We start from the raw sequence: 144,179 nt of genomic DNA, 5'->3' as shown, positions 1-144,179 counted from the left end.
TCCCAAACCAAGTTATGAAAGCCAGAAGGGCTTGGAGTAACATATTCCAAACTCTGAAAGAAAACAACTTCCAGCCAAAAATTTCCTACCCAGCAAAACTATCCATCAAATTAGATGGGGAAATAAGAAGCTTCCATGACAAACAGCAACTGAAGGAATTTATGTCTTCAAAACCAGCGCTAGAGAAAATACTCAAGGAGATTAACTGCAAAGAGGAAATGGGTAATACACGCCAGAACCAAAGAAACAAGAATTCCCATCCAGCAGACAACTAAGCAAAGAAGAATAAACAGTATCTTAAATAGAAATAAGATCTTAACATGTTGGGAATTAAAAATTATCTCTCTATAATCACACTTAATGTAAACGGCCTCAACTCCCCAATAAAAAGACATAAAGTGGCAAAATGGATTAAAAGCCAGAATCCATCCATCTGCTGCTTACAAGAAACACACCTTACAAGTAAAGATAGGAACAAACTCAAGGTAAAGGGCTGGAGCAAGGTAATCCATGCTAATGGTACTCGAAGACAAGCAGGAGTAGCAACTATGATATCAGACAAGTTAGACTTCAAACCCAAACTTATTAGAAGAGACAAAGAAGGTCACATCTTACTGGTAAAAGGAATAGTCCAGCAAGAGGAAATAACAATAATCAACATCTATGCCCCAAACATAGGGGCAGCTACTTTCATAAATCAAACTCTTTGTGATATGAAGTCACACATAAATCCCAACACAATAATACTGGGAGACTTCAACACACCTCTCACAATACTAGACCGATCTTCCAGACAAAGGGTCAGTAAAGATGTCTCAGAACTAAAGAACACCATTAACCAAATGGACCTGTTGGACTCATATAGAATATTTCACCCAACTACAGCAGAGTTTACATTTTTCTCAGCTGCTCATGGAACCTTCTCCAAAATAGATCACATCCTGGGACACAAAATGAGCACTAGCAAATTTAAAAAATGTTACATACTTCCCTGTGTCATTTCAGACCATAATGGAATGAAACTAGAAATCAACTATAAGAAGACTCAGAGAAACAACATAAACATGTGGAGACTGAACACCACACTTCTGAATGAAGAATGGGTCATAGAAGATGTAAGAGGTGAAATCAAGAAATTTCTAGAAACAAATGAAAATAAAGAAACAACATATCAAAACCTCTGGGACACTTTGAAGGCAGTATTAAAAGGAAAATTTATAGCACTGAGTGCTCACATAAGAAAAACAGAAAATCTTCAAATAAATAGCCTTATGACACACCTCAAAGCCCTTGAAAAGCAGGAACAATTGAACCCCAAAGCCAGCAGAAGACGGGAAATTATTAAAATTAGAGCAGAAATTAACGAAATAGAGAATAAAAAAACAATACAGAAAATCAACAAAACTAAAAGCTGGTTTCTAGAAAAAATTAACAAGATTGATAAACCATTAGCCAACCTAACTAAAAAAAAGAGAGAATCAACCCAAATTATGAAGATAAGGGATGAAAAAGGAGACATTACTACTGACAGCGTAGAAATCCAGAGGATTATCAGAAACTACTTTGAAAAACTATACTCCAACAAAATGGAAAACCTGGAGGAAATCGACAACTTCCTAGATAAATACAACCTTCCTAAACTGAGTCAAGAAGATATAGAACACTTAAACCAACCAATAACAATTAAAGAGATTGAAACAGCAATAAAGAGCTTACCATCAAAGAAAAGCCCAGGACCAGATGGTTTCCCAAGTGAATTCTATAAAACCTTTATAGGAGAACTAATCCCAATACTACTCAAACTATTTCGGGAAATAGAAAAAACCGGGACTCTCCCAAATACATTCTATGAAGCCAACATCACACTAATACCCAAACCGAATAAAGACAGTTCAAGGAAGGAAAACTACAGGCCTATATCTCTGATGAACTTGGATGCAAAACTATTAAACAAAATACTAGCAACACGCATTCAAAACCACATCAAGAAAATCATTCACCATGACCAGGTAGGGTTCATCCCAGGGATGCAAGGCTGGTTCAATATACGAAAATCAATCCATGTAATTCATCATATAAACAGAATCAAAGACAAAAACCACATGATCATCTCAATAGATGCTGAAAAAGCATTTGATAAAATTCAACATCCATTTATGATAAAAACACTGCAGAGAATTGGAATAGAAGGAACATATCTCAACATTATTAAGGCAATCTACAATAAGCCCACTGCCAACATCATATTAAATGGGGAAAAACTTCAAGAATTCCCCCTAAAAACTGGAACGAGACAAGGATGTCCACTATCACCACTTCTCTTCAATATAGTACTAGAAACTCTAGCCAGAGCAATAAGGCAAGAAAAGGAAATCAAAGGAGTACAAATAGGAAAAGAAGAACTCAAGCTTTCACTATTTGCAGATGACATGATACTATACTTAGAAAACCCAACAAACTCAACCAAAAGGCTTATAGAACTGATCAACAAATTCAGCAAGGTATCTGGATACAAAATCAATCTTAAAAAATCAGAAGCTTTCCTGTACACCAACCATAAATCCACTGAAAAAGAAATTCAGAAAACACTTCCACTCAGGATCTCCCACAAAAAAATAAAATACCTAGGAATAAACTTGACCAAGGAGGTAAAAGATCTCTACAAAGAAAATTATAAAACACTGAAAAAAGAAATCGAAGAAGATCTTAGAAGATGGAAAGACCTTCCATGTTCATGGATTGGCAGAATAAATATTATTAAAATGGCCATACTCCCAAAACTGATCTACAGATTTAATGCAATGCCCATTAAACTACCAAGATCATTCCTCACAGACATAGAAAAATCAGTCCTTAAATTTATCTGGAATAACAAAAAGCCCAGAATAGCCAAGGTAGTTCTCATCAACAAAAACCACGCAGGAGGAATCACAATACCTGACTTTAAACTATACTACAAAGCCATTGTAATAAAAACAGCATGGTACTGGCAAAAGAACAGATATATAGACCAATGGAGCAGAATAGAAGACCCAGAAACAAGTCCACACACTTTCAGCCAATTGATTTTTGACAAAGGGGCCAAAAACATACACTGGAAAAAAGATAGCCTCTTTAACAAATGGTGTTGGCAAAACTGGTTAACCATATGCAGAAAATTGGATGTTAATCCCACTTTTTCACCCTGTACAAAAGTTAACTCACGATGGATCAAAGACTTGGAAATTAAACCAGAGACTTTGAAGCTCCTTGAAGAGGGCATAGGTCCAACACTACAACACATAGGCACAGACAAACATTTCCTCAACAAGACCCCAAAAGCACAACAAATTAAAAGGAGAATCAATACATGGGATTGCATGAAACTGAAGAGCTTCTGTTCAGCAACGGAAACTATCAAGAATCTCAATCGAGAGCCAACAGAATGGGAGAAGATTTTTGCCACCTACACCACTGATAGAGGACTAATATCTAGAATATACAGAGAACTCAAGAAACTCAACACTAAGAAAACAAAACATCCAATAACAAAATGGGCAAATGAACTAAATAGACACTTCACAAAAGAAGAAATTCAAATGGCCAATAAATGCATGAAAAAATGCTCAACATCACTGGCAATCAGAGAGATGCAAATCAAAACTACCCTGAGATTTCACCTAACTCCAACTAGAATGGCCATCATTCAAAACACAAACAACAACAGATGCTGGCGAGGATGTGGAGAAGTGGGAACTCTAAGACATTGTTGGTGGGATTGCAAATTAGTGCAACCACTTTGGAAAACAGTATGGAGAATCCTCAGAAGAATGGGAACAAATCTACCATTTGATCCAGCAATACCACTGTTGGGTATCTACCCAAAAGAAAAGAAACCAAACTATCAAACTAATGCATGTGTATCTATGTTCATAGCTGCACAATTCACCATAGCCAAACTATGGAACCAGCCAAGATGTCCATCAACAGATGAATGGATTACAAAACTGTGGGATATGTACACAATGGAATTTTACTCAGCCATCAAAAAAAACTCAATTACATCATTTTCAGGGAAATGGATGGAGCTGGAGGACATTATGCTAAGTGAGATTAGTCAGGCACAAAAAATAAGAAATCAGATGCTTTCCCTAATATGTGAGAGTTAGGGAGAAATGGGTCATAGGAGGAACTCTTGGAAGAGCATCAGTAACTTTTAACTCTGTTTACATTGTCTTTGGATATACAATATTTTTTTATTTTTTAAGGGAGTTTATTTACCCTTTTGTTGCCTGTGCCATTGAAATCATATCCAAGAAATCACTTCCAATTTCAATGTTGTGAGGTTTTATGACCCAGATTTTCTTCTAAAAGCTGATAGTATTAAGATTTATATTTAGGTCCTTTATCTATTTTGAGTTAATATTTGTATATGTGTTAGGTAAGGGTCCAATTTTATTATTTTTCATTTATTATTATTTTTCAACAATATTTAGTTAAAAGACTAGTATTTCCTCCACCAAAAGTTCATGGAAACCTTGTCAAAAATAACTTGACAATGTATGGAAGAATTTATCTCTAGGCTTTTATTTAGCTCCAATGGTTTATATATCTGCCTTTAGAACAGTACTACACTGTTTCAATTATTGTAGCTTTATATGGTTTGAAATCAGAAAATATACATCTTCTAGCTTTGTTCTTCTTTGAGACTGTTTTGGGTATCTAGAGCCCATATTCCATATCAGGATAGATTTTTTTTCTGAAAAATAAATAAATAAATGTATGATAGTTTCACCTAAAAAAAAAAAAGAAAAAAAAATATTCTCTGGTAAGAAAGAAAGCAAAAAGAAATATTGAAATGTTATCTTTAAGTCATCAAAAGTTTGGTACCAGACAAATGAAACTGTTATGTGAGATTATCAATGTTAATATTGTATAAATTGCTATAATACTAGATGTCAACCACTAAGCCAAGCGTGGGAAGGAGGGATGGGGAGGGAATGGGGTGGGGATCGGGTAGGGGCTAACTGGGTGATGTGTGCATGTATGTCTACAAAAGTATCTTATTTATACCACTATGATGTATGAATACATTGCACCAATAAAAAATAAATTAAAAAAAAAAAAAGAAAGAGCTAAAACTCTTAAAAAGAAACATAAAAAAAAATTATTTTTGTTTGTTTCATCCTTATTTCTTTACCACTCACTTCTTTTCTGGTACTACCCATATTGCTTCCACCTCAGTTAATGCCATTTTTCTCAAAAGTCATCAATCATATCTTCTTGAACAATTAAAAAATTACATATAAAAAAAAAATAAAATAAAACATATAAAAATAATCACGCTTTTTGACTCCTGTCAACCTGGCTTTGCATAGCTAAAATAATTCAAAGAAGAAAAGAGCTACATGCATAAAGATACCCCTGACACCGTGATTTTTTATATAATGTTATTGGTGCATTATAATTGTACATGATAGATACATTCATATGTGAACATATCATGATGTTAATTGTTTCTTTCCTTGCATTTCCTCTTTCTCCACTCTCCTCCCTCCTGATGAACAACAGAGATATCCACAGTGAAATACTGCTATATGGACGTGATGTTACTTGTTCTGTTTTCTTTTCTGCACCTCCTCTTTCCTTTCCCTCCCCAGCCCTTCACTTGGAGTACACGCAGTGCTTCTGTATGAAGTGCGCTGGTCTCTCCTAATGCTCACAAGATCTCTTTTCTTTCCTCTAGCTCTCACATACGAGAGAAAACATGGCCCTCAATTTATGAGCCTGGCTGATCTCACTTAGCACTAAATCCTGGAACCAACCTAGGTGCCCATTAACAGATGAGCGGATAAAGAAAACGTAGTGTATACACACAATGGAGTTTTGCTCAGCCATAAAAGAACACCATAGCCGGGCGCGGTGGCGCACGCTTATGCTCCCCACGCTTGGGAGGCAGAGACGGGAGGATGGCGCAGGGTCGAAGCCAGCCGCACGCGCTGGCTTAGGAGACCCTGTTTCCAAATTAAAAAAATATAAAATAGGTCTGGGAGTGTAGCCCGGAGGTCAAAGGGCTTCCAGGAACCCCAGTACCACCAAAAAACAAAAAACAAAAACCAAAAAAAAAAAAAAACCCACCATAAACGTTAACTGTAAAAAGACTGAAAATAGCTTATCTACCTTACAACAGGGATTCCCCAAGGAAATTACACTCAGTTGGGAATTATAATGACAAAACTACTGAATAAAAAGGACATGTTTATAACATAACACTTAGGAAAACACAAAATGTATTGTGCCTCTCACAATCACATAAATGTACAGATGAGGATGTATAAGAACACACAGAGAAAGAAAACTCACGACGAACCAGGATGTTACTCTTATTAGAATGCTGCTGATGTAATAAAAATCTCCTAGAAAAAACAGTGCTGCCTTTCCTTGGAAACGTCTGGTTCACCTTGCCCCTACTTGGTCCGTGGTCCTCGTTACATTAAGCCTTGAACATAATTAATTGTGTGCCAGTTTTAGTCCCCTAGAGATCATAAACTCTCCAAGAGCAAGAACTATGTTTTATTTTCCCTTGTCTTACCTGAGCACTTGTATTTGCCTGGAACATTACAAATGTTCAGCAGTTATTTGCTAAACAAATTAACCACTGTTGAGGATTATGTTAGGCCAAGTAAATAAATAAAGAAAACTCAACATATCACTCTCTCTGTTCTCTTATCTCTTGGCAAAGACCCTCTTATCTCCTGGCAAAGACCACTCAGATACATAGATACATAAATTATCTTGAAAGGCTTCTTGGGAAGAAAAATCCACATTAGGAAAACTAGCATTTTATACCTGGAGTGCAGCATAGTACTGCAGATAGCTCTTGGAAATTGACTGAGGCTTTTGGGCCTTGTTTACCTTTGCCTCTTAATGCAATAAGATGCTTCAAAATTGAAGCCAGGCTGATAATGGCTGCTTGGGGCCACTTAGATCCTGGCCAGAAGGAAAACTATGCACTACTCTTACTGGCAGCCAGAAAGCTGCTGTGCGTAGGACAGGGCCTCTGTTTTATGGGCTTAAATGTCAGGACTGAGGAGGAGACAGGAAATGTGATAACATGGCCTGAGTTTCTACCGTCCAGGGAGAGGAGAAGGGACTCAGTGCTGACTTTTAGGTACTGAGCTCTTACTGCACACCAGGTGCTCTGCACATCGACTCTCATCTTACAGATAAAAACTTGAAGTTCAGCTAGGCGTGGTGGTGCAAGCCTGTAATCCCAGTACTTGGGAGTCTGAGACAGAAGAATTGCAAATTCAAGGCCAGCCTCAGCAACTTAGTGAGACCCTGTTTCAAAATTTACAAAAGTGAAAAGAACCAGGGATGTAGCTCAGAGGTAGAACGCCCCTGGGTTCCGTCCCTAGTACCAAAGCAAAACCCAAAAGCTTGAATCCAGAGAGATCATGTGACTCACCCGAGGTCAAACACATTCGGGCTGTCCATCCAGGATGGAGAAGCCTCAGTCCTTTCTTTTCCTTCCCCTTCGCCCTTTCCCGCAGCCTGGATCCATCTCACCGCCGGCCTTCGTGCCTTGCTGTCACCTGGGTCCCCGAGACCATGCTTCTATTCTGTGCCCTTTGAGTCCACAGAGGCCACCAGTCCCGTTCTCCTCAAGAAAACTGTGCTCTCTTTCATCAGCGACCATTCCTGAGACCTGACTTGTAGGGCCTGCTTCTTTAACTGAATACTGCCTCACCCACCGGGGATAAAGTTTGGGGACTTCTATGGTTTGAATGTGTTCTCCCCCAAATTCAAGTGTAGCCACTGTGACAGAATTAAGAAACAGGAGCCGGGTGTGGTGGTGCACGCCTGTAATCCTAGTACTTGGGAGGCTGAGACAAGAGGATCACAGGTTCAAGGCCAGCTTCAGTAACTTAGGGAGGCCCTCAGCAACTGAATAAGACCGTGTTTCAAAATAAAAAATAGAGCCGGGCGTGGTGGCGCACGCTTGTAATCCCCATGCTTGGGAGGCGGAGACAGGAGGATCGCGCAGGTTCAAAGCCAGTCGTGCTGGCTTAAGAGACCCTGTTTCCAAATAAAAAAGTATAAAATAGGTCTGGGAGCGCAGCCTGGAGGTAGAAGGGCTTCCAGGAACCCCAGTACCACCAAAAGTATAATAAACAAACAAACAAACAAACAAATAAATAATAGAAAGGGATGAGGTGTAGCTCAGACCTAGAACATCTCTAGGTTCACTCTCCAGTGCTATGAAAGAAAAAAGAAAAGGGATATCTGAGAGGGGCCTGGGCCGTGGGGGCTCCGCCCTGAGAATTTGAAAGGGTTTGACTGAGGGAGTTTGTCCTTTTGCCCCCCCCCAACCTTCTGCCATGAGGACGCCGTCCCTCCCCTCCAGAGGGTCCAGTCTTCCAGGCACCATCTTGGAAGATTGTCAGTGACTTGAACTTGGACTTCTGTATCCACAAGAGCAAGGAATAAAACTTCCGTTCCTAGTGAGTTACTCAGTGTCTGGGATTCTGTTATAGCAGCATAAAGGAGCCACAGGATTAAAACAGCAATTGTTCCAGAATAGTTTCTTCTAAAATTGTTCCCATTTCCTTTTTTCTTAAAAGGGAAGCTTTTCACACATTGCACTTTTAAACTTCAATATTCTCCTACTGTAGATGTAGCTCCTTTCCTCTTTTGCTTCCATATATTTTCTCCGTGGGGGAAAGCTGACGTCTTTTTTCTCTCTTAATGCAAGTGGCAGTAACATCTACTTAACACCCAGCTACACTCGGGCAGAGGCAGAAGCCCCTCCGTCTGCTGCTCTGTTAGGGCTGCTCCTGCTGGCGCTGCTCATTTATGTTCCCCTTAGCTTTATTTTGTGCCCTTTGATTGCCTTTCTAAAACACAAAATCCTCTATCAACTGAAAATTACTTTAGAAAATAGAGAGTGCTTGGTGAGTCTTCAGCTACAAAGTCCTGCCAGCCCCACGACCTGGAGCTTATGCAGTTAAACTTCAAGCACACCAGATGCCACCTGCTGGGGACCCAGTTTCTAGGCCTGGGTTTCATCTCTAAAAGATATGTATTTTTAGCTGGGTGTGATGGTGTATGCCTATGTGCCAGTACTTGGGAGGCTGAGACAGGAGGATCGCAGGTTTGAAGTCAGCCTCACTCACCAACTTAGCAAGATATTGTTTAATTTTTTTGTGTGTGTGGCACTGGGGATGGAACCCAGGGGTCTTCTACCTCTGGGCTATACCCAGGTCTATTTTATATTTTATTTGCAAACAAGGTCTCACTAAGTTGTGGAGAGCCTCACTAAATTGGTGAGGATTGGCCTTGACCTGCAGTCCTCCTGTCTCAACCTCCCAAGTACTGGGATTACAAGCACCACTACACCTGGCTAAAATAAAAATAAAATAAGGCGGGGGGGGGGGCGAATCTCAGAGGTAGAATGCCCCTGAATTCAATCCCTAGCACCACAACAAATAAACAAATAAATAAATGAGTGTAGCTCAACTGACCTCCTGTGAGTTGAGGGGCCTAGACCTAAGGTCTTTGTTTGCTCAGGGTGCTGCCCTGAGAGGCCCACACAGGAGGCCCATGGGAGGCTGAGAGCCCTCTGGAGGAGAACCACCTGCCCCGCTGATGCCCATTGACAACTACCAGATGTGAGTGAGGCCATCTGGGACCTTCCAGCTTTGCAGAGCTCTAGCTGAAAGCAGCTGGGCCCTGGGCCCAGGAGCTCACAGCCAGCCACCACACTGAGAAGTGACCCATCATTTTAAGTCACTACAGTTAGTGGTTTGTTGTACAGAATAGATCAGTAAAACAATGTAGCATCCCCAGGTCCCTCTACGTGTGCAAATCCATGTGCACCTGAAGGAAAAAATAGTTTCTTTGAGCTTAAAGGCAGTTACTTTCTTTGGATATTCCCCATATGCAGGGTGCAGAATAGAAATGGGCTTTTTAAGGAGATAAGTAGGGCACAGTCTAGGAGTTTGCAGTAGCGATACTGAGCAAACAAAATGCCCACACATAAAAAATCCATACGCTGCCTCCTTCAGCACCTCAGCAGTGTGTGGAAAGGATGCATCTTAAATCACTTCTATTATGAAATGTTTCCAATGTACATACAGGATAGAAAAATAAGTATTAAGCAGTAGCATACCATTGCCTGGCTAAAGAAAGAATGTTGTAGATGTGATGAATGCCCTTCCCAGGTCACATTCTTCTCTCTTCCCCGAGAGAACCAAGGTCCCTAGATGGTGTTCATAATTCCCATGCATATCTATGGGTTTTTTTTTTTTTTTTGTACTGAGGATTGAACACAAAGGCATTCTGCCTCAAAGTTATACTCCCAGCTCTATTTTATTTATTTGGAAACAGGGTTTCACTAAGTTATGGAGAGCCTCGCTAAGTTGCTGAGGTTGGCTTTGAATCTTCAATCCTCCTGTCTCAGCCTCTTAAGTACTGGGATTATAAGCATGTGCCACCACACTGAGCCATATCTGTGTTTAGTACATAGCTTTACAGTTTGATGTAAGTTGAATAGTTTGTCTCTTTCTACAACTTGTTTTTAATATCAGATTTTTGAGGTTCATTCATGCTGGTGCAAGAGGAAAAACACTGGCTTCCATGTGCTTGGAAAAATAAGATGCTCACCATATGGGAATCCAGTGAGGACTCAGGACCACACAAGGGGACAGCGGGAGCTTTAGTCCAGGGCAGACAGTCACATGCCTGGCTGATCTCTCTCTGCTGGCGACTGAACCCAGGGCCTCATGTGTGCTAGGAAATTGCTCTGCCTATGAGCTACACCCTTATTCTCTCTCTCTCTCTCTCTCTCTCTCTCTCTCTCTCTCTCTCTCTCTCTCTCTCTCTCTCATATCTATCTCTCTCTCTCTCTCTCTCTCTCTCTCTCTCTCTCTCTCCCACTTTCCCTCTCTCCCTTCATTAAATTCATGCACATGGATTGATTACACTGTAAATGGTGTCTTACATTTAAAGCAGTTAAAATGTAATGTGAGCCACATGTATAAATTTAAATGTTCTACTAGGCACATTTGAAAAACTGAAATCAAGCTGAGCATGGTGGCATACACTTGTAATCCCAGTACTTGGGAAACTGAGACAGGAGGATCTCAGGTTTGAGACAGCCTCAGTAACTTAGTGAGACTCCTAGTAACCTAGTGAGACCTTATTTCAATTAAAAATAAAGGGACTGAGGGTGTAGCTCAGAGGTAGAATGCTCCTGGGTTCAGCTCCCCAGTACCACACACACAGTGAAATTGATAAATAAATTTTAATAATATATTTTAACCCAATATGTCTAAAATTTTCTTATATACCACATGTTCAATGTACAATTAAATTATTTGTAAGACAGTTTTTACTTTTCATGTGAAGTATTCAAAACTGATATGCATTTTATAGTTATAGCACATGTTAATTTTTTTTTTTTTTTGGTGGTACTGGGGGTGGAACCCAGGGGCTTTCTACCTCCAGGCTATATACTCCCAGACCTATTTTCTATTTTATTTGAAAACAGGGTCTCACTAAGTTGCTGAGAGCCTCACTAAGTAGCCGAGGCTGGCTTTGAACCTGTGCGAACCTCCTGTCTCAGCCTCCCAAGCACGGGGATTATAAACGTGCGCCACCATGTCCAGCTGCACATGTTAATTTGGATTAGCCATATTTTAAAAACTCAGTAGCACAGATGGGCCTTTAAAAATCTGACCTGAAAACACACTGGGCAGTCCTTGGCGTTCCAGCCTTCACACTGCCAACTGAACATTGTGGGGTGTCTGTCTCTTTCCATGAGGCCAGAGAAGGGCCCAGTGCTGCTGGGATGGTTTGATGGAAACAGCACCCACTGAGCTCGTGTCCTGGTAGGAGACTCCAGCCTCACCAGCCTAAGTAGCCTGGGGACGGTCACTTAACTCCTATGCTCTTTGGGCCTCAGTTTCTCTCTTTCCAAAATGTGAGAGTGGGATAGAAGTGCGTGAAGAGCCCTGTAGCACCCTGTCCTCCATCACCAGTCTGCCTCTGGGTTGAGCTCTGCCCAGGGATGGGCTGCGTGTTTGTCGTCCCAGCATAGAGCCCCAGAGAACCTTTCATCAGAAACAGGCTCCTACGTGCTCCCAGAGAGCCTGCCTGTAAACCTTTGTTCTTTGAAGAGGACTGAGCTTCTGCCCAAGGCTGGACTGGCACCATAGATGTCCACAGTCAGGAAGAACCACAAACCAACTCCCCTGGGTGGCTGGGTCCAGGCAGCGCTTTATTTAGATGAATCCACACAGAGATGCTACAGTTCAGCCTGAGCATATGATTATACGGTTCTGATGCCCTGTACCCTTACAGGAATTCAAGAGCTCTGACTGTAAATCTTGGCTCACACAAAATACACTGTGTTCTGACTCTTTCTCTTTTTCTCAACTCGGTAATATAACTAGTAGTTATGTTATAGGTATAATGGTTCTGTCCTGGCTCCTAAATTCTTCTTAAAGAAACATGAAGTCAGGCATGGTGGTGCACGCCTATAATCCCAGTACTTGGGAAGCTGAGACAGGAGGATCCCAGGTTCGAGACCAGCCGCAGCAATTTAGCAAGACTCTCAGCAACCTAGCTAGATCTGTTTCAAACCAAAAAAATGAAAAGGGCTGAGTTAGAATGTCCCTGGGTTCAACCCACAGTACCACCAAAAAAAGAAGAAAAAAAGGAGAGAGACTTTAAATGCTACATAAATCCAAGGCTGGGCTTAAATACGCTCTGAAGTAAGGCAAGAAGTCACGATCCACTCTCTTCCTAGAAGATCCAGTGGTACGAGGAAGACACACAGCCAGGACTAGCCCAGGAGTGCCAGGAAGGAGTCCACGGAGGAAAAGGGAGAGAAGTGGTTGCTTTCATTGGATGAGAGAGAGATGGCTCAGCGCATCCCAGGAGGGAAGGGTCCACGGCTGTTCAGGTGGTTTCCAAGGTCCCCCTTGAGGTGGCCACAAAGTGCAGGCTCAAAGGGAGGCCCCGTTTCCAACGCAAATCTCTAACAACAGCCAGGGGCTGCTTGTCAGGGCGTTCGCATCCCTGGCAAGTTGTCATCGGACATAAGTCTGAAGGTAACTGGTACTACATCTTCTCGCGTGATCTTTTCTTTTCATCATGCAGGCTCATTTAGAAAGCATCCCCTTTTCTCGCTGTCCTCAGTGACACACACTTCTTGTCCCGGCTACTCAGAAACGGAGGTGGTGGGTCACTTGCACTCGGCAGTGTGGGGCCAGCCTGGGCAGCACAGCAAGACCCCATCTCTTAATTTTTTTTTTTTTTTGGTTGGGTACTGGGGATGGAACCCAGGGGGATTCTACCTCTGAGCTACACCCCCAGCCCTATTATTTATTCTTTATTTTGAAACAGAGTCTCACTGAGTTGCAAAGGGCCTCACTAAGTAGTAACTGAGGCTGTCCATGAACCATGAATCTCCTGTCTTAGCCTCTCAAATGCTGAGATTACAAGAGTGTGCCACCACGCCTAGCTAAGATCTCATCTCTTAAATAAGTGGAAAACAAAAGTTAGCTCCTTTCTTTCTTTCTTTCTTTCTTTCTTTCTTTCTTTCTTTCTTTCTTTCTTTTTCTCTTTCCTTCCTTCCTCCTCTCTCTTCCTTCCTTCCTTCCTTCCTTCCTTCCTTCCTTCCTTCCTTCCTTCTTGTGGTAGTGGGGATGGAACCCAGGGGTATTCTACCTCTGAGCTACACCCCCAGCCCTATTCTTTATTCTTTATTTTGAAAGAGGGTCTCACTGAGTTGCAAAGGGCCTCACTAATAGCTGAGGCGGTCCAGGAACCTTGATCTTCCTGTCTCAGCCTTCCAAATGCTGGGATTACAAACATGTGCCACCTTGCTTGGCTTAAAAGTTAGCTTCTTTCTGAGAGCTCAGTTTGCAGGAATATTTTTTGTTTGATCCTTATAGTGTTGTGAAATTACTTTTCAGGTATTAATATTTTTTGTAGTACTGGGGGTGGAACCCAGGGGCTTTTCTACCTCCGGGCTATACTCCCAGACCTATTTTACATTTTATTTGAAAACAGGGTCTCACTAAGTTGCTGAGAGCCTCACTAAGTAGCTGAGGCTGGCTTCGAACCTGTGCGATCCTCCTGTCTCAGCCTCCCAAGCGCTGGGATTACAAGCGTGAGCCACCACGCCTGGTTCTCAGGTATTAATTTAAAAAGTAATTTATAGCTGGGCATGGTGGTATGTGCTTGTAATTTCAGTACTTGGGAGGCTGAGACCGGAGATTACAGGTTCGAGGACATCCCCAGCAATGTAGCAAGACTCTCAGCAACCTAGTGAAATTCTGTTTTAAAATAAGACAGAAGGGCTGGTAGTATAGCTCAGAAGTAGAATACCCCTGGGTTCAACCCCCAGTAAAACAGACACATACACACTTATGCTACAGCATCTCATACAGATCTTGAGAAAGCTCCATCAGGGGACCCACAAAGGCATAGATCCCCCATGATGTATGTTTAGCATTTCCTTCTTCAAAAACTTATTTTAGAATTATTTGGATCAATATGTATAATTGGAATTTTATGTATAAGCATTATAACTAAAACTGATGGGCAGTAGCTTGTGAGAGACTCGGGCAGCAAAGATTTTTTTTCCCAAGGATAAAGTTTGGGCCAAAGATTAAGTTCAAACTGACCTTAGTTTGGGCCAATGTATAAGATTAAGTTTAAGTCGGCCTTGTGAAGTGAGACAAAGCATACTTTCCATGATTATTTAAATATCTGGCACCCTTGCCCTGAAGTCTGTAAAAAAAAAAAAACTTTTCCTGTCCTTGGAGTTCCTGCTCGCATGGTTATGCCCTTGCTTTTCTGCCAAAAAAGAAAATATAAAAATTGTAACAAATCCTGAATAAAATGGAGAAGTGTGAAGCTGGTATCGTGTGACAGATCTTCTCTCATTCGACGCTGGCTCTCCTCTCACCAACACATGAACCTCAACTCTTGCTAGGGCTGGACCCCGGCATAATGGCGCCTACCGTGGGGCACGATTGGTGAATAATCCCCCTTCATTTTCAGGGAGTCAGGTAGATTGCTCAAGGGTGCTGCAGACCCCCTGTCTTCGTAAAGCAGGTAAAGAGTGCAATTATGTTAAAGATGGAACATACTGAATCAAAAGAAAGAGGTTTCTTCATTGATATTGCATACGATATCGCTAGATATATGTTAAAGAAAAGAGGTATCTCAGTTTCTACTAAGCAACTTAGGCAGTTTCTCTCCTTTCTACAAGAATGTTCTCCTTGGTTTCCTGAAGAAGGAACTTTAAACTTAAAAGCATGGAATAAGATAGGTCAGGAAATGAAGCTATATTATACCAATCATGGGCCTGAAAAGGTACCTGTCGACGCCTTCTCTTTATGGAATGCCCTCAGAGATACTCTTGATCCTACTCATGAGGCTATCTGTATGGCATCTAAAGTAGCAGATGTGGAAGTTAAGCCTTTGCTAACAAGGAAGGCTTCTTCCTATGGTTCTATTAAGTATTCATCATCATCATCTTCTGAGGTTGAAGTAGCAGAAATGGAAGCTAAGCCCTTGCTTACAAGGAAGGTTTCTTCCTATGGTTCTATGGAGGATTCCTCTCCATCACTTTCTGAGGATGAGATAGAAAAAGGAAATAAGTTAAGTCCCTCGGAAGAAGCTGAATTAGAAGAGGCTGCTGCACGTTATCATAATGATGATGATGATTGGCCAGACAGTGCAGCTTTATATTTAAAAACCTCTGCACCGCAGGGCATGGTGTCGCACGCTTGTAATCCCCGCACTTGGGAGGAGGAGACAGGAGGATCACGCTGGTTCAGAGCCAGCCGCGCTGGCTTAAGAGACCCTGTTTCCAAATAAAAAAAAATATAAAGTAGGTCTGGGAGTGTAGCCCGGAGGTAGAAGGTCTTCCAGGAACCCCAGTACCACCAAAAAAAGAAAAAAGAAAAAAAAAAAAAAAAAAGAAAGAAACCTCTGCACCACCAAATCCTCAGGCCAAAAAGAAGTCAAAAGAGGCTGCCCCTGAAAGGTTTTGATCTCATTTTTTGGCAGCAGTAGTGGAAGGATGCAGATTAGGAGATTTTTCTTTAAATTTACCTGTTCTAAGTTCTGGGGGAACAGGGGAAGTCTCTCAATGGGAGCCGCTACCATTTAAACTAATACAAGAGTTAAAAATGGCTCTTAAGGATTTCGGAGCTACTTCTTATACCTTACAATTAGTAGATTCTGTGGCTTCAGAGTGGATGACTCCTTTTGATTGGCAACAAACAGCAAAATCATGTTTGGTCCCTGTAAAAGCTTTTTCTCTATGGAATCTTTTTAAAGATGCCTTAGATCCAACTCATGAGGCAGATCTTCTCTCATTCGACCTCAGCTCTCCTCTCACCAACACACAAACCTCGACGCTTGCTAGGGCTGGACCCCGGCATACTTTCACACACAGTCTTTTAAAATTCAATTTTATTTTTGGTTCTGGGAATTGAACCTGGGGACATTCTGCCTCTGGGCTAAACCTGTTTTATTTTATTTATGTTTTATTTTGAAACAGGGTCTTACTAAATTTCTGAGGCTGGCCTGACATCTGTGATCCTCCTGTAGCTTCCTCCCAAGTACTAGGATTACAGATATGTGCCCCTACTCCTAGCTTATAATTCAATTTTAAACGTTTCATACACACATATATACATATCTAGTACAAACTCAAATACTATAAAAGGATAGTCAATAAAAAGTCAACACCTAGCCGGGCGTGGTGGCACACACTTATAATCCCAGCATTCCGGAGGCTGAGACAGGAGGATCGCGGTTCACGGACAGCCTCAGCTACTTAGTGAGGCCCTTTGCAACTCAGTGGGACCCTGTTTCAAAATAAAGAATAAAAAATAGAGCTGGGGGTGTAGCTCAGAGGTAGAATGCCCCTGGGTTCCATCCCCAGTACCATACACACACACAAAGTTAGGAACCAGTGGATTAAAAAAGAAAACAGAAAAAGGCCTGGGGTGTAATTGTTTTAAATGATGTGTTGTTATGTAGGGTTTAAAAATATTTTGATGCATTCCAATGCATGGAAAACAAGATTCTGTGAATCATTGTCTTGAATAAACTGTCCAAAATGATTATATAGTTCTGTGTTCAGTGGCAAGGTCACCTTAACGAGTTTACATAATAATATACAGAAAACAGAAACCTGCCCAATAAACTGGAGTGAAGAGGGAGGGAGAGGGGGAGAAAGCAGGCCGCCTCAAGCCAGGCCCTCTGGAGAAGAGATGTTGAGAAGGAAAAGAGGAGAGGAAGAAAGATAGGTGAGCAGGACTCAGGTGGTGCTGCGGTGGGGGGGGGTTTCCATGGCGACAGACACTATCCTGTCTGTGCTCTCCCATAGGTGGCTGCTAGTGCTCTTGACATTTATTTATTTATTTTGTGGCACTGGGGGTGGAGCCCAGGGGCTTTCTACCTCCGAGCTATACTCGCAGACCTATTTTATACTTTATTTGGAAACAGGGTCTCACTAAGTTGCTGAGAGCCTCACTAAGTAGCTGAGGCTGGCTTGGAACCTGTGCGATCCTCCTGTCTCCCAAGCGCGGGGATTACAAGTGTGCGCCACCACACCCGGCTTGCTCTTGGGCATTTAGGGATGTCATGAGGGGGTGTTTTTTTTTTTTTTTTTTACTTTCATCTTGTTTTAATTAATTTGAATTTAAGTAGCCATAAGGGACAGTGGTTTCCATAGTGGACAATGTAGTTCTGGAGTGTGCAATGTCTTTGGGAGACATCAGTGAGCGAAGGGAAGGAGGGATTAGTAAAAGCAGAAGAGGAAAAAGGAAGGAAGGAGAAGGGGAAAGGGTAAGAGGCGAGTTGAGAGGCCCAGACAGCTAAGAACAGTTGCCACAGTGGCCCGGTGCCTCGCTGGCAGGGAGTACCACCACATCTGCCATTATTGTCTGAGGTCATTGGAGACAGCTGGACTGGAAGGTCTCTGGAGGGCTCCTCCCAGAGTGCCACCCACCTGCTGACCCCCAGATTCCTGACGGCCTTCACCGCCATATCTGTAAAGGGAGTAGACGTTCTTGGACTGAAGGATCTGTTCCTACCCTAACATGAACGACAAAATCATTTATTCCAAGGAAACCCCAGTTTTATACACCACTAGGTGTCACCATGAACCAAAATGAGTTTTTTTTTTTTTTTCCTTGTTTTTAATCTATAGAATTTGGTGCAAGTTTTCTCTTTGGGTCTAAAGTCATCTGTACAATTTACTTAGATATTTTTCTCTCTTTCTCTCTTTCTTTCTTTCTTTCTTTCTTTCTTTCTTTCTTTCTTTCATGTACTGAGGATAAAACCCAGGGACATTCTACCTCTGAGCTACTCCCCCTGCCCTATTTTTTATCCTTTATTTTGAAACAGAGTCTCACTGAGTTGCAAAGGGCCTCACTAAGTAGCTGAGGCTGTCCAGGAACCGCGATCCTCCTGTCTCAGCCACCCAAATGTTGGGATTACAAGCGTGCACCACCATGCCCGGCTTTTCTCCCTTTATAACACAGAAAGCAAGGTGGTTTGCACTCTGGGAATCTGTTCAACAGGGTCAACTCATTCTAATTTGGTTTTTCTTTCCAGTTAAAAGTTTGCTAAATACCACAAACATGTGTACCTGCATGCACTCATTCATTATTAAACATTTACCACGTGCCAGGCAGGAGCCCCAGGTCCAGATGAGGAAGTTCTGCACTGCACGGCTCCGGGAGGGCACTGTTTGCATAGACATGAATGTGACCCATGCTCCCTGAGGTTTTGCATCTGGCAGAGACTCTGCGAGACTGTGGTCTGGGTCGTGAGGACAAAAGCTTGAGTAGGACGTCATCCTTGCTTTTCCCATCTGCTCTATTCTGTCGCTCAGGAAAGTTGATCTAAAGCCTTCTTTAAAGTGTGCTGGGCATGGTGGCGCATGCTTGTAAACCCCGCGCTTGGGAGGCTGAGACAGGAGGATCACACAGGTTCGAAGCCAGCCTCAGCTACTTAGTGAGGCTCTCAGCAACTTAGTGCGACCCTGTTTCCAAATAAAGTATAAAATTACTGGGGTTCCATCCCCAGTACCACACACACACACACACACACACACACACACACACACACACAGTATCTGTGCCCTATATGTTTGTTTGTTTTGTTTTGTTTTTTGGTGGTACTGGGTTCCTGGAAGCTCTTCTACCTCTGTGCTACACTCCCAGACCTATTTTATATTTTTATTTGAAAATAGGGTCTCTTAAGCCAGCAAGGCTGGCTTCGAACCTGCACAATCCTCCTGTCTCTGCCTCCCAAGCACGGGGATTACAAGTGTGCGCTACCATGCCTGTCTTCCTACATAAGGTTTGAAAGCTATACACACTACAGGCGGCTCTCCCCTTCCATAAGAAAAACTAAAGTTGAAGGCTTTTCTCCCCATAAAAAGACACGCTTCCTCCCACTGAGCTTATTTTATGAATAAAGCAATGTACTAAGCCAGCTGCAAGATCCATTTATGACCTTCACCTTGAGACATTCCAGATGAGGCTTGAGCAGACCTAGGGTTCAAAATAAGATCCTCGCTGGGCGTGGTGGTGCACACTTGTAATACCCGCGCTTGGGAGGCTGAGATAAGAGGATCGTGCAGGTTCAAAGCCAGCCTCAGCTACTTAGTGAGGCTCCCAGCAACTTAGTGAGACCCTGTTTCCAAATAAAATATAAAATAGGTCTGGGGGTGTAGCCCAGAGGTAGAAAGCCCCTGGGTTCCACCCTCAGCACCACACACACACAAAATAATATCCTCGAGTTTTTGCATACCTAAGTCTAACATTTGAAAAAAAAAGAGGAGTAAAAGAGGAGGAGCAGGAACTGAACAGGAACCCAGGGGCCAGGACCTCAGGTCTAGTCTGACCGGGCTTCCTTGGGGAATGTAGGAGTTAGGTTTTGCTGTGTAAGAAACCATCCTGAAGCTTAGTGGCTTCAAATGACAAGCATTCTTGATGACTTAGCGAGTCATCTGGCATTTGTGATCTAGGCTGATGTGGCAGATCTCTGCTGGAGTTGGCAGCCCTTACTCACATACCTGGAGGTTGACCAGCTGGTTGGTTGAGGACTTGGTTGAGGACTTAGCTGGATGGCTTGTCTCTGCCTCATGTGATCTCTTACCCTCCAACAGGCTATCCCAGGCTTCACATGGAGGTCTCAGCATGGTGCTAGAGAGAGCAGGCTATACTATGCAAATGCTTTAAGGTTCTCTTATAAGCTAGGCATGGTGACACACACCTGTAATCCCAGTACTTGTGAGGCTGAGACAGAGGATTGCAGGTTTGAGGCCAGCCTTCATAACCCTGTTTCCAAATAAAAGATAAAAAGGGCTGGGGCATAGCTCAGAGGTGGAATGCCCCTGGGTTCGATCTCTGTTACAAAAAATAGCTTTCCCCTTATGACATATTTGCTCCTGTCCCATAGAAAAGCCTGGAGTCATATGAAGGTTGTGGATCCAGAGAGACCTGCACAAATTGAAGGCCATTGCTGCCAGCAACAATCTACTGAACAGAATTCATTTTTCCTTATTTCAGTTTTTATCCAAGTGATGAGTATCTTCTTGACTTCCTGCCAAGGGATGCAAAAAGAATAAACACATGGAAGAAACTGCTCTATAACATTTAAAGGAAAGGAGTAACATACACATTATTCATTTTACTGCAATTTGTTCATTTACCTTTTTCAAGTCTGTTCCACAACACGGCTAACGTATTCATGGGCCAAATGCTAATCCCACTTAGTAGAAATACCGATCAAAAACAAAGGTTAAGAGTTTCAAAAGAAATTTCCATTCATTTTCATATTTTCACTTGTAGAGTGATACATTTTAAGGGCTATGTATAAAGATATCCACCTAAGCCGGGTCGTGGTGGTGCAAGTTTGTAATCCTAGTACTTGGGAGGCTGAGACAGGAGGATCACAGGTTTGTGGCCAGCCTCCGCTACTTAATGAAGCCCTCCGCAACTTAGTCAGACCTTGTTTCAAAAATAAAGAATAAAAAATTGGTCTGGGGTGTAGCCCTGAGGTAGATTGCTCCTGGTTTCAATCTCCAGTACAAAAACAAACAAACAAACAAACAAACAAACACAAAAAGCATATCCACCTAGGGTTGCAACTAGGAAGATTATTCAGAAGTCGAGGCCCATCCATGTCTGACCACATGCTAACTTCTACAGTTGTGCCTGGTAGACGCTGCAGGTGCATTTTGTTTTATATAATTGCTCGGTGCTGCCTGGGTTCAACCCTGTTACCATAGCACTTAAGGACCTATCAGATCAAGAGAATGACTAGGAGCTCACAGTGCATTTTGTCACCTCTGTTTGCATGTTGCTAAGTATTACTGAAGATAACACCACTTCTATAAATTCTCATCCAATCCTACTGGAACCAAGAAAGCCAAGGACATCAATTTATCTTTACTATTGTTTCCTATAATTTATGATCTGTATCATTTAATTTGATGAATAAACATTTATTGAGAAACTACTAAATTGAAAAAAGAGATATGAATACAACTCAGCCCTTGTTCTTCTGAAGGTCACCGCTAAGGGACTAGTTAGATAATAAAAAAACTAAAAGGCAAATCTGGCAGATAAGAGCTCCAAGGGGCATAGAGGATGGAGTGATTTATATCAGGGGGATGTATTTGAGAAGACTTTATAGAGATGGATTTTTTTTTTCTGAGCTTTGAAGAATGAACAGGATTTGTTGGTATGAAGAAGGGGTAGGAGAATTCCATGAAGAGGGAGCCAAGTGGTAGAGAGGTTTGAAGTGCATAGCATGCTCAGTGCCCAGTGTAGTTTTAGTACGAAGTACATGTGGGAAATGGAAAAGGAAGTGAGTTTTAAGTGCCAAGACCTTTACTGGTTGTTTTGTTTTGATTTGTTTTGTTTGCTTGTTTTTGCAGGTCTGGGGCTAGAACCCAGAGGCATTTGACCTCCGAGTACACCCCCTGCCCAATTTTTTATTCTATATTTTGAAACAGGGTCTCACTGAGTTGCGAAGGGCCTCACTAAGTAGCTGAGGCTGTCCCGAACCGCAATCCTCTTGTCTCAGCCTCCTGAATGCTGGGATTACAAGCATACGCCACCACGCCCGGCTGACCTTTACTGTTTTTTGTGTGTGTGTGGTACTGGGGTTCCTGGAAGCCTTCTACCTCCAGGCTACACTCCCAGACCTATTTTACACGTTTTTATTTAGAAACAGGGTCTTTTAAGCCAGCACGGCTGGCTTCGAACCTGCGTGATCCTCCTGTCTCCACCTCCCAAGCACGGGGATTACAAGCGTGCGCCACCACGCCCGGCTTGGCCTTTACTGTTTTAAAGAGCTTATCTGAAGGCCTTCAAAGGCCTGCGATGAGAGCATTCTCGTGATGGTAACTGTTCTAGAAATGCTACTCTGACTTCTGGATCTTGGCAAACTGGCAGGCCAACAGGGGCTACTGGCCATCTCCCTCAACCCATTATTGGGAGTGCCTCACAAACGGGGCGGTGGGTCGATCTGAGAACCCAGTGTAAAACTGTGGGAGGCCTCTAGAAGGACAACAAAGAATTTGATCTAGCAGGACTGAAGGCTGCAGAGAAAGAGGGCACATCCGCGGGTGGCGAAGCTTTGATCTTGGGCTCTTTTTCTTCCCCATATCCCCAGGTGTGGATTACAGTCTACGCCTACTCCACTGCTGGGCAGAAGATGGAGCTTAGGGGACAATGAGTCAGGCTGAATTTCCATGGGGTATGGGAAGCAGATAACAGGTACAGAAAGATTCACATTCCTACCTGGGTGTGGTGCTGCACACCTGTAATCCAGGCACTTTGGAGACTGAGACCGGAGGCTGGTGGGTTCAAGGCCAGACTTAGCAACTTAGTGAGGTCCTCTGCAACTTAGAAAGAACCTGTTTCAAAATAAAAAACATAATAGGACTGTAATGTAGCTCACAGATAGAATGCCCTGGGTTCAATCTCCAAGAACACACACACACACACACACACCACACACACACTATCATTCCTTCTATGAATATTCAACATAGGATAGGACCAGTGTGATAAGAAAAAGTAGTAAAGTAGCAATGGGTATAAAGATTGGAAAGGAAGTGACTAAACTGTCATTACTTATAGATGACCTGATTATCTGCCTATAACACCTTATAGAATTAACAGGAAAACTCGTAGAGATAAGGATGTCAGTAACCAGATCCGACTCCAAAGATCAGTAGCATTTTCTTCATCAGCAATACTCAACTAGAACACAAAATAACTTTCATAAGAGCAACGAAAGGCTGGGCACGATGGCCCACACTTCCAATCCCAGCATTTGGGAAGCTGAGACCAAAGGATCACAGGTTTGTGCCCAGCCTCCATGACTTGGTGAGATCCTGTTTCAAAATATATTTAAAAAAATATAGAGCTGGAGGTGTAGCTCAGAACTTGCCCTAGTATACTCCAGTGCTACATAATAAACACCACGGCACTGAGACAAAAGTAAATAAATGGAGCAAAGGTAAGAATATTCTCAGAAGTGTACGTGTCTGTGTGTGTGAGAGAGAGATACCTAATGTATGGAAAATAAAGCAATGAAAAAAATGATTTGTCTAGTAGATAGTATAGGAAAACTCATAAACAAAGGTGAACTTTATATAAATTGATGGTATAAATGTGAATGGCAACCCTGCAAAGAATACTATGAACAGATTTATGATATTTTATACCTTTTGGTGTATTGTAATTATATCTCATAGTGAGATTCCAAGTGATTCATTCATACATGCACTTATCACTTGGTGTATTTTCTGTTGTATGATTTTAACAGCGAGGAAGAATTTAAAAAATAAATCCATGCTGGATGCGGTGGCGCACACTCGTAATCCCAGTACTTGGGAGACTGAGACAGGAGGATTGCAGGTTCACAGCCAGCCTCAGGAACTCAGAGAGGCCCTACACAACTTAGTAAGACCCTGTTTTAATATAAAAATAAAATAGGGCTGGGGTTGTAGCTCAGAGGTAGAATGACTCTGGGTTTAAAACCTAGCACCAAAAAAAAAAAAACATAAAAAAATAAAAAAGACAAACCATATTCCCATATTCTCTCTGTGTGTGTGAGAGAGATACCTAATGTATGGAAAATAAAGCAATGAAAAAAAGATTTGTCTAGTAGATAGTATAGGAAAACTAGCTTCATATGTGAAAAAAATTACGTTGGATCCATAACATCTAACATCGTAAACCGGAGCCAGCCGGCAAAAGTACGGGTTCTGACGAGAGGCGTGAGGATGAAGAATTTAACTCTAAGAATTTGATTCTCAGCATATTTTATTTATTCTAACGTGGAGGAGCCGCCAGCTTACTATCTCTACTGGCCAACCCCTGCTCCTGGGTCAATATCTCTGCTGGTCAACTACTACTCCTGGGTCAGTATTCGCTATTGTGTCGACACTGGGTTTGTTTTTCCAGAGGTATTTATACAGGTACAGGTCAATCAATATCCTCGTGCTACCACCACCAGAATACAATAAAGACCAATCCAAAGCATATATATTACAGATAGGTTAATCAGTACCCTCGTGCCATCACCATCTGATCTTCTCCCAGACCTTTTAATTTGAACTTTCCATGACCCCAAACCTTGTTGGCTCTGGGCGAAGGACAGTCAGCTGAGTCAGAAACATTAATCTAGGGGAAAGCCTTAATGGCTCCCCACAATTCCCCCTTTCTTATGATATTCAAAGAAGACTGTGCCTGTCTTAGGTTGTTTCCTTCATGTATCAAGGATTACCCATCTTTGGATAATTCAGAGCTAAGCTGTATATCCTGTCTTAGGTTTCCTTGTCCCAAGGAAATCTTACCCATCATTGACTACCAGCCTCTTAAATGGGGGTACCCTTCAAAGGTAAATTGTGTACTTTTGCTGAAAAAATATTCTGACTTTGTCCTGAGACCACACTTTGTCTTGAGTCTCTAATAAACAAGGTATTGGGAATATTATGTAAAATAAGTATTTCAGCAAGACATTATCTCCAATTAATACAATGATTTTTACATGTCAAATCTGCTTAATAGAGTAAACAAGTTATTAGTGGGCTAACATTTTTATCTCCTTTCCCTGGGTAACCGGGGCCCCACAAGACCAAACCTTCAGTAGCAGTTAATACTTGTCTGTAATACCACGGATGTCAACTGCAGACATCCCATCTTCTTGACACCCCTAGAAAAACATAAGAGTGTACCAGTTCTTTGTCCAAAATAACCAAAAGTACCAATTCTTTGGCCAAAATACAGTTACTGTCAGTCTTTGTACTATCAATTCTCCATCCAAAATAATCTTGGCATTTTTATCAGTTCTTTGTCCAGTATAACCAAAAGTTTCCGCAATGGGTGCAAAATTCAAAGCAAGAAGTCCCAGCAATCATGAGTTGTTACTGAAAACAGTGATCTCCTGTTGTTCCCAAAGAGCTGGATGAAGTATGGGATGATCTGGAACGTAAGCCCATGTTTCAGTCATCAGCATTAATCTGAGAGTCTTCTATCTGCTTGATCGCTATGTCGCACAAGTCGCAGTAGCCACCATGCATTATCTTCATCCTGTGAAAAAACACAAACATGCCCTCTTCCCCATATTAGTACAGGATCAGGACCTTTCCAAATTCCTGTGCAAGGATCTTTCCATTTTACTAAAGCAAAATTGTTTTTGGAGAATGGGCGCCAATATCTATCTGCTGCTGTGCGACCAGTTTTGTCAGCATTCAATGGCCCATATTGAGTACAAACCATTTCTAATTCTTTTAATTGTTTGAAAGGAAAGGGTCTATGTCTTCTAATAACACCTCCCAGGGTCTTCAGTAACTGGGAAAACTCTGAAGCCTCTAGTATCTTCTCCGTTTTCTGCAGCCTGATTTATAGCTGCTTGAAGCAGTGATATTAAAGATAAAGATCTGAGTTTTCAACACTTCGTTCAGCAAATGCTCCATTAAAGAGTGAAGGCAAAGAGCCTTCATGTTCTCTCTTAGTTTCTCTAACAAAAAGCGTATCTTTTAACCTATGTACCAAAACCAAAAAACTAATCTTCTGACCCATTGTGTATAACAATTCACACATTAGGCGCCTCCATTTTCTTAGTTTCTCTTCGTTTTCTGTCTTAGTTTCTCTAGCACAAAGCATCTTCTTTAGTGACCTATTATATATTACAATTCCCACGTTTCACTGCCACCAAAAATCTTCGAGTGCGCTCTTTTTCTATTCAGCGGTGTCCTTCATGGGATCCTCAGTTTCAGAAATTCCCCGTATGGGCCAACACTTGCCAGAGCCATCCCCGTATAGGCCACCACCTGCCGGAATACAATAAAGACCAATCCAAAGCACATATATTACAGATAGGTTAATCAGTACCCTCGTGCCATCACCATCTGATCTTCTCCCAGACCTTTTGCTTTGAACTTTCTATGACCCCAAACCTTGTTGACTCTGGGCGAAGGACAGTTAACTGAGTCAGAAACATTAATCTAGGGGAAAGCCTTAATGGCTCCCCACAGATAGATTTAATTGTGTCAAAATTAATGATAATAAGCCAGGCATTGTGGTACACACCTATAATCCCAGTACTTGGGAGGCTGACACAAGAGGTTCACAGGTTTGGGGATAGCCTCAACAATGTAGTGAGACTCTTAGCAACCTCTAGAGATCCTATTTCAAAACAAAAAGTAAATTTAAAAATGGGGGAGGGTGCTAGGGGTATAGCTTGGAGGTAGAATGCAAGACTTCACGGGTTTGAAGCCAGCCTTAGCAACTTAGCGAGACCCTGTTTCCAAATCAAAAAAGAAAATAGGGATGGGGAAGTAGCTCAGAGGTAGAATGCTCATGGGCTCAATCCCCAGTACCACAAACAAACACAAAAATCAGCAAGTCATTGTGACCCAGAAGAAAGAAAAGCTCTAGAAATCAATTAGGAAAAACGAATCCAGCAAGCAAGTAGGAAAAAAATATGAATGTGTGACTCGCCCAAGAAAGCCGACTATTTTGATCAGCCTTGCCAGTTATTAGGTAAGTGAAAATGTAAATAGAGAGATGCTCCTTCTCATCCATGAGGCTGGCAGAATTAGATAATACCAACTCTGGCAAGGTTGTAGGGAAACAAAAACTTATGCTCTTAGACTGGTGGAAAGTAAACCGGTAGAACCATGCGAGGGCAGGCATGCCCAAAATAGGCAAAGCTGGATACTAAAGTGGCAAGGGTAGGTTTTACTCAGTGACTATTGCACAAGGGAAAAGAATCCCATGCGACCTCAATTCAATCCCTGGAACCAAAGGCTGAGACTATTTAGAGGCAGCACCGTGCTATGGGAAGACACTGTGAGAAGCAAATTTCTGGAATCTTCGGGACAGGAGGCAGCAGATGTAAATTAAAGCCAGGGGCGTGCTCTCCTCTCTCTCTCTCTCTCTGTCTCTCTGTCTCTCTCTCTCTCTCCTTCCATTTCAGAGAGGATTTCAAAAGAGGATTTTAGGAGAGAGAAGTGTTTTGGGTGATAGATTTATATCTCAAAAGGGCAAAGAAAATATTGATCCTGGCAAACTTTCTTTCTCTTTTTTCTTTTAGTGGTACAGGGGATTGAACCCAGGGATTGACCTCTATCTACCACTGAGCTCTACCCTGGCCCCTTTTTATTTTGAAACAGGGTCTTCCTAAGTTGCCCAGGCTGGGTTTGCTCTTGCAATCCAATCCCCTGCCTTAACCTCCTAAGTACTGGTATTACAGGCATGTGCTACCACCCCTGGTGATCACTGCAAGCGTTCTAAGGCCCCTGAGGGGGCTCAGGGACCTAGCTGACTGTCACTGGAACAAGCAGTACATATTCCTGCAGCACTGATCTTGCAGGCAGGCATTTTAAGTGGGACAGAGTCCTTTGAGGGACATGGCCTTTAGCTGCTAGAAGCCGCTAGAGTCTGTTCAAGTTTTCAGTGCAGGGGTTTGGAGGGAGTCATTACAGGCTGAGACTTATGACAGGCCTCAGACACATTGTCCTGGCAGTACCTGTAGAAAGTAAATGTGCACAGATGCCCTAACTCAGCAATTCCACCTCTAGGCATATGTGTCACGGGAACTCTAGCACCAGCCCTAAACAAAGGTACTGACCTCACGGTAGAAGTGGTGGGAGTGGAGGGCATTCGCTAGGGGAGAGGATAAATCAGTGTGGTAGGTAGGTTCACAAACACGAACTGCACAAAATGGCAGGTTGTATAGGTTCCCATAGAGATCCAAGAACAAATCATCCAAAATGTTAGCACGTTGGACTCTGGGGGAAGGGATGAGTGTCAGGGATGAAGAGAGGAAAACAGAAAATGAAATTAGAGCCACGCATAGCAATGGATGCTGGGTGAGCCAGATACAGATGGAGTGGAAAGGGAGAGGAGAAGGAGATGAGAGGAGGGGGAAACAGAGAGAAAGGTGGACATGGTGGACCTACCAAGGACCTACCATGTGCTAGTGCGCTGTTTGGTTCTTTGATTCTTTGGAAATAGATTGCAGAAGCTCCTCGAAAGTAGCAATATCACTATTATTATTTATTATTGTTGTTTTTGTTGTACTGGGGATTGAACCCAGGGGTTTTCTACCTCCAAGTTAGCCCCCAGCACTATTTTTATTCCTTATTTTGAAACAGGGTCTCACTGAGTTGCAGAGGGCCTCACTCAGTAGCTGAGGTTGGCCACAAACCTGCAATCCTCCTGTCTCAGCCTCCCAACCACTGGCATTACAAGCGTGCGCCACCATGCCCGGCAAGTAGAAACAACGATAATGGCTTATTTACTGAATGTGAGGTGGAGTCCAGGTTGGCCCCAAAGTTTCTAACTTGGCCAAATGGAAGGATGTTGATGTCATTAACTGAGCTTTGCAAATCAAGTTTCTAAGAAGGCATTCCTATCAGAGGGAAGAGAAGCGACATCCACCGTGCTCCCAATAATAATTTAATGGGTATTTCATAACCCAAAATCCAAGTCCTTATTACCTGTCAACATGCTTAAGATGTTTTCCCTCATCAGCTTATTCACAATCCTATGAAATTGGTACCATTATTATTTCCGCTTTATTGATTAGGAAACTGAAGCCTAGCAAGGTGAAGTATCTGCCTACAGAGGCCAAGCTGAGTGGCAGAGCTGGATGTTCAAACCCATGTCTTCTGGTTCCTTGGTTCTAGCCTCTATGAGATACCATTTTACAGGCTTAATTTTCACCAATTGTCCTAAATATTCCATGAGAGAGGCTTATCTCCACTATACGGATGTGGACAGTGAGGTTCAAAGTACTTACACAACTTGTCCAAAGTCTCTGAGCTAGAAATTGGTAAAGCTGGAGTCCGAACTCAAAGTTTGTGTTCTTTTTACAATGCACATCTGCACATCTTTCTAATGTGTCGCTCTGTTTCTTTATTTTTCTGCATATTTTATTTTATTTTTTCTAGGTTCATATTTCTTTTTAAAAATTTTTTATTGCTGCATTGTAGCCATACATCTTATGGGGTACAAGATGGTAGAGGCATACACGCACACATCACTCATTTAGCCCTTCCCCAATTCCCACCCCATTCTCTCTCCCTCTTCCTGCTCATGTTTGGCTTAGTGATTGACTTTAATATGTTCGTGAATGCACGCATGTACACTAGGGAATTGCCCTCTTTCCTTCTCCCTCAGTTCGGTCGCCTTATCTGCTCATCTCTAATTTCTCCTTCCTCATCTAGAGTCCCTCCTATGACCCGTTTTCTCCCTAGCTTCTGCATAGTAGGGAGCGCATCTGATTTGTTATTTTTTTGTGACTGACTAACCTCCCTTAGCATCCAGTTTCATCCGTTTCCCTGTAAATGACATAATTTTGTTCTTCTTTATGGCTGGGTAAAATCCCACTGTGTACCCATCCCATAGTTTTGAAATCCACTCATCGGTTGATGGACATCTTGGCTGGCTCCGTAGTTTGGCAATGGTAGATTGTGTACTGCTCCATTTCTCACTAATTCAAACTCTGTCAATAGATGAGGAGCCTAAAGAGGAACATTAGCCAATTGTAATAAGTGGAATGTGGGTCCCGATTCAAGTAAATGGTTAATAAAACTACTTAGAGGACAATTGGGAACCTGCGATCAAGGATTAGTATTGATTTTTGTGTTCGGTGGTAACTTTGTGACTACATCTAAAGGAAGTGCAGTGTTCTCAAAGTGTGGCCCCAGGGCAGCATCACCTGAAAACTTGCTAGAAATTTAAAATCTCAGCCCAATTCCAGACCTACTGAATCAGAGACTGTGGTGGGCCCAGCAATCTGTCAGAGCAAGCCCTCCAGGAGATTCTGACGCAAGCGCACTCAAGTTTGAGAACAAAACAGTGCGATGCCTTAAATGTGTTTTGAAATGCCCCTGGGGGGCGGGGGGGGGTGATGGGTGAGCAGGAGGAGTTGGTCGTCGTCAAGGCCCAGTGATGAGGACACACAGACTGGTTATAATGATCCCCTCTACGCCATGCATGCTTGGAAGTCTCCCCATTATAACAATGCTCCCCAAATCCAAAGCAGTTTCTCTACAGTGCCCCGTGTTCTGTTCTCCTCTCTTCTGTTGCTGGCCTGTTCCCCTGCTCCCTGAACCTGTGTTCCTGGTTTCAGAAGCGAATTCTCTCATTATTCTCTGCATTGGCCTCACGTTTTCCAAACCTTGGCTTCCTTTCGCTCCCTCCCCGTGTTCTCTGCTGAAGTTGCTCCCCAACCTTGACCCTAGGGATGGAACCCAGGGGCACTGTGCCTTTGAGCTACATCCCCGGTCCTTTCTATTCATTGTTTTGAAACCAAGTCTCACGAAGTTGCAGAGGCTGGCCTCACACCTGGGATGCTCTTGTCTCTCTCTCCCAAGCACTAGGATTACAGCCAGGTCAACACTTCATGTTCTGTTTCCAGCCTCGGCCGGGCACACTTTACTCAACATCAGACTGAATGTTCACAAGCTCTCCAGGTTGCTTCCCTCCCCTCCCCAGGACCGGAGTTACCTTTCACTTCCCGGCACCCTGCATCTCCCTTCTGTTCAACAATGGCTACAGATCAGGACTGCTCCTCCTGTAGCTTCTCTGCCCTCTCCCTCCTGCTGGCTGCTGGCTGCGCACGACCTGTTATGATGCGATTTCTCTCAGTCACTGTTTCTGAACTGTTTTCTTTCCTCTGATCTGGGCCTCTGTTAACTTCTTTCTCTTAGAGATGGAATGAGCCCAGGTTTTTTGTTGTTTGCTTGTTTGTTTTTTTTAATCATAGGCAGGCCTGATACTTCCACAAACAGACAAACAATTCTCTAGTTTCAAGTATCAATAAACTATGCAATTAGAAACTATGATGTCCTTCCTAAATATTGCAAAAGAATTTTACACATTTTAACTAGGGTTAAGTGACATAGTCCCATCTTAAAAATGGAGTGACTGAGGTATGTCTCTTACCTTTCCCCTTAGGGAAACAGAATTTGCAGAGAGAGAGAGCACAAGTTTCTGGCGTTCTTGTCTCTCTCTCCCAAGCACTAGGATTACAGCCAGGTCAACACTTCATGTTCTGTTTCCAGCCTCGGCCGGGCACACTTTACTCAACATCAGACTGAATGTTCACAAGCTCTCCAGGTTGCTTCCCTCCCCTCCCCAGGACCGGAGTTATCTTGCCATTATTTCTACCACCCACAAAATTCTGGCTAGTAAACAAAAATATAAAATATCAAAATCAAGTTTTGCATATCAGTATTAAAAAGCTGAGATGCAAGCATAAGTAATCCACGTAAAAGGACTTAAAAGACTGCAAAGTGAATCCCAGGATCTTTTTTTTTTTTTTTTTTTTTTTTTTTTTTTTTTTTTTGGTACTAGGGATTGAACCCAGGGACATTATACTTCTGAACTATATCTCCAGCTTTATTTTACTTTATTTTTTAAAGTTTGAAACAAGGTCAGCCAGCCAGGCGTGGTGGCACATGCTTGTAATCCCAGCATTTGGGAGGCTGAGACAGGAGGATCATGGTTCGCAGACAGCCTCAGCTACTACTTGGTGAAGACCTTTGAAACTCAGTGAGACCCTGTTTCAAAATAAAGAATAAAAATTAGGGCTGGGGGTATAGCTTGGAGGTAGAATGCCCCTGGGTTCCATTCCCAGTACTGAAAAAAAAAAAAAATGTTTGAAACAGAGTCTTACTAAGTTACAGAGGGCCTTCCTAAATTGCTAAGGCTGGCCACTAGCCTGCTATTCTTCTGTTTCAGCCTCCCAAGAACTGGGATTACGAGCATGTACCACTCTGCCCAGCTCCCAGGCTCTTGTTTCAAGTGGAGTAGCATAAAGCAGTAGCTCCACAGGTGAGATTTTGTTAATCATCTCAGTGGGCTTGCCATATCCTGTGTCCCTAGGACATGTCTCTAGTTCAGTGGCTGAGTTGCCTTGGGTAAGATACCTATGGAGCTTTGGCGAGGCACCTGTCGGCCAGCCACCAGCTATACCATAGCCCTTTTTAGAGGCTTAAGAAAAAGTGGGCTCACAGCCAGGCCTGGCAGCTGGCCAGAGAGGCAGCTCGCTTGATCTGTCTAGGGGGAAGCCTGCTGATCTGACCTTCACCTATCTGTGCTCCAGAGCCAGAAGGCGCAGTCCACCTGGCTCCCAGCCCACGGAACACTTTGTCAGGCCCCAGTGCCTAAACAAGGTCTGTCTTAGGATCCCAGCTCCAGCTGGAAGAGTAGATGAATGCTATGCGTTCCTAGTTCCCTATGCCCAGGAGAGACCAAAGCAGGACCTTGCCAGTTTTCTTTGAAAGCATTTGGAATGAGGGGTCAGCTCATAACTTGCTACAACTGTAGAGAGCTAGAGTATCCAGGCGTGAAGAAATTAGCGGCATATTCCAAGAGTATGAAGCACCTCTAAGCTCAGGAATACCTCTCAGCACCAAAAACTTAGATGATCAGACATTTCCTATGGTAAAGTGGTTCTGGGTCTAGTTTTTTAGATGGCACCTGACTTTAGTTGGAAGGCCAAATTTGCAATGACAAAATGACATTCTTCAGTAGGAAGAGTAGGTTTGTGATGACCAAAATTATATTCTTTGAGAGGTCACGGCGTAGAATTATGGGGAAAGCAATACCTGGAAATCTTTGCTTGTATTTTTTTTTTTTTTAAGCGGGGGATGCTCGGGACTGAACCCAGGGGCATGCTACCTCTATACCCCCAGTTCCTCTTATTTTTTTATTTTGAAACAGGATCTCGCTAAGTTGCTGAGGAGCTTGCTAAAATGCTAAGGTTGGCCTCAAACCTGTGACCCTTTAGTCTCAGCCTCCCAAGCACTGGGATTATAGGTGTGCACCACCACACCCAGCTAATCTTTGCTTGTTCTTCCCTGAGGGCTCATGGAAGTTGGTCGAGTTGCCCAAGTCGGGTTTGGAACTACGGGGCAAATAGCCCCCCTTTAGCCAGTGGGAACCCTTCTACAGATAGAACTACCACGTGCACAGTGCTTACTAAGTCCAGTGTGCTAAGTTCTTCACATGCTTGCTGTATTTATTCCCCCTTCCGCCCCCTTGAGGTTGGCTCATTCTCTGACCCTCATCTCTCCAACCAGGAGGAAACTGAGGCCCAGACAGGAGTTGACTTGCCCAAGATGACACCGGGTAGAGAGCTGGAGTTGTTTCAAACCCCAACTCCATGCACTGTGAAAGTTCTTTCCTGTACCACTCTGCCGGCCCGACTTGGGGTGGAAGCTGCCAGATTTGCTGTTAGGACTTGTGCTTTCTGCTGGCACTGCGAGCTTGCTGAAACGTGGTCTGTGACCGCACTGTGGTTTAGGAGTCAGGGTGAGAGGGGACAGCACTTTGGTCTGAGACTAAGAACAGGATCTGGACCCAAGCCCTGAGGTTAGAGGAGAGTGGATGCAGGTATGAAAGAGGAGATGGCTGTAAGAAACCTGAAGCTATGTTAGTTTAATGCTATCTCCCAAGTCGCCTTGGTGTCAGCTAACTGTGGTTTTCCGAATCATTTACCTGGAAAGAGGTAATTACGTTGAGGTTTATTTCCCTTAAAATGCTAACTTTCCCTGTGCATTTAACTTCAAAATTTTATCATTTTTAAAAAATGAATTATGGGGCCGGGCGTGGTGGCGCACGCTTGTAATCCCCGCGCTTGGGAGGCGGAGACAGGAGGATCGCGCAGGTTCGAAGCCAGCCGCGTGCGTTGGCTTAGGAGACCCTGTTTCCAAATAAAAATGCAAAAATAGGTCTGGGAGTGTAGCCCGGAGGTAGAAGGGCTTCCAGGAACCCCAGTACCACCAAAAAAAAAAAAAAAGAAAGAAAAAAAAATGAATTATGCAGAGTACTTCTTTTTTATGTACTGGGAATCAAACCCAGGGGCATTCTACCTCTGAGCTATACCCCCAGCCCTTTTTATTTATTTATTTTTTATCTTGAAGTAGGTTCTTACTAAGTTGCTGAGGGTCTTGATAAGTTGCTGAGGTTGGCCTCAAACCTGCAATCCCTTTGTCTCCTGGTCTCCCAAGTACTGGGATTACAGGTGTGCATCACCACTCCTGACTCACGCAGAACAGAGTAGCCATGCTAACCGGTGGCAGGTGGAGTGAGAATGCATGCCCCTTGCTTCTTGTATTAGTAAACCAAGGCATAAATTAAATCTGCTTTGTTTGATTTTTTTTTTTTTTGGTGGTACTGGGGCTCCTGGAAGCCCTTCTACCTCCGGGCTACACTCCCAGACCTATTTTATACTTTTATATTTTTGGAAACAGGGTCTCTGAAGCCAGCACAGCTGGCTTCCAACCTGCACAATCCTCCTGTTTCCGCCTCCCAAGCACAGGATTACAAGCATGCGCCACCACGCCCGGCTGCTTTGTTTTATTCAATTTCAAGGGTAGTCTTAGCAGTGATTTTTTTTTTTTTTCCGGCACTGGGGATGGAACCCAGGGACATTCTACCTCTGAACTATACCCCCAGCCCTATTTTTATTGTTTATTTTGAAACAGAGTCTTGCTGAGTTCCAAAGGGCCTCACCAAAGGGCCTCACCAAGTAGTAGCTGAGGCTGTCTGCGAACTGCAGTCCTCCTGTCTCCGCCTCCCAAATGCTGGGATTACAAGTGTGCGCCACCATGCCCAGCTAGCAGTGATATCTTATGTCAAATGCTGTTTTTCCCCCCAAAGCACCTTTCACACTTATAGTCCCAACTGTGTGCAGGATTATACATTCTTATTCCAGTTTACAGATAAGAAAACAGAGACATGAACAGGGTAAGAAGCTTGTGACGGTTCTGGAGCCAGGTAGAGCCAGGAGCCTGGTATCCTTTTCTCTGGTCACACTGTCCTCCAGCTGATCCTGTCTGACACTGAGTGGGTGGCTAGGGTTCACACAGAGGCTCTGATCCCACCCCATTACTGCAAAGGTGGAGAGTGGATATGAAATAAGCTACAAAACAGACCGATTTTAAAGGCGGACGTGTGCGTCTGAAGCAGTGGGTCCTGTGGGTCTTGGCTAGAGGTTGCCTCGGCCACTGCCCAGTCAAAGGATGCGCCCCCTGCCCTCTGCCCTCTGCGTTTCTCTTCCTCTCCTTCCCTTGCAGCTCATAAATAGAGCCAGGAGCTCTGTGTAGGTTCGCAGCCTCTTCCTTCGCTGGAGAGCTGTGTGGTGTCAAGGTTCTGGGTTTCAAGTTCCTGTGTCACATTTCAGCCAGTGCTCTCACACAGATCACAGTGCAGGGGCCCTGGGGAGCCCTGGGGGCTTTAGGAGGACACAGCCAAGCCCCTACTGAACAGGATTGTCATCGTAATTAATTAATTTATTTATTTATTGGTGGTACTGGGGTGTAACCCAGGGGCTTTCTACTTCTGGGCTATACTCCCAGACCTATTTTATATTTTTATTTGGAAACAGGGTCTCACTAAGTTGCTGAGAGCCTCACTAAGTAACTGAGGCTGGCTTGGAATCTGTGCGATCCTCCTGTCTCCGCCTCCCAAGCGCGGGGATTACAAGCGTGCGCCACTACGCCCGGCCATCAACATTATTATTATTGCCAGAACTGTTGCATTGTGTCTCTGAAATCCATATTTCGAGGGATCCAGTAATAAACATCCCCTTCTGGGGCATTTGGAGGATAACTGTGGAAAGGGTTGGGCCTTGGAGACAGAGAAGAGTCTGGGGAGAGAATTGTCTCTGCCATTCAAGAGCCTCGGGAATCTGTGCTAGGGGAGGATTTGCCTTCTTCAAGCCTCAGATTCCTCATGTGTAGAATGGCAAACTAAGACTACTGCTGCAGGTCGCTGTAGAATAAAGTGACGCACACTGTCAGGTGAACAATAGATGCTTACATGTTGGTTCCCCCCCGCAGGCTTTGCCTTAGCTCCACACAAAGGTGCATTTTCAACTGAGTGACACCATTTGACGTGTTCAATTTTACTTTGAGAAATGAAATTCTGTAAACCTATCCTTTCCACTCAAAAGGTTAACAATTAGCTTATGAAAGGGGCAAATATAGCCGGGCCTGGTAGGGCACCTCTGCAGTCCTAGTGCTTGGGAGGCTGAGACAAGAGGCTCATAGGTACGAGGCCGACCTCAGCAATTTAGTGAGACCCTCAGCATCTTAGTGATTAATAAATAAATGCGGCTTGTCCCTTCGGGGTGCACAGATATACGCGGGAGTCCAATATAGGTGATATGGATGCCTTTATTCGTACAGAGTCGGCCGCCCGCCATCGCAGGCAGTTCTTTTCCTGCGCCCCGCTCCCGTGCCCGCGGGAGCAGGCGAGCTGTCTCTCTGTGTCTCTCGGGCTCCTGTGTGTGCGGGGTGGAGGGCTCCTCCTTTTAGGTCACCCCCCACCCGTGGGAAACAGAGGTAGGAAGGCGGGTTCTTCCTGCTTCCTGGGCTTCCGCCCGCCCCCCCTGCACTGGCAGGGGACTCAGACCTTTCACTTAGTAAGACTTTTTTTTTTTTTTTTTTGGTGGTACTGGGGTTCCTGGAAGCCCTTCTACCTCTGGGCTACACTCCCAGACCTATTTTATTTTTGGAAACAGGGTCTCTTAAACCAGCGTGGCTGGCTTCAAACTTGCACAATCCTGTCTCCGCCTCCCAAGCTCGGGGATTACAAGCGTGCACCACCACGCCCGGCTTAATAAGACCTTTAAAAAAAAAAACAGGCTGAAGGGGTAGCCCAGAGGTAGAACACCTGGGGGTTCAAACCCCAGTACCAAAAAAAAAAAAAGGCAGAGGAGGAGGGGATACCACCAACAGCACCAGCTTTGGGAAGAAGAACCTGGTATTAGCTGTGCATTCCAAAGGCTTTATAAACACAGTCTAATCTCGTACTCATACACAGAGTCTAAACTCATCTTCTGTCTCCACTCCAGGACAGAGTGGGGCCCTCTGGGCTCTACAGCAACCTTCTGTGGATCTTACTACAGTTATAATTCTCTCGGGTTCCACAGAGAGGAAGGAGCGGAACTGTTTCCCCTCACTTACCCCGCCCAGCCGCCATCAGTTCGGTGGGGCCGGGCTTCCTGACTGCTCTTCGGTAGATCAGGGAGGCGCGCACCACGGCCAGGGTCATCCGGCGAGGACGCTCCAGCGGAGACCTCCCGAGTCCAAGTCCGCCTTTCCCTGCAGCTCCTCTGCCCCTCCATTTGCCAGCCCTTCCCTCACGCCTGTTCTGGACACGTTCTAGAGGGCACTGTTCTGGAAGGCACTGTTCTCTGGAGCCTGGGTGTGCCTTTGGTGGCCCGCTGCCATATTTTTCAGCAGAAGGTGCACTTTCCACCCTAACTTATTGGGTAATGGGTTATTTATTGGCTGGCAACAGCCCGGTCAGATGTAAGGCAAAGCAAGTCCTTACAGGTTCACTACACAAGCTTCAGACACGTTAGGAAGCAGAGAGAGAATCCCAGGTTGAGAACTTAAGTTGGTTAGGTGTGTGCTGTTTACCGGGGGACCCTTGACATTCAGCTTGAATATTATTATTATTATTATTATTATTATTAATTATTATTATTATTTTTGTAGTAATGGGGATTGAATACAAAGGTGCTCTTCCACTGAGTTATACCTCCAGGCCTCCGTGAGTTTATCCTCACTAAGGCTCTCACTAAGTTGCCCAGGGTGGCCTTGAACCTGATATCCTTTGCCTCAGCCTCCAAGTACTGGGTTGCAGGCATGTGCCACTGCACCCTGCTCAGCTTGAATGCTTTTGAAGTTTGGCCATCCCATTCGTTTTTGCTTGCTCTCCTCCCCCATTCCCTAAGAATAACTAAAAAAAAAAAAAAAAAAAAAAAAAAAAGGAAAAAAGAAAAAACTCACTCAAAGCACTTAGGGTTAGGGTGTTGAGGTCTTAGTTTATTGTTATCCATTCTCTTTACAAATTCATCACGTTTCTGACTTAGACATGCAGCCAACATTTCAACCCCTTTTCTCTCTAAAAACCACTTCACTATCTATCCTCCCTGGTGTACTAAATTCACACTTTCTCCCCTTTTTAGCTTCTTCATCTTTGAGGATTCCTTGGAGATATATATTCAAAGATAAATTGAACCTAACTTAATGGGAAAATACCTGGCTTGGGAGTAACAGCACGTGTGTGCCTGGCCCCGTTTACCCTCGAACTCATTATAAAATAATGTGGTGCTGTGATTTCCCTTCCCCGGGTTCAATATCTGCATCCCTGAACCTGCAGTGGTTCCTCCCCAGGCGCTTGTGTTCTTCTAGTTCGTTCCATCTTCTAAACAGACTGCCCTGAGGACAAACCAGAGACTGGGTGAGAAGCACAAGGGAGCACTGCTTCGCCAGCCCATGGCCTGCTCAGGGTGCCTTATCAGGCAGGAAAGGCCACCCTTAAGCCTACTGTGGTCTGGAAGTGCTTGTGCCAGGATTTTCTTTGTAACAACTTCCTTGAAGAGAAGGGAAAGCCCTTCATTATCACACAATAGCTGATAGAGACAGAACAGTAACACCCTTGAAATGTGGGTGGCATCTGCTTTCTGGGGTTCTCAGCAGAGAAGCTGCTAGATCCCTTCAAAATCACAGTAAACACATGTCTTCACGGTCCCTCTGCCAGCCTGAGGGTGTGCCTCGGCTGAGGGTCAGAACAGACTTGAGATTGGTAGGGGAAGGTCTGGCTGCTGTGGTCAAGAGAACAGGGCCTGATGGACCAGGTCACAAACCCAGGGACCACGTGCCAGGGCCGGGCGGCTGCAAATGGGGTCTCAGCTGTGTGGCTGGGCAGCAGGGGACGGAAATAGAGCTCCCTGGAGCTGTGCGGGACCTTGGGAGGACCCTGGAAGCCAGAAACACACAGGCCCTCAGTGGTGCGACAGGATTCAGCAGCAACAGCTGTGGAAGGTTGGGGATGGGGGCAGCAGGTTAATAGGACATTTGATTTAACCACTGGCTTCTGGCTAGATGCAAAGGGGATCAGAATCACCTGCGTCCGGCTAGAAAATACAGCTGCGCACAGCGCAGACCTGGGGAAGAAGTGAGCGATGGGTGGGGATGACTTGGGCTGGGAACTGAGTTGGACACTGAGCTGGACGGAGAGGCGCAGCACAGTGCTTGACGGAGCAGACACGCAGTGAGTACCAAGTCAGGTTCTCCTTGGTCACCCTGGAGAAGGGATGCTCTCCTGGCCTAGTGAGGATGGGCTGAGACTGAGAATTAGCAGGAGCCTTATCTACTCATCTCTTACTAGGGAAATTCTAATTGCTGGGTAAAGTTCATGGGCACCCCATTATACTGTTTTCCTATTCACGATTTCGTGTGTGTGTGTGTGTGTGTGTGTGTGTGTGTGTGTGTGTGTGTTGGTACTGTGGATCGAACCCAGGGCATTCTACCTCTGAGCTACACCCCCACCCTGTTTTATTTTGAAACAGGGTCTCGCAGTGGATGAGAGCCTTGCCAAGTTGCTGAGGCTGCCCTCCAACTTGCTATTCTTTCGTCTCAGCCTCCCAGGTACTGGGCTTACAGGCACACGCCACCATGCCGGGCTCCTATTCTAAATTTCTCTGCATTTAAATCTCGAAGGAAAAAATCTAAGCAGGAAGCACGGTGCAATTCGTAGACACTGTGAACTGAATGCAGTCACTTAGCGATCTTGCCCAGTCCTGACCCTGTACCCAGTCCAGGCCTGAGCGCGCCTGGGCCCCGGTGGAGCTTGGGTCCAAACGCTATTGTACTTGAGGGGCTTTTAAGCAGGCACAGCGAGAGACCACGATCCCGCGCCGGCCCGCGCCCTGGGGGTGGGACGCAGGCAGGCGGATCTCGCCACGCCCCGGCAGCTCGAGCAGAAAACCCTCCCGGGGGTCCGAGGGGCCCGGAGCCGGGGCTGCGGGCCGAGGGAGGGCCGCGGAGTCAGGGCTACACGCGCCTCCAGCCTTAGCAGCCCGGCGTCCCCCCCTGCACGATGACATCATGTGCTTGGGGTTGAGCGGCTTCATAAAAGCAGCCGGGGGAACCGGGAGCTCAGAGCCCAGAGCGCCCAGGCTCGGCTGCCGCACGCGTCCCGGTGCGCGCCCCGCTGCACCCGAGCAAGGAGCCGCCGGCGGCCCGCGAGCCGAGATGCCCCAGGGAAGCCTGCCTGCGGCCCTGCTCCTGCTGCTGCTGCTGCTCTTAAAGGAGCAGCCTGCCGCCCCAGCCCCGCTGAACGGTAAAGTTCCTGCTTTCTTACCAGCCCCGAGCGCTCAGACACACCTGGCCAGAAGGATTGCCTGCGAGGCTCTTAATGATAAAGTACAAACTGTAGCTGGGGGAGCAGGGATGGCTGGACACCAAATAGCACGCTTTTAAGAAAGGATGCTTGGTTTTCCCTCGGGATGTACGACCTGTTGCGGTTGGAGGGAGCCGGAGACACGGTGCATTAAAATGTTTGCCTGATTTCTGAGCACCCGGAGCTCCAGAGTTGGGACTTCGGAACTAGCTAGCCGGGAAGGAGAAGGGGAAACAGGATTCAAGGTGTAGCGCCCCCATCCACCTGCAGACAGCAGAGAAAAGACTGGGCCCATGTGGTTGGTTGGACCTGTAGACAGGGTCCGCAGTTGCCCTGCTGCAGAACTGTTCTTTAGGGGAGAGACTTTACCACCAAGTTTTACTTCCATGTCAAAGGGATACCGTATCCCATCCTTAGACATTGTTTTTCTGCAGGACAACCCTACAATCTTGAATGTATGTGTGTGCAAGTCCAGCCTATTTCTGACTTAAGGCATTTGCCCCTGAAGGCTGAGGGTGCAAGTGGGGTGGGAAGTGGGGAGGGGGCCCTAAACCTGGGGCTTGTGTTCAAAGATGGGTTAATTCATGATGTGGAATAAGAAAAGGATGCCACCAAGCTGTTCCCTGCCTTCCCATCAGCTGGGTGAGTATTTTTCTGAGGGAATACGTACTGACTTTTTTTTTTTTTTTTTTTTTTTTTTTGTACTGGGATTGAATTCTACCTCCAAGTTATACCCCTAGCCCTTTTCATTTGGATACAGGGTCTTGCTAAATTGCTGAGACTAGCCTCAAAATTTCAATCCTCCTGTCTCAGCCTCTCAGGTACCAGGATTACAGGTGTGTGCACCATGTCCAGATAGATGGTAACTTTTTTTGAAGGCTTCCTGGGTAACTGCTCAGAGCTCCTGCTCATAACAGAGACAGAATGCCCCGGGGGGTTCCATCCCCAGTACCGGAAAAACAAAAACCCTGCAAACTGGGCATGTATTTCTCTCTCAAGAAAGCTGTGCTGAGACTGAAGTTCAATAGAAATCTCCTTTTTAAGAATTCTTCCTTTAATATTGGAATTTTTTTTTTTTCGGGTCTGGGATGGAACCCAGGGTTATTTGACCTCCGAGCTACAGCCCCTGCCTTTTTATTTTTATTTTTTTCCCTTTATTTTGAAACCAGGTCTCACTGAGTTGCAAAGAGCCTCACTAAGTAGCTGAGGCTGGCCCCAAAACGCGACCCTCCGGTCTCAGCCTCCCCAATGCTGGGATTACAAGCGTGCGCCCCCACGCCCGGCTTCATATTGGGAATTTAAAGTGCCAAGGGCACTTTACATATGAGCCACACACGCCCCCCCAGAGATTGTATTTTCTATTTTGAAACAGGGTCTCACTAAGTTGCTGAGCCTGGCTTCAAACCTGCTCCCCTCCAGTCTCAGGTCCCCGCCCCCCAGTTACTGCTGGAGAGGAGAGAAAGGCCCTTCACTGGCCTCCTTCCTGAAAGCTGTTCCCCTTGCCCTGGGGAGGGGGGGTGTCTCCCATTCTCCTCTGTCTCTCCTCTTCCCCCCTCCCCCCCCTTTCTTCTTTCCTCTTTGGCCTCCCCCCACCCCCCACCCCTTTGGCCTTCTTTCCAAGTTGAGGTGGGGGAAGCTGTGGTAGGTCCCTCCTCTCTCCTACTCTGGGCAGTCAGCTTACCTCTGCCTAGACTCCGAGGACACCGTTTTTATTCTGTCATTTATTATGCAGGTCTCTTGGCTTTTTGACTGGCTCAGGGGACAAGGTCAAAGTGAAACTCACTGAGGTGTATAGAATGTCAGCGCTGACCCAAGGTTGGGGCCGAGGGGTCAGCCGAGTAAGGGGTAACATGTGGTCTGCCCTCTGCCTGGAGTACTGAGGCTTGCAGCAGTGGCACTGGTGAATGTCTAAGAAAAACCGCTGGAGCCGGGTGGGCTGGAGGTGCGCTCAGGTTCTTCTGGCATTGAATTTCAGTGAATTTAGGAGGGCCTGCTCTGCCTGAAGCTGGGGTAGAGAGCTGGGCAGTCCTGGCCTGCCCGGATGATAAATGACGGTTACTCATGGAAGGTTCTAGCACCCAGGACAGGAAGCAGGTAGGGCTTTGAATCCCTGTCATCCTTCTTAGTAAAGAGCATTGCCGCAGGGCATCCCCACCAGGCCCTTTCCTGCTCTGGGCCAGCTGGATCTGTGGGTTCTAACAGGTTCAGGCGGAAGGAACAGGTGACCTTTTTTGGGAAGGGCCTGCTCCCTCAGGAAGCCACTGAAGCTGTGGCCTTGGCCACCTTGTGAGGTCAGTTTAATCTTAGAGTTAAATGCAGGAACCAGGAGGTGCTGTTCTGAGCAAAGCAAGCCTGCTCTCTGAGTATGCGCATGCTCAAGCCCTGAGCTGGGTGGACCCTGATGGCCCCTATGAATCCCCTGACTCCTCTGGTCCTTCATTTTATGGGCTGCTTCTCCTCTGCCCTGCAGCTTTTGAGCCCTGCCCAGCACTGCCCTTTATACCAAGGCACCAAGCCCCTTTTGGGTTTTGAGCCATGTGAAATTATTAGGTATTCTTTTTTTCTTTCCTTTTCTTTCCTCCTCCTCCTCTTCCTCCTCCTCCTCCTCCTCCTCCTCCTCCTCCTCCTCCTCCTCTTCTTCTTCTTCTTCTTCTTCTTCTTCTTCTTCTTTTTCTTCTTCTTCCTTCTTCTTCTTTCTTCTTCTTTCTTCTTCTTTTTTTTGGTGGTACTGGGGTTCCTGGAAGCCCTTCTACCTCCAGGCTATACTCCCAGACCTATTTGGAAACAGGGTCTCTTAGGCTTTGAACCTGCGCGATCCTCCTGTCTCGGCCTCCCAAGTGCGGGGATTACAAGCGTGTGCCACCACGCCCGGCAGAAATTATTAGGTATTCAGACAATCACATTTGGCTTCTCTAAGATGTCTGGGAGGTATCTTCTCAAGAGGCCCCAGCTAGTTAAGGCATGGTTGCACATGCCTGTAATCCCAGCACTTGGGAGGCTAAGATAGGAGAATCTCCTTTTTAAGGATAGCCTCAGCAACTTAGTGAGACTCTGTTTCAAAATTAAAAATAGGATAGGACTGGGGTATAGCTTGGAGGTAGAATGCCCCTGTGTTCAATCTCCAGTGCCTTAAGAAAAAAAAAAAAAAGAAAGAAAGAAAAAAAGAGAGAGAGACCCTCCTGAACCTGAGCCCCGCGTGAGCGTCCATGCTGAGCTGGTGTGCGGAGCAGCTGCTCTGAGCAGCCTGGTTCTGATGCAGAGTCAGGAGTAGTATTAGTATCTGACATGCGCCTCCTTCCCAGCCCCAGCCATTTCAAAATAAAATCTGCACTGTCTTGCCTAACTCCTTCGGTTCTGTTGAACTTATTTTTATTTATTTTTATTTATTTTTGCAGGATCCAAATGGACCTATGTTGGTAAGTACAGATTTTAAATATATTTTTTGAGGAGATGGCAACATTTAAGGAGAAACCCATAAACTCCACACTTGGTGGTGGTCATGTTGGGGTTAGAAAAGCTGGGCTAGTGTTGCTGAAGGAGGGGACCAGACAAGGCTGGTCTGAAGAGGGTTGTGGGGGCAGTGGCCTGCCGCAGATCCTCGTAGCCTGCTTTGTGCGCTTCAACTTCGAGCCTCGGGGTTAAGGTCTAGATTCCTACAGGCATTTTCTCAAACTTCTAGGACCTCCAGCCTGCAAGGGCCCTGAGCAGGAGAGAGCCTTTTCTCCTCAAAGGACATTTATCCAACAATAAACAAAGAATAAAGGTCTCCTTTCTGAAAGTTTGGCTCAGGCCCTCAAACTTAAGCTGTCAGTGTATCTGAAATGAACTCCCTGCTGCCCTGTTTGCAGGCAAGCAATGAGCTAAGAGCCGAAGGTGGGTCCTTAGGGAAAGAGGGATGCTTATCTTGAATGGGGAGAGAGAAACATTGAGTGTACCCCCGGGTTTCTGGGGTACTGGGCCAGGGTCATGTTAGGTGCCCCTGGTGAGCCTATAAAGATAGGCAACACCAAGTTGGCCCAGCTGCATGATTCTGGTGTCTTGGCGATGTCCTTGGCTGGAGTGGAACTAGAAGCCGGTTCTCTAACAAGTGCAGGAAGATGACTACTGGTCTGATAGAGGCAGAGTCGGAGAAGACGCAGGAGATACACTGCCTTGGGAGGTGGGGCCGAGCACACCAGCCCCGGTAGCACTTGGAGCAAGCACAGGTCTGCCGCCAAACTTAATGCCACAGACGCAGTGGCTGTGAGGTGGTGGCATTCAGGGACGTTGATCTCAACAGTGGGATCCTTGTCCAGCAAATGACCTAACCTCGCCTTGCAAAGGTTAGTCTTGGAGGTTCACTAGCCCGGGAGGCACAGAGAAGTCACTGGCCCGAGCTGGCCCTGGCTGTAGCTGCCTGGCTCCATTATTACCGATGTCCCTCGTGTACTTACTATGTGCCAAGCAGGTTGCTAGGTGGGTGGGTAATTAGCTGTGGTCTGTGACTGGGAACTATGTAAGTTCACAATTCAAAGCAGAATGGGATGGGTTGTAACAACGTAATAAAAGCATGGTTCAGCGCTCTGACCGCTCAAAGGGCTGGACAGCTCAGGAGGCTTCCTGGAGGAAGCAGCTCTCCTTGCGGGCCTTGGGGACGTTCAGCAAGGGGGAATCAAGCGCTGGTGCTGAGCTGACCGTGGCAGCACGTGAGCAGAGGCAGGACAGAGCAAGGTGGGCTTGAGGGAGGCACGTGGAGAGGGTGGACCGGGCAGTATGGGCTCAAAGCTCAGGAAGAGGCTGGGCCAAGTGGGGAGGTGTGGAGGGCACCGGGGTCTCCCTCATTCTGCACATGGAGGGGCAGGAGTAAATTTGTGCTTCAGGAAGAGGAACTCAGCAGTAAATGGAGCAGAGGGGAGGGAGGCAGGAAGGTGTGTGGCCTTTCTAGAAACCCCGTACTGAGTCTTCATATCTGTGAACAGTGATGCTGGAGGGAGAGGGCTGGGCGGGAGACCCCAAAAGGATGCATCAGCAGGGTGTGTGTGTGTGTGTGTGTGTGTGTGTGTGTGTGTGTGTGTTCATGGAAGTGGGGTGGGACTCGAGTTCTGGGCCTTGCTGTGTGTAACCCTCAGCAAGCCTTTGGAGCCCTCTGGGTCCCAGTTTTTTCCACCTGTGACCCCTGGGAGGGCCGGCTACCTAGCTCAGAGTTTCTCAAACTATGACTTGGGCTGGGCATGGTGGCTCACGCTTGTAATCCCAGCATTCACGGTTCACGGACAGCCTCAGCTACTTAGTGAGGCCCTCTGCAACTCAGTGAGACCTGGTTTCAAAATAAAGAATAAAAAATAGGGCAGGGGGTATAGCTCGGAGGTCGAATGCCCCTGGGTTCCATCCCAGACCCGCAAAACAAAAACAAACAAAAAACTATGATTTGGGGTTACCTACCTACATCAGAATCACCTGAAATGCTTTCCAAAAATGCAGGTGTCAGAGCCTCATCCAGGGCCCGGTTGTGGGGGGACTCACCCCCCCCCCTGCATTTTTAGCAGGTCTCTCGTGTGATCATCACGCTCTGTCAGAGAACCTCCGACCAGGTGGCTCCCAAATCCTTCTCGCCCTCCCAGTCAGAGGTAACTTGCCCCTTCTCTCCTACCCGCCTCCCTCCCGGGTGTAGTGGAGATAGAGATCAGGTCTCTACAGGGCTCCCTGCCTCTCAGTTCGGCCCCCCAGACAGACAGGGATGGTTACGGGAACAGTGTCACTTTCAGGAGGGGGAGGAAGAGCTTTACCCCCACTGTTGACAGTGTCCCCCCGGAGGGCCACCAGCTGGCCCAGTGTGTTCTCCTGACTAGTCCTGCCCCGCACAATTAGAACAGCTCTTTGCTGGGGAAGCAGAGGCAGGGTCTAAGGAGGCATGGGCATGCATGGCTGCGCGCTGATAGAATCTGGTTTTTATTAGTGAAGGAAGTGGACACCCGTGGCGTGCTCAGTCCTCAGTGGGGACATGTGGAAGACAGCTCAGGAGGTGAACATCCGGGCTGGCACCTGTGCTCAGAGTAACATAGGTAGACAGAGGCCCCGCGCAGGTGCTGGGGGAAGCGCAGACAAGTCTAGCCCGGTGGTTTGTGCTGGGTTTTCCAGGGCACAGAGCTCAGCTTCTGTGCACGTAGACTTGGCTGAGTCATCCTGCTCCAGGGCTTCCTGCTCTCTGGAGCACATGGCGGGACATCTAGAAGTACGCGGAAAGGGAATTCTACAGCCATGCCACCCACACAAGGAGTTACCAGGCTGACCTTCCTGGTGGCCCCCCAAAGAGAGGAGGACCAGCCAAGATGGGGCAGCCTCGTCCCCGTGCTTCTCCTGGGTGGCTGGAGCAGCAGCTGGGTGTCTGCTGGGTTTGGAGTTGCTGAGGTTGGATCATGAGAGAGAGGAGAGGATGATACAACCGGGCCCTTTCCTGGAATCCAGCATGGGTCAGTCCCAGCCTGGCAGCCTCGCTGCTCCCAGGGCAGGGCGACTGCCAGTCAGGCTGTCATGTGAGCCAAGGACTAGCTCCAGCCTGCTGAAGTGAATCTGTCCTGAAGGTGCCTTCAGGGCGTGGGGGTGACTGGAAGGTGGGGGGGCGGGTGCTGATCAGGATCAGTTCCTTGATATGGGTGCTGTGTTCAGTTTGAAAACCCATCAAGCTGTTGGCTTATGATACATGCCCTTGTTTGTATGTGTATGAAATTTAAAACCAGAATGAAAAAAGTTCCAGCTGGCTGGGAGATTCATTCTTACCCTGACTTTTTTTGTACTCTCCCAAGAAATTAATAATAATAATAATAATAATAATAATAATAAAACAGTGTGTTTGAAATAACAGAGTAACTATTAAAGAAGCCTGTGTTGGGACTAATGGCCAAGGAGACTGTTACGGGAGCAGTGGATGGGGATGTTGCTCCTCCCTGATGGTGTCAGACATTGGTTTGGTGCTCCCTGGATGTGAGCTAGTTCGGAAATAGCCCAACACTGCTGTTCACTACAGATCTGGGACAAGTGAGACAAACTTTAAAGGCGGTGGGTGGCAGAGCCTCTCCGGAGGGGGAGTGAGTCCCACCAGTCCCTGAGTCCCGGCTCCACAGGGCGCCCACGAGCCGGCCCCTCCATCCAGTGCAGGGAAAGAGGGGGGCTTGGCTGGTGTGCTGGCGGCCGGCTGCAGGGCTCACGGGTCCTCCCTGTCCTCTCCTCTGTGGCTGGTGCAACCCAGGCTCTGCCAGGCACCACTCAGGTTGCTGCTGTCCCTGCTTCTCTCCCAGATTCTCCATCTCCATCATAAAGAATTTCCTTTGGGAACCAGGATGGGCTTCTCCACCGGGACAAATTCCTGCCAGGTCCCTCAGGTGCTGCAAGGCCCCGCCTCCACTCGCTTTCTGGCCTGTGTCTATCAAGTTGCTTCCAACCCACAGGCCCCAGCCTCCGAGCACCCTTTCCAACCCTTTGAAACACTCAGAGCTAGAATTGGAAGGCATGGATGGAGGCTGGCAGGAAACTCTGTGTCCTGCTCTTTATCAGAGGTAAAGGCCCTGTGTGACCTCCCCCTGGAATTGCAGTAGAAGAATAAGCCTCCAGCCAAAAGGAGAATTGAAATGGCAGTTAGGGGCATGTGAGATTAGGGAGCTGATGTGATTAAGAAGGTGAAGTTAATATAATTTCTCAAAGTTGAAGAATATGAGCCAACGCAAAATGCGGTAGGATAGAAGAAATAGGAAGGACAAGAAAAAGATATATTTGAGTGTGTATGGTACTGGGGATTGGCCCCAGGGGCTTTCTACCTCCAAGGTACATCACCTTTTTATTTTTATTTATTTTTTTTGCTTTGAAACTGGGTCTCTCTAGGTTGCTAAGGGTCTCACTAAGTTACTGAGGCTGGTCTCCAACCTGTGATCTTCCTGCCTCAGCCTCCCAAGTACTGGGGATTATGGAGTACATCACCATGCCTGGGAGAAATATAACTCTAATATAGAAACCTTATGCTAAAGGTTTTTTCTTTTCTTTTTTTAGTTATAAGGATGTGACCCAGGGACATTCTACCTCCAAGCTACACCCCCATCCTATTTTTTATTCTTTATTTTCAAACAGGGTTTCACCCAGTTGCAAAGGGCTCACTAAGTAGCCGAGGCTGTCCATGAACCGCCATCCCCGTCTCAGCCTCCCAAACGCTGGGATTACAAGCGTGCGCCACCACACCTGGCTTAAATTTTCTTGTACCTTCACTCTCCAAGCCAGTTCTCTCTCAGGCCTGCACTCCCAGATTCTTGTGACGTCTACAGATTTCACTCACGATCTTACTCATTGTAATATTGCCGAGTGCATTGTTAGTTAACTGCCCCTCCCCCAATAGATAGTTGAAGAGAGTTATTGATTGGTCAGATAAGGAGACCACATCAGCCTGAGGATCCAGAGACCACATTATCTTGTGATCACCCGAGACCATAAACAGACTGATGTCATCTTTACACAGATTTCCAAATTCCACCTTCACCAAGTTTCTTTTAAAAAAGAAGCTGGAGCACCGGGGGTGGTGGCGCACGCTTGTAATCCCCGGGCTTGGGAGGCGGAGACAGGAGGCTCCCGCAGGTATGGAGCCAGCTGCTCTGGCTTAAGAGACCCTGTTTCCAAATTTTAAAAAAAGTATAAAAATAGGTCTGGGAGTGTATCCCGGAGGTAAAAGGGTTTCCAGGAACCCCAGTACCACCAAAAAAAAAAAAAAAAAAAAAAAAAAAAAAAAAAAGGAGCTGGAGCTGAGTGTGGTGGTGCATGCTTGTAATCCCAGTACTTGAGAGGCTGAGACAGGAGGACCTGGGTTCCCAACCAGCCTCAGCTATATAGTGAGGCCCTTTGTCTCAGAGGGCCTCCTGTTTCAAAATAATAAAAAATAGGGCTGGGGACATAGCTCAAAAGTAGAATGCCCCTGAGTTCAATCCCCAATACTACTACTACTACTACTACTAATAATAATAATAATAATACAAACAAACAAACAAACAAAGGAGCTGGAAGCCGGGCATGGTGGTGCACATTTGTAATCCCAGTACTTGGGAGGCTGAGACAGGAGGATCGCAGGTTCGAAGCCAGCCTCAGCTACTTAGTGAGGCTATTAGCAATGTAGTGAGACCCCGTTTCCAAATAAAATATAAAATAGGGCTGGGGGTATAGCTTGGAGGTAGAATGCTCCTGGGTTCCATCCCCAGTACTGAAAAAAAAAAAAAAAAAAAGAGCCAGGAACCCTGAAAGGTGGACCACGTTCTCCCTGGAATGGGTACTCTCGGCTTTTCTAGATGGGTCTGGCTGTGCCTCTGACTGCCATGGGCTGAAATTCTTCTTCATCTCCTAAGCTGAGGTTCTTCCTGGTCCTGAGCAGAGTCCCCCACCTCCTCTTCTCACCTCCTTAGATGCTTCTCAGGTGATACACCCCAATACCTCCCCCCACACACACACACTTCCAGCCACCATCCTACAATGAATATGGGGCCCAAAGTGCTCTTTGACAGCAAGAAAAGTCCAGACATGTTTTTTATACCAGGGAACTGAAGAAGAAATTCAACCCTCTATCATTGATTAAATCTGGACTATAGTCCTGATTACTACTTTTTTGGGGGAGAGGATGCTGGGAATTGAATTCAGAGGCACTCTGACACTGAGCCACATATCCAGTTCTTTTTATTTTTTATTTTGAGCCAGAGTCTTGTATGGTTGTCCAGGTTGGCCTTGAACTGGAGATCCCCCTGCCTGAATTGGGTTTTATATGTGTTTCCTGGAGGGTCTTGGCCTGTAGCCGCCAAAATGCCTGCGTGTTAGTGCCTACAGATGCCTTACCAGCTAAGTAAAATGGATAGGGGCACTGCTATTAGTTCTTGAAGACAGGTCTCATCGAGAGAAAGAGGGATGAAAACCAAGAGGGAAGAACTAGACAGTATCGATGCCCCAGAACCAGACAGGCCTCCATGGAACTATCTGGAAGGCCACTTTTGGGCTGGCTGGTCTGAGGAAAGTACTTTGACCTCCCAGAGCCTTGGTTCTTTAGCTACAAAATCAGAGTATCAGTGTCTACATTGCTAGTTCTCAAGGTGTAATCCTGGGACCAGCGACTTTAGCTTCACCTGGAGCACCATGTAAAAAGTATGGTGTCGCACGCCAGTAATCCCAGTATTTGGGAGGCTGAGACAGGAGGATTGCAAGTTTGTGGACAGCCTCAGCACGTAGTGAGACTCTCATCAACCTAGAAAAACCTTGTTTCAAAATAAAAATAAAATATGGCTGGGGGTATAGCTCAGAGGTAGAATGTTTCTGGGTTCAATCCTTAGAAAAACACACACACACACACACACACACACACACACACACACACACACACACACACACGCATACTCTTAGTCCCATTCCGAGCCTACTTACTAACCAGAAACTTGGAGGGTGACCCAGCTGTAGTTTTAGCAAGGCTTCCAGGTGATTCTGGTATGTTATCAAATTTAAGATCCACCCTCAGCTTCACAGGGCTGTGGTGAGGATCAAATAAAATCATCCACCGAAAGAAGCTAACAGGAAGCTAATGGCCATTTTCGTTTGCTTTGCCCTCACCCCACCATGAAGTTGGCTAACGGGGAGAATGTCTTGTAGGCCCTCGAGTACCAAACACAGGAGGGGAGTTCTGCTGTTGTTAGGAAAGTTCAGCTTCTTCATTCTTTTCTGAGCTGAGAGCTTTTGCAGCCAGCAGGTACTCCTATTCTGAATCAACAGAAGGCATTTCCTTCTTAAAAGAGAGAAAGGGAGCCTGACGTGGTGGCACATCCTTGTAATCCCAGTGCTTGGGAGGCTGAGACAGGAGGATCACGCAGGTTCGAAGCCAGCCTCAGCTGGCTTAAGAGACCCTGTCTCCAAAAAAAATATAAAAATAGGTCTGAGAGTACAGCCCAGAGGTAGAGGGTCCCTGGGTTCCATCCTCAGTACCACCAAAAAAAAAAAAAAGAGGGGGATTTTACAAAACACACAATGTTCCCAAGAGCCTCCCAAGCCAGAAAGTTCTCTCTAGTTTTATGCATCAGACCAGGGTGAAGTCGGACCCAATGTTCCTAGTGCCTTCTTGGCATCTGTGGTTCAGGTGTGTGGCTCCAGACCATGGCCCCTCAGTCAGACAGCTGCTCTCCCCAACAGCAGGCACCCCTCTGTGTCCCTGTCCAGGGCATGGGGGCCAAAGTTTGGGTCAGGGTTCAGAAATGGAGGCCTGAGCCTAGGAAGAAACTTTGGGCCTGAGTGCACAAGCCTCAGAGGCCCACCACCAGCCCAGAGCCCGGAGAGAGGAGCCTGCGGTTCCCTGCAGACTCACCCAAAAGAACCCTTTAAAGCAAAAGGGCTGAGTTCAAAGCAGGTGTGTGAAGGCGGCTCCAGGCAGGGACTGGAAAGTCTGGTTTTCCATGAGGAAGAGCAGGGGAGACTCTCTGTGCAGGCCCCCATAGTCCCCGAGGGAGCGCACTGGGCGATTGTGCTCCTCTGCTGGTAAGCCCCAGAGCACAGTGCCAGCTTGGAGCCCAGGAGCTGCTGCCAGGCTCTTCCAGGGCACGCAGTGGGCCAAGCTAGCGGGGCAGCTCCTGCCGCGGTTGAAGGCCCTATTGTACTGTTTCGTAGATGCCCACTTTCCCCATATTTTTGCATCTCTAAATGCCAAGTAGAAACAAGAAAAGATCTAAAAAAAAAACAATGTCAAATAATGTAAAAAAAAATAATAGCTAGCTAGTACGAACCCTGACCAGCAGCCTACAGGAACGATGGGATCATATTAGCTTTCTTTGTTTTGTTTTTGGTGATAGGGATAAAACCCAGGGGCATTCTACCTCTGAGCTACACCCTCAGCCCTATTTTATTTTTATTTTGAAACAAGGTCTCACTAAGTTGCTGAGGGCCTTGCTAAGTTGCCGAGGCTGGCCTCAAACCTGTGATCCTCTTGTCTCTGCCTCCCAAGTACTGGCACTAACAGGTCCCACACCTGGCTTCATGTTAGATTTTGAAGTACAGCTTTTCCCAGCTTTCAGACAATTCCCAGGTCGCACACGCTTTTTGGTAGTGTTGTGTCAGCATTACAAGTATTTGTAACAAAAGAATTTAGATGCTATTCTTTCAGTTTGCCAAACGATTCTTTTAAAGGGCAAGCTTTCCAATGACCTGCCAAGTATTTGATGTAAACCAACCAGGAAGGAACAAATGCTAGCTAACTGCCACCTCCTTGTGTCTATAAAGGTTGACTCAGAACTGGTGTCACTTAAATGAAATGGTTGGTTTAGCTCGATTTAACTTGTAAGATGATTTCATAATCCTTAGCATGTGACTAGATCAGTTACGTGACCTGTGGGTGAAATGGAGGGGACCTGTCCTCTCTGAAGGACCAGCTCCAGGGCAGGCGGTGGGCTGCGGCCTCCTTGGTTGGGGTGAGGCTTGCTTACTGCACGCCACGGTGATGCTGGCAGATAGGCCTGCGGCTTCCAGGGCGGTCCCTCCATGGTGCTCCAGCTTCCAGGAACTGCACAAGAAGTAGAGAAAAGAGAAGAGGTGACGCTGGGGTTTGAGGAACAAGAAGTTTTGTAGCCAGTCCAAGGCAATCATGCAAATCACTGTTTTCCTCTTTTGGCCTTGGCCACCGGAGGCGAATTGGTAACTCCAACCTAAGTCAATGTCTATTTTAGTTTGTTTTTTTTAATAAATTAATATGTGAAGGAAATAATTAAAAGCTTCCCATTTGCTATTCATCAAAGACAGATGGAAAAACCCAAATTTTCAATTCACCTGACATAATGGCTTACATGAATTTCACAAATATTTATTGAGTGACTACTATGTGCCAAATGATGGATTGAAGATGGGGCTGTGGAATGATGGACAAGACATGGTCCTTACTACTGGGACCGGTGCATAAGCAGGGCTTCAGGGCACTGAGGAAAGTGACCTCAGCTAGTGTTTGGGGGAAAGGGTTTAGAGGGGTCTCCTGTAGGGAGTGGTTCCTGAAGGGCATGTAAGAGGTGACCAGACAAAGGAGGGGGTGAGAGAACATCTGGAACAAAAGGACAACCTTTGTGCAGTGGTCCCCGAGGAGGATATGCTGGGATTACCAGGATGGTGATGAGGGGGAGGGAGTGGAGAGATGGGCCAGCGCTGGCGCAGGGGGAGCGCCTGGGGAGCAGTGGGGAATTGCTGGGGCATGCCAAGTGGAAGATGGACATGATCAGAGAACATTTAGAAAGACCATCCTGGCTGCAGGGAGGAGAACGGGTTGAACACTGGAGGAATGGAGACCAGAGGGACGCAGGGGAAGGGGTCAAGGATCCAGAAATTCAGCCAGAGATGTAGGCACTAACACTGTAATGGGCTGGTACAGCCAGCTGTGGGTGAGCGGCCATTCTTGGCCGGGCACTCAGGTGCAGGAAGGGCCTGGCAGGGAGTGGGGATGCTCTAGTAGCCAGCGAAGCCCTGCGCTATTTACAGAGGAGGCCAGGAAGCCCAGGGTCCTCACCAACTCAGATGGAGCACATGAGCAGGGCCAGCCTTTGCCTCTGACCCACCCCACAAGGTTCCCAGTCACGCGCAGGGCTTAATTTAGGCCAGGTGGTGTACCCCAGCGCTACACATTATGACACTGAGGAAATACTGAGATTTTTTTTTTAAAGTAAACATAGGGTTTTCAGGGACAAATCATGTTAAATTAACTTGCTTTTCTTCCCCTCATCCGGATAAAAGGCTTGGTGGTAAAGAAAACACAATGGACTTAATACCTATTGACATAAATAAACATTTGATACAGCTCATTGTGATGCACTCATGGGAAATGTGGCTCAAAGAGCCCTGTGGCTGATCCCCAGGGAACCAGGCCTCTGTCAGGAGCACAGAGCTGGGGAAGGCAGGGCTCTCTAGGAACACTTCTGGAGCGTTAGGCTGAGAATGGGAAGCCACAGGATTGGGGTGGGATGGGGGAGGGGCCTCAATGGAGGGGGCGGACCAGACTGGAGGACCCCGCAGAGTGAAGAAGCGGCCTGGGCGGGATCAGAGTGAGGGGCCTGGCCCGAGGGCGGGCCCTGAACAGCAGGGCGCTGTGGAGCCTGCACACCCACCTCTTCCCCGGCCCTGGCTGTGTCTGTGCCCACAAGGTTTGGAACTCCATCTCTTGCACACTCATCCCAGAGCGAGCCAGACTTGCGCACAGCCTGTTTCTGAGTTGCTCTTGTGGGTGTACTCACTGCTCACCCCTTGGATCTGTGCTCAGATGTCTTAAAGCCTCCTCTGAGCTTCCTACTGTCAGTTCCCTAAGCGTCTTCTCTTGCTCTTACACCTTTTTGTGGAACTTGTCCATCAGCATCGATAAAGTAGGCAAGGCCTCCCATCTCATACCTGGCCAGAAAATGGGTTATGTTTGGGGGAACAAAAATTGAAAATTGAAAAAAAAGGGAAAAATTGGAAAAAAATTTGAAAATTAGCAGGGTATGGTGCCTGTAACCCCAGAACTTGGAGGGGGGGGGGGGGCTGAGACATGGAGGATTACAGATTTGTGGCCAGCCTCAGCAATTTAGTGAGGCCCTCAGCAATTTAGTGAGACTCTGTTTCAAGATAAAAGTAAGCGCTGGGCATGGTGGTGCCTTGAAATCCCAGCATTCAGGAGGCAGACACTGGAGGATCACCGTTCCGGACTGCCTTGGCTACTTAGCGAGACACTTCACAAAAAACTCAGTGAGACCCTGTTTCAAAAAAAAGACTAAAAATAGAACTGGGGGTGTAGCTTGGAGGAAGAATGAATGCCCCTGGGTACCATCCTCAGTACTGCAAAAAAATAAAAAATAAAAATAAAAATAAAAAATAAAAAATAAAAAATAAAATAGGGTTGGGAGTGTAGCTCAGAGGTAGAGTGCCCCTGGGTCCATCCCTAGCACCACACCCACACACACCCACCTATATACACAGGAGAACTGTAGGACTTGAATGCTATCCTTTCACATAACTGCCCCATGAAGCACAGTGCTCTGGGTTAATGGTCAAGTGCTTGCTTAATGAACCTGTCAGATAATTGACGAGAATTTCCCCGTAGGTGGCAGTTCTGAGCTGGAGGGTAGTGTCCTAGGATCTGGGGGGGGGGGGGTTTCCAGGGACGAGCCAGGAGCCATCTGCCCTCAAGGAGAGTAGTCCAGAAGGGGGTGTAGCCCCTCCCCACAGGGCTGCCCAGGCAGATACACCCAACTCAACCCAAGGTAAGTACTTGGGAAACATCTGTGGGCCAACGAGAAAAGAACGCTGTATTTCTCTCTTTATGTTTTGGCCCCGGGATTCAGAGCGGGCACCAGGGAGAAGGGGACACTTGATCCGGGATGGTAGGATTTCAGAGGAGAAACCAGTCTGAAAGGAAATGCCATATCACCATGCTTATCTCATTAGAAGTGAAAGGAGACACTCAGGAAACGCTAGGTTTGTTTTTGGCCAAAAGGAGACCCTGCTCTAAAGGATTGAAAATAACCCCTTAGCAAAATAAAGAAAAAGCTAAAATGGAGACAGTTCAGCTCAGAAAGGCCTGGGAAACAGCATTAGGAGAGTCCACTGTATCTAGACATGGTTCTCACGCTAGGGCGTTGACTCCTCACAGCTGCCCTGTGAGAGCGCTCTTGCTGGCTCTGTTTTATAAGTGAAGGTCCAAGAATCAAAGAAAAAACCTGCCCAAGGTCACAGAGCTCACAGGTGGTAGGTGTGAGGGGCAGCGTGTTTGGATGCCCCAACCCCTTGACCTTCCCATGGCACCTCACACCTCTGGAAAAGAGAGAGCAGTCTTGATTAAGATCTTTAGGGGTGAGATGAACCATCAAAAACCTAGTTTTTTTTTCCACTATAAGGGAAAATTAAGTGAATAACTTTAAAAACAGCAAGCATACAATAAGTTAGTTATTAGAAAAGACTTCCTTGAGCCGGGTGTGGTGGCGCACGCTTGTAATCCCCACGTCTGGGAGGCTGAGACAGGAGGATCACACAGGTTCGAAGCCAGCCTCAGCTACTTAGTGAGGCTCTCAGCTACTTAGTGAGACCCTGTTTCCAAATAAAATATAAAAAAGGTCTGGGAGTATAGCCCAGAGGTAGAAAGCCTCTCGATTCTACCCCCAGTACCACCAAAAAAAAAAAAAAAAAGACTTCCTCTAGTCAGGTGTGATGGCACATGCCTGTAACTCCAGTACCTGGGAGGCTGAGATAGAGGATCACAGGTTCAAGGCCAGCCTCAGCTACTTAGTGGGACCATTTTTCAAAATAAAAAAATACAGTAGGGAATAGGGCTGGAAGTGTAGCTCAGAGGTAGAATGCCCTGATTTAGTCCTCACTGTGTAGCCGCTGCCACTGACCAGCTGTGGCCACTCAAAGCACGAAGAGAGAGAGGCTGCTGGAGGAGACGGAGCCCTCACGCGGTTCGTGGTGCAGACTCGCTATTTATTGGCAGCGTGACTTTGGCCGTGTTACTCGCGCTCTGTGTCTCGGGTACCTCGGGTACCTGGGTCATAGGGTGGTTATGCGGATCGAAATAACTAGTATCTGTGGTCCACGGGCCAAAGCCAGCCCACTGTTGCCGGAGCCAACCAGCAAAAGTACAGGTTCTGAAGAGAGGTGTGAGGATGAAGAATTTTAAATTCTAACATGGGGGAGCTGCCGGCCTACTATCTCTACTGGCCGACCCCTGTTTCTGGGTCAATATTTCCTATGGGTCGACGACTACGCCTAGGTCAGTATTCTCTATTGCACCGACGCTCCTGGCCGACACCTACTTCTGGGTCAATCTCATCTTTATTGCGCCGACGCTGGGTTTGTTTTTCCAGAGGTATTTATACAGTCACAGGTCAATCAATATCCTTGTGCTACCACCACCAGAATACAATAAAGACCAATACAAAACACATATATTACAGATAGGTCAATCAGTACCCTCGTGCCATCACCATCTGATCTTCTCCCCAAACCTTGTTGACTCTGGGCAAAGGACAGTCAGCTGAGCCAGAAACACCAATCTGGGGAAAGCCTCCACGGCTCCCCACACACCGTCCAGTTTTGAAAATAAGATGGCATTGGTGCACATCTCCGCCCATTTGTTTGAATGCTCTCTGTGGCTGCTTTGGTCCGCAGCTGCAGAGGTGGGTAGTGCTGGAGACTGTGCAGCCTGCGAAGCCCGTAATACTTGTCATCTGGTCTTTTGCAGAAAAAGCACGCCTAGTATATAATGACAGACATTCCTAGAATATAGTAAGTGCTTACTAAACGGTAGCTTTTTTTTTTTTTTTAATTGGGGATGGAATCCAGATGCATTCTACCTCTGAGCTACATCCCCAGCCCTATTTTATTTTATTTTTTTTGTGGTGGTACTGGGGTTCCTGGAAGCCCTTCTACCTCCGGGCTACACTCCCAGACCTATTTTTACATTTTTATTTGGAAACAGGGTCTCCTAAGCCAGTGCGCGCGGCTGGCTTCGAACCTGTGCGATCCTCCTGTCTCTGCCTCCCAAGCGCGGGGATTACAAGCATGCGCCACCATGCCCGGCTATTTTTTTAGTTTGAAACAGGGTCTCACTAGGTTGCTGAGGCTGGCCATGAACCTGCGATCCTCCTGTGTCAGCCTCCCAAATACTAAGATTACAGGCATGTGCCACCATATCCAGCTAATTGGTAGCGTTATAAAGGCAAAGTGATCCCAAACTCATGAGGCTTTAGAGTTTAACAAAAATTTGATTGAGGGTCTGGGATGACACAGGCAATTATAACCTCAGAGGGAAATACGAACCAGAGATCTCTGTTACCGGTGCTCCTTGGGAGCGATGCCTACATCCCACCTCCTCCTGCTACATGCAGCAACTTGACTCTCATGGACGAGAGCCCCACCCCTACCATGTTCTCTCTCCCTCAAAGCCAGGCTCCCACCTTCTCTTTCCTGCCCAAGGTGATTGACAGCGAGAGCATCTGATTCCTTCAAGAGTCTCCTTTGCCAGTGTTACCTGGACCACTATGGTTTTCCTCTGTGGGTTGGTCATGGGGGCTCAGAGATGGGGCCTTACCTTCAGACAGCTGAGGGGGATGCAGACGTGTAAACAGGTATTATGGTGGTGCAAATGCGGTGCTATGATAATGTGCGCTGGTGTCCTGGAACGCGGGGGACAAACGGGGTGTGAGTTTCTGGGCATGGGTGGTACATTTTAGGGATGACGATGCTATCCTATTCCAGAAGAGAGGCCCCAAAAAACAGGTGAGGGAGCATGTGTGGCACCGTGAGGGGGTCAGGAGGGCAGCAGCCTGGTGTTGGGAGATAGTTTTCCATGAGTCTCTTGCCTTTCTTTTCTTCTTTTTTTTTATTTTTTTGAAGTACTGGGGATGGAACCTGGGGGCATTGTACCTCCAAGCTACACCCCAGCCCTATTTTTTAGTCTTTTTTTTTTTTTTTTTAACAGGGTCTCACTGAGTTGCAAAGGGCCTTGCTAAGTAGCTGAGGCTGTCCACGAACCGCGATCCTCTGGTCTCAGCCTCCTGAATGCTGGGATTATAAGCATGGACCACAATGCCCAGCTTCAAGTCTCTTGAATTTCTTCAGCACATCTGTGTACAGAAGTGCAGACAACTTTTGTTTCAGACTTTTTTTCAAGGATTTTATTTAACAGTTTGGGAAGATAGTTAATATCTCTCTTGGAGGCAGAGAGCAGATTTGGTTGTTGTCAGTATAATTAAAGACAACGTCTCGCTCTGGAGCAAATGTTGAATAGGTTTGTTAGCTTTAAAAGACTGAGTTTTTGCCGGGTATAGTGGCACACACCTATAATCCTAGTACTTGGGAGGCTGAGATAGAAGGATCGCAGGTTTGAGGCCAGCCTCAGCAATTGAGGGAGACCCTGTTTCAAAATAAAAACTTAAAGAGATTAGGTCTATCTCAGTGGCAGATTACTGCTGTGTTCAGTCCCCAGTACAAAAAAGAAAAAGAAAGAAGAAAGGGATTACAAATTTGGGATTACAAGCCTGCGCCACCACACCCAGCTAAAGGTTTCCTTTTAAAAAGACCTAAGAGGGTAACATTGTTGGGTCTCAGTGCCCAAAGTGGGGTTCGAGGAGAACAGGGCAGGGTAGACCGTCACTGCAGGACTCTGGAGTGGTGCATGGTCCCTCCGGCTGAGACAGGGCGCTTGGAAGGAGGTAGAGAAGGTTTTTTGGGGGGGGCAAAGATGGTCAAATTAATTATTTGTTTAAAGATTATTTCCTTGCCTATTTGACTCCTCTTCCAGCTGTGCCTGACATCAGGAACCCATAGATTACCGAGTGGGAGCGTCCAGGAGGCAAGAGGTCCACAGCTCAGGAGGAAAGCGGGGCAGGGCCAGAGGCAGGATTAGAGCCACAGGAGGACAGCACCACCCTGGGCGGTGTGCTCCTGAGAAGAAGAAAGGACCGAGGACAAAGCCACGGACACAGCCACCGCCCCTGACCTTAAGAGGCAGGGGAACTGGGAGGACCGCTCAGACCAAGAGGAGCGGAGGGAGGGCAGAGAACCACCGGCTCCAGGCAAGGGTCTCTCTGGGCCGCAGAGCCAGGGGTGGCAGGAGCGAGCATGCGCAGTGCCTCTGCGATGCTCTGCGGGGACAGGAGCGAGCATGCGCAGTGCCTCTGCGATGCTCAGTGGGGAGAGGAGGAGCATGCGCAGTGCCTCTGCGATGCTCAGTGGGGAGAGGAGGAGCATGCGCAGTGCCTCCGCGAAGCTGGGCTCCCTCGGGAGAGAAACCCGACCAGGAGGGAATGGAAGGTGCTCGACTCAGAAGACAGACATTGCCCCCAATAATTAGTTCAAGGCCACATTCAGTTGGTATATACAGATTTCTCCCTGACCCCCCAGTCTCAGCGCCAGTAGCCTCCAGCCGCAGACTAAGATGGGTGTTGAGAAGGTGGATGGGGAGCGAGGCAGGGAGAGGAGAGCAGCTCTCTGTGAGCGGGACAGACTGCTGTTCCCACCACGAGAAGCACCTGTGACATTTTCCCATCTCTCTCTCTGCCAGGGAAGCAGCTGCCGCACAGGCGGCCTCAGCCCACAGTGTGACTGCCACCCACTCCTCCCAGCGCGGGGGAACAGGGCTACATCGCCTTGTAAGGAATCATGAGCGTTTAAAAATGTCCTTTTCCACTCGAGTTTCTCACAAATAATAGTCACCATGGCCCCAGGCCCCGTTTCCTGGAAACCAGGTCATCTGTTCTCATCTCTCTTTTCTGCCAGCCGCCTTCTGGCTCTATTCAAAACTTATTTCCTTAACTCCTACCAGGAGAAATATATATTTTTTTGTTATCCAACAACTATCACACAAGAGAACTAACAATCATTTAACCTGAGACGAATATTAAATTACAATAAAGTGCAACCCTATGAATGGGTAAACAAATTGTGGTATGTCCTTAGAATGGCATATTACCCGGCCATAAAAAGGAACAAAGTACGGCTATGTGCTACAATGCAGATGAGCCTTGAAAACACCATGTTAAGTGACAGAAGCCAGTTGCAAAAGACTATATATTATATGACTGACACAAAATATCCAGAGTAGACAGTTTCATAGAGACAGAAAATATATTAGTGATTTGTAGGCACTGGGAAGAGAGAGAATGGGGAGTGACTACTTATTTAGTTTGGGGATTCCTTTGAGGTGGTAAAAATGTTCTGGAACTAAATAGTGGTGATAGTTGCATGGCTCTCCAAATATACTGTTACTAATAGTAGATTTTATGTTTTGTCTATTTTTCTCACCATAAAGTAGAATTAGTTAAAACAATATTTTTGCTCTAACACCAGAGAGATAAAAGCTCTGACTCCACCCACAAGGTGTTGGAGCAGCAGCTGGGGTTTTTATCCCAGCTCTTCTCAGAGATGCCTGCACATTAGTGTCACTGGGCAGCCTTCTACAGCCTCTCCACTCAAGGCCAGTTAAACCAGAGCCCAGGGCTGGGGCCGGGGCTGACTGATTCTCTCGGAGATCCCAGCGGGCAGCCACGTGCATCACAGAGCAGCGTGTGGTCCTGCTCTGGACCAGTGGGCCTAGCGTGGTACCCAGTCCAGCAGCACCAGCAGCCCTGGAGACGTGTTGCAATTGCAGACCCCAGGGCTCCATCTCAAACTACTGAATCAGAAGCTCTGAGGGCAAAGCCCGGACACCTGTGTTTTAGAAGCATCTGATGCATATTCAAGTGTGGCCACCATTACTCTGAGTCTAGATGAACTATAGAGAACTTTATTGAAACCACTGAGAGTTTATCAAGCGCTTGCTATGTTTGGCTTTATGACAGCTGTTGTGAAAAATAAAGACATCCCAGCTCTCCTTGAGCATGTAGCGGGAGGAGATTCTTGGGAAACAAGTTGTGTGTTTTGCTTATCTATTAATCCCACAATTTTCTTATCTATTCATCTGTCAACAGATGTGGGTTATTCCCAGAATTTGGCTTATTATAAATAATACTGCTACAAACACGGTATACCAATATCTGAGACCCTGATTTTGATTCTTTGGGGAGTAGAATTGTTGGTTCACATGGAGATGGTGTGCCTGTGTGCATGCCTTTGATAATTGGGATCGAACCCGGGGATGCTCTACTTATAATCTATACCCCCAGCCTGATTTTTTAAATTAATTTTTAAAATTTGAAATAGGAAATAGGGTCTCACTAGCTGGGCGTGGTGGCGCACGCTTGTAATCCCCGCGCTTGGGAGGCGGAGACAGGAGGATCACGTAGGTTCGAAGCCAGCCTCGCTGGCTTAAGAGATCCTGTTTCCAAATTTAAAAAAATATAAAAAATAGGTTCTGGGAGTGTAACCCGGAGGTAGAAGAGTTTCCAGGAACCCCAGTACCACAAAAAAAAAAAGAAAGAAAGAAATAGGGTCTCACTAAGTTGCTGATGGCCTCGTTAAGTTGCTGAGGCTGGTCTTGAACCTGTGATCCTCCTGTCTCAGTCTCAGTACTGGGATTATAATCATGTTACAATCACTACACTTGGCATTCCTTTTTACTTCTTATTTTGAGATAGAGTCTCACTAACTTGCTCAGGCTGGCCTTGAACTTGAGATCTCCTTGTCTAAGCTTCCTGTGTCACTGGGTTACAGAGGTCACACCACTGGCCCAGCCCATATGGTTAACTTTTTGAGGAACTACTAAACCATTTTACATTCCCACCCTCAATGCATGGTTTGGATGATGCAAAAGTTATGTTTATTTTACCACAGTGTTTTGTTTTTTGGTACTGGAGATTGAATCCAGGGTCAGTCTTCTTCTGAATGACACCCCCATCCCTTTTTACTTTTGAAGCAGGGTCTCACCAAGTTGCTATGGTCTCACTAAATTGCCCAGGCTGGCCTCTAACCTGCAATTCTTCTGTCTCAGTGTCCCAAGTACTAGGATTACGCCCGTGCAACACCACGCTTGGCTCTTTTACTTTTAACCTTAAAAGTGTTAAGGAAATGACATGAGCCATGAAAACAGGGTTAGAAAAGGAATTCATGTTCCTAATGGTTAACATTGAATAAAAATCACCCTGAACACCATATCATGTAAATGTTAAACCCATAACAGTACATTAAACAGATGGCGCCTGAAGTCCTTTCTATTCAGAGGTGGTTTCTAAATCTGGGACCCCCCTCTCTTTTTTTTTTTTTGGTGGTACTGGGGATGGAACCCAGGAGCCTTCTACCTCCAGGCTATACTTCCAGACCTATTTTATATTTTATTTGGAAACAGGGTCTCTTAAACCAGCCGAGGCTGGCTTTGAACCTGCCCAATCCTCCTGTCTCAGCCTCCCAAGTGTGGGGATAACAAGCGTGCACCACCACGCCCAGCAGGGACCCCTCTTTTTAATATTGTTTTTAAGAAAAAGCAGGATTGGGGCCGGGCTGGTGGCCACATCTAGCTCCATCTTTTGTCACTGCATTGAAGATCCAGGAGAACAGCGGGTACCTGAGTGCACAGGTGCCTCGGGCCGGTCTCGTCTCCATGCTCAGGCTTGGGCCGTTACCACCTTGCAGCTTGTCCAACTTGTTACTAGTTGGTTGTTGCTGCTTAATTCCAGAACCATTTGCCCATATGGCCCCAAGCTGGCCCCAACAAAACCTGAATTAATTAAGAGAAAAAAATTGACATAAAGTGTGCATCTTTAGAAAACCCATCTTTTTTTTTTTTTTTTTTTTTTTGGTGGTACTGGGAATGGAACCCAGGGGCATTCTACCTCCAAGCTACACCCCCAGCCCTATTTTGTTCTTTATTTTGAAACAGGGTCTCACTGAGTTACAGAGAGTCTGACTAAGTAGCTGAGGCTGGCTGCAAACCTGTGATCCTCCTGTCTCATCCTCCCAAGTACTGGGATCACAAGCGTGCGCCACCACGCCCGGCTAGAAAACTCGTCTATTTTTAAGGATCTGTAATGTAAAACCCAAGGGAAGAGAGTGGGCAGCTATGACCGTCCGGCTCAAGGTTTCTTTGCGAGCCTTCCAGCCTGGCTCGCTGTTCTAGCCCAGGCCCGATTCCCTTGTAACATTAACAAAGCAAGAGCTCAGATGCTGGCGAAATTCCTTGACCTCTGTTAGTAAATAATAAGATCATAAGACCTCAGTTCATAATAAGATCATAATCCATCAATTATTAACCCACACTCCCGGCAGCCTCTTTCCCTTCTGGGCAGGATCTCGGGCTTTACAGCTGAGACTCTGCACTTACTGGGCAGGAAAACAGGCAAGTCCTGCAGATTATGGACTCGCGGGGTCAGAATCCAGCCAAGGTGGACACTGTGGGAACGCATACCGCCAGCTGGCTGAGCTGCTGGGTTTTATGAGAAGCCGCGTATCTCTTAATCAATTTCAGAAGTGGATGCAGGAGCTGTAAATGCATTTGAAATGTATTCTTAGAATGCGTCTCCTATTCCAAACAGCATCCTGAGAAGGTGTGGTTTTGAGGTGGAGTTAGAGGGGACCTGAAGGCCGCCGTCCCCTCTGAAGAGGGCCCTGTGGCTTAGCTGTGACCTCTGGTTCCAGCCCCAGGACCAGGGCTGATGGATGACGCCTGGGGAGATGCAGACACCAGCACCCCCCTGAAAGGAAGACCTTTCCCACAGGTGGAGGGAGCACACAAGCAGGACCAAATGATTCCTGCTCAGCCTTGTCAGAGAGCAGGGTCTAGCCTTGGCAAGAACCTAGATGGGTCCAGGTTCTTCCTGAGTCGGTGCCTCGTGTATTCCTAAAACAGAACCAGGATATGCTGCAGCAGGGCCTCGGAGCTCCCTGGCCACTGCATCTGCTGGCGACCTCAGATTTTGCTGGCGTTCGGTTTCAGCCCATCTTTTAAGTTTCAACTGTGATGGCCCCTCCTCCAGGAATCCCACCGGACAGTAGTCTCTCCGATTTTCTCTATCACGGCTCTTGCCGAATTCCTTCGCAGTGCTGATTGTAGACTGTGATTATTTTGTGTGTTGATTTATTAGGAGTCTGTTCCTTTGGAATGTCAGCTCCACAGGACAGAGATTAAATCTGTTTTTTTTTTTTTTTTCTCTCTACTGTATTCCATACTGGGTATAGTGCTTGGCAAACAGTGGCTAGATTTTTTGAAGAAATGAATGGACTTCATAATTAAGAAGCACTCCAAGGAGACAAGTCTTTGGAGCTTTTCTTCTTTGTTCAACATATGAACACCCATTTTTTTAATCACAAATATATGTTATTAGATGTGTGTTCAAAGTTGGTACACAATCTTTGATAGGTTTCATGTAAATATGCATGCCAGGGCCAGGTACAATTTTATTGTGGTCAGATATAGTGAAGCTCTCAGCAACTTAGTGAGACCCTGTTTCCAATTAAAGTATAAAATAGATCTAGGAGTATAGCCTGTGTACTAGTATTAGGAAGAGGTTTTAAAATGTATTACTGTACCAGTATTGGGAATGATTTCCAATTTTGAAAATATATCGTTTGTACTAAAGAAAGCCAGGACTGTCAGGAAGAAGGGACTTATAATTTACATTTCTAAAGAGAAGGAGAGAAAGCCGAGCCAGGGAAGAGGTCTCTTTACATTTCTAAACAGAGACATACTGCCTAAAGGATGGGAGGATGGGAGGAAATCCCAGATCCCGGAGAAGCAATTTAACACATCTTGGGAGGGTAACAAAAGGTGTAGAGGTCTGTGTTCAGAGACAGAAGAAAACTTGGCTAGAGATTGGGCAGCATATCTACATATCAAAGGACCTGCCGCAGACTTGGTTAGGATAAGAACACTCAGCATACTGGAGTTCTTTGGTGAATTCATTCGAATTGCCCCCTTGTGCCCCTCTTGGGCACAGGGCTGTAACTATCTCCTGTATTTCTATCTTTTTAATAAACTTCTTTAAATCTTCAGCAAGAGCTCAGGCTAATGTATATTTATACTTAGCTCAGAACAAGAACCTGCGGTTTTTTTCTGGTTTTGGTCGTTTGGGGTTTTGTTGTGGTTTGAGGGAAAGTGTGTCCGGGACCCTAATAGGGGTCCCCGGAACAGTTTCCCCAAAACCATACTCTCCAAATCCATAACAGCCTGGAGGTAGAAAAGCCCCTGGGTTCCATTCCTAGTACAACAAACAAACAAACAAACAAACAAACAAACCCAGAGCTTTTGGAGACTAACTGAAAGCTTTTATTGTACTGAAATTCTGGCTATTGGCTGAATAAAAAGTGTCTAGGATATGTCAACCTTGATGCTAAGGTTTGGTTCACTGGGGCAAGTTTTGATCTGACTATGTTTTGGTAGCCAGTCCAAAGAGACATGCCCTGGAGCCAGCTCCCCAGACAGCTGCCGGCCCTGAGCGTTCACACAGACACCGCAGGCATCTACCTCAGAGAGTGTGACCACCAAGAAATGCCAGGGGGCAGTAAGCAAGCCGGAGGAGCCAATTTAAAAAGGCCCCAAAGTTCAACCTCAAAACTGGATGGACAATGAATGCATGTTTTGTTGATGTTGGTCCAGACCCTGTCAGATCCTGTCCAAGTCACAAACAGTATTTATTTTCATTAAAATTTTAATTATTCTCGAGCACATGGGATGCACAGTGAGACATGGTAATCAAACTGTGCCAGTAATTACATACTCCTGTCTTCTAAGGAGCTCTACATGATTTTATTATCACGACACATGCTATAATGTGTATGTACCAGGAATATAAACATATGAAATTACTTAACTCATAATTTTTTATTTACCTCTATACATGTCTGCAAACAGGTTATAAAATAGGTACAATTATCCTTCATTTACTTACATAAATTATTTGCCCAGGGAAAGAATGAGTCTGAACACATTTATGTACAGCCTAATGCACCCTATTAAAGAGAGATGAAAGGGGAAACTTCAGATACAAATTTGGGACCTACCATATGTGAACCACACTGAGACACTGATTCCAGCAAGCTGTTAAAACAGATTGTAAGACAATCAGGGAAATCTGAACACTGAATATTTGATGGCATTAAGGAATTGTTAACAGTTTTTAGATGTGAAACTAATCTTATGGTTTTTAAAGAGCCTTTGTCTATAGTGACATAGAAGCATCAGTAGATTTTCCTCTAAATAATTCAGGGGAGGGGAAATTGATGGGATGGGGATGTGGCTGAGACTAGACTAGTCATGAAAAGATGACGTGGGGCCATGACACTATACCCTTAACTCTTGTACCTGCTTTGAAATTTTCCGTAATTAAATTTTAAAACAAGACACAAAGTACATTAAGAAAATAGCCAAGCTGGGCCTGATGGTACATGCCTACAATCCTAGTGCCTGGAAGGCTGAGATGGGAGGATCACAGGTTCAAAGCCAGCCTCGGCAACTTAGTGTGGCTCTCTGCCACTTTATGAGACCCTGTTTCCAAATAAAAAATAGGGCTAGGAGCATAGCCCAGAGGAAGAAGGCCCCTGAATTCCATCCCCAGCACCCCTCCCTACACACACAGAGAAAAGAAAAGAAAAAGAAAGAAAATAGCCAAGGATGCGGGCATTTTTAGAAGTCACACTTAGGCTCACCCTGGGAACGTTAGGGTACTTGTCTTCTCACAGCTGGTCCTCTCTGGTTGTCTTTGCAGTCTGCTCATGCCCAGGATTTCTGGCTGTATTTTTCACTATATGGATTTCATTTCTAGGCAGGCTACAGTGTTCTGGTCTGCAGCATTTTAGTGCACATTTTTTATTTTATTTTATTTTTGGTACTAGGGATTTATTTTTGGTACCAGGAGCATTCTACCTCTGAGCTACACCCCAGCCTTTTTCTTTTTTTCTTTTTTTTTTTTTTGAAAAAGAGTTTTGCTAAGTTTCTGAGGATCTTACTAAATTGCTGCAGTTGGCCTCAAGCCTGCAATCCTCCTGTGTCAGCCTCCCAGGTCCCAGCACAGGTTTATTGAGTGTGCCTCCTTCAGCCCAGGACTGTGGGTTCTGCTAGCTGATTCCATCCCCCATGCTCCACTGTCTTCTTGGGGCCACACTCCGTTAATGAGCTCCTTTTCCTACAGTCAACCGTACTTCTCTGCTCTCCTTGCCATCTGCGCAGAAGTATGCTCAAGTCTCTCCATTAAAAAGCAAAATGAAGCCGGGCTTGGTGGCACTCACCTATAATCCCAGTACTTGGGAGGCTGAGACAGGAGGAGCCCAGGATTGAGGCCAGTGCATGGTAACTTAGTAAAACTCTATTTCAAAATAAGAATACAGAATAGGTCTAGGAGCGAAGCTTGGAGGCAGAACACTCTTGGGTTCAATCCCCAATACCACTAAAACAAACGACAACAAAAAAATCTTTCCCATAAGAACAAACAAAGCACACACACAATTTGTTTCTTATCCTTTTATGGTTGAATTTCTGAATATGGCTTAAGAAAGCCTCCAATGGATTCCTTAAGTGTTTACTAAGTGTCCCCTGGGTTCAGACATGGGGAGGGGGTGTGACCGAAGGCTCTAGTCTTCAGAAGGTCTTCAGAACTTGTAGGCGGAGCTATAGGGGACAGGCAAACGTGCTGCGCTGGCCTTCAGAGCCCCAGGTGAGTCGGGCAAAGGTGGATCGAGCCGCTTGCTTGAGTGACCTTGAGGAGGCTGGTAGGAGGGTCGGGGAGAAGCAGGGCCACGAAAAGTGGACGAGATTTGGAGATGTGCAGAGCAGGGAGGCCGTGTAAGCTTGTCTTGAGGTTGGGGAGTACCTGGACCTCTCCCAGAGACAGGCTGGAGGAGAAGGTACGGGCTTTTGAAGACCTTGACACTCGTGGGCATTTTGAGGCCATGAAATAGCTGGGTTCTGCAGGAGAGAAAGGAAGTGTTCAGAGGGTGGGTCAGCAGGGTTACTGCAAGATTAATCTGGTTTCAGCAGGAGAACAAGCCTGCCAGTGTCTTAAGAAAGCTGAGGCTGGCTCACATGCAGGGAAGAGCATGGCGTGGCAGTGTGACTGGCAAGGGCCTGCCCTGGAGGACGTGGTGACGATGGGAACCTGGCTCTGTGACCAGCTGAAGGCAAAGGATAGACCGGGCCAGCTTGGCTCTGAGATCGCCTTTTCTTTGTGGTAGTGGGGGCTGAGCCCAGGAAGGTTCTGCCTCTGAGCTACATCCCAGCCCTATTTCATTTTGAAACAGAGTCTCTGTAAGTTGCTGATGGTTTGCTTAGTTACCAAGGCTGGTCTCCAGCCTGTGATGTCCCGTCTCAGCCTCCTAAGTACTGGGATTACAAGCGTGTGCCACCGGGCTCAGCTCGGCTCCGGGATTTTGAGCATCGCAGGAGTGGGGTCCAGTTGTTCTCTGCTGAAGCATCTCATCACCAAACTGTAATCTGGGCTCCAATACATTGACTGCTTGTAAGATGTAGATTGCATTAAGTCCTGAATTTTGTCAACAAACCATCAAAGAGGGCATATTTGGAAAAGTTCGAATGACGAGTGGATTTGATAATATTAAGGTGTTCACGGTTAACTTTTTAGGGGTGACGATGGTATTAAAGTTTTAAGTCCTCATGTTCTAGAAATACTGAAATCTGTGCAGGTAAAATCCATCTGGATTTGTTTCAGAGTCATCCAGGGAGATGGGATAGATGAAGCAGGACAGACCGTGAATTATAAACTGGCAAAACTGGGCGAGGCAGGGTTCACTTTGCTCCTGTTGGATATACTTGAAACTTTCTATTAAAAAATCCTGGTCCTTGGATAATACTAGTCCTGTACCCTGGGACTTGTCACAAAGTCAGAGAAGTCACGAGAAGCATTTTGAATGGTACCATGCAATCTCTTGTTACATTTCAAAACAAGAATTCTGTATACTTCTTTTTGCCTAGAGCAGAAAACTAGAGCAGGGAAATTCATAAACTGGAAAGAAATGATGCCTTGACTTTATTTGGGTAAACAAACCATGACATACACATGATCTCCCTTATCATGATCATGGAGGAGTGCGAGGGACCGATGGGGTAAAAGTCAAAACCCAAAGTAAGGGCAAGTGTTTACAGTAGCTGGAACAGCGCTGCCTTTGGAAAAGTCACTCCGGGCAGCGTTCCTTTGGCAGCGGAGCAGTTGGCAAGGCTGTGGGAGCCCGAGATGCAGCTGCCAGCAAGGCCAGGGCTGTTGTCGCCACAGTCACACATGGGCCAAGGGGACCGACCGCAAGGCTCTGCCGCTGCCCCCCTTGATGCTGTGGTCCTGTGTGCCCCCACCCCAGGGCACCTCTGTCTCTCACTTTGCAAGACACAAAGACAAGAGCTTGCTCTGACAGAGTCCCCAACTGTGTAAGGAGAGGACAGTAGCCATCACCGGTCGCTGGTGGAGGGTCCTATGAACTCTGTAAAGCAGGCCACCTCCCAAGCTACAGGGCAGAACCAGACTTCTTTTCAATGAGTGGCCCCGACCACAACCAGTCCTCACACTGAGATAGGCGCGTCCTTCCCCGGAGAGGAGAACAGACCCGTGGTAAATGGAGACTGGGACCTAGGAGTATGACCAGTCGTGCCTGTCCCTTTACTTAGGTGAACAAAGCCCCCAGCATATGCTTGTACCAGACTAACTCGAACAAAAGCAATCCGTTTAAATGTCACAAGACTCAAAGAATTACACAATATGCCCACACCTGGTTTATGGCTGGACTGCGTGACCAAGACAAAACATTCCGAACTCCAAATGATTGACATGGGATTTAATTTTCAAAGAAGCATCTCTGGGAACCTGACACTTCTTCCTATATAAATCATTTGAATAATCAGAGAGCTCAACACTAGGAGGGTCCCTCGACTGCTCTCCCTGAGGGGGAAGGGGCACCTGCCTGCCTTTAGGGTCTATAGATCTTGGCTAGTCATTATTTATTTATGTTTGGTGGTACTGGGGATGGAGTCCAGGGGCATTCTACCTCTAACTACACCCTAAGTCCTTTTTATATTTTTGCTAAGAGTCTCCCTATGTTGTTGAAGATGGTCACTAACCTGTGATCCTGCTGTCTCAGCCTCCCAAATACTGAGATTACAGGTGTGGGGCACCACCATTCCTGGCCTGGAATTCTTTTCAGCTGTGTAGGTTGAGAATCTGCCCTGGCCAAGTTGAGGTCCTATTGTGCCCTTGGAAAACCTCCTTGGACCTGTATCTGGTGATAATACAGGCAAACTAGAAAGGTTGGGAGTACATTACGAACCTGAGAAGCGATCCTGGTTCTCTCCTCTATTTAGAAGGGGAAAATATATGTGGTAATTAAGGTGAAAGTTTGCTTCCTCTGAAAAGGAATAAGCAGGAGACAGGCATGAAAATCCAGCCCAGGCAACATGTGGGGGCCTGCTCTGTGCCGGGCACCATAGGAAATTCAGGGATGATGAGACACAGCCCTGTCTTCCGAGGTGTGGGTGAGACAGCAAACATATGCACAAAGTCTTCCAGATAAATACCGAAGCTGTGCAACCCCATCAAGCTGTCACTAAGCGAAAGTCTAACTCTGGACAAATCAGTTAATCCCAATTTTCCATCTATAAAAAGGGATGATTCTTGCCTTGCTTACCCCATGGAGTTTGAGAGTTAAAAGGATCAAAAGTACTAAAATAAAATAACGATAGTGATGATAATGAAGAAGCAAGAGGAAGAGTAGAAAAGGTTCTTTTATAAAACTACCAATTCCAATATCAAAAATGGGGGGGGCACTGGTGTGGAGGGCGCCAAGAGCTGTGTGCATTTATTTGTCTGACACCCTATACCCCAATGTGATGTAAAATTACAATGTGTCAGCACACACACACACACACACACACACACACACACACACACACACACAGAGAGAGAGAGAGAGAGAGAGAGAGAGAGAGAGAGAGAGAGAGAGAGAGATCTCTTTAAAGGCAGGCCTGCCTGGTTTAATCCTAGTACTTGGGAAGCTGAGACAGGAGGATCTTCGGTTGTTTGTTTGTTTGTTTGTTTGTTTTGCAGTGCTAGAGCTGAAGCCAAGGGCATTCTACCTCTGAGCTACACCCCTTGGCCCTTTCTTAGTTTTCTTTTTCTTTTTGGGACACTGTCTGCTAGGTTGCTGGGTTTCTCACTATTGCTGATGCTGGTCCTGAACCTTTGTCTCAGCCTTCCAAGTACTGTGATTACAAGCGTGCACCACCCTGCCCAGCTAGATTGTAGGTTTGAGGCCAGCCTTAGCAGCTTTATCAGACCCTCAGCAACTGAGTGAAAACCATTTTAAGAGAAATAATGAAGCTGGTCGTGGTAGCGCACGCTTGTAATTCCAGGATTTGGGAGGCTGAGACAGGAGGTTCGTGGTTCATGGACATCCTCACTACTTAGTGAGGCCCTTTGCAACTCAGTGAGACCCTGTTTCAAAATAATGAATAAAAAATAGGGCTGGGGGGGTGGAGCTCGGAGGTAGAATGCCCCTAGGTTCCATCCCCAGTACTGCAATAAATAAATAAAATAAATAAATAAATAAATAAATAAATAAATAAATAAAAGGTCTGGGAGTGTAGTTCAGAATGCCCCTGGGTTTAATTGCCAGTACTAAAAAGGGGGATGGAGAAAGCTCTTATTTATTTATTTATTTATTTATTTGGTGGCACTGGGGTTTCTGGAAGCCCCTCTACCTCCGGGCTACACTCCCAGGCCTATTTTATACCTTTTTTATTTGGAAACAGGGTCTCTTAAGCCAGCATGGCTGGCTTCAAACCTGCGCAATCCTCCTGTCTCTGCCTCCCAAGCGCGGGGATTGCAAGCCTGCGCCACCACGCCCAGCTGAAAGCTCTTATTTTTATTAACTTTTTTATTGGTGCATTGTAAATGAACATGATGGTGTTACGTTCATATATGCCTACAACATGACTTGGTGTATTTCCTTCCCTGGGCCTCTCCTTTTTCTCTCCTTCTGCCATCCCCACCTCTCCTCCACTCATCTACTGGTCCCACTCATACGTTTTCATGAGGTCCCTAGAAAGGCTCTTTCAGACCCTACTACCCTGAGGGCCTTGACAGGTGCCCAGAAATGAGCTTGCCTGTGGACCGCAGCCGGGGCCGAGGCGGGTTCCTGCCGTAGATGCTGTCTACCCCAGCCGGTCTCGGGAGAACCTGTGCCCAGTGCCCTCATCCTCGAAGCTGGTTCCCACTGGGTCCTCGTCACATGCACAGGAGCAGCCTTGGCACGAGCAGCCTTCTCTAACTCGTTCAGACTCGTCTGATGCAGAGGGAGCTTAGTCCTGACATTCTTAATACATCTCAGAGCTGGAGAGACCGAAGGGACCTTCTGGAACACAGGTCCAGCCCTCCCATTTGTGTCCTGGGCAATGGAGGCAGGCAGAGAACACCACCCGCTTGAAGCCACTCACTGAGGTGGTGCCACCTCTGGTGCTGGGCTCTTTTCCTTTGGATACTCTTGTCCAATACAGTTGTCCTCTTTCCAAGGAAGGTTTTGTTGGCACCAGCTCTGTTGATTTTGTTGTTGTTGTTGTTGTTACTGGGGATTGAACCCTGGGGTGTTCTATCACCAAGCAATACCCTCATCCTTTTTTATTTTGGAACAGGGCCTTGCTAAGTTGTTGAGGCTGGCCTTGAACCTGTGATCCTCCTGTCTCAGCCTCAAAAGTAGTAGGATTACAGGCATATACCACCTACCTGGCCTTGATCTGTTGTTTCTAATAACCCTAGTCTTTCCTGCCTCTAAATACCTAATTTGGCCATAACTTCCAATAAGTAGCATTTGCAGCGCAGTTAAAAAGAAAAAATTCTGGCCGGGCGTGGTGGCGCACGCTTGTAATCCCTGCGCTTGGGAGGCGGAGACAGGAGGATCACGCAGGTTCGAAGCCAGCCGCGCGCGCTGGTTTAAGAGACTCTGTTTCTAAAAATAAAAAGTATAAAAGATAGGTGTGGGAGTGTAGCCCGGAGGTAGAAGGGCTTCCAGGAACCCCAGTACCACCAAAAAAAAAAAAAAAAAAAAAAAAAAGAAAGAAAGAAAAGAAAAATTCCTCTGCTTACTGACCCTCCTGACAACCTGGGTTTGTGGAGATGGAAATGAGCTCTCCCTGTGTTTGGGGAGCTCTTGCTTAGTCAGCACTTCAGCACTGAAGCTCCCTCTTGATGAAACCCTCCTGCCTTCCCTTGGGGAAAGAGAGTCCTGACGCAGCTCTCCTCAGGTGTGCGTGCCAGGCAAGGTCTTTTCACTGCTGTATTTCTTTGTTTCCCGAGTTTTCCATTCATGCCTGGCCGGCAGTTTTCATGACCTTGGCTGTGGGCCCAGGCGGACCTGTGAGCACAGCAAGGCTGGCAGCCTCTCCTGCCGCCCTGCCCGCGTCTCTCCTGACCCTTGGAGTTAGCGTGATGCCTCAGGATGAGCTTAGCTTTGCTCTGGCTGAGGAGTGGTCTTGCTCAGTGGCCCTCGAGTGACAGCGTTCTCCCTGGGCGCCATCTTGATGTAGCTGAGTTGCTTTGAGTCTGGGGCTTTGAAGCCTTGAAAATAAAAACAGTACAGTTGAGTGGGGTCTCTGGCCTGCACCAGAGAGAAAACTGACGTCATGTGGGAGGATAGACTGGAGGCTCTTAAATCCCTTCAGGCTCTAATGTTTCTAAAAAGGCATAAGCGGACGGAGTTGGACAGCCTGTAACATTAGTGGGGTTTTTCTGTGTCCTGACCCAGAGGAACTAAGTCTGGGACCAACTCATAACATTTTAAATGCACAAAGGTACCAAGTACAATAGTACTTCCTATACTTTCCACTCTGATGAATCCCTTTCTTAGAGGACAAGGTACAGGGGTCGGGATTCCATGGGGCCAGTGCATACACCATGCTCTTGCGAAACGGTTCAGAAGGATTCCCAGAAGAGTGTGTTCATTCTCCCTTTGTTCCACATCCTGTGCCCACATCCTGATGAATGGACCCCAGATGGCTTGATTTCCATCTCTGATAGAGCCCCGGGGCACCCTGCTTCTACCCTAACGAGCCACAACACGCCAATTATTTGCTTTTCTGGGGAAACTTCAGCCTGAAAATCTGTTTAATTACCATGGGAGATAATCTTTTAAACATAGATTTGCATTCTTTAAAGATTTTCCCCCGTGGGAGTTGGATAGTTGAATATGGATGTTTATTTTCATTTCCAGAGGAGCCCCACTACTATCTGGTAGTTAGCAAGAAGCTTGCATCTAGGAGGACTTTTGTTAAGTCTGTTCTTCATCACTGACAGTTTGGCAATTACATTGTAATAATTAGTGTGTAGTATTGTCATACTTTGCCCAGCTAAAACACTGCACTTGGCTCTGTGATTTCAGGCCTATAATTATTTGGCATTTTTCAAGCATCCTTATTGGGTTGGGTTGTATACACTAGAGTCAGTGATCTCAATGATTTCTTATCCGGAACATCATGCCTGTAAAAGCCCCAGCCTCAGAGAGCTGCCTGGGATTATGGCTGGGTATCATTTTTTCCTAATCCAGCAGATCCATTCAGTTTTCCCCCACTAGAATGCAGCGTGGATGAACAAGGTTGCCATGGAGTTCAACCTGATGACCTCAAGGACCCAAAGCAATTCCTGGCTGGTTATAGGTGCTCAATAAGCAAATGGAGCCAGGGTGATGCACACCTGTAGTCCCAGTTCTTGGGAGGCTGTAACAGGAGACTCACAAGTTTGAGGCCAGCTTCAACAACTTAGCAACTTAGTAAGACCCTGTTTCAAAATAAAAAAAATAAAAAGGGCTGGGGATATAGTTTAAAGGTAGAATATCCCCAATGCATTGGACATAGAAGATAAGGAAAAACCTTTGTGGAAAACTGACTAAGTCTTGGGGTTAAATGTCTCCTCCCAGGTCCTAATGGTGAGAAGAGCTGGTCCAAGAAGTACCCATCATGCGGGGGCCTGCTGCAGTCCCCCATAGACCTGCATAGTGACATCCTCCAGTATGATGCCAGCCTGGTGCCTCTTGAGTTCCAAGGTTACAATGTGTCTGATAATGTGCAGTTGAACTTGACCAATGATGGTCATTCAGGTGAGGAGAGACCTCTGCTTCCTGGAGGGCGGGTCTGAGCCTGGCTCCTGGCCTGCCGTTTTCCACTGGGCAGGGAGGGGGCTTCACTGAGGCCTGGGGAAGGGGTCTGTGGGGTAGTTTTTGAGGCTTGCCTGGCCCACTCTTTCCAGGGATATTGAAAGCCCTGGGCTCAAGTGATTCTAGAAGTCTGGGCAGCACATCTCAGAAGCACATCTCTTGGGAAGGGGGAAGAGACAGACCCAAGCCCCCGGCCCACTGGCTGGGCTGCAGGAGTGAATTCTGGGCCAGCATGAACTACTCAAAGGTCTCTGTGGTTCAGCTGCAGGGGTGGGCATCCTGGCTTTAGAGTCAGACAAACCTGGGTTTGAATCCTTTCTTGACTATTCCTGAGCCATTGGACTCTGGGTAAAAATTTTAATTTCTCCGAGTTTTCATCAGGAAAATGGGCATGTTTCTGAGAACTGTGAAAACTGGAAACTGGATCTATTGGGCTCTTGTCTATAGTCAGTGCTTTACAAACAGCTATTATAGCTTGGAAGATGCTTCAGTAAAGCTTTTATCTTCATAGCCAAGTGTCCGATGCATGGATGTAACGAAGTGTCCATCTTTGATCGTGGGTCTGGCATCATTTTCCAAGGGGAACCATGAAGGGGCTGGTACCACTGGGTGCTCTCAGGGAAAGACTCCAGTTTCTGGCCTTCAGGCCACAGCTCCCCGGTCTGCCCTGTCTGGACCCTAGTGGGTGTTGCCTACCTGACCGCTCTCTGGTGGTGCTCGGCTGGCCCGAGCTCTGAGAGCGGCCCCTCCATTCCCTGCAGTGAAGCTGATCCTGCACGAGGACATGCACATCTATGGTCTCCACTCCCACCGGTACAGTGCCACCCAGCTGCACCTGCACTGGGGGAACCGCAACGACCCCCGCGGCTCGGAGCACACGGTCGGCGGGAAGCCCTTCGCTGCGGAGGTGAGAGCAGCAAAGGCTGCCTGGCGGGTGTGGCCCCCTATAGCTCATGTGTTGGTGTCCTGGTCCCTTCCTTCCCCTAGACATGCCGAGTTTGTCTCTTTAACCAAGTGATGCTGCTGAGAAGGCAGGCTCCCAGGCTGGCACACGGGACGCACACACCCCTTCTCTGCACCTTCCTCCTCTCGCATGGGTGAAGAGCTCATCAACTTGCATGTCACTGCTGAATCACACGGGCCACCTCAGCCTTCACAGTCGTTCTTCATGCCACGTTTAGCCATCTCAAGACCACGCCAGGCCAAGATGGGCTGGGCAACATGGCAGCTCCATCTGTGTGGAAAGATGGTGATGCAGGAAACCCCAAGGAGTCCTTAACAGAGGACCACTTAAAGGAGAAATAATTTGACAGTTTTTTAATGTGGAAAAGGACCACTAAGTGCAAAATGGGGACATTCGATTATATTGGATGAAATGTGCCTGAATTTTGTTTCTAGGCACATACAATGGAAAAAGAGACAAAAGAAAAAGACAGATAAAAAAAATCTCAGTGTGTCATAGTCTTGAGAGAAAGAATCAACAAAAGTTTTTGTGTTGTATATGCAGTGCTGTCTACTAACAAATCCTTTTTTTTTTTTTTTTTTTTTTTTTTTGGTGGTACTGGGGTTCTTGGAAACCTTTCTACCTCCGAACTACACTCCCAGACCTATTTTTATACTTTTTTATTTGAAAACAGCATCTCTTAAGCCAGCGCGGCTGGCTTCGAACCTGCGCGATCCTCCTGTCTCCGCCTCCCCAAGCGTGGGGATTACAAGCGTGCGCCACCATGCCCAGCTAACAAATCCTTTTTGAAGGCCACGTGACAGCACCCTCAGGATTAAAAGTCAGGTTAAACATTGTCAGGATTTGTCACAATGGTCTTAATATATACGTACACTTTTTATATTTAATGATTTTTCAAAACCTCCTCTTTTTCTTACCTTAACAACAATAAGCAAATTTCTGCTCTGAAAAAAAAAAAGAAATTTAGAATTTTATTTTGTAAAAAGAAAAGTCTGCTTTCTGGAGTAATATTCTTTTTTTGTGGTCTCAAAATATGACTGATAAAACCTTTATAAATACATTGATATCATTTTCTCCATTTGATTTGTATCTGGGGCCAAATTCATTATGATTGAGTTGAAGCTGGAAGTTTTCTGCCCCGTCCCCACTGCTTCCAGATTGAATGTAGAGAGAGGAGGCTGAGGCTGGCCAAGCCACAGGGGACCACTTTGCCTTAGGCCCCAGAATAAGTAGCAAAAATCAGAAGGGGAAGAGCTTCAAAGCACCTGAGTTTTTCACGACTAATATAAAAAATTCATTCATTCATTCACTGATTCATTCATTCATTCATTCATCACGTCTGTCATACATCTGGTGCTTTCCAGGCACCCTATTAGATATCAGGGATCCGGTGAGTAAGTCCTACACAGCCAAGGGGAGGGCCAAGATGGCTGGGGAGGGCAGGGGAGGGTCTCTCTTCGCAGTTGGTTTCAAGTCTCCTGCAGCAGTGAAGCCTCCTGTGAGTTGCTGATCCCCTGACAGGCAGCCTCTCTCGCCCTGCAGCTGCACATTGTCCACTATAACTCAGACCTGTACCCTAACGTCAGCATGGCCAGTGACAAGTCGGAAGGCCTCGCTGTCCTCGCCGTTCTCATCGAGGTAAGAGGTGCCTGAAGGGCTTTTACATGTTTCGCAGCAGGGCTGAGTTTGGGATGTGGCCCCTCGTTGGTAGTGAGCTGCTCCTGTCCCGGCTGTGTTTTGCCTCCCCAAGTCCCTTCAGGTTCTTTTCTTTTCTTTTCTTTTCTTTTCTTTTCTTTTCTTTTCTTTTCTTTTCTGGCCTGGAGGCAGTCCTTTATGTGGCTAGGCAGAAGAAATGGACACGTCTTTTGTAACATTGAAAAAAATAAGCCCTAGTTCCCAGCCTTGTTGTGGGAGGCATGGGACATGCCTGGCATGTTCAGCCGGGTGGCCTGTGAGGGAAGGGGACCATTATCTTACTCCATCAGATGTGGGAATCCTTGATACAGCTTCCAGTGGGCACACTCCATTCTATATGTGTCTCTAGAATGAATTCTTTAATCGCAAAAAGTGGGAATGTCTTGTGATGAGCGTGCACTCTTGTCCCATGAGGCAGTATGTACCTTGCTTCCCAGTATGCTCACGGATCTGGCTTGGCTTCTGTGGACTCGGAGCTCCCTTAAGTTCTGGGTTAGATGGACGTGCTAGCTATGGCCTTCAGTTTCACATCCAGATCATCAGGAGCACTCTCTGTACTCTACACCCTACGTCACTTAACCCTGACACAGCAAGCTGAAGACAGAGTCCTTTGATGCAAGAAGGCAGGATCATTACTCCAATTCCCAACAACTTTGGGTCCTATTATAATTGTCCTAGTAAGCTGCTCATGGTGGAGTGGGCCTGGACTCCCAGTGCTTGGGAGGCTGAGGCAGAAGGATTACAGGTTTGAGGGCAGCCTCAGCAACTTAACAAAACTCTCAGCAACTTAGTGAAACCCTATTTCAAAAATAAAAAGGGATCTGGTTGTGGTGGCGCACACTTGTAATCCCAGCATTTGGGAAGTTGAGACAGGAGGATCACGCAGGTTCGGAGCCAGCCTCAGCTACTTAGTGAGGCTCTCAGCAACTTAGTGAAGACCCTGTTTCCAAATAAAATATATTAAAAAATAGGTCTGGGAGTGTAGCCCGGGGTTAGAAAGCCCCTGTGTTCCATCTCCAGTACCACAAAAAAAGGGGGTAGGGGTATATTCCAGGGTAGAATACCCCTGGGTTTAATTACTAGTACCAAAAAAGAAAAAAAATTGTCCTAGTGAGGTGGATACTCATGGAGGACCATGTGTGTGTGGGGGGCAGCCCTGTCCTAGTCAGGTAGACACTCATGGAGGACCTTGTGGGGGGGCCAGTTACACACTTCCAGCCCTGTCCTAGTCAGGTGGATACTCATGGAGGACCGTGTGTGTGTGTGGGGGGGCAGTTACACACTTCCAGCCCAGCCCTTCCAATAGCAATTGCCAATATAGGTTTCGCCAAGGCATAGTTTCCTAAACTCAGTGATGCCACCCCTGGGGGCAGGGGAGGGGACGCTGGACTGATCCAGGGCAAAGTAGCCTTGGGTACCATGGGGGGGGGATTGAATAAAAATAAAAGGTCAGTAGATGCACCCCAGGGACACTGATACTTTTTTCTGAAAAGGGGGTGGTAAGCTAATACACTTGGGAATCCATGGACAGCGTTGTGTCCCAGCTCAGCTTGCCCCCGTCCATTGCAGATGGGCTCCTTCAACCCGTCCTATGACAAGATCTTCAGTCACCTTCAACATGTCAAGTACAGAGGTGAGGGGTCCTTGTGCTTGTTCCCTTTCTATTGGAGAAGAACAGAGTCACACCTGTGTGACCATAAGAAAAACAATGCCAGGGCGGATGCTGTGCCCACCGGGCCAGGGCAGCAGATTGCTGGACCGTGCTGTGGCAGGTCTTTGGGTTGGATGGCCCAGAGAGGGCTGAGTCCACATGTCCAGGCGCAGCTGCTGTGCTCAGCTCCACCTCCACATGGGGAGTGAGGCTGACACCGTCACCCATGTCTCTCTAGGCCAACGAGTGCTCATCCCGGGTTTCAATATCGAGGAACTGCTTCCCGAGAGGCCTGCGGAATACTACCGCTACGAAGGCTCCCTGACCACGCCTCCCTGCCACCCCACAGTGCTCTGGACCGTTTTCCGAAACCCCGTGCAAATTTCCCAGGAGCAGGTAACCGACTGAGCCAGAGTCCACGTGGCATCTCGGTCCCTGCCATGAATCATATCAACGACTTCATTTCCTTGCTTGGAGTTTCACTGGCATCTATGCAAAACCTCCCCGGCTATATCACCTCTCCAGATATCTCTGGATATCACACAGTGGAAGTTATAGGCCGAGCAGAGAGAGGAGCTATCAAGTCAAGCTAGGAAAATGAATGCGTCTCCATCGTTCTTTGTAAAAAGAGCCTTAAGGCTGCATTTGCTAGAATATTCCCCAATAGCTGGATGGTGTTTGCTTTCCAGGTGGGAGAGAGCCTGGTCCCTTTAGGAAGCAGAATAAAGATGGCATCGGATTAAATTATTTCATAAACAGAGCACTGGGATTGCTGCAGGGGGTGAGCCCTGTTGCCCTCAAAGAAGCTCAGTGGAGTGCAAACTGGGGAATGAGGGCTTAGCAACTGGCTCCAGCCTCCCCGTGACAGGTGATGGAAGTGGGGGTTGGAAGCCTCCCAGACCACCCACTGGTTAGTGACAAAGTCAGGATTTCGGAGTGAGATGTCACAGCTCACACCTCTCCTTCACAACCTAAAAGCATGCAAAAGAAAACTGGTTCCCAGGAAGGGCGGCAGCTGGCTGCACCCTGGCTCCTCACCTCAGCCTCAGGATCCACGTTAGCCCTCACTGCTGTTCTGCTCTTTACTATGAGCTTCTGAGCTGAGAACCTGGGTAGATTGGCAGGAGGTAGGCGGACAGGAGTGAGGATGTGCTGAGTCAAGGGGTGAAATGTGTGGGGAAACGGCAGCACCCCAGCCCAGGAACTGCCTTGGAAACAGATTATATAATCTCTGTGGGTGTGTGAAAATGCCTGGGAGTTGGCAGCCAGATAACCTGGTAACCTCTCACCTGTCTCTCTCTTTTTGTTCTTGGTACTGGGGATTGAACCCAGGAGCACTCTTCAAATGAGCTGCACCCCAGCCCTTTTAATTTTTTTTTTTCTTGAGACTGGTTCTCTTTAAATTGCCCAGGCTGTCTCAGACTTGCAGTCCTCTGCCTCGGCCTCTGGAGTAGCTGGGATTATAGGTGTACACCCTGGTGTGTGGCCCTGTAATCCCAGTGCTAGGGAGACTGAGACAGGAGGATCGCAGGTTCTAGAATAGCCTCAGCAATTTAGTGACACTGTTTCAAAACAAAAACCAAAAACAAACAAACAAACAAACAAACAAACAAAAAACTGGGGCTGTACCTCAGAGGTAGAAAGCCCCTGAATTCAATCCCCAGTATGAGAAAAAGAAAAAGAAAAAAAAAAGGAGTTGGGTTCCAGCTCAGCTGGGAAGAGGCGGGGAGCCGCAATGGGACCTGAAGCACTCTGTACCCTAGGTTTCCCTCCATGAGGGCAGATTCTGAGGGTAATGGGTGGTTAGCAGCACCTCCCCTCCCCGGAGCCTCAGGAGCTGGGAGGCAGCACCCCGCATCCAGTTAGGGGGACACCCACGGGGCCGAGGGCAAACGGTTCTCTGCCTTTCCCACTGCCTTCTGGTGCCTTTCGCTAAGCATCACAGGGCTGGTTCCAGAGACTTCTCCCAGCCCTTCCTCCAAGAAGGCCCGGCCAGGGAGAGTCACTGTACTCACAAAGTGCGTTCCCCTCTTGCTCCCAGCTGCTGGCTTTGGAGACAGCTCTGTACTGCACCTACGTGGATGACCCTTCCCCCAGGGAAATGGTGAACAACTTCCGGCGGGTTCAGAAGTTCGATGAGAGGCTGGTGTACATCTCCTTCCGGCAAGGTAAGGGGCGCAGTGCAGGAGTGCATGGGGTGGTTGGGATGGGGGTGACAGATGTCTGTTTTGTACCAAGTCTGTCTCTGGCACTGATGCCTTTAGGAACTTGGCTGAGAGCACTGTGACCACCACAGGAACTAGGGCACATGGAGGAGCTGTGGTGTGGGGGTTACTGAGATCTCCTTCCTTGAGCCCTTGCAGGGGAGCACAGGCCAGGGCCTCTAGCCTCTTGAAGCAGAGCCCCTGTTAAATCTCCCACAGAGGAAGAAGTGTTCTTGGGCACTTCCCTGTTCTGAAGAATGATCCCTTCTCCTAAGATATGATAAGACCCTTTTTACAGGTCAACATTGTAACTTCTTGCCCTAAGCTGTCTTGGCCTCAGGGGCTATGGCCACCCTGCTCAGGCCTAGCCAGGTGACCCACACACTACCCGTGTCCAGCAGGGCTCCTTTGTAAGATTATAAGATTATTACCCATGCCATGGCCACAAGCCGCTCAAGTTCTAATGTGATGGGATCCATTAGGCAAGAAATCACTCTCCTTCACCTTTCTGCCTGATCCCCTCGGAGCTTGCATAAGCACAGGCACACGTGTTCCAAACTGAATGAAACTTAATAGTTTGGTTCATTCCTAAGGCAACTGGAGCTCACTCTTCCTTTTAAATCTGTAACTAACACCCAGGACCACATTAACATTTTACCTGCTCAGAGCCTCCATCACTGCTTCTAGAAGCTGGGGTTGGGGAAAGGGACAAGGGGCGCTCTCAGGGCCCACACCTCTTCAAGCCTCCTGGCTCATCTCCCTCTGGACCCTCCAGCCTCTCCTGGCTTGGTCCGTGGACCAAGAAGCAGGCCAGGTCCGTGGATGTTCTACTTCATCCCCCATGGCACTCGTGGACCAAATGGGCCAGATGCTCGTAATTAAAGGTGACCCACTTGTCAGAGAATTCATGCCCCCTTGTCTCACCTGCTACGCTTTTTGTTGTTCTTTTCTTATGTGAGATTATAATTATCAGCATCAGCTTAGTTGTTTAGATGCAGACTGTGTCTCAGGGTCTTGGCCAGAAAGCTTGAGAGATTTGCTCTTCTGAACTGACCCATCCATATGGGTCAGAATTAGATCCTTTGTTCATTACTTAAGAGCTGCCTGAGGATTTGAATTTTGTATTCTCCTTTCCAGACACCACTAGCTAAGGCCACTTCCCTTTTTTCCTCAGTTTCTTAGTCTGAAAACTGAATCTATGAACAATGGCCTTTCCTAAAAATTGGGAATCTATAAGATGATAACTACCAACTTCTTTTCTAGGAAATTACCCTAATTCCCAGGATGTTTTCCTTTGTAATTTCTTCTGGACACAGCATTCTTTTTCCCCATTCTTCTATTTGGAATATGTATTATTTATAATTAAATGGAACTACTTCAACACTTAATTAAAAATTTAGGGGGTGTTTTTTTTATATCTTTTTGGAACTAGGGATGGAACCCAGAGCGCCACACCCACAAAGCTGGTGCTTTGCCACTGAGCTACGTCCTGGCCCCATTAAAATTTTAAAAAACATAAATCTCTGCCTGGAGATAAGAGACTTTGCCCACATCAGTCAGGCAGAAGTTTGCTTGTGATCCAAGAATTCTGTTTTCAGCTCTGTTTTCTGAGCTAGGCTATGTATATCTCTGGGAACAGAGTCACAGATAGTCTCCCTACCATCAGGACACTTTGGTCCCTTTTCGAGTTCTCCTGGCTGTATGATGTGGACGCATGCCACACTTGGTCTCCTCGGTCACAGCTCACCAAGTTGGACCAAGTCATCTGACATACTTTCAGTGCTCCTGGGTCAAGATTCTAAATGGACACTAACGCCTGCCCATCCTAACTTTACGTTGCAGGGACAGTGTTTGAGGGGAGTTACAAAGGATCAGAAGAAGCCATGCAGGATCTTGATTATGACATCTAAAAGTAACCCCACTTGTACCATTGGACTGTGGCACTGGGTGTAATTAGCCATCTTCTTAGACTGGCTCAGTCTAAGTGGCTGCTTGTAGACTGGGCAGTGCAGGCAGGTTTGTAGCAGGGTGCTTCCGTAGATCCTCGCAGTCTGGCTGGGGTAGACTGAGAAGGCTCTCAGTAGAAGCTTGCAGGCCAACTCTTGGCTTAGGATGTCAAGATTAAAGCTCAAATGTAGTTTTGCCACTGAATCTCCTGCATGGCTTGACCTGAGATGTTGCTTCCATGAGCCCTGGCTGGGCTCAGCTTTCCCCTTAGAGTGAGAATCCATGGCGATGCAAGGCAAACTTGTTCATTTAGAGGCTGATTATAGAAACTTGGCCTGAATTCACCGAACCTCCCTCTTACTTCCAAAATCCCAGGTGGCAAATGGGGCGCTTTCCAAGAAGGAATAAGGAGGCAGCCCCTAAGTAGTGACGCTCCAAACCTTGTCTGCCCAGGGGTGTCTACATTCATTCTGCCTGGAGTGGGCCCTGGCTTGCAGCTGGGTTTATGATGTGAGCCTGTTTGCCAAGTGTGAGCCTTGGGCGATTTGGACTCAATTACTTGTGGACTCTTCCATTGAGGCATGTTTGTAATTAAGAGTCTAGTTTACTTAGGGTTTTCTCTGGAACTAAACAAGAGCTGTGGAATCAGAAAATTCTCCCAGGAGAAAAGTAATGTAAAGGAAATCCCTTAGGAGATAAAGTGTAAGGGACCGGGGGTGGGGGTGGGGGGAGGATCTGATGTTTAATGAATCAGGAAAATTGGGATGGAATCATTTAATTTGACCCTGCAGTTTTTCTAGCCTATGCTCAGGAAAGGCGTGCAGTACCTGCTTTTTGTCCCGAGGGGGTTTACAATCCAGCTATAACTTAGCCCTAGGGCAGGGTTTCTTGACCTAGGCAGTATGGACATTTCAGGCAGAATAATTCTTATTGTGGGGCTGTCTTTGCACTGTGGCGTCAGCAGTACCCCTCATCTCTAACCAGCAAGATGCCAGTGGCATCTCCCCGCTTGTGACAGCCCAAAATGTCCCTAGCCATCGCCAAGTTCCCAAGGGAAGAGGGGCCAAGTGGCTTGATAAGAGCTGCTGCCACGGTGTCGACCGTGATGCTCCTAGGCCAGAGCGGATAGTTTCCATTCTTGTTATCACAGTGGAGAGTCATCTATGTCCTGGGCTTTATTCTATAACAGAATGAAAACCCCAGGCTGGTGATGCTTATCCCTGAAACAACAGGGCAGAAGCTACCCAGCTGGAGTAAAGAAGCACAAAAGGAGCTTTGTTCCCCATCGTCCTTTAGAATAATGAGTCCCGTAGTTGGGCATGATGGCGCATGCCTGTGATCCCAGTACACAGGTTTGCACCAGCCTCAGCAATGTAGTGAGGCCTTCCATAACTTAGTGAGACCCTGTTCCCTCCCCCCCCCCAAAAAAAAAAAGGAAAGAAAGGGCTGTGTGAGAGGTGGATGCCCATCCCTGGGGCCAAGGCTTAGAGCTTTGGCTCAATTCTTGGTTCTTTCGGGATGAACTCATCCCAGCCAATGATGTGTGTAGCTCAGAGGTAGAACACCTCAATCAAATCTGAGTACAAAAAACAACAAAAACAAAAGAAAATTAAAAAAGAAAACCCCTAGTTTTCCTTTAGGGGAAGTATAAGACCCCCTTTATCAGGGTCCAAATCCCCCCCATTATTTCTCCTCTCCTTCCCTCTTGTAGATTGTTTCTTGTCATGGTGGTTAAAATGCCTACTCTTGATGGAGAGGTAGGAGTCAAGCTGGGTGATTTTTCAGCTCTTGGAAAGTACTTCTTCCAAGGAAGGTTTGAGCTTGTCCTCAAGGTGGGCTCCTGGAGTGGGGACGCGTCTTGGGACCAGTTCAGGTTGCATGGGAGTCAGGTGTCCTCAGTAAGGGCAGGGGAAAGGTGGCAGAGGCGGATGCCCATCCCTGGGTCCAAGGCTTAGTGCTTTGGCCCAATTCTTGGTTATTTCGGGATGAACTCATTCCAGCCAATGACACCAGCTCTGGGGCCAGGAAGAGATGGATAATAAAGCAGGAGCCTATCAAACCTAAATACTGCTATCACCTAGCCCTTTTGAAGATGTGTCAGAACAAGAGACACGAGAAGAACAAAAAGAGGCCAAAAGTTTCTATGATCACGTCTTTAGTGGGCTTGCTCTGAGCAACCGCATGTTACCGTTGGCAGGGCCAGAGCCAACTGCCAAGCATAGAGCAGCTGATTAGAATCCGCTTCACTCCGAGGGACCCGCGTAGTTTTAGGAAACCTTAAAAAGAGAGAATGCTCGGACACAGCTAAGATGGCTAGTTATCTAATCTTCTGAGACTAGTATGTATGTGTTGTGGTTATTGATCTTGTGTTTCTTTAAGTTTATATTTATAAATAAAAGGGTTTAGATGGAAGAGTATCATCGATTCTTCCAAAGTATCCAAATGAGTAAGCAGAGGAATTCCTACCTTCAGATTCCTAGACCTGGATGGAGGTGAACCCGGTCAGGAGCGGTTATCAAGGGTGCTGAGAAGCACAGGCCCAGTCCCTTTGACCTGCCACACACTTTCTGGACCCCACTGTGGACAATGGGGGCAGAAAACCCCACCGTGCAGGAAGCTGGACCCCCCCCCCCTTAGTGAGGACCCCAGCTGACTTTCCCACAGCAGATCCCCACGGGCCCCATCCCTGTGTTCCCAGCCTCAGCCCACCCCAGGGTGGCGGCACCCTAACAGGCAGGGCTCTCGAGTGCACATACAATTCCTTTTGTCTGGAGTGGCTCTCTCCCTCCGCCACTTGGAAATTTTTCTCAAGACCCATGCAAATCACGTCTCCACAGAAGTTCTCCCCGTCCTCCTGGAGGCGATTTACAATCCCCTTCGGTATAGCCTGATCGTCTCTGTTATGGTGCTTGGCACACGTCAGAGTAATTGCTTATTACCAAAAAAACAAAAAGACCGAGTGGGGTGGGGAGAAAAGAAGAATACGTACTACACACACTGCTTAAATAAGGGATGATTGGCCCCTGACTTTTTTCTGATGCCTGGCGCTGTGCCTGCCACTCATCATAAGCCTGCTGCAGGGAGGAACTGACCTGTCTCCTTCCGTTCTTCCTCAGTATCTTTGCTGCAGAGTGACTTACATGGAGGCCTGCCCGGCAGTCAAATTTTAGTTGTAGTTAAGTCTTACTTTGCTCTAGTTTGGAATTGCCAACAGTGCTAAAATCGACCCTATATGTTTAAGAAAAATTAAAGATTGGCGCTTCCTGGCAGGCTTTGACGGTCTGAGAGGACGTTACCTAGCGATGCCGCCATGCCTGCTGATGCTCTGACTTGACTTGACGGGTCAAAGGCCCCAGGCCCACTGCCCACCATTCCTTCAGAGGGCCCAGGCCCGAGGAGAGCTCAGGGTCAGGCTTGGCCCTGTTGCTGCTCTGGGCCTGAGGCCTGAGGGCCGTGTGGCTCTCTGCTGTGGCCCTTCCTGCAAGGTAGGCGGCAGAACCCACAGTCCTATCCCAGCTGCATAAACCTAGTTAGCCTCGTGTAAGATGGAGGTGTCTTTTGGCAGATTTTTTTTGTGTGTGTGTGGGGGGTTCCTGGAAACCCTTCTACCTCTGGGCTATACTCCCAGACCTATTTTTTATACATTTTTATTTGGAAACAGGGTCTCTTAAACCAGCACGGCTGGCTTCGAACCTGCGCAGTCCTCCTGGCTCTGCCTCCCAAGCTCGGGGATTACAAGTGTGCACCACCACGCCCGGCGACACACCCATTCTTTTTTATTTTTGACTTTTATTGGTGAGGCTGGCCTTAAAGCTGTAATCCTCATTGTCTCAGCAATGTGGAAGCAAAGCTCTCAGTCCTTATCACAGCTGTATAAAAACCAGTTCCCTCCTATAATCTGTCTTTTTTTTTTGTAGCAGATTTATTTTCTTTCTTTCTTTTTTTTTTTTTTTTTGTGGTGCTATAGATTAAACCCAGGAGTAGTCTACCTCTGCAATATACTCCCAAACCTTTTTCTTTCTTTCTTTCTTTCTTTTTTAATTTTGTGTGGTGCTGGACCTAGGAGCATTCTACCTCCGAGCTACACCCCTAGCCCGATTTTTTTAATCTTTATTTTGAAACAGGGTCTCACTAAGTAGCTGAGGCTGGCTGAGAACCCGAATCCTACTGTCTCAGCCTTCCGAATGCTAGGATTACAAGCATGCGCCACCATGCCTGGCTTTATTTTTTATTTCAAAACAGAATCTTGCTAAATTGTTGAGGCTAGCCTCGAAGTTTCAGTCCTCCTGTGTCAGCCTCCCAGGGACTGGGATTATAGGCATGTGCCACTGTACCCAGCCTTGGCAGATTTCTTTCCTTATTAGGTTTTTCAACCCAATAAGAATTTTTTTTCAACCCAGTAGATTATTTCCTTTTTGGGTTGCATAGTGTTAATAAGTAAAACTCCCTAGTGAAAAATATCCTCCAAAGGTCATAACGCTCTGTGGATAACAAGGGCATCTTCCTTGTTTTTCTTCCTTATTTTCCAAAAAGGATACTAGCATTACAGTATTGTAACAATATACAATTGTTAAACTGTAGAGTTTATAAGAGAGCATAACAATTGTAGTTTTACCATCCTAAACTGGATTTCACGCATTTAAGTGACTGGCCCTCTGGTACACCTAAACGCTCCTGGGCTGTCTCGTAAGCTTAGAGACTGCTAATGGCCCACATATGCTTACTTATCACCATGAAACATGTCACCTTCAAAGACCGCTCATTCCTTTAAAGCATTACCTTGAAAGGAAAAGAACTGTACCATAGTCAAACAGAATTGCAAATAGAGCTAGAAAATACTAGAGTGTTGTTCCAGGGACCTCAAGATGTGTAAATAAGGTGCCTGCTCCTCGGGCCGGACTTGTCTGTGTTTATACTTGAGGCTTGAGAAGACCTCAAAAGCAGTTAACCAGTGTCCTTGGTCCAGACGCCAGTGGAAGACGAAGACCCAGAGCCAGCAGAGCAGGTAGCGAGGCCCTGTGGCAGGCAGCTCCCGGCCGTCTCAGGTGTCTCTGCCTTCCTGGAGGGGTGTGCGACAGCCCAGTTCTTCCGTATCTGTCTGATTTCCTTTTGTGTGTCATCTGCCCTCTCTGAACTCACCTGAGTGCTCTGTGGACAGAGGTAGTGCTCCCACAGGTGCACAGCTTCGTCCTCCTACCAGCCGGCCCAGGGGCCCTTCTTGTTGAGTTTCCGTCCAGCAGCACTTCTTGGCCACCTTTGTGAACTGCCATCTCTGTTTCCCCCACCTCTCTCGTCGTTCTTCAGTGGGAACTGCCTGTCTTCGTCCTTGTTTAGAAACAAGCCACTTCTCTGTTTAATTGGAACAAAATCTTTTCTGGCTCTGTGCCACCATGCACCATCTTTGATGCCTGTTCTCTACAGTGGTCCAGAGGCTGGGCCTCACCCGCTGAGTCTCTGCTGTGAAACAGGCCTTGGCTTCTGTCCCCTGGCTTTTGTTCTCCAATCGCCCTGAAGATTCCCTCTGAAAGTCTTGCTGTTTTCTGCTTTAGGCAGCAGATGCTTTGGGATCCAAGCCCTGTAGGCTTGGTCCGTCTCTGCAGAGATGCCCTGCTTCCTTGAGGGTTGGTGCTGCCTTCGTTGATGTGGCCTTCCAACCACATCACCCTGCCCCAGGCTTCAAGAGGAGTTACAACTAGTAGGCGACACCCTTGCCGGCAATCCACTTGCTCAGACAAGTTGCTTTGTTTTTGCTGCATCAGAGTCTCAGCTGATAAAAGCACCCATCCCAGTCTCTGGGGCACTTCTTGTCTTCATGACTCTTTGTTCTCCTTTTTTATTCCCTGACAAGTGGTCCTCCTCCAAGAGCAAGGAGCCCGGGCTAGTGCACTGGACTGAATGATGCTGTTGTCTATCAGGCCCAATCCAGTCAAAAGCACAGCACAGAATTGGGGGACGCCAGGCTCTGGCCCCAGAGCCATGGAGTGGGGTCCTGTGCTCTGGGGAAAGGTCCCATCCTGGAGGCCTTGCTCTCCGCAGACTTTGCTCAGCAGACTAAGGCCATGGACGCAGGCTCCCCCTCCAGCCATGGACTGGAAGCCGTGAGGCTCTCAGGGTGTCTGAGGTGACTTTAGAGGCACTGTCCTGTTTGGATGGCGTGGCCAATGGCCAGGCTTGCAGGGAACAGTCTGTCTGTCTGTCTGTCTGTCTGTGGTGAGAGCTGGTTTGGCCCTACAAGTTTCTGGGGCTTTGGGAACAAAGAAAGACCGTGTATTTCATCAAAGGCTTTGGGGAAGAAGCCATAGCCAGGTGTTTTTGTTTGTCGAAGATCCTCAAGATCAAGGTCTCTGGGTACCTTAAAAAACAAAAAACCCCAACAAACCCAAATTCCAGGTTGCAGTATGCAGAGACCACGGCCAGGCAGGGAACAGAGCGTGTGCTGTATAGACACACACATCCCCAGGTGCAGCCTCCAGGCCCCAGCACCTCCAAGGCCACATGCTCGTTCTGTTCGGGTTACAAGAAGAGGCCTGGGCAGCAAATCTGGCCTAGGGACCATTTTCTCTGCCACTGTTGGGGGGTGGGGGGGCAGGAACAGGGAGAACGGGCCACCCTGCCCTTGGGAACAGCTACCAAGCCTGCTCACTCACAGTAGCCCAGGCACTAGGAGACTCCAGGTCTGAGATGCACAGGGGGCAGCCTTGCGCTGGGAGGCTCAACGTGAGATCCCGGAGGACAGTAGGAAAGGGACGCAGGGTTCCAGGGAATCAGCTAGACTCTGGCCACAGGACAGGGGTGGGGGTGAGGAAAACCTCACATCTGGGATTTTTCTTTAACTGGAGGGCCTGACTGGGAGAGGGAAAAGTTCTTAAGGACCTGGGAGCAGCAGCTGGAGGTGGCCCAGAGGAGACATCACGTCTGGGGTCCTCTGCTCACTTAAGATGAAGCCACAGGAGCCCAGCCCTGTGGCGAGTAAGCCAGCGGTGGGATTTCAGCCTAGAGAGCTGGGCACTAGGTCAGCCCCCTGAGGATCCCTAACTCATCCCATTACCCATTTATCTGCTGAGAGAAGCCATAGCCTCCTTATTCCAGGAAGAAGAAAACTGGAGGCAGGTATAGTAGCTTTTTTTTTTTTTTTTTTTTTTTTTTTGGTGGTACTGGGGTTCCTGGAAGCCCTTCTATCTCCGGGCTACACTCCAAGACCTATTTTTACATTTTTATTTGGAAACAGGGCCTCCTAAGCCAGCGCGCGCGGCTGGCTTTGAACCTGAGTGATCCTCCTGTCTCTGCCTCCCAAGAGCGGGGAATTACAAGCATGCGCCACCACGCCCGGCTAGTAGCATTTATTAGTAGGGCCAAGCAAGAAAAGGTCCACACCACGATGAGAGTGGACAAGGTTGGAAGGTGGTGGCAGATTCCTCACCGGGAAAGATGGGCAGGTCCCAAAGAGGCAGACACATCTCCTGCCCTGGGAGACTGCAGGTGATTTTTATGAACACCTAGGTGGGTATTCCCTCCACCACATCGGACAGTCGCCTGACCCAGGGTGACCACCCCAGAAGGTCTGCGTAAGCCCCGCACCAACCAGACAAAAAGCAGAGCTTCTCCCAACACAGGAGGCAGATCCAGTGTGGCTGGACTCTCGATTAACTCGCAGTCTTTTCCTCCCTTTCAAGTGGGAACCCTTACGGCCACAGGACTGAGCGTGGGTATGTGGCCGGCCGGCCGTGCATGCTAAGCTGGGTGGTCGCTGTGGTTTTCAGTGTGATCCGGGCCTGTGATACTGCGGCTTCCTGCTTCTCTCTGCTGTCACTGACTCCTGGCCCTTCTTCCAGAGTCTGATCCTCAAGTCTGTAATTCAAATCTCTCTAAATCAAAGATGAACTGCCAATCAAACGTGCCTCTAATGAAAGACCTAATCACTCTACAGCATGTGGACCTTCTGCTGGTCATGGTGGGAGGGCATCGCCTGAGAACACTCCTGAGCCCAACATGGAGGTCAGATGCTGTCCCTGTGACCTCTGCGGTGGGCTTCATTCTTGGGGACCGCTTAGGACTGTGCAGTGGAAATTGGGGACAAAACTAATAGAGACATTCCAGTGGGCCTTAACTCCAGAAAGCAAAGATGGAGTAAGTTCCTATTCTATAGCCCAGGGTTTCGCAAAGTGTGTGGTTCATGTACCACGTGCACCAGCACCAACAGCAGGTGTTTGGTGAAATGCAGATTCTTAGGCCCTTCACCAAAAAGACCGAATCTGAGTCTCAGAGGGTTGGGCTCAAAAATGAAAATCTATGTTTTCAACAAGCTTTTCAGATGATTGTTGTGCAAGTTTTAGAAGTCCTGCTGGAAAACCATAATGATTTGCAAACGGCCCAGTCTAAGCACTCCAGACAGTCCCACTAAGCCAAAGACCAGAATCTGAGAACGGAGGAGGGAGTTAGAGCTTCCTGAGATGAGCATGTAGCCGGGGCGTGAGTTCACACCATGTGCTGTGGGCAGGTGGGGGGGTGTGACCTGTGCCCATGCCTCTTCACCAGGCATCATCCTTTCGGTGGCCCTGGCTGGCATTCTTGGCATCTGCATTGTCCTGGCAGTGTCTGTCTGGCTTTTCAGAAGGAAGAAGAGGTGAGTGGGTTTGGATTGGAAATGGGAAGGGGTGGCTTACGTGTCCTTGATGATTGGTCCAACCAGAAGAATCCTTGCAGAAGGAAAAGCCTGTCTATGAACTAATGCTTGTCCTAGGAGTGTGGCCCTAAAACACCGGTGCCCAGCCTCCTTTGCATGACACGCTGGTTACTCCAGGGCCCCTGTGCTCAGACCCAGAGGCACGTGTACCAGCCTTGATGCCACTGCAGTTAGCAATGGGACATCAGATCAGGCTCTTGATTTGGGGTTCATGCCAAAACACAAGAAGCAGCGCTCGTTTCTTAAGATCTTTATGCTTGTTTTTTTCCCCCTATGAATCCAAAAAAGAAAAATGAAGGAAAACCCACTCTCTCCCTCAGCTATAAAGGCTCTTCACCCTAGATTTTATTGTCTTCTTTGCCTCTTCCTAGAACAATTTATTTTTCCTGGTTTTGAAAGATAAAAGGAGTTCCAAGAATTATGGAATCCTAAGTTTGAAGTAGGGATAATGGGACTTCCTTCAAAATGCAGCTTTAGTATTGTTCAGTGTTAAAAGAACAGTTAGAAAATGACAAGGTAAGCCAGGCGTAGTAGTACATGCCTGCAATCCCAGTACTTGGGAGGATGAGACAGGAGGATCACGGGTTCACAGCCAGCCTCAACTACTTAGTGAGCCTCTCCACAACTTAGTGAGACCCTGTTTCAAAATAAAGGAAAAAAATAGGGCTGGGGGTGTAGCTCGGAGGTAGAATGCCCCTGGGTTCCATCCCTAGTACCATAAAAGAAAGAAAGAGAAAGAATGAAAGAGAGAAAGATAAAATAAAGAAAATACACAGGTTCCACTTGGTTACAGCTTCATCTGGGGGCCATTTCTCTCAAGACCAACAGAATTGGAGAAGGTCTGAAAGAGAGAAATCTGATTTCTAAAATTCCCTCATTGCATATATGAATCAGGCTGTTTTCTTAAGCTAACAACACTTGTGTGTTCTTGTTGTTTCAGTAGCAAAAAAGCTGACAGCAAGGGAGTCATTTATAAACCAGCCATCAAGAAAGAGACTGAGGCCCATGCCTGAGGCCCCGGCCTCCCGGTGTCCATGGAAGGGCCTTGCATTGGACACAACACACGTTGGCTCTCTGACACTTGGGATACCTCAGGGTGTTTTTTGAAGCTCAACTTACAAACACCCCAGACCCTTGGGGGCCTCTAGCTGGGCTCCCCTCTGCCCTGGAGCCACAGCCACCCCAGCGCCATGCATGGATGGCTCACGCTCTGGACCGCGAGGCAGGAACTCTGTGCAGTTGGTCCATGTGTGAGAGGGCCACGGGGCCGGGGGGGGGGGGGCACAGGCCACGCCCCCTGCCAGCGGGCTGCTGCGGGTCGGAAGACATTTCCATCCTCCGCCTTGCTTGGCATGCTTTCAAGTGTCCTGGAAATTCTGCCCGTTCTCCAAGCTGCTGGGCGGAGTGTGCACTCAGCTTAGGTGTTGCTTTTGGAACTCAGTTTCTTTCCTCAGGGGAGTTGTCTCCTGCTCTGACAAGCCCTTCAGTCTGACTTCACATCTGTGGGGAAGAAGAATTGAGACAGGGACAGGTTGTCAGAAAGGAAATAAGAGATATACTTTGTAATATATTAGGGACATTGTCATATCCTGTCAGGGTAGAGACACTGATTGGACCTCAGAACAAGGCAGTCTCAAGTCCCAGTTCTCTTTCTCTTCTTCCTTCTTCTCCTCTTCTTCTCTCCCCTCCTCTCATCTCTCCTCTTTCTCCTCCTTCTTTCTCTCTCTCCTCTTCTCTCTCTCTTCTCTCTTCTCCTCTCTTCTCCTCTCCTCTCCTCTCCTCTTCTCTCTCTTCCCTCTCTCCTCTCTCCTCTCTTCTCTCTTCTCTCTCTCTCTCTCTCTCTCTCTCTCTCTCTCTCTCTCTCTCTCGGGCGCGCGCGCTCGCACAGTACTGGGGATTGAACCCAGGGGCATTATATACCTTTGAGCTACACTCCAACCTTTTTTACTTTATTATTTTTAAAGTCTTGCTCAGTTATTCCGTGCTGGCCTTGAACCTGTCTCAGCCTCCCAAGTCCTGGGATTATAGGTGTGTGCCACTGTGCCTGAAATTCAAGTTCCATTTCTTGATGGGGATGAAAGGAAGAGAGAGGCAGAATGAGGGGAGGAGGGAAAAGAGGGAGAGAATGGAGGACGCACGTGTCCTGCGAGAGCCTCACTTTGGAGCCAGCCCTGGAATCCCAGATCGTCCACTGAGCCACGCTGTGTGAGGACTGAGTGTTGACGGACCCTCCCTCCCGTCGGGGCAGCTGCGCTTTGCACTCTATACATCTTATACCTAACTGCTGCTCTTTGAAAATGAGTTGCTTTGTCTCTCCCAGAGTAGATGTGAGCTCAGAGATGACCCAATCTGCTTTAGAACCTACGGGACTAGGCAGAAGCAACGTGATTTTGTCTTTTGCCCAAATGCCATATTGCTGCTTCTGAGGTTACTTTACTACCAAGCTGGACTCAGGGACTGTCTGCTCCCTCGACTTTGAGGATTTCTGATCATGGTTTAGTTACAATTTATTTTCCTGCCATAAGAACAGGAAGCTGTCTGTGCAGGGGCAGTGGGTGGTAGCACTGAAGGACCCATAATAATAGAATTGCTAGATTCTCCAGGTCCTTCCCCCAGGTCCCCCACCTCCGCCACTGTCTGGGGAGAGTTCCTTCCTTCCTCATCCCCCCCCCCCCCGGGGAGCACCCTGTGGGGAATCCGTCAGCTCTGTGACTGAGAAGCTGCCTTGACCGCCAGTCTCTAACCGCTGGTTCTTTGCAGTCCACAGGGGATTTTCTGATTTAATAGTCTCATGCTGACAGCACAGAATGTCCTCTTGAAGCATAAATTTCTTTATAATATTTTCCCTTTCACTCCTTCTGACTTGAAAAATTCTTCTGTTTTTCCCGGTCACAACTTTTCATAATGATGGCGAGTCCTTTGTCTTTGTAGCCCGTTTTGCTAGGCAAGGTTATACACCTACGGGGTGCTCAGACATGTGTGTGTGTGTGTGTGTGTGTGTGTGTGTGTGTGTGTGTGTGCGCGCGCGCATGTGCACACACATCTGAGACCTGTGACGGCCTCGGGGCCCAGGTGGCATTCCAACTTACACGCCTGACACGTTATCAAATGACAGCAAGGCAACCCTCGGGATCAGGCAACGCGGGGAAGATGGTTTCTTGGCTGTGGCTCAGAATTGCCAGTGGAAACCAGTAGGAACCACTTCAAAGCAGTGGCGCTGTCTTTCAAAAGTCCGCACATGAGCGTCCTGTGAGAGCAGAGAGGTTGCTGGGCTGGCTGTAAAAGGAGAGACTTACTGGAAGGCGAAGACGCAGCGGTTCTCCTTCCCTCTGCCCCTGGCGTGGCCCAGGCCCGCAGCCCTCGCGGCTGAGAGGACGCCAGGACTGCTCCGAGATCAGCGCTGTGGCCTCTTTGCTCATCCTGCAGGACTCCTGAAGATCCAGCTTCCTTCAGCTTCTGGCTGGTTCCTCCACACCAGCTGCCCCCGCAGGAAACTGGTCAGCAGGCCCGCCCAGCACTGCTGAGCAGGGGAGGCCTGGTTTCTTGCCCCTTGCTACCAAACCAGGGCATCTGGAGCCTCTTTGTGTCTTTAGTATCATTTGGTTAAAAAGAAAAAAAACAGAAAAAAGCCCGAATCTGATGCTTTAATAGACATTCTAGGATCTGCTGCATCGACGCTCATCTGTTTCAAGTTCAGAACTTAAATTCCTGTCCCTCACAGAACTCTCTGAAGGCCTGACCGGTCCTTAGGAGGCGCTGGGGTCTGCGGCACCCCGGTCCCTGTGCCTCGGACCTTAGGCCACTGTGATGATGGTCTGTTTAGCACGTTCGTATTTATTGTACAATGATTGTAATGAAAATGGACACTAAAAATAAGAAATTATAAATCAAAATGTTTCACAACAGACTCTTTTTCTTCGGTGTGGTTAAGCGTTCTGTTTGCAGAGCACGTTGCAGCTCCAGTGACGGTGATGAGTACATCCAGGTTTTAGAACCTGGCTGACTTCACACCGCCCCCGTCACGCAGCTGCTTGTCAGCCAGGTGGGAAATCGGAGTCATTATGGGAAGGCTGGGCAAGGGGCGGGAAAGGTGTACACAGGAGCTTGAAGAACAAGTCAGATTTGAACAGACGGACGGAAAAGGAGATGTTCCGAACCAAAGGATTGTGAATCTTAGGGAACAGGTCCCGTCTCTTCTTAGAGTGTTGTACATAGCAGGTTGGTGGCTTCTTTGGGTTCCCTATTACTTTATTCTGGATTCTTCTGCAACACATGCTATCACCCTCCATATAACCTTTTCTCTAAACTCAGATTTAACATCCCAGGGCTCTAAAAGAGGCAGTCCTGTGAAGGGTACCAGCAGGCACCATCACTGTGTGCATTATTTAAAAAAAAAAAAAAAAGCCTCCAGTTCTCCCCTTAGCAGCCTTGGGATGGAGATGGGTGAAGCTGGAGAGTAATTTGCTCCAGGAGGTGATGAGGCAGCTGGCTGGACTTAGGAGGAGAATCATCACATCCTCCGGCTTCTGAGGGACTGCAGCTGGAACCCCGGATTCTTCCAGCCCCCTCTGGCCTCCTTCCAGGTGTCACAACCAGGAGCAAGGACAAAGACAGGCCGCAGCCAGAGAGCCAGAGAGGATCCAGCCTGGGACGGCCCCATCCCTGGTGGGGGTAGGGAAGGCGCCTCCTGGAGCGGCACTGAGCCTTTCCCTCCTTCCCCAAATTCAAGACTCACCTGGGCTGATGTCAGGGGGGAATGCTGGTAGGAGGAGCTCAAGTCCTCAGCTTGGCCATTACCTCATCTAAATGCAGCTAAGACAGTCTAGGGCACAGAGCCCAAAAGAAATGTAACATGCGACTCATGACGTTTCAGACTTTCTAGTAGTCACACCAAAAAAGTAAAAGAAACCAGTGACGTTAATTTTGATAATATTTTTATAACCCAATAGATTTGAAATGCTATAATTTCAACATATAATCAGTTCTAGTGAGATATTTTAATTTCCCTATTTCAAAATCTGGTGTGTATTTTACATACATCTCAATTTGGATGCTAAATTTTCCTTATAAATATTTGATCTGTACTTAGATTTCATAAACTGAACAGTTGAAAAGGCAGAGTTGTTCCAAACACAGTTGGTGCACGCTTGTAATCCCAGCATTCAGGAGGCTGAGACCGGAGGACCGTGGTTTGCGGACAGCCTCAGCTACCTTAGTGAGGCCCTGTGCAACTCAATGAGACCCGGTTTCAAATTAAAGAATAAAAACTAGGGCAGGGGGTATAGCTCAGAGGTTGAATGCCCCTGGGTTCCATCCCCAGACCCGCAAAAAAAAAGTTTTCTCAAGTAATCCCAGTGCTTGAGAGGCTGAGACAGGAGGATTGCACAGGTTCGAAGCCAGCCTCAGCAACTTAGTAAGACCCTGTTTCCAAATAAAGTATAAAAAATAGGTCTGGAAGTATAGCCCGCAGGTAGAAAAGCCCCTGGATTCTACCCCCAGTACCACACACACACACACACACACACACACGCACACGCACACGCACACGCACACACACACACACACATCCCGATTACTGAATCCATTATCAGCTTTTAAATTTATCTTTATTAAAATCAACTGTTTCAGTTTCACTCACCCCATCCCATGTGCTCAGTAGCGGACTGTGCAGATGTGGACAGCTAACCTCCTCTGCTGAGGTAGCTTGGGAGGGCTAAGCCTAGAGGACTTTCACAGGACAGGCCCTGGAAGGGCGCCATGGGGTGGAGACAGGAGGGCAGGAGGCAAACCAAGGAGATAAACGGGTTAGCAGCAGATGGGGATTCAGTCTCTCCTCTGCCTCCACCTCGTCCCCTGCAGTGGCGGCAGCTTCTTGGCCCTCCTGACCCCGGCCACTGCCTGGGGGTCCAGGCACTCAGGAGTGATTCAGTCCTGGGGTGTCCCAAGGCTATCTCCTCAGCTGGGACTGCAGGCACGTGGGCTCCTCCTCGTCAACCACAGCAGGACCTTCCTGCAATACCCTGGCCATCTGCCAGCTTTACCTCCCTCCCGCCTCTGGTCTCCTCAGTACCTGGAGGTCCATCCTCCTCCTCTCCTCAGTACCTGGAGGTGGTGCTCCCCCTCCCCCTCCCCCTCCCCCTCCCCCTCCTTCTCCTCCATAGCTGAGCTACACTTCACACTTCAGCTTTTTTTTTTTTTTTCCAGTACTGGGGATGGAACCCAGGGGCATCCTACCTCTGAGCTACACCTCCAGCTTTATTTTGTATTCTTTATTTTGAAACAAGGTCTAAGTTGTGGAGGGCCTCACTAAGTAGCTGAGGCCGGCCCAAACCTGCAATCCCTCTGTCTCAGCCTCCCAAGTACTGGAGTGAGTAGCCACCACACCCGGCTACCTCCAGCTCTTTTTATTTTTTGATTTTTGAAACAAGGTATTGCTAGGTTGCTGAGATCTTGCTCTGTTGCTGAAACTGGCCTCAAACTTGCAATCCTTCTGTTTCTGCCTCCCAAATACTTGGGATTACAGCTCTGCACTGCCACACCCAGCTCTGGCAACATGTTTCTAGGTTTCCAGAGCAGAAAAGGCTAGGTCCTGGTAAAGTCCCTGGTACCGTTAGTTCTGCCCACCTTCTCATGTTAGAAATAGTGGCCTTCTTCCAAAGTATCAGAAATCCTATGTTCCCTCAGGAAAAGGAAACCGGACCTCAAGGGCCTCCTGCTGGGACATGGGGTGCCATCCTGGCTCTCTGCCTAGTCACTGTGGAGTCGCCATCCACACTGGAGATGGCCTGGGAGGAGCATGCCACTTGGCAAGGTCACACTATCCTCAGCCATGGCAGGGTGTGTGTGGGGGGGTGAGGTCTGGACAGAGCCATAGAGGGAAGCCCCTGTTCCACCTTTATTATAGAATGACTGGGCAGAGATAAGGGCCAAAGTACTCTGGCGCACTCAAGAGTCACCATAAAAAGTTACTGCAACCAGGTGAGCATATCATTTTGTTTGGAGGTTACCAGGCAATTTGGCAATGCCTCTCATGGCCGTTTCAACGCACCCGCAGTCCATATGTAACCCAGGGAAAGGCGGCACACAGCTCCTTCTTCTGAAACAGGGACTCTGCTACCTGGCAAGCTGACACGGCTCCTGCAGCACGGGATCTTTTGTGACAGTGTTAGGGCCGACCTGCATAGCTCCAGCAACGTGGAAACACCATTTCACAAAAGTATGCACCGTAGCCAGGAATGGTGGCGCACGCTTGTAATACCCGTGCTTGGGAGGCAGAGACAGGAGGATGGCGCAGGTTCCCCGCACTGGCTTAAGAGACCCTGTTTCCAAATAAAAAGTATAAAATAGATCTGGGAGTGTAGCCCAGAGGTAGAAGGGCTTCCAAGAACCCCAGTACCACACACACACACACACATAAAAAGTATGCACCGTGCTTACACCAAGCATGCAGTAATCGTATAAAATCCCACAGGCCAGGGAAGGAGCGTGCTCTCTATCCACATGGTCAGCTATGACCTCCCAGAACTACAAGTCAAAGTCATCATTTCTGCTTGAGTTCACCCATTTCAAATATTAACTTGTAATCACCTGCAACGAAGACAACAAACAGGGCCCTGAGGTTCAAGGGCAGACTGAGACCTCTATGAACCGCCCATGATGACAAGTCAACCGGCCTGCACTGGGAGAAGTGAAGACTTTTCTAGTGAGGTAGATGATGTTACCATCAGCTCACCTGCTGAAACTAGATATCTAACAACAGGCCCCATGTATCTTAGTGTCTCTCCTTCCAGCTACCCACATGCAAACATTTGAAAAGGTTTCCTGAGTATGGTACAGTTTCCATGGAGGGTCATGCAGCCATTAAGAAACAGCTCAGGAGATTACCACTCCTTCTTAACCACTGGGTAAAATTTGGATTAGTTTTCCTTTTGCCATTCAAAATAATTTCCAAATGACTTTTTCATACCTCCTCATCAAGGAGCAAGTTTATTTTATTTTATTTTATTTGCGGGTCTGGGGATGGAACCCAGGGGCATTTTGACCTCCGAGCTACACCCCCTGCCCTATTTTTTATTCCTTATTTTGAAACCGGGTCTCATTGAGTTGCAGAGGGCCTCACTAAGTAGCTGAGGCTGTCCATGAACTGCGATCCTCTGGTCTCAGCCTCCTGAATGCTGGGATTACAAGCGTGCACCACGCCCGGCTCAGGAGCAAGTATTTAATGAGCAGCTGCCATTTGCTAAGCACAGGTTAAGTGACGAGGCAGCCTGCTCTATTCGATGAGCTCACAGTCTCATACAGGGAGACAAACAAGCCACTCAGCAGAGTATGTACAGCATGCCCAGGATGCTCTACATCTACCGAGAGAAGGGCTAACCAGACTGTGGTATAGCCACAAAATGGAATACTATTCAGCAATAAAAAGCTGCAAAGTACTGAGGGCACTAAAATATGGACAAAACTCAGAAAGTTAGGGTGGGTGAAAGAAGCTAAACACAAAAGAATACATTTCATGTTCTTCTACTTACACGAGGTTCAAAAGCAAATGAAATTAATTTATGGTGACGGAAATGGGAGCCAGCAGTGACTCCGTGGGAGGTGGTGTGGACTGACTGGAAAGAAACGGGCAGGATAATACAGGTGGGAGGGGCACAGGAACATGCTTTCACAAGCACTCTCACTGTCTGGCTAATGGATTTGAATTTTTTTTAATTTTTAAATTTTTAATTTTAATTTTTAGCGGGTCTGGAGATGGAACCCAGGGGCATTTGATTTCTGAGCTACACCCCCTGCCCTATTTTTTATTCTTTATTTTGAAACAGGGTCTCACTGAGTTGCAGAGGGCCTCATTAAGTAGCTGAGGCTGTCCATGAACCACAATCCTCCGGTCTCAGCCTCCCGAATGCTGGGATTACAAGCCTGTGCCACCACGCCCAGCTGGATTTGAATTTTAAAAATTAGCCCGGCACTACAGTTTGAGAAGCAAACTAGTTCTAGAGAGGCAACCAGTTTCAATGTCTGTTTTTTGGGTAGAAATCTTATTTATATTGACCATCTGTCTTATGACTATGCTAATTATAATTAGTAGCCTTTTTTATAGCTTCCTTAGGATTTTCTACACAGAAGACCACATCATCAGTGATTAAAGACTGTTTTATTTCTTCCTTCCCATCTGTATGTCTTTTTTGCCTGTTTCTTATTGGCTAGAACTTCTAGCACAATGTTAGTAAAGGTGGTGAGAGTAGACATTCTTGCCTTTTTTTCAATCTTAGAAGGGAAAGTATCTTCTTTCATCATTAAATACAACCCTAGTTAGACATTTTTATACAGATGTGCCCTTTGCAGGTTAGAGAAATTCTATTTTATTAGTTTGGCTGAGAGTTAGTGTGAATGGTTGCTACTTTTTGTCAAATGTCTTTTCTGTTTCTACTAATATGATCATGCTTGTTTTAGTCTGTTAATATGACAAAATGATTGATATTGGTATGCTAAAACAATTTTATATTATTGGGATTAATAATAATTATTGGTCAAGTATATTGTGTACTGTGCAAACAGAAAATGAATAATTTTTTTGTGGTACTGGGGGTTGAACCCAGGGGCTTTCTACCTCTGGGCTATACTCCCAGACCTATTTTTTATGCTATTTGGAAACAGGGCCTCACTAAGTTCCTGAGAGCCTCACTAAGTAGCTGAGGCTGGCTTTGAACCTGTATTATCCTCCCGTCTCAGCCTCTCAAGTGCTGGGATGACAAGCGTGCGCTACCACGCCCAGCCTTGAAAATCAGTAATTTTACTGAAACCATCAGATAACTATGATATCAAGGAAAACTGCCCCCTGAAATCTGGAGCGACGAGGACCCAGACAGCCACAGCTGAGGTCTGCTTACCTGCAACCCAAGCTGCTGGAGCCATTCACTAGCAAGGATACTTAAATGCCAATTTCCACAAATTGTTGGAGTCTGAGTGTGGGCTAGCTGAAGAGTGAGACCCTGTGTTATCATTGTAAGACACACACAGAGTTTTCTCTATACCACAGGCCTACTCTCCTAGAAAAACTTCTCCAGAGCCTCAGCCAACCTGGGGCAAAAGCCCTTCCCCACTCCAGATCCCACTCCTCTTCTGGTCTCATCTATGACGGGGGGGGGGGGCTTATAGCTCACTGAGCCCAGAAATGCAGCCCACTGAAAACCTTAGGCTTAACAGTGAGATTATGGGCCATGTCCTGCCCCAACATCTCACTGCCACACCAACAGGACTCCAGCATATGACAGTACATTACAGCTGGGTGAGCTGCAAGACACACACTCTCTGAAAAGCAGCACACAGGGAAGGCTCAAATCAAGAGAGAACAAAACCACAGCTGACGTGAGCAGCGCTTTACTCCTGGAGCCGCCTTTGCTCCTGGATCTCAGCCCATGCCTCCTGGTTTCCTTCCCTTTCCCACTGGCCCTCCTCCTCCCTTCCTACCTCTCACAGGCGTGCCCCAGGGCTCAGTCCTCAGTGACCACCTTTCTTCTTGATCAATAGCCAGTTCCCACGCACCCTCTGTCCACTCCCAAACATTGACGCATTACCTTAATAGTCAAGCTATTCTATATTATTCATAATTTTAGTGCATTTTGTAGTTGCCTTAAAATAATACTTACGTGTTTTGATTTGTGTGTATAATTTTCTGTCCTCCAAGGACTAAGATCCTCACTATCACACTTTCTTTCATCCTTTTAAAGTGTCAAAGCACTGCCAGGTGGCGCACACCTCTAATGCCAGTACTTGGGAGGCTGAAACAGGAGGATTGCAGGTTCAAGGGCAGCCTCAGCAAGTAGTGACACTGTCATCAACCTAGCAAGACTCTGTTTCAAAAAAAAAAAAAAATTGGGCTGAGGGTGTAGCTCAGAGGTAGAATGCTCCTGGGTTCAATCCCCAGTACCACAGTAAATAAATAGTGTCAAAGCAGTGTCATGCATGGTAAGCCTTGAATAAGCATATCAACTCCAGCTCTGATTTTGCAGAAGAACAAATGTGTAGTTTTGCTCCTAGGTAGAAGCAGGAGGGACAGTGGTCCACAGTTAAGCAATAGTACCATGTACAAATGATTGTGCCTGAAAGCCAAGACCTAGTTAGGGCTCCTGATTCATTAAGAGCATCTTAGAATGTGTTGAATCCCCAGTTCTTCTTAGATCAGGACCATACACCGGCAGAATGATCTTCTGCATTTTCAGTGGGGTGAAGGTCAAACCTGTACTTCTTTACACTGTAAGTTTCACATGTGTTGAGGAAGGTCACGGGGAAACCTCCATTCCAAATAAATGCCAAACAGGTAACAAATGAGACCTACTGTTTCAACATGGAAAGGCCGTGAAACTGTACAGGAATCTGGCCTGACACCCGAGGAATGTGTGCACAGAGCACTAAGTCCCTGAGGCGACGTCATCCAGTAATATGATCAGCACAACCTGGAACAGCCCCCTTTCAGACCAGAGTGAACCGCCATCGCACAGTTTGGGTTCCGGGTTGTCACAGTTCCCTGCACATCCTGCCTGGTGGTAAAGGCCAAGCAAACCTTCTTCGCCACTCTGTATCCTCACCACAGGGAGGAAAAACAGAAGACGTGAAGGCTAGCTGGCACCAGGGAGAAGCTAACATGTACTCTCTTTTTTACCTAACACTCATTAGCTACTATCATGTGATGTTTCATAGATTCACTATTTTACAATTACTTAGGAGGTTTTCAAAGTGAGGTTCCAGGATCTTTGATGATTTTTCCTGCTTGGGTTTAGAAACCTCCAGGAGCTTCTCTGTAGCAAACTGTTTCTGAATACACAGATATGAAATGAAATAGGCTTTATGAATTTTAAATTAGGTAAAGGACTTCTCTTTGAAGAAGTCTCAGAACTGGTCATTTATAAACAGAATGTACAGCCAAGTTTTAAAAGACACAAAAACTGTGGTAGCAGATCTTGAAAGATATGCTAGTCCAGAGAAAGGGGAACATGGGAAATGATAACGCCAAAAATCTTATTGTTCACTGAAAGAGGCTACTGTATTGCATACTGAATGCTAGCTCTCATAGTGCGGTATAGAGGGCATCAGGCTATAACTCATATAAAAGTTACACAATTTGTAGAGTTCCTATCTCTTCTAAATACTGAAAATTCCTAGAAGAAAGTCTTTTATTTAAAATATGTACATGGTATTCATAAACAAAATACTCAGAGCAAAGCACTTTAAAACTGTTTTGCATGACATCCTGCCTACCTGGAGTTAGGAAAGGAGGGGCCTAGAAAAAACTTAGCTAGTAAAAGCCAGCACCCTCCGGGAGCTCTTGCCAGGAAGCAGGCCACGGATGCCCCGGTGGGCTGCCGCCCTGGCCGGCCAGCAAGGCTTCCAGGCGCTCCGGGGCCACCCCGACCACCACCGAAGCCTGTTTGGGGGATGGGCTAAAGCAACTGGGAAGAGTAGCAGGCACGTGGGACCTTCTGTCACAACTGCAAATGTGGCATCTGCTGAATGGGTAAGGGCACCTCGCTTTCTGTACGGATCTGCCACTCGGGCAAACACTGGAATGTGTTTGAGAAGGAAATGGTTAGCACTGGGAACAGGAGCTCCATTTCCTGTGGAGTCTACAAAGATTACTACCTCCTTTCAGCCACATTTTCATCAAGGTGCTGTACTGTATTGCTGAGGCTGGGGCTGAGTTCAGGACACCTCCAGGTAGGACTTCCAATTCAGATGAATTTTAACAACACAGCTTATACTAGAGAGCAACAGAATCAGTCTCTCTGACTTATATGGCAACATATTCAAGCACTGCAACAATATTCAAATTCCAAAGTCAGTGGTGACTAGGTCTACATTTCCCCCCAAATGGAGAATTCTGGGTACAGGAAAGCATGCAGCATCAATGCCACTCCTCCTCTCCAGTTACCGCCAGGACTTGGAAAGTTCATTAGCGGTCATGAATGCCAAAAACAAAACAAAACAAAACAAAAACCAAAAAGACTCAACCCAGATGTTATGGCGCACACTTGTAGTCCTAGTACTTGGGAGGTTGAGACAGGAGGATCTCAGGTTCAAGGGCAGCCTCAGCAAATGGTGAGACTTTCATTAACCTAGCGAGACCCTGTTTCAAAATAAAAATAAAATAGGGCTGGTTGGGGGGTGTAGCGAGGAGGTAGAATGCCCCAAATTCACTCCCCAGAGACATACACATACACCCACCCACCCATCCCCCTCTCTCTCTCCATACACAGCAACAGAGAAAGAATATATAAAATATTTGAAAAAACAGTGCTTAAGCCAACTATGGCAATATTCATATCCTATAAGATATGAAAGTTATTCACAGGCAACCAAAGATTATTAAATAGTTTCTTAAACTAAAACAACAGTCTCACCAAGGAAAATGTCCTCATCTGAGTTTTTATTAAATGAGATTTTACAATATCCCAGCTTCTTAATATTAAGGTATTAATGTATAGAGAACTTGCTCAGAGCCCAAGTATGAATATTAAAATTCTCAAATTTTCTATACTGGACAGATCAGCAAACATTTTTAAGAGTAGCCACTTAAGGGATTTGTAAATTGGGCTGGAGATGTAGCTCAGTGGTGAGCACTTGCTTGCATGCATGAGGCCCCTGGGTTTGACCTCAGCATCACACAAAATAAACAAAAATTGTAAAAGAGTGAAAGATTTGTAAGTCAATACTCACCATATATTTTTCTTATTTTATTCACCAAAGAATACCATGTTCTGTTAAGAATAAATGCCACTTCTATGGGCATTGCATTCCTTAACTCTGCACAATAAAATTCACTGTTCAGTGTCTGTCTTGGACTCTTCTAAGTACACAGAAAATGTGGTCTGAAGCTGGAGAGCTCCAAACTCCAGCAAAAGCACTGGTACTAGTGTTGCAGTGACCATTAGGGGAAGAATTACAATTGCTTTTCAGACTACTTACAGCCCTGATAGAAACCCCACTCCTCTTGACTCTCTGGCTAGAGTACTCTAGTATTTAAAACATGGGCTGCTTCCTTGATAAAGGCCTAGTTCTTAGGAAGTGCTCTGACCTCTGGGATGATGTGCACTTAGCTCAAAACAGTGCCTGCATTTCTGTTTCAAACCTGCACGCAAGTCTCCCCAGCACTGCCCGGCGCCACACCGTCCGTCCGTCACATCCCTGTCAGCCCTCTCCCCGCGGCTCCCATTTCTTTTGGATGTTACACATACGGGACTCGCTGTGGTATCATGGATAGTTTCCACTTCACATTATCAGCTACCCAAAGACATCAACTGGGAACAATGTCCAATTAGTAAGGTCACAATTCACTGACATTTTTTTCTTTATAAAAGAAATCAGAAGGATTGTTTAGAAGCTGAGCAAACACCTTCAGTATTCTTAGAACGAGAGGATACTGAAGTATTGCTACCAAAAACTAGAGACAGTCTACTAGACCTAAGCATTATATAGATTATGGAAAACCATTACATTTGGCAGCTTAAGATATATTTCCAACTTTATGCTACACCATTTGGTAAAACCGCTATTCAGTATCACAGGAGCAAACAAAAGGCATCAGCGCGCGGCTCTGCCTTGTTCCCCTCTGCCCTCGGCTGCGCCTCCACCGGCTCCAGCGCGGCCACTGCTCAGACCCCTGCCCTCTGCTCAGAGAACGGAATGGGCTCCACCTCCGCCAGCCCCACGCCTGGCACTCAAAGGCCACGCGCTGCAGCTCTAACCCGAGGAAACACTCAGAGTTTGCAAAGTTCTCTCCCAAGGAAGGCAGAAAACAATCAAACTTAAAGAAAACAAATTTGTACTCAAAAAAATGCAATGCCTTAAAAAGCAAAATCTAGTATGGAAAAACTTTGGGAAAATATATCTTATGAATCAAGTCTTACTTTGGCTAAATGATCAGAGCAAGTCATATCATTTATTATTGCATTTAGAAGCACGGCCTGCCATGTTTTCAGAGGTGCCAGCCCTTCAGCCTTGTGTGACTTCAGAACACAAAAAAGATAAAGGCTAACAGAATGTGACATTCAGAAATTTACTTGCTTAGCATGAGCTGAGTTAGGAGACAGTTCATACCAAGTTCGCATTCACTTAGGGTATTTCCAGGAAGCTCCTATTTGGAACCCAGGCGTTCTCAGCTCTGCTGCACACTGGACACCTGAGAACTTTCAAAACTTGCCCAGGCCAATCACACCTGGAGGTGGGAGCCGCCCGATCAGTGGTCCTGCTGCTGCCCCGTGGCCTAAGTGCTGGCAGGATGCAGCCCGCTGGTGCATCTTTAGAGGCCTGGTGCTTGAAAGCCATGTGAATGGATTCCTATCTAGATAGTTTTGCTTTTTCTAAATTCCATCAGAAAAGGGGATGTTTTAGAAAAAGGCACTGGTGTGCTTCCTCTAACAATACAGCCTGCTGTTTGGAGGTTCTGCTTGTTGGAGGTTATCTGGCTCGTTGGTTGTAAAGAAGAAAGTCCTTGTCTTGGCAGAGCAGGCAGAGTTTCAGGCTTCGGCAGCTGCCTCCAGCAACAAAAAACGCCCAGATGCCCATGAACGTCATGATTATATACGCCAACACCAGGTTTATCCCATAGTGAGGACTTAGGAGAGTCTGCAAAGGAAAAATAAATCAGCATGGGCAATAAATGAGCTTATTAAACATGTGAAATGACCAAAGACAAGAAAATATGGAATACTTTCAGTAGCTGGACTGTGATGGGAAATATGGAATACTTTCCATACATATGGTATATGTCACCATGGCACAGAAAATTAACTTTATCAACAGATATTTATCTGCAGACCCTGTGCTTTGTGAGGTTCAAGTGGTAACTCTTGAAGACAGTAATTTTCCAGAACCTAATACTCAACAGAAGACACATGTGTAACCTGGCTGTGGTCTATATCCATGTCTGCATTGATTAAATCAGCTCTTAGAATTTACAAGAAAGTGAAGCACAGGTCCAGATTCATTTAGTATGAATACTTAATATTCAAAGGAATATGAGGGAATCTAGTCTCTTTTACAGCTATAAAATTGTTATAGATTTCCAAAAGTTTATTCATTTAAAAAAACTGATGAGGGTATAGCCCAGTGGTAGAGTACATGTTTAAGCTGTGGGCACAATTCCCAGCACCAAAATAAAACAACAAGAATAACAAAAATAAAACCTTATGTGTCATACGTTAGTAAAAATTCAAATCTCCATTTTAACAGAGCTTATTTACTAGTAAGAAAGGCAAGTAATGATAAAGAAATTAATTATAGATCATGATAAATGCTAAGACAGAATAATTACAATTGTGATGATGTTCGGGTGAGAACAAGGTGACGACCCTGAGCATGAGGAGAAACCACGAGAGGGGCAGGGAGCTGGTGCAGCTGGGACCTCAGAGGAGCCAGCACCAAGGATGTCTAGGAACGAAGGGACCAGGAGATGATGTCCGAGAGGAAGGCAGGGCCGTCTGTGCAAGGAGCAGAGATTTTACCTTCTGTGCAGCAGAGGGTCCTCGGGTTTTAGACTGGGTCCTGACTGACTTGATTTATATTTTAAAACTGAAGAGAATGGATTAAAGAAGACTATGGCGTGAGGCAGACTGGCTGGGAACACACTGCACTGGATTAGGACATATTGACTTAGACCAGGACAGTACTGGCAGGATTTGCACATGAACTGCATGTAGGGGAGAAAGAGAAGCCAAGACTGACTCTTCTATATGTCTTTAGGTAAATGGTGGTGATATTTACTGAAATAGCAAACACCTGAGGAAGAACAGCGTGGAATGGTGGGTGGAAAGGAAGGCCAGAGAGGACATGTTGGGTATAACATGCCATGGGACTTCAAAGGCAGATGTCAAGTCAGTAGCTGGATGTCTGAGCGCGGGGCTGAGAGGAGAGGCCTGGCTGGACAGCGGCCTGCAGAAGCACAGCTGATAGATGGACTTAAAGCCAGAACCACGGGTATGGCTGCCTGGCCACAAACCACGGCAGAGGGTTAGGAAGAGAGAATTCAAGACCAAACCCTGAGAGACCAACATTCACTAATTACTTGTAAGAATAAGAACCAGCAGAGGGTCTGAGGAGAAGAAAACCGTGCGGTAAAAGAAAACCAGGACAGAGAAGAGAGGGAAACGGGTGGTCGGCCCTTTCTACCGGCTGCTGAGAAGGAAAGAGAACAACATCCATTCAATTCAGAGAAGCAGAGGTCTTTTTTGACACTGACAAGTGCAGTTTTGAAAGAGCAGAAGCCACAATGGGCTGAAGTCCGAGTGGTTAATATGTGGAGAAAGAGCCGGGCGTGGTGGCGCACGCTTGTAATGCCAGCACTTGGGAGGCTGAGGCAGGAGGATCACAGCTTCTCAGCCAGCCTCAGCTACTTAGTGAGGCCCTCCAGAATTTAGTGAGCCCCTGTTTCAAAATAAAGAATTAAAAAAAGGTCTAGAGAGGCAATGGCCCTCGGTTTAATCCCCACACACCCAGAGCGGAGGCAGCTTGTAATCTGACCATCCCTCCACCCCTCTCCAGCGGGCTGTCACTAAGCTGTCACTCCCCGTCGTCTGTCCTTCACAGCGGCGCTCCATTCACCCTCCACAGTAGACTCCCCACAGAGCAAAGTGATCCTTTTCAAATGTCAGTCACACCATGTCCCTCCAACACCCTACACTGGGGCCCCATTTCACTGAAAGTAAGAGCCAAAGTCCAGCATTATCTAGATGTGGCTCTCACATCTAGCCTTCCACTTCCCTCCCGCCATGGACTCTCTAACAGCATCTCCCACTTGTCTCCCCTGGCTCACTCTGCGGCGGCCACCCTGCTTCCACAAACACGGCAAGCACATTCTTTGGTCCGTGGACCTTGGCCCTGGCTGTTCGGTCTCGGATGTTCTCTTTCCAAGGCACACATGACCAACTCCACCTCGACTTCACTTTTTACTCAAGTGTCACCTTCACAATAAAGCCTACTGTGAACACCTGGTGAAGAAATGTGGCACCTGCCCCCACTCTGAGTACCTTTAGTCTACATTTCACTCTTTCTGTAGCACTGATCACCTTCTAACATACTACATAACTCCTTCCTTATTGTGTTTCCTGTCTCTTCCCATTAGATTATATAGGCAGGGATTTTTGCAACCTAGAAGACACTCAATATTTGTTTAATGAGCAAATGAACCAACTGGATCCATAAATAGAACATTTGCTTCATCATGTAACTTCCTTTCTGATTATAAAAGTGCTATGTTGAAGAAAACTTGGAACATAGCAAAAAGAGTTCTATAGAGAAAAAAAAAGCATTCATAATCCTTAGCGCCCAAAGATAAAGGCTAATAATATTTTAATGTATTCTCTTTCTTGTCTTTTTTCCACAGAGTTGGCTTTACAAAGTTGCCTTCATATGAAGACTGACTTTAGAATCCTTCTGTACTGAAAGGTTGTAGATGTGTGGGGGCAGTAAAATTGCATTTTAGAAGGATCAAAGGGCAAGGAGCCCGATGTAAGACCTGAAATAAACTCTAGGTAGATGGAGGGGAGAAGGCAGGAGGCGAGCGCCCTCTGCAGGACCTCTTGAACATGGCAAGGTGGAAAGGACCTGGACAACAGTGGCAGAGGCCATTCTGACGTAAACACAGGACAAATTACAATAAACATCAGACTCAAAATGCTACATGGTTCTTTAAAATAAATCTAGTCAACTTTTTTAAACTTCACTTTGAAAACTGGCACTATTATAAAGTCAATGAAAAGGGAATGAGTGTGTGCTTTCACTATTGATCAGAATGTGTAGAAATAGTACCACCCTTACGGAGAGTATTTTAGCAATTTGTCTCAAGTGCTCAAAATATTAATGCATATACATACAATGAAATTCTACTCAGCAATAAAGAACAAAATTATGCCATCTGCAAGAAAATAGAATGACCTGGAGAACATTATGTTAAGTGAGATAGTCAGTCATAGAAAGTGAAGGGTGATTTGTTTTCTCTAATATGCACAAGTGAGGGGGTAACTGGGATGCCAGAGGGAATTCAGATCATGGAGAAACCCCAGTGGAGCCAGGGAGGTAGTCTAAGGAAAAGGGAGGGGAAGAGCGAGGTTCATTAATGGAAATACTACCAGTGACTATGTGTACACGTGAAAATACCAATACCATCTCAGTACTCTGTACAAGGAAGAGGGAGATGGGGACACAGGAAGAGGGAAGCTCCAAGTGCCGTGTGCACGCATGCACGTCACCACGTGCCGTGTGCACGTATGTCACCAAGTGAAGTGTGCATGTATGTCAACATGATGGTTTACATCACAATGTGAGACTAAAACATACCAATAAAAGCATATTTAAAATATTAATGCCAGTTGACTTCACAATTCCATGCCTTAGAATCTAAACATAAGGAAAAATTTCATGCACACATAGGCTCAAGATACCCTCACAATAGTGAAAGAATTATGTGATTAATCAGTTAAATTTAATATGTTAATTATTATAAAAACTATTAAATTTGTACCTTAAAGAATTTGTAATCAAAAAAAGAAAAAAAGAATTTGTAATAAGATGGAAATTGCTCCAGATGTGCTTCAAAACAAGGTATTATTTCAGATCTGACAATACCCATTACAGGAAAGACACATGGGAAAAAAAATCTTTAATGAGATCCATCAAAAAAAAGTGGTTTTTGTTGTTGTTGTTGTTGTTGTTGTTGTTGTTGTTGTTGTTGTTGTTTTGGTACTGTGTTTGCAAGGCACATACCTTACCACAGAGCTACAACTCAGCCCTGGAGGTGTCTTTCTATAGTAAAAATTAGATGGTTCATTTCATTCATTTGAACGTCTTTCCTGACTTTCCCAGTTTTCCCATGAGCATGCACTTCATTAGGAGTGACATGCAGCTACCACTTTAGAAGTATGGACTTGAGTCCAAGAAACAGTGTGAGCACAGAGGCAACACTCACCTGAGCAGAGACCAGCAGATGGGTCAGGAGGACTATGAAGAGGATGTACCACTTCTTCTTCTCACAGCCATCAAAGAATATAATGCCCCAGAACACGTGCAGCAGTATGATGACCAGCGTCATGAAAGCTGAAAGACAGTCAGCCATGAGCGCCCCGTCCCACTGACGCCAACGCCACCAAGTGTCCCGGCACTGCGCATGGGTTCTTGGGGTCCCCCCGCTGCAGTGAGAGGTCTGACCACCTTCCAACAGAATCAAGGTCTGCACACATATCCCAGTGGCAACTCGGGAAGCAGCGCTGCCGAGGGGCGGCCAGCTCCCCTACAGTGTCAAGCCGTCCAACAAAAAGAGGACTTGACTTGGAGCTGGCATCCAAGCACTTTCCCTGAGGAATGCAAAAAGATAGCTCTGAAAAATAACCCGCTTTTTTTAGTACTGGGGATTGAATGCAGGGGCATTCTACCTGCGAGCTATGCACCCAGCCCTATTTTATTTTTATTTTTTGAAACAGGGCAGGGTCTCGCTAGGTTGAAGAGTCTCACTCCTTGCTGAGGTTATCCTGTGATCCTCCCATTGCAGCCTTCCAAAAGTACTGGAATTATGGGTGTGTGCCACCATGCCTGCCTAGGAAAAATAACCTGCTTTTTACCAATTAGCCTCAGCACTAGTTAAGAGAATTTTCTCACTTAAAAGGAGCATCATTGTTGAAACAAGTCTCCTAAGGTAAAATTTCTCCTTGGAACTCTGTGTGTGTGTGTGTGTGTGTGTGTGTGTGTGTGTGTGTGTGTGTGTGTGTGTGTGTATGTGCGCGCGCGCACGTGCTGAGACTGAAACACTTCCTCAGCCCCTTTTTATTTTTTTATTTTGAAACAGGGTCTTGCTAAGTTGCTGACACTGGCCTCAACTTGTGATCCTCCTGTCTCCATCTCCCAAGTACATGTGTGTGCTACCATGCTTGGCTCCTTAGAACTTAAAAAGAAATGGAAGAATAAAATAATATTTGAAATTATTATGGCTATTTAAGATTCTTAAGCAAATAGCATAGAATTTCATCAACACCCACAGGTTTTTCTGTGACATACTGCCTCTGTTTATGTATCTGTATCTTGAAAAACATTCTTTATTTAAAATGAACAAGTTCCATGCTTTAACATGGAAAAAAGCATAGAAATTTCCTTTTCTGGCCATTAACACTCAACAAATGGGAAAAATCTTAAGTCTCACAATTTTCTTCCACACTGCTGGTAGGAAAACAATCTATTATTACCAATAAAATGGAAAACGTGCAGTCTCTACTTTGCTCTAGTAATTCTAAGCTAGATCTATATACGGAGGCAGTTCTCGCATCACTAAATCACCAAAAACTGGGAACTTGTTAGAAATTCAACATATGAGGACCTAACCCACACCCGAATCAGAAACCATGGCGCAGGAGCCCAACAGCAGCCTCAGCTTAAACAGCCGTCCAGGTGATGCTGATGCACGGTCAAGTTTCAGAACCACTACTCTGGGGAAATTCTTACAAATGTAGGCCGGGAGATAACCAAGAATACTTTTACCAGTACTGTTTGTAATAACAATAAAAGTTCATCATTGCCAGATTGAATAAATAAATTATGGTGCATTCACTCATGGACGACTACTACATATGATTTACAAAATAAATGATCTCAAGAAGACAATGTTGAGTGAAAAAAAATACTGTGAGAAAATGTGTATTAGCTAAATGATGAAGCCAGCCCAGGTGTCCATCAACAAAATTACAAAATTATGGGATATACACATAATGGAATTCTTTTTTTTTTTTTTTTTTTTGTGGTACTGGGGTTCCTGGAAGCCCTTCTACCTCTGTGCTACACTCCCAGGCCTATTTTATATTTTTAATTTGGAAACAGGGTCTCTTAAGCCAGCGAGGCTGGCTCCAAACCAGCGCAATCCCCCTGTCTCCGCCTCCCAAGTGCGGGGATTACAAGCGTGCGCCACCACGCCCGGCTTACACATAATGGAATTCTACTCAGCAATAAAGAAGAACAAATTACATCACCTGCAGGAAAATGAATGGACCTGGAGAAATTACGTTAAGTGAGATGAACCAGAAACATCAAGTGAAGGGTCATATGTCTTTTCTCATACGTAAATGCTGAGGAGTAATCTGGACACAAAAGACTTTAGACTGAGGAGGAGAGATCCCAGTGGAGTGATGCAAGGAGTTTAAGGAAAGGTGGTGGTGCTGGTGGAGATAATTAATGAAGGAAATACTTCCGCTGATGTTATGTAACATATATGAAATTATCAGTGCCAATCTCAGTATCATGCATGGGGAAGAAGAGGGAGTGGGGGGCTCACCAAGTGCTGTGTGCATGTCTGTCCCTATCGTTCTGAACTTCCTTATGATGTGAGGCTACACTGCACCAATAAAAGTCTATTTAACAAAAATAAAAACATGTAAAACAATAGATGTAACTGTTGTGGTTAGAGTAAAGCAAGCTGTTACATCTGCTGCAGAATGTGCCATCACTTTAGTAAATGATAGCAAATATTTTAATTGAAGCAAAAGCAGAGCACCTTGAGAGGCTATGGCCCACCAAGCTAAAAGGAGCTACTTTAACCCCTGTGGTGACTGGAAAGGGAAGCTCCCCAGGAGCTAGATGCTTGGTGATAGAGCTGACGCCACTGAAGTTAAGTGAAGGTTTTAAAGTTTCTTAACATCAGAAAAGACCAAGGCAAGACCAGGTACAAGAGCAAACACAGATGCCTGTTTTAAAAATCTATGAAGTGTTCATCTTTTAGATGTCATGAATTCACTGAGACTAGCCAACGATGCTCAAGTCCTAGAGTTCAGCTACTTGGGAAAGGCTCTTACTGATGGGACTCTCAGTCTAATCTTGTCTAAAAAAGTATCCTCAAGACATCCTCAGCCCTGACCTTGCTTCCAAATTCTAGGTCTGTATTCTTGGGCCTTCCTGCTCAGGTGTTTGATGAATTGATTGCCATTGCCTTTGTCCCCAAAGTCAAATCCAGACATCTCAAACTAGTATTCAAGGTCCTCTACAATCAGTCACTGTGGCAGCATATCCTCTACCAATCTTCAAATACATCCTTGTGGCAAAAAAGCCAGAACTCTTCTTTACTCTCTGTCTATATATTCTTTCATATTCTCATATTCATTCATTCTTTCTCTTTCTTTCTCTCTCCTTCCCTCCCTCCCTCCAGATTATCCCTTTGGCTGCATACTTTATCCCTCACCACCATCCTTTCTATTTCACCACACCTAAATTGTACTTTTATTTAAACTCTGTTACAGTTTGGGGGAACTGTTCCTGGGGACCTCTGTTAGGCTCCTGGAAACTGTTCCCATAAATGCGGGTCCTTGTCCAGACGTAGACTTAGGATATACACTAGTCCTAACTCTTGCTGAAAACTTAAATGAGTTTATTATTACAAATATAGAAATACACATTGTAACTGTTATGGTGCCATGAGAAAGAGGGAAAGCTAGGGCTTAGAGTAAAGCACTGTGTCACAGAGAGAGTGACATAGTGGGATGATACGAAATGAAGTCACCGGAGTTCAAAATATAAAACAGCATTTCATAGATACAAAGTCCCCCATCTTGTTCTACCACATAATCCTATGACCTAGGTGCAAGTCGGCCCCTTAACTCCATGCAGACCTCTTTTGTTATGAGGATTTCTGGCCTGGCAAGAACCTTCCTGCCTAACTGCAGGTTTCTTTGTTATGACCAGAATGATTTACACATGGCATCTGTAGTATCTGCTCCCCTTTCACAAAGGTCAGTACCCTCCTCCCATACTCTTGGGGGTTCCTTAGCTCCTTGCTGGATATCATTTATTATGCAAACCTGTTTTTTAGAGTGTGAAAGTCCTAGGTCCCAACTCCTCTATCATACACTTGCTAATTACTTTTAGTGACTTTGTACTTTTGGTACTTTGCATTATAACAGCTACCTGAGTGCCTGGCAGTAACCAGGCCCTAACCGCCTTTCTCTCTTACAGATCTGAACTCCATTTTCTATAAACTGATTTTTAAATATATATTAATAACCAAAACTTACTTTTCAAATCTTTTTAGGCCATTTCCTAAGACTGGTACAAACTCCAGCTCAAATCAACCTTCTCAGTGGATTCTTACCTGATATATATATATATGCCCTTCTCCATTTTTTGTTTTGCTCTCAACACTAATTTACTGAGGACCTAGAGAGTCTGGCCCAATGATTAGGCATACACCATCAGAATCACACCATCCTGAGTTAGAATCCAGCTCTCTTGTGTGGCTTCAGACAAACTACTTGACCTCTCTGACTCTCCATCTCCTTTATTTCTAAAATGGGGATAATACCTATAGTGTTATTGCCAGAAGGAACAGCATTTGAACAACCATAGCTTTTCAACAAACGATGGCTTCCATATGCTGTGGTCTGCAGATCTGAGGATGAATAAGCCAGGCACAGTCCTTAATAAGTCAGACTATAAGGTGGGAAAGTAAAGCAAAGCCAACAAGCAACTACACATTCATCTAAATTCCCGGGTACTGGGCTATATGTTAAAGTGCATTCTTACTCACTCTGATATATTATTTCTCCCTCTGATTTTGTATTACTCTTACATTTCTTTTCTTTTTCTTCTCTTTCATTAGCCACTAAATATTGGTTCACAGCCCAGTATGGGCCAGGCACCGTGCTCAGCACTGGGGCTCCTGCAAAGCACAAAACAGTCCCATGGAACCTTACCCCACCTTTCAGTTTACTGTCCTATTATCATATCTTAAAAATCCATCAAATACTTATTAAAATATTGTACATTCCTACTTGACTATTTATACAACTAGTCCTAATTTCTTGCTGGCTTTGATGGTCACTGTGAGCCTTATTATCACGTGGTGCTGTGGGACAATACTGGGATTGATTACTTATTCCCTCTACAACTAGTAAGAGATAAAACAGAAACTGAGGCCTGCATATCGAAACTGTCCTACCATATACCAGTAGCAACTGCATATATGCTATTTTGATACTTTACATTAGCAAACAGAATTAATTCCAAGTAGACATGAAGATTCACTAACAGTATCTTTATAGTACCTCCTTTAAATAGAACACCTTTCTCAGTTCATGTTCCTACATATAAGATCCTAAAATCCTTCAATGACTCTAGCCCGAAAATTTGTTTTGTTCTAATATTTTTCTTAGAAGTAGAAAAAACTTATTTAAATAATATACAACTCAGATTAATAAAAGAAACTTTCATAATTTCCAATATGTTGGAATACTCAGAAAACTGACTAATCTTAAGAAGTGCTTATACCTGTTTGTGACAACTGTAGCCATCTAGTTTGACAAAGGACTTCCTCTTCTAATAATCTTCTAAGTCAAATTCTCCAGGCAGACAACATTTTAATCTAAAGTATTTTATTTTTTATTTATTTTATTTTTTATTTTTGGTGGTACTGGGGGTGGAACCCAGAGGCTTTCTACCTCTGGGCTATTCCAGACCTTTTTTATATTTTATTTGGAAACAGGGTCTCACTAAGTTGCTGAAAGCCTCACTAAGTAGCTGAGGCTGGCTTCGAACCCGTGCAATCCTCCTGTCTCAGCCTCCCAAGTGCGGGGATTACAAGCATGCGCCACCACGCCTGGCTAATCTAAAGTATTTTAAAGCCAAATGTTTTAGTGTTATCTTTAAGTGACATTTGCTATTTGGCTCTTTTATCAGCTTCCTGGATGAATACACTGCAAATACTCTAGCACACAGATCTGTAAGTATCCTCATTTTCCTCATCTCTCCCCTCATTCCTGATATCTGCTTTTCTGTCCCTCTGAATACAATGGCCTAAGATAGCTACTAATGCTAACACTGATTTCAGAGAGAAGAGAAATTGCTGTAATCAGGCCTCCCTGACTGCTTCCGAGTATCTATAATAGCCAAGTGCTATTGCTGGGTGGTGGCAGCAACAGAGAAAGGATTTCCCAAAGCCCACACCAGCCTCAGCTGCCCAGAGGCAGGCTGTGGACACCAAAGGACTCTGGGCTGCTTTTACTGAGCAATAGAAGGGTCTGAGGGTTCAGGATTCTGTGAAGTGGGAGAATATCCTCCATTCCTCCAGGATGCAGAAACTGTGTATGCTTGAGAGATTCCTAGTCACTAAGAGGGAACTAATCAGGTCCCAGAACTAAATGAGTAGTTTTGAAAATGTCTCTTCCACCGGGCATGGTGGTACACGCTTGTATTCCAGCATTCAGGAGGCTGAGATGGAAGGATTGAGGTTCGCGGACAGCTCCAGCTACTTAGTGAGGCCCTTTGCAACTCAGTGAGACCCTGTTTCAAAATAAAAAAAAAAAAAATAGGGCTGGGGTTGAAGCCTGGAGGTAGAATGCCCCTGGGTTCCATCTCTAGTACAAAAAAAAAAAAAAAAAAAAAAGAAAATATCTTTTCCTTAATATGAACTTAATTTAGGACCTGGTTTATTGCAATATATATGGCATATATATTATGAATCAAATACATTTGAGTCTCATATTAAATGGAAGTTAGCAGGTATGGTACTGTCCCTTAATACCAACAAGATCATAAAGGAGATGTCTCAAAAGCAACTTAAGTGACTGTACATGTTTAAATAGCATGTATTATTTATGGAAACATTCCTGAAACATGTTTATGACATAAATGGATGCCAAAGATATAATTTTATGTTTAAAGTTCCCTAGAAAATGCTGAAGAACGATGAAACCCTCTCTTCAAATGAGTTCATCAATGTGGAGAGTCAGCACTGGAGGTCCATTATTAGCTGTGTGATCCAGTCCCCACATAATGAAAAATTCAATCCCACAAGGGCTACACTGAAACTTTCAGTTTAGGAGGTTACTTTATTGAACAGTCACTGTGGGAACCTGCACTCTCAAACCTGGCTTCCTTAACTCAGTGACTCTTACCTGGGGTGCTAGTTCCCTCATTCCTGATATCTGCTTTTGGGGCATTGGTCACCATCAGTAAACATTTTTAGTTGTCACAAGTAGGGCTGAGGTGCTTCTAGTGGATAAAAGCCAAAGATACTGTCAAACGTTCTACCATCTACAAGGTGGCTCCCAGTAAAAACTGATCTGGCCCGAAATGTCAAGAGTCCTATGGTTGAGAAACCTTGCTCTAATCCTGCTTTTTAATCCTCAGAAAGGTATTTAAAGAAACACAAGTCAACTCTTTTTTTTTTTTTCATATGAAGCACATTAAAAAAATGTTTGAAATTTTTGATAATTTGAAATATTTGAATAAAAATACACTAGAACCCATGCCAAAACTCTTTGGCTGAAGCTGCCATGGGGAGCAGGGGTCCAAGTCAGTGCTCGAGGACTCTGGAGTACAACTCCTAATGGGAGATCCACCTTCAGGCAGCAGGCAGTGGGTGTGGGCTCTCAGAATTCTATTGTTCCTATTAATGCTTCATTTACTTCATAAGATTAATCAGGACCTTTCTAAGTTTGTTGCTGGCCTAGAAAAGCTTCAGCACCATCAGACTCACCGTTTTTTCAAATGCTTGCTCCAGATCACCTCTTGAACTTACCTATCTTGATGCCATTTATAAAGCAAAACCAAGTCTATAAATGAGCTTGGACAAAGATTTAAATAAAAACTAAAAGCTGGGCACAGTGGCGCACACTTGTAATCTCTGTACTTGGGAGGCTAAGACAGGAGGATCGTGGGTTTGCAGACGGTCTCAGCTACTTAGTGAGACTTTCCATAACTTAGTGAGACCTTGTTTCAAAATAAAGAATAAAAAATAGGGCTGGGAGTGTAGCTCGGAGGTAGAATGCCCCTGGGTTCCATCCTCAGTACTGCAATAAATGAATAAATAAATAAACCAACAAGAGAGAACTGGTTATAATATTTGCAGTTGGACTGGATGTGAGGAATGAGAAAAAGGAAGAATCAAGAATTATTCTAATGAAATTAACTGACTAGAAGGAGGGAGTTGTATCAATGAGATGAGGAAGACTGGAAGGGGCACCATGTTGGGGCCGCCCCACTGTCTTCTGTCCTCCTCAGCACCTCCTAGGATGTCAGTAAAATCTCCAATTGCTACACTAAATGTCATGAGGGAGTCCCACTAGATATGGAGAAGGTGAAACAATGAGCTTCGACCTCGATAAAAATATGCAAGTATAATTCTTTTGTGAGAACTTTAGGACAACGAAAAAGGTGATTAAAAACCCAGCTGAGTGACTCCTTAAGGTTAATTCATTTCTCAAAAGAACCACCAAGATTTCCAAACACTTATGCATATAAGAAAAGTCTAGTTCTACAAAATCTGGCTAAACATGTTCCAGGAGTCACTCTGGGAAACCTCAGGGCTGTCAATGAAATGTTATGCTGTGACCAATTCCCCCAGAAGTTGTGCAGTCAGTGGCCTCCTCAGCCAGCTGTGGAGAGGCTGGAGTGCAGGAGGCTCCCAGCAATGGAGGCACCCTGGAGAGAGGTGGGCAGGGAGCAGGTTAGTAAATGCTGGATTCCCAGCACCTTTCCCTCATATAGCCACGGAGCTGTGCAGGATCAAGTGGAGGTTGCTGAGGAAGGCTAGACTGAGCAATAAAGGTGAAAATATGGTGGTCATTTTCCCTTGAAAATTACAAGTATTAGATTCAATGGACAAAAAATATATTCACATAGAGCTGAATGAACATACTTTTGTTCAGTGAAAATCACCTTTACAGGGTAGTCTCTGTTCATCATGGCTATTTCTATGAAATTCTGGGAAGAAAAAGAAAATAAAAAAACACCAAAAATTAAGGGCAGCAGTGGGTGAAGAAAATAAGGACCATTTCACACATATAGAAGAATTAAGGTCTATAGAGAACGGAGAGTTGGACATTTGACTGCCTCGGATGACAGGCAGATAGCAGAGGCTAGCCACCCCTCCCTAAGAGGCTCAGAAGGAGGCCTGCACATGGCTAGAAGAGCCGTGGAGTCTTAGAGCCGTGACTGATGCCATTCTGTCAGCAAAAGACGGAGACACAAAACATCAAGCTGCCTGTTTATGTACTGCTTTAAGACTGTGACCCTGCTGTGCACACTTTGTGAAGTGTCACAGGCTACTAGAGTCCATAATACGCCCAGGTTTAATGAAAGAATACTCCAAAAAGTGAGAGTGTGTGTGTGTGTGTGTGTGTGTGTGTACATATATATATATACACTTATATATATGTGTGTGTGTATGTATATATATATATATATATGTATATATTTGTTGTTGTGTTGTTGTTTATTTGGTACTAGGAATTAAACTTAGAGCCCTGCACATTCTAGGCAAGCACAGTGAGCCACATTCCCAACACTTTTAGTTTTGAGATAGGGTATTAAGTTGCTGGCCTTGAACTTGCAATCCTCCTGCCTCCGTCTCCTAAGTACCTGGGATTATTATAAAGATGTGCAATCACACTCAGTTACTTGAGCAGTTTGGAGGAAAGAGTATTGCATTACTGATACTATGAAAATAAATAAGAAAACATATATATGTACATATGCATATATATTTAATGGCAAAATTCACACTATATGCAATATATAGAATATCACTGCACCACAATGGGAGTTAGTTATGATAATTTATCATACAAAATTAAGATTCTAATGGATCTAGAAAATGATCATATGCCGGGCATGGTGGTGCATGCTTGTAATCCCAGCATTTGGGAGGCTGAGACTGGAGGATCGCGGTTCAAGGACAGTCTCAGCTACTTAGTGAGGCCCTCTGCAACTCAGTGAGACCCTGTTTCAAAATAAAAAATAAAAAATGGGGCAGGGGGTGTAGCAGAGGTCGAATGGCCCTGGGTTCCATCCCCAGACCCGCAAAAAAAAAAAAAAAAAAAAAAATGATCATAAACACAGGTTAAGCTCTACTGCTGATCATTTTTCTGTATCATTAAGACATGTTATGTTTTTCTCTACCATTCTGGAATATGTTAATGTAGGTACTGAGATAATCTTGACTACAAAGAACTTCACTGAAAAGTCTAAATCTTGCTGGAGGTATAGCTCAGTGGTACAGCACTGTTTAGCACACAAGAAGCCCTGGGTTTGATTGATCCCCAGATGAAAGAAAGGAAGGAAAGAAGAGAAGGAAAGAAAGAGGGAAGGAAGGAAGGAAGGAGCTGGGTGTGGTGGAACATGTCTGTAATCCTAGTACTTGGGAGACTGAGACCAGAGGACTGCAGGTTTGAAGCCAGCCCTGGCAATTTAGTGAGACCCTATTTTAAACTAAAAAATAGGCCAGAGTGTATAGCACAGAGGTAGAATGTCCCTGGGCTCAATTCCCAGTAAAATGTGCATGTGCGCACATACACACACAAGTGTGCACACACATACACATACGTACACTAAAAGAACCTAAACCTTTAAAAAAAAAACCTGCCATATTATAGAGATTATTATTAAAATACTGTGAATAAAATAGTTAACAAATGAAAAAAACACTTACTGGGTTTGTTTACTTATTTACTTAGTGGTATGGTCCTTGGGATTGAACCCAGGGACATTCTACCACTGAGTTACACTCCTAGCCATATTTTTTATTCTTTATTTTGAAACAGAGTCTCACTAAGCTGTGGAGGGCATCAGTAAGTTGCTGAAGCTGGCGCAAACCTGCGATTCTCCTGTCTCAGCCTCCCAGTTCCTGGGCTTACAAGCATGTGCCCCAATGTGTGGCTTGAGTTTGTTAATAACGAGGATGCCTTCTCATGCTAACTGCGCTGGCTGGGCTCAGCTGGCCCCTCTGCTGTGAGCTGCTGGATTTGGCTCCTTCCTGCAAGGTGGGCTCAGTCTGCCCCAAGTATGTTCATTCAGGGGTACAGACTGAGTAGGCATTCGCTACCCACGGCATGTTTTCCTGGCCAGGAATGTATGTCCAACTGTGCAAAACAGATCACGCCCAATAACTGACCAGCCCGAGGCACACGACTCAGACCCAAAGGGCAGGCAGGATGGTACAGTCTGCTCACATAAGACCACGCGAGTGTGTGGATGCGTAATGTTACCATAGGAAATGACAGCCTAAAACAAAAGTTTAATTTTCAATATTCCTCTTAACTTTGACTTTTCTTCAAGCTCAATATTCCTTTCTTTAATTATTCCCCACAGGACACACCGTATAGATCTTTCGCTGTAAATACTCTTCTGTGTGAATGTTAGTTCTTCAGCATTCCTGTTAAATGCTGACAATGAACACAACACCCCACATGTGGTCTAACCAATACTGATTTTGCCTGGTGAAAACCTTCAGTGGCTAAAGAGCTGTTGAAGGTGGCGGGTGGTGTGCTGGGGATGGAACCCAGGGCATTCTACTTCTGAGTTTTACCCTAGCTCAATTTTTGTTTGTTTGTTTGTTTTGGGAGTTGAATCCAAGGACATTCATCTACTTCTGAGCTACACACCCCAGTCCTTTTTATTTTGAAACAGTCTAAGTTGCTGAGGCTGGCCTCGAACCTGCAATCTTCCTGTGTCAGACTCCCAAGTACTGGGATTACAGGCATGTGCCACCACACCCAGCCTCACCAGCTCTGGTGTATCTTTTATGTTAAAACAGCATCTCACTGAGTTGCTGAAGCCCTCACTACATTGCTAAGGCTGACCTTGAACCTGTGATCATCCTGCCTCAGCCTCCCGAGTACTGGGATAACAGGTGTGTACTATCACATTTGGCTGGATAAACCTTGCCTACATAAGAACACAGCCTAGAAAATATAATAGAAATAAAATAGTTTGGGGAACTTTAAAAATGTCAGCTGCCCTTTTTTACCGAGTACTGAAGACATATTTTTCTTCTGAAGTATAAGAAAGGTGACTTGGGATGATAAACCCAGATTCTACCTCCTATTAGAGAAATCATCCTCTCTCTAAATTCTGTTTTCTAATTTCAATAACCAAATTCTCTACTTTGCTAATATCCTTACGCTACTTTAGAGTTTATAAAGTACTTAAATACATACTATCTAGATAAATTTCACTTAATTCTTAACAACTCTAGCTGGCATTAATTTTGCCTTTCCTGAAATATCAGGAAATTGTGAGATGGACGACCATACTTCCTGTCCCCAGTGAACAATGTCTGTCTTTCTGCCAGCCCTGCAGAGAAGACGCCTCCTCCCTCTGCCGAGGCATCCTTCCCTGACAACCCCCTTCCTTTGGCTGCCTAGCTATTATTTATCATTAAGTAAATCTCTACTCACGTGGCACTTCCTTCCTAAGCTGTGCCTGGCTCTCATTTTCTGTTAAATATTTATTGAGTGCCATCTAGAAACAAAGAACTTCACGGGGTACTGGAGAAATAGCAGAGAACAAGACAGCTGTAGTCCCTGCACTTCCATGACCTGGCGCCCAACTGGAGAGAGACCTTAAACCAATGACGCGGCCATGGGCCCTCAGGGCAGCTGCGGCGCATGCGCGAGGCACAACGCTCCGCCATCTGGGTCGGCCGGCTTCCTCACGAGGCGTCCTCACCATGCTCTACTGTAATTAGCTGCTGTCTTTATTTCCACCATGGTGGGAGGTAGGGGCATTAACTAGACCATATTTTCATAGCCTGGAATAACTCCCACTGAATAAAAAAGCTTAATATCTATGAGATAAGTAGTTAAGTAATCAAATGGACTTGCCCTAAATAGTAACTAGATGAGCCAGGACAGGAATTGAACTTAGGACTCTAATTCCCATACTTTCATCTCTCTATATAGCATTTCTGAGAAACAGTACGGATTCTAATAATTTAATGCTGGTCTACTATGCACATACAAATAAAAAAATTTAGCCTGGATACAGTACTTGCCTAGCAATGTGCAATGCTGTGGGTTTGACTACCAGTACTGGCCAAAAAGAAAAGGAAAAAAAAAAAATTAACTTATATGTACTTGTTTATAAACTATGCTTTTTTGTAACATAAAACCTCTATACAGCTTGGGAGTGGTGTTGCACGCTTGTAATCCCAGCATTTGGGAGGCTGAGACAGGAGGATCACAGTTCGAGGACAGCCTCAGCTACTTAGGCCCTTTGAAAACTCAGTGACACCCTGTTTCAAAATAAAGAATAAAAAAAGGGGCTGAGGTGTAGCTTGGAGGTAGAGTGCCCCTGGGTTCCATCTCCAGTGTGCAAAAAAACCTCTGTACATAAAGGTATCATATAATGTATATCTTATTACCATACCCTAAAATAGATATACTAAAAAGTGACCCCATATTTCTATTTACTTCAGTTATTACTTGGGCATTTGCAATAGGATGTTAAACATATAAACTTATAAATTTAACTACAAAATTAAAACTGAGCTTTTGTCTAAATAAATGGTAATGACAGTAATTATAAAATACATTACAAAAATATATAGAGTATTATGGTTAAATAAAAATTAATTCCTTAGACGTACAATTAATTCAAAGTTTGTGATTCAGGGAGTGTGCTATAACAATAGGAAACTCACTTATGATAAAGTAACGGCTGTCATTTCATTCGACAGGTACATAATCATAGCACGGCGAGTCTGCCATCCTAATTTAGATAGAAACATTAAGATATCTTACTGAATGTAGAAATTTTCCTGGAATTCACAGAAATAATCCAGTCCCCAAAGTAAAAATTGTTTAACTCTCTTCCAAAAGAATCTTGTTAAGCTAGTCTTTTGAAAACAGCCTATTTCACTAAAAGGAATGAGCACCATCTAGTGAAAGAAGCTAGTAAAATTTGAAGATGAAGCTGGGCGTGGTGGCGCACGCTTGTAATCCCTGCGCTTGGGAGGCTGAGACAGAAGGATCGCGCAGGTTCGAAGCCAGCCTCAGCTACCTAGTGAGGCTCTCAGCAGCTTAGTGAGACCCTGTTTCCAAATAAAGTATAAACTAGGTCTGGGAGTGTAAGCAGCTGTAGCAAGGGAAAGTAAAAGTCACATAAGAAAATACAGAAAACGGTAGCAGTAATATCCCTCATGTTTTCATTTATACTGGACTCCAGCAGACTTGAGCTATTTGTATTACATTGTTTTAAAAACCCAGCACTCAGTATAATCACTCACAATTTTCCAGAAATATTCTAGTTATGGAGTATTTTCAAGGAAGATAATTTGCTATGGTAGAGGCACCATTAAATATGCATGACCCAGCCAGGTGTGGTGGCACACACCTCTAATCCCAGTACTTGAGAGGCTGACAGGAGGACTGCAGGTTTGTAGCCCACGGCAGCAACTTAGTGAGACCCTGTTTCCAAGTAAAAAAGAAAATGGCTAGAGATGTTGCTCATCCCCAGCGTGTGCATACACACGCGCGTGAGCACACACACGTGCGCACACACACACACACACCATTAACATATTTCCTAGTCCTCTAACTTGTAGCCAGAGTTAAAGGGCCTTGACTTCATCCTGTAGATCTGGAAAATAAAAAACTTTTAAAATGGGGAGACCAACTTGGTGGCAGCATACAGGACGGATCCATATGAAAAGTGTGTGGGAGGAAGACTGACCAGTTGGAAGTTGATGCCATTAATCTAGATAAGAGATGCCAAGGCCTGAACTAAAATGGAATCAGAGTCTACTGAGAATGGTAAGAGTATTACTGAGTTGGTAAGAGTATTACTGAGTATTACTGAATTGATAAAAGTATCAATTCATCTATTATTATCTTCTCTATTTCAAGATTAAATCACTACAATATTCAGGATGTCTCTAAACTCTGCAGCAATGTCATTTTTTAATTGAGCATACCTCTATTTAATTTTATTTTTGGTAGTACTGGGGATTGAACCCAGGGGCATTCTACCTTCAAGGTACACCCCAGGCCTATTGTATTTTTATTTAGAATCAGGGTCTCACTATGTTGATGAGAGTCTCACTACTTGCTGAGGCTGTCCTTGAACCTGAGGTCCCATCTCAGCCTCTTAAGTACTGGTATTACAAGCATGTGCCACCATGCCCAGCTCCCCTCTATTTTTGAAAGAGTCTTCTTAAAGAATTTAAGAGGAAGCCAGGCATGGTGCCACATGCTTGTAATTCCAGTACTTGGGAGGCTGAGGAGACAGGAGGATCACAGATTCTCAGCTAGTCTCAGCTACTTAGTGAGGCCCTCTGCAACTTAGTGAGACCCTGTTTCAAAATTAAGGATAAAAAATAGGGCTTGGTGCATAGCTCGAAGGTAGATACCCCTGGGTTCAATCCCAATACCAGAAAAAAGAATTTAGGGGGAATCTTATTTTAATCATGCATATTAATAACTCAATTCATGACTGTTGCATCATGATGACTATTTTAACTTGGCAGATGAAAAAGCAATTTGAAATGAACTGGTCCTTTTCTATCGCACCTTTGGATAAAAGTATCAATTCATCTATTATTATCTTCTTCTCTATTTCAAGATAAAATTATACTGTCTTTCTCCAAAAAGCACTAAGGTATAAGTTAAAGAGCTTATATTATGGATGAATACAAAAGGAAAAAATCGAAATGATTATATAGCCGATAAAAATTAACTTCTAATAAATATTTCATCTGTACAGTGACATTGTTAGTAATAACAAAAGCAAATTTTCTGGAATAAATAAATTTTATTCTAAAATCCAAAGCACTAACCACATTTTTTTACTTTCTTTATAGTGCCTAAAAATATTTTGCCTTTAAAAAAAGGCTTATATTTCAGCCAAGTGTGGTAGTGTACGCCTATGAGTTTTGGGGAGGCTAAAACAAGAGGATCACAGGTTCAAGAACAGCCTCAGCAAACAGCAAGACTCTTGTCAACCAAGCAAAACCATGTTTCAAAAAAAAAAAATAGGGCGGGGTGTAGGTGGGAGGTAGAATGACCCCCAAGGTTCAATCTACACACACACACACACACACACACACACACACACACACACACACACACACACACAGGGTTTAAGTTGCTATTCACTGGGATTCCTAAGCCAGTGGATTCCGATATGGATGCTCATTCAGAGCCTCCTGGGCACATACCTGAATGAAGGAAGAACTGAGGAGAATCGCCATGAATACCCACAGTGCCGGGCCCCAAGGAGTCAGACAGGGTATTCACAAAGGAAAACACTCCACTTATGATTCCAAATCCCAAACCAGAAACTAAAGAGGAAGAAAAGCACGGTTAGACCCTTTTCCTGTTATGATCTAGTCACATTAAATTTCCAAAGACCAGGGAATAAATACTACTTCGTTGCAGGGAAAGGGCTCCTGGGCGGCTGTGGAGGCAGTGGGCAGCTGGCTCTGGAGGCGCGTGCGTGCATGCGTGTGTGCGTGCGTGCATGGCTGAACCATGAATAGTGAGAGAAGGGAGAAGAGCAAAGGAAGTCAACAGTGTCATGCAGCACAGAATGACAACAGGAGGGGAAAGATCTAGAAAAGCTGAGAGGAAACAGGCAAGGCGGGGGAGGCTGCGATGGTGAAAGTCCGGCTTTGGGTTAGGAGAGCAGACTCGAGCTGAGTTTGGTGGCTTAGAACTGGAACTGAGTCTGAGGGGTGACTGTGCTCTGGAAGGTGCGATCCCTGGGCAGGCTGAAGTGGCTCAAACTTAGGGACCAAATCCAATCTTTAAAGGTAACGCTGAAGGGATAGAATGCAGAGATACTAACTACATTAGTAAGAGGAGTCCTTACACTGCTAAAGTCATGGTAAACATCCAGAGAAAGTAAAAATTACATCACTTCAAGATTGTTAGTTAAGCATGGCATACATGTTGGAAACCTACCTTTCAAACTTGATTAATATTTAATGGACATACAGGTAAGGTCACCAGCAATCACTTTCTTTCACGTAAGAAACCAGAAAAATTGAAAAAATAAATAATGTATACTAATAGGTCAAGGCAGTAATAAAATACTGTGGTGGAACATACTTGCAATCCCAGTATTTGGGAGACTGAGACTGGAGGATTGTGGTTCATGGACAGCCTCAGCTACTTAGTGAGGCCCTCTGCAATTTACTGAGAAGTGGTTTCAAAATAAAGAATAAATATTGGAGACTGGGTGTGGTGGTGCACGCTTGTAATCCCAGCATTTGGGAGGCTGAGACCAGAGGATCACGGTTCATAAAGAGCCTCAGCTACTTAGTGAGGCCCTCCACAACTTAGTAAGACCCTGTTTCAAAATAAAGATTAAAAAATAAGCCGGGCGTGGTGGCGCATGCTTGTAATCCCCGCGCTTGGGAGGCAGAGACAGGAGGATCGCGCAGGTTCGAAGCCAGCCGTGCGCGCTGGCTTAGGAGACCCTGTTTCTAAATAAAAATGTAAAAATAGGTATGGGAGTGTAGCCTGGAGGTAGAAGGGCTTCCAGGAACCCCAGTACCACCAAATAATAATAATAATAATAATAAGGCAGGGGGTGTAGCTCAAAGGTCAAATGCCCCTGGGCTCCATCCCCAGACTTGAAAAAAAAAAAAAAAAGAATAAACAACTGGGCTGAGGGTGTAGCTGAGAGGTAGAATCTCCCTGGTTTCCATCCCCAGTACCACAAAAATAAAATAAAATAAAAAATAAAATAGAACATTGCTTAAAATCTACAAGGTATAGAAAATAAATATGGCTTTTGTCCTATACTTTTTTTTTCCTTAAGGACACCATATGGTTCTAACTTACCATAGGCCAGCAATCGCATGGAGGGGGCCTTCTCATCTGGGTTTATGCTCTCCAAACCCTCACTGGCTTTTCTAAAATAAAAACAAACATGCATTTAAAAAGAAGAAGAAAGAAAAGAAAAAGCATATATCAGGAAGGTACACAAGATACTTCAAATGCAGATACTTCCTGAGACTTTTGATCAGGTTATACTCTTTTTTTTGGGGGGGTGGTACTGGGGTTCCTGGAAACCCTCTACCTCGGGGCTATACTCCCAGACCTATTTTATATTTTTATTTGGAAACTGGGTCTTTTAAGCCAGCAAGGCTGGCTTTGAAACTGCGCGATCCTCCTGTCTTCACCTCCCAAGTGCGGGGATTACAAGCATGCGCCACCATGCCTGGCAGGTTATACTCTTAATTATAGAATCCAGTACTTTTTTTTGTGTGTGTGTGTGTGGTACTGGAGACGGAACCCAGGGGCATGTGACCTCCAAGCTACACTCCCAGCCCTATGTTTTATTCTCTATTTTGAAACAGGGTCTCACTGAGTTGCAAAGGGCCTCACTAAGTAGCTGAGGCTGTCCAGGAACCACAATCCTCCAGTTTCAGCCTCCCAAATGCTGGAATTACAAGCATTTGCCACCATGCCCAGCTACATTTTCAATGAACTAAAATCAGCTGAAATTTTCAACTAACTTCTGCATTTTATCCAGATGTTCACGTAAAAGAAAAAAGTAAGAAAGATATAAGTAAACAAGCCATTGGGGGATTAATTTAACAAGAAAAGTAGCAATACTCCCTCCCTCTTCATTTTTTGTGTTACTAAGGAGTGGACCCACGGGCATTCTATCTCTGAGCTACACCCCGTTCTATTTCATTCTTTATTTTGAAACAGGGTCTCACTAAGTTGCTGAAGTTGGCTGCGAACCTGTGAACCTCCTGTCTCAGCCTCCCAAGTACTGGGATTACAAGTGTGTGCCACCACACCCCGCTACAACACCTGGATTTCAGAACTCAAACATTTACCTTAATATCCTGTAGGATTTATCAATATGAATTCTTTTTCTCCCCCAAAACATCTCTACTTTGTTGACACTTTGTTGTATCTTCCACTCTTGTATACTTATTCTGACCGCCTCCTTTCCACTTCCACTCTGTGGAACCAAAATTATTCTCATCCTTCAAAGTTCAGTTCAGGTAGCAATTTTTTTTTTCTGTGTATGTGTGTGCACTCAGGGCCTAGCACATGCTAAGCACATGCTCTACCAGGGAGCCACATTCTCATCTCCAGGGAGCAATTTCTTAAGAAAGCTGCCTCTACTAGTTTCTCCTTACTCTTAAATGATCTTACAAACTGATCACCTGAACCCCCATATAGGTACTTAATGACAAAATTTCCTCTTTCTAAAATACCTATCTGTTTCATAATCCCAAATAGGCTTCAGGAGAGAAAGCAACCTAATACTTCTATTGCATCCTATAGAATAAAATGCTGCCCTCAGAATAGGAAATAACTATTGAACGAAAGGACAGGGTGCAGCTCAATAAGAAATGACCTTCAGAGCGATCATATCCACCCTTCGTTACAGCGAGTCACAACCTCCCATGGGCCTCACCTGCCAGGCTGACGTGTTAGGAGTGTGGGTGTGCCTGGCCAGTTTCACTGCTGTCACTATTCTTGTTCATTAGGAATGTGTAACAGTGTAAGATTAGACTTGAAGAATACTTAAACTTTGTGTACTAGAAAGTAGGTTTACTTCAGTAGTAAAGAAGCCTAAACATTTTAGAATCATTTGTTAGCAACCACTGAAACAAAAAGGAGTTAGATTAACTCTAAAAACAGACAATTAAATTAACCAGAATATACTTATTTCCTGGCATTGTGTTAATTTAAGTTTCAAGGTATGCATATCCATTATAGTTGATCTATTTGTTACATAAATAGAAATACCATCAATTATATTAAGGCAAGACAGAATTCAACCAAAACAGTAATAGGCATAACGAGAAAGGTCCTTTGCTTTTCTAGACTCAAAAGAAACAATTTGCTGTTTCGGTGCTCTCCATTTGGAAGCACTGTTTGATGGCAAGGACACGAGCCAGAAATCTAAGTGACTGTCTTCCTACCTCTCTGGAGCAATGACCATATAAACTATCCACTTTTCCCAAGTAAAACAAACTTACTTGTTAAGGGGGTGCTGTTAAAAGGTGAATTAAAACTTACCAGTCTTACATAATAGTATAATTGCCATCAACATAAGTATCACTATAATAGGATCGATACATTTTGGAGGATTTCTGTTTTATACAAATGGTTGAGGAACAAATAAAATACTTTTGCTATTTGGCATAGCAAAGTACTGCTATCATAAATACATTAACTATGCAAACTCAAAAGTTTAGTCAACTTCCTCATTCTGCATTACGGGACTTTGAGGAGGAAACGTTACGGGCTCGCAGTTCTCGTGTCAACAGCAGGAAGTGAGAAAGTGCAAACCATGACGGGTTTCCTCGCTGCTCATCGCACAACACGTGACTAGTGGCTCAAGGGCAGTGTGTTCAACTTGGCCAGTTTACTAGGGTGGAAAATTCTTTGTTTCCATTTATTATTGTATCTCCAAGATCAGAAAAAAATACCAATCTTTAAAATACAAACTTAGAAAAACTACTGATACATCAGTCTTTCTTGTTTTATTTTTTGAACATATGTGTAAGAGAGGGAGAGTAATAAGGAATATGCACACAAATTAAATAGACCATTTTAGAACATTTTAAAAATAGAATGATGCCTTTAAAAAAAAAAAAAAAAAAAACCACAGCAGTTGTAGAGGCATATTTCAGGGGAAGAGCAAGGCCCTGGGTTTGATCACCACCCAAAAAGAAACAAACGACAGCACACTCCGCCACCATGGCTTAGTGTCGTGATGTTTTTTCTTTAGATGGAAGATTTTCTAAAATTACAAAATATTTATGGTATCAGCATTATAAGAAAAATTCTAATGTCTGCTTTAGGTAACATACAGGAGTTTTAGACCATAGACAGTGCTAAGCTGCCTGCTTTAGGCAATGCACACTTTTGTTGTAGGCAATATAACTTGCTCCTTTTGTTATGTGTAGTACAGAAAGGGCTACCACTTGTGGCCACATGCCAATTTCTTATTGTACGAGGCTTTGCAAGGTTGACACTTATAATTCACTCATCCATTCATTCATTCAGATGAAGTGACTGTACCTAATGCCTGACCAATGAAATAAAGGTATAATTACATTGCAATTACTCAATTTCATATATTTATAAAAGGCTAGAGAGAAAAAAGGGACCTCATGAAGACAGAAGAGAAACAAGTAAACTAGAGGAAGGAGGGAAGAGGGTGGGAAAAGTGGGATGCAGGGGAATAAAATACACCAAATTATGCATTGCACATGCATGAATATATCAAAATGAATCACATTATTTATATAGCTATAATGCACCAATTTAAAAAAAGAGTGCAAGCTGGGCATGGTGACTCACGCTTGTAATCTCAGTACTTGGAGGCTGAGAAAGGAGGATCACAGATTCCAGGCCAGCCTAGGCTACTTAGTGAGGTCCTCTGCAACTTAGTGAGACCTCATTTCAAAATAAAAAATGAAGTCAGGCATGGTGGTGCACGCTTGTAATCCCAGCATTTGGGAGGCTGAGACCAGAGGATCACAGGTTCGTGGACAAGCCTCAGCTACTTATGCCCTCTGCAACTTAGTGAGACCCTGTTTCAAAATAAAGAATTAAAAAATAGGACTGGGGGTGTAACTCGGAGGTCAAATGCCCTTGGGTTCTATCCCCATACCTGCAAAAAAAAAAAAGAATGAAAAATGGGGCTGGGATACAGCTCACAGGCAGAATGTCCCTGGGTTCAATCCCCAGTACCACAAAAATAAAAAGTACAAATTCTCTACATCTTAATGTTGGCACCAAATTGAGGGAGCAAAAACTTGGTTGAGGCAGTCCTTTAGACTTAACAGTTCAAAGCCTACTTTGGCAATGGAGACCATCAAACAAAATGCTGATTAAACCAAAGCCTCTCTATTTGAATGTAGAACAGCATAAGAGATCCATTTAAATATGTCCACATAAGTGTCGCTCAACAGTAAGGTGTTATGAAAATTCTTGAACTTGTTTTAACACAATTACACACCATATTCAACATTTCTAAATCTTGCTAGGACATTTTTGCAGACTATTCCAAAGACTTATTAAGGATGTACTTTGCAAGTACAAACAAAAGCATGTGTAAATACACGTTTGCCCTGCCATCTGTTCGCAAATTTCCATGGGTCCTTTTAGAGGAACAAACATGGTTTCCTGAAGGGCCAAAGAGGCTTCTCTGAACTCACTACGAGGGCCTGCACACTGACGCTCTGGTTCCCTCCTCACTCGGTACGACTGCCTTAGCCCTCACTAAAACTGTAGAGCGGTGTTCAGCTTTTAGGCCTTTTCTTAGTGAAAGGAAAGGTTGCCCTTTCAGGAGGAAAACATGAAGTTTTAAGTTCTAGGGAGTTACTAGACCCAAATCCTAAACTGTGAAAATCTACATTGGAAATTTAGTGGGTTTTTTTTTTTCCAAAATTAGAACCATCACATTAAAAACATAAAACCAACATGAGCCAATGATATTGACAGGAAACGCAGCATGATGTGAGGCTGAGGAACTCAGGCCCAACACCCAGGCCAGGCCAGTACACAGAGCATGCCAAGGACTGTTACACTGGCTCCTAACACAAGTAAAACAGGCACTGAGCAGCCATATCTCCTAAGATGCACATGATGACAGGAGGGATGTTTAGCCATGAGAGGGGCAGGACAACCAGGTGGCAACATTTTCATATATCTGGTGAGTGGGGCGGGGTCAAAGAGAGATTCTGATTATCTTAATAATATTCTACAGTTAAAATTAAATTGTTCAACAGTAGTAACTGCTAGCTACAACCCAGAAACATTCAATCATGCTAGATGTCCATCTGTTAGGGATATTGTTTTTTTTTTGTTGTTGTTGTTGTTTTTGGTGGTACTGGGGTTCCTGAAAACCCTTCTACCTCCAGGTTACACTCCCAGACCCATTTTATATTTTTTAATTGGAAACAGGGTCTCTTAAGCCAGCAAGGCTGGCTTCGAACCAGTGCAATCCTCCTGTCTCCTCCTCCCAAGCGTGGGGATTACAAGTGTGGGCCACCACGCCCGGCTTTTTTTTTTTTTTTTTCTTGTGGTACTGGGAATTGAACCCAAGGGCATTCTTCCTCCAGGATATACCCCCAACCCTTTTTATTTTATTTGCTTTTGAAATAGGGTCTCCCTAGGTTGCTGAGAGTTGCTGAGGCTGTCTTTGAACCTGTGATCCTGTCTCAGCCTCCCAAGTACTGACATTACAGGCATGTGCCACTAGCCTGAGAGGGATTATTGTATTCTTGTGAAAATTTAAATGTTACCTTTTTTTTTTCTTTTTGACACAGGCCTTATTGCTCAGGCTAGTCTCCAACTCCTGGGTTCATGTGATTCTCCTGCCTCAGCCTCACTCCTGAGTGGCTTGGATAGCAGATATGCACCGCCATGTACAGATTTACATGTTAGTTTGTTATTTCTTTGTTGCTTCTTAATATTTCCAGGGGCTAATGAAAATTTTATTTTTAAGATTTTCTAATAAATGACTTACTTCTAAGCAATGGCTTCCTAGTTTTCAGCTTACAATTTAAATTATTATGAAAAGGAAATTCAATATGTATTATTAAAAGAAAAAAGTAAAAAAAAAACACAGAAGGCTTAGCATATCGGCAAGAATGAATTTTCAGAAGCCTATTAAGAGAGATGTTGTTGAGGTTCAGTCTGAGTTTTATTTATGAAATTCAAGGAGAGCTATAATTACCTCATTTGTAGAAATGAAGAAAAATGGCACATGTATCACTCTACTAGATTTTACTACATAATCAAAGCCAATCTCATGACTGCTTTAAATCAACGGTTTCATGTGGGGTCCTCATAGATCTCTCAGATAACCTCAAAAAGGGAGCTTTTGTTCAAAGCTTTTTTTGTGTGTGGGGGGGTCTGGGGATGGAACCCATGGGCATTCAACCTCCGAGCTACACCCCCAACCCTATTTTGTATTATTTTTTTGTTTTTGTTTTTGTTTTTTTGGTGGTACTGGGGTTCCTGGAAGCCCTTCTATCTCCGGGCTACACTCCCAGAACCATTTTATATTTTTATTTGGAAACAGGGTCTCCTAAGTCAGTGCACGCAGCTGGCTTCAAACCTGCACGATCCTCCTGTCTCCGCCTCCCAAGCGCGGGGATTACAAGCGTGTGCCACCACGCCCGGCCTGTATTCTTTATTTTGAAACAGGATCTCACTAAGTTGCAGAGGGCCTCCTTACTAAGTAGCTGAAGCTGGCCGCGAACCAGCCTGGTGAATGCTGGGATTACAAGCGTGCACCACTACACCCGGCTCAAGGCTTTTTTAAGAAATGTATTTTTATTTTATATTTTTGAAACTATAGGAAATAACACAAAATGAACCCTTGTTCTCTAATACATTCAAAACAATGACAGGCATAATCTCCATAAGAATTACTTATCCTAGGTGGCGAGCAAGAACGTACAGACTCCAAGCTGGAAAATTTCTGTTGTTCCAATGACCATTTCCCCAGGTTATTTTTCTCCCCTGACATTTTCCTCATATACAGTGTATTTTCTTATTCATTCATCTCTTTTGTGTCTCCTCCCACTATAAATTCCATGAGGCCAGAGATTCTGTTTTTTAATCAGAATGTATCTACCCCCAGTGCCTGGCACTGACACTGTCTGGCACTGAGTAAATTCCCAAGAAATATTTTTTTGAAGGAAGGAAGAAAGAAATCTGCACAAATTAAAAGAATATTCAAACCTGGCGAGGTGGCTCACACTTGTAATCCCAGCACTTGGGAGGCTGAGACAGGAGGATCACAGTTCACAGCCAGCCTCAGCTACTTAGTGAGGCCCTTCGCAATTTAGTGAGACTCTGTTTCAAAATAAAGAATAAAAAATAGGGCTGGGAGTGCAGCTCAGAGGTAGAATGTCCATGGGTTCCATCCCCAGACCCGCAAAAATAAATAATAAATAAGTAAAAATACTCAATATTTTCAGTCCGGAAACATGATGATCCTTTTGCTTAGAACTATGAGGGAAAGTATGGGCCCGCAAATACCATAGGATATCAGTGTTCCAAATTACCAAATCATAATTCAAATCAGAGAAACAAAGAAAACAACTTACTTTAAAACCCTATAATATGCAAACCGAAACAATTCTTGGATAAAGACTGAGAGCACCACTCCAAAGATTAGTGTATATTTCTGTGTTGGTCCATCTTTGCTGTCAGTAATGAGTCTTACTATGAACCAGAAAAGGGATGAAATCAGTAGAGACACCAACCAGAAGAAAGCTCTGAAAATTAGGGGGAAAAATGGTAAGTGAACATAAGTACAGAATTAACAATGATTTAAAAGTACTTTTTTAACCTGCTTAGAAGGATTGGTAAGGAATAGACTTCCTGACTTTAAGGGGAAAAAAATCCCAATAAAGAGGAGCTGTGTATCAGTTGTTCTTAGCCAATGATGCATTTTCCCTGGTGAGACAAACATGTTGGTCCAAGAGGAAAGTGAGGTTTGCTTAACAATCACTTGTTCCCAGTGACCCTAATTACGTGCAAGTGCAGCTGCAAATTCTGAGAGGCCGCCTAGGTAGAAATTTGGTTATTCTCCTAATTAATGCTTTGCTCACTGATCTGCCAAAACAATGAAGAACAGAACCTCTGACTATTGCGATTTTTGCATCCTTAAAATCGACCAGAAATTATAGACTTAATGGTCAGACACCTGAAAGGTTACGTGTCTTCCCTCCTCCCAACCTCAGTGTGCATCAGTGTTAATAGAGGGGTTGGTGAAAACCTGTGCTCTGATCTGGATTAGTCTCCACTCCTGGTCCTTACAACACTACTATGGATTTTAATGACTGTAGCAAGCTTTCTAAGCCTAGCCCAAATGTCTAGTTCTTAAATGACATGTACAATGTAGCACTTCCAAAACAGTTGTGGGAGGTGAAGACGCTCTGAAGAAAAAAAAAGGTAGGGGGTAAGCACTGGCCTTGACAGTGAGACTCACGGGGAGAGGGAGATCTGGGCGTCCCAGTAAGAGCAGCCAAAACTGAGATGAGGACCGCACTCATCACCGAGTTCCGTGTTTACCCGGCTCCCAGAGATGCAGATCAGGTGCTCCTGGCTTTCACGGACTTCCACCCTTCGGGCTGCTCACCTTAATCACCTTGGGGGCTTTTAAAAAGACCTGAGCCTGAATCCCATGCCCTAGATGCTCTGATTGCTCTGATTCTGTGGACCTGCAGCAGGCGGCTTCAGTTTGTTTTAAGCAGCTGGTCCCCAGGCGAGTCTAATCGCCAGAGGGCGAAAACTGCCGTCCCAGCCTCTAGTGGCCCGCTGGACAGTACAGACGCCAGTTGAGAACTTCAGGAAAATCAGGGCCTCTCCAGAAAAGTTAAGGATGCAGATATGAAGGTATCCATAATCTCACAATTCCATGGGCTTTCGCAGCCCTCCGGAGCCGCCCGCATCAGGGGGTGCTGGGACCCACAACGCGAGCTCGGTCCTCAGAGCTGGATCTAGGGCTCTGGTTGTTTTCCCGCAGACCCTCGGAGGGCGAGGGGCCTCAGGGGTCCCGGGTCGCCCAACCCTCCCCCAGGCTCAGCCCCAACTAGGTCGAGCTGTTTGGGGGGACGACGGGGGTCGCAGGTACGCGGGGCCAGGGAACCGAGCCGCATCTTCCGGGGTTCCCGGCGCAACCGCCTCACCCGGCGATGAGGAAGATGACGCGCAACGGCTCGGTGGCGATGGTGAAGATGTAGAGGGCGAGCGCTGGCCCGAAGGCAATGAAGGCGCAGCCGAAGAACACGGCCGCAGTCATGGCGACCGCGGAAGCCAGCCAGGCCCGGAGGGGACGCGAGATGCGCTGGGCGCGGCCGGCGCTGGGGGCGGGGGCGGGGCCACAAGGTCTCCGGGCGCCGCCGCTGGGGCGTGGCCAGGCTGGGGGCGGGGTCAGGAGGCCTCGGGGCGCTGGCGCTGGCGCTGGGGCGGGGCCAGGATGGGGGCGGGGCCACGCGGTCTCCGGGCGCCGCCGCTGGGGCGTGGCCAGGCTGGGGGCGGGGTCAGGAGGCCTTGGGGCGAGGGCGCTGGGGCGGGGCCAGGCTGGGGGCGGGTTCAGGAGGCCTCGGGGCGCTGGAGCTGGGGCGGGGCCAGAATGGGGGCGGGGCCACGGGGCCTCCGGGCGCCGGCGCTGGGGCGGGGCAAGGATGGGGGCGGGGTCAGAAGGCCTCTGGGCGCCGGTGCTGGGGCGAGGCAAGGCTGGGGGCGGGGCCACGGCGCCTGGGGCGCCGGCGCTGGGGGGCGGGACCAGGATGGGGGTGGGCCCACGAGGCCTGGGGCGCCGGCGCTGGGGGCGGGGCCGCGAGGCCTCTGGGAGCGGCCGCTGGGGCGGGTCAAGGCTGGGGGCGGGGCCACGAGGCCTGCGGGCGCCGCCTCTGGGCGGGGGCCAGGACGAGGTGGGCATGGTCCGGGCCATAAAATGTTCTGGGAAAGCCCGGTGTAGTGGCATAAGCTTGTAATCCCAGCATTCGGGAGGCAGAGATCGGAGGATTGTGGTTCCTGGACAGCCTCAGCTACTTAGTGAGGCCTTTTGCAACTCAGTGAGCCCCTGTTTCAAAAATAAAGAATAAAAAGTTCGGGCTGGGGGGTGTCGCTCAGAGGGAGAATGCCCCTGAGTTCTATCCCCAGTACCATAAATAAATAAATAAATAAATTCTTATGAAACTATCTTTGCCCATTTTATAGTTATATATATTTTCCATTTTCTTCACTGAATACTTCAGACCTCATCTATATGTCTTAGTTAAAGCTGCCCCAAATACTTTGGAAGTAGGCAAAATGATGAGTAATAAAGAAAATAAGCCGGGCATGGAGACATACTCCTGAAATGGAGTATGGCTGATGGGAGGATCACAGGTCCAAGGCCAGCCTCAGCAACTTAGCAAAGATTCTCAGCAACTTAGTGAGACCCTGTTTCAAATTAAAAACTAAAATAAGACTGGGGATATATCTCAGTGGTAAAGCAACCCTGGGTTCAATGTCCAGTACCACACAATAATAATAATAATAATAATAATAATAATAATAATAATAATATTATTATTATTATTATTAATAGAAATGGTTTATAGCAATGTCTTTATCCCACCCTCAATATGCAGTACTATGATATTTGGGAGAGTTTGTGTTCATGGTATATTGACTATATTTCAGTTCAATTTTAGTTTCTAAATCCAGTTGAAAATGAAAACTTGGGTGAGTCTGCCTCCCATCTGTGAAGACATCTTTAAATGATGTTTGTTGGAATAGAAGAGGAACACAACTAGTAAGTAGTGAAGTCACCAATAAAACAATCATCTACAGCACTTAGGGTTATTTACTTGAAAAACTCATTGTTTCAAGCTTTCTCTGAATCACACATAACATCTTATTTTATATCATGCATTGCTATTTAAAAGGTCTTTTAGGGCTAGGGATGTGGTTGTGGTAGAATGTCTGCATTTCTACCACTAAGACCCTGGATTTAACCGGGATGACATGATCCGATCAGACATAAAAAAATGGGGTTTCAGATGGGAAGTCCTCTGCATCCTGCAGGCCCGAGATGACAGTGAACTGAATTTGGGAAGTAGCAGAAATCAGGAGAGAAACAAATTTAAGAGAGACTCAGAATCACGCAAACAACTGAGTGACTAATGAGCCACGTGGAGTGGAAAGCAGAAGAGGCGAGGATATGGCTTCTAGAGATTTCTGGCTTAAGCGGTTGCTGTGCAGATGAGAGGAGGAGAGAGTATGGAAAAGCAGACACAATAATGGGTACCATTTTGGATGCCCCAGAATGCAGATGTGTAAGGTAATTGGCGTGATCCAAGAGATGAGAGACCCTGGAGACTGGTCCAATTAGGGGAAGTTTATTAAAGATGAGGTTAAGCTGCGGGCTGTCTTTGCAGGAGAGCAGCAGCTCTAAAGAGAAGCGAAAAAATGTTTATATAAGAGAGAGCAAGGGAGGGGGGAGGGCCTGGTTCCAGGAACAGCGAGCAGGACTCTGTTGCTCACAGGTGGTGGGGGTTGGCCTTGGTGGTCAGAGTTGGGATGTTTCCCCGTGTGGCTGGTTTCTTGTTTTTGGTAACTATTCCTTAGACTGGGCCAGACTGCCTGTGTTATTGTGGCTCAGCTCTGCTTGTGAAGCCCACCAGGCTCCAGGCCCTCCAACCTATAGACGCCTATAGGACTGCATGCAGCGGCATCCAGTAGGCAACTGTATACACAGGAGCAGAAGAGGCTTAAACTGAAACCCAGAATCTAGTCTCTTCAGAATATTTGAAGGCTTGAGAGTGGGTGTAACCATGTAGAGGGTCAGTGAGGCAAGGACAGGGCCTATGCCAGAAACCGATATATAAGCAGTGAGAAAAGCCGTACGTGGTGGCGCACACTCGTCATCCCAGGATTTGGGAGGCTGAGACAGGAGGATCTGGGTTCATGGACAGCCTCAGCTACTTAGTGAGGCCCTCTGCAACTCAGTGAGACCCTGTTTCAAAATAAAGAACCAAAAATAGGGCTAGGGGTGTGGCTCGGAGGTAGAATGCTCCTGGGTTCCATCCCCAGTACTGAAAGAAAGGAAGAAAGAAAGAGAATGAAAAGAAGACTCAATGGAAACAGAAAGAAGCAACAAGGAGGGAGAAAAGTGAGGGAGGAGGAGGCTGTTGAGAGGCTCAACAAGGCGCTGGTGAAATGTGTCCACCAGATCTAGCCATGGGGGAGCACTGGTGACTAACACACAGCATCAAGGCCACCCCGCAGGGTTCTTAAATGAATGTGTGGTGAGCAGAAGAGGGGACAGGAGGATTTGGCTTTGGAGGAGAGGAGACAGGACACCAGATATTCGTGGAGACATTCACCACGGAATGAAGGATCAATCCAGTTTCCTTAGTAGCAAATAACTCAGTTATCATACTGCCAGGTAGGATGAGAAGGAGGGTCCGCAGGAGTTAATCTGAGTTAATCTGAGGATCCAGGTCTCATTAAGTACTGGTTTTGTTCATAGCACAGAATGAAAATCTTCAGGAAGTTACACTTAGAAAATGGAGACCAGAGGGTCATGGTGGCACACGTTTGTAATCCCAGTGCTTGGGAGGCTGAGACAGGAGGATCCGGGTTTGCGGCCAGCCTCAGCTACTGAGTGAGGCCCTCTGCAACTTAATGAGACTCTGTTTCAAAATAAAAACTAAAAAATAATTGGGCTGGGTGTATAGCTTGGAGGTAGAATGCCCCTGGGCTCAATCTCAGTACTGAAAAAAAAGAAAAAGAAAGAAAGAATGAATGAAAGAACAAAAGAAAGAAAGGAAGGAAGGAAAGAAGGAAGGAAGGAAGAAAGAAACTGGACACCAAAGTAGTTACCACATACTCTTACACTCTTACAGTATATCAGTATATTCCACTTCAGCTTGCAAACATTACTACTGATTTTTTTTTTTAAGGCAAGGTAAGAGGAAGAAACCTTAAGAAAGAGGAAGGAGGCTGGCCATGATGGCACAGGCCTTTAATCCCAAGGACTTGAGAGGCTGAGACAGGAGGGTTGCAGGTTCAAGGCCAGCCTCAGGAATTTAACAAGACCCTCAGCAACTTAGCAAGCCCCTGTTTCAAAAATAAAAAATAAAAAGGACTAGAGGTGTAATATGGAGATATAATGCCGTTGGGTTCAATCCCTAGTCCTAGAAAAAAGAGGGGGAGGGGAACTAGTTATAAGAAGTCAGAGAAACTATGACCTCACTATCTAATTTCTTTATTCTAAGTGTTTACAACCAATAAAGGCTTTATATAATTATAAGAAGTTGATTTAATTTGTATTCTGAATTTATAAACATAAAAAGAAATGTCTTCATTTGGACATCAGAGACACAAGTTGCTATCATGGTAGAATATCAAGTGATCTATAAGTGAGAAATTACCAGTATTTCGTAGACTATTAGAGCTGGGAAAGAACTTGTACTTGTCTAAGTTTGTTTGTTTTTTAA

General features: G+C 45.7%; 2 protein-coding genes across 6 annotated transcripts; one reads left to right on the top strand and one right to left on the bottom strand.

Moving 5' to 3' along the window:
* Positions 1 to 40,618: 40,618 nt before the first annotated feature.
* On the top strand, positions 40,619 to 94,461 carry CA12 (carbonic anhydrase 12; the record flags this gene model as incomplete). Of its 4 annotated transcripts, none has more annotated exons than XM_080692619.1 (11): positions 40,619 to 40,706; positions 44,162 to 44,182; positions 76,068 to 76,247; positions 77,066 to 77,211; positions 78,811 to 78,906; positions 80,533 to 80,596; positions 80,853 to 81,010; positions 82,656 to 82,782; positions 92,439 to 92,471; positions 93,301 to 93,388; positions 94,392 to 94,461. In XM_080692619.1, 11 exons carry the CDS (start codon positions 40,619 to 40,621, stop codon positions 94,459 to 94,461), a joined length of 1,071 nt encoding a protein of 356 aa, XP_080548745.1. The 4 variants fall into 4 exon arrangements, with proteins under 4 accessions (XP_080548745.1, XP_080548744.1, XP_080548747.1 ...); XM_080692618.1 differs by having other exon boundaries at positions 94,389 to 94,461; XM_080692621.1 differs by lacking the exon at positions 92,439 to 92,471.
* A 14,440-nt stretch (positions 94,462 to 108,901) lies between these two features.
* On the bottom strand, positions 108,902 to 139,987 carry APH1B (aph-1 homolog B, gamma-secretase subunit; the record flags this gene model as incomplete). 2 transcript variants are annotated; one of them, XM_080692862.1, is made up of 6 exons in its annotated part: positions 108,902 to 109,069; positions 113,406 to 113,533; positions 129,399 to 129,521; positions 131,029 to 131,099; positions 138,288 to 138,458; positions 139,875 to 139,987. In XM_080692862.1, 6 exons carry the CDS (start codon positions 139,985 to 139,987, stop codon positions 108,902 to 108,904), a joined length of 774 nt encoding a protein of 257 aa, XP_080548988.1. The 2 variants fall into 2 exon arrangements, with proteins under 2 accessions (XP_080548988.1, XP_080548989.1); XM_080692863.1 differs by lacking the exon at positions 129,399 to 129,521.
* Positions 139,988 to 144,179: the final 4,192 nt, after the last annotated feature.

The sequence above is a fragment of the Muscardinus avellanarius genome (assembly GCF_963383645.1).
Source record: "Muscardinus avellanarius genome assembly, chromosome: 3".
NCBI classification, from domain to species: Eukaryota; Metazoa; Chordata; class Mammalia; order Rodentia; family Gliridae; genus Muscardinus; species Muscardinus avellanarius.
Note: the sequence above shows the minus strand (reverse complement) of the source record. Positions and strands in the feature narration are given on the sequence as shown.